This window comes from Plectropomus leopardus, chromosome 17, assembly GCF_008729295.1.
Source record: "Plectropomus leopardus isolate mb chromosome 17, YSFRI_Pleo_2.0, whole genome shotgun sequence".
NCBI lineage: Eukaryota > Metazoa > Chordata > Actinopteri > Perciformes > Serranidae > Plectropomus > Plectropomus leopardus.
In genome coordinates, this window is record NC_056479.1 from 5,139,726 (window position 1) to 5,283,010 (window position 143,285).

A 143,285-nucleotide genomic window follows, 5' to 3' on the forward strand; every position below is an offset into this window, starting at 1 on the left:
CCTAGAGTAACCGGGGGGAAAATTTCATGACCCTCCCTTAACCATAAATATCCATATTTAACATTTTCTGGCTATGGTAAATGATGTGATTCTGGAGATTTATAATATTTTTAAGATTTAAGAAAACATGCCTTTGGGGGTTTGGGGGTTCAGAGGACATTTAACCCTGTGAAGCCTGAGCAAAATGGGTTGATTTATTTCAAAAATATGGAGAGAAGGCGATGAGCGACTAAATAAGACATAGCCCAAAAATTAGCAAAACCTTAAAAAAAAAAAAAGTTTCCTTTAAATAAGTGGACAAAAAAGAAAATGACTTAACAAAGTGCTGGAATGAAAAATGTATATATTTGTTTTCATTTTTCATGTTTTTTCTTTCACATAATTTAAAATATAAAAATGTAATAAAATAATAATTGTTATAATAAAATACTTTTATTTTTTTTCAGTGATACTCAGCATAAACTTTTACAGTATGTGTATATTTTGCAGTGCACCTTTGTAGTTATATTTATGACACTTACCATTCACCTATTTTCCTTTTTTGGAATTGTGTACAATATTTTCACCCTATTTATTTATTTCCTACATTGTACTGCAACTGCTGCACAACTTCCCTCCAGATAACTTAAGTGTTATCTTTGATTTGTGCCAAAAAGTATTAAAGTTTAACCTCCAGTCCAACTGAATACAGGATTTACTTTAATTAAATGCTTTTTCACCACAGTATGATGTCTTTGAGAGAAGAAAAAATACCACAAAGTCAAGTCTTTTGAAAAACAAAATGTTTTAATAGGTAAAATACTTTTTTTTTTAATTAAAAAAAGCCCACTTAAAACTTGTCAACACACAGAAATCACCCAACTTTCACCACCACCACAGTCACATGTGCACCGTCATGGTCTGGACTGGGACCCTGGGTGCACCCCGCCACAGGTGAGTGCTTAACAACAACCATCGGGCGGCGGAGCTGCAGTCTGCTGCCATGATGAAGATCTCCTCACTGGAACTTCTGGATCTGCAGGCTCCTCTTCACGCCCAGGTTAAACCTTCGCCCATCGGAGCTTCAGGACGCCCCTGCCGTCTGTACATCTCGTTCTGTCGCCAAAGAGGCTGTGGTCGGTATCCGGGATGAGCCGTCCGAGTCGCCCTGGATTTGAAAAATAATATTAGCATCTTGTTTTGGTTGAGGCAAAAACACTAAACTATACTGAAGGCTTTTCAATGTGTGTTTCCATTTTATCTTGTCTTAAATCTAGCAGCTTTGCCCCAATGCAGCTCCTAAAATTGACCTACCAATGACCCAAACATTTGTCAAGTTGCATGTTTCAGATGTCTTTTTTTTTTCTTTTTTTTTTAATTGGCCAATTGTAAGAATTTAGCGATTCATTAACCCTTTGAAACCTGAGCCGACATCAGTTTTTCTTATGCTTCATTTAGACGACTTTCGCAAGTGTCTAAACCTTTAAAACCTGAGCAGGCAGGTTTACTTCTCCTAAAAACATGTGGGGAAAGGCAATGAGCAAATTGGAAGAAATTGGTAAAAAGGTGACATGAAAACAACCTGAAAATGTTAAAACAATAAGAGAGAGAGACAGAGAGAGAAACAAATATCAGAAAATTGTAAAAAAAAAAAAAACGGTGGGGGGCAGAAAGTGTACTTGTGATTATTAATAAATTAATAAATTCTTTTTTTTCCAAGTCATTTTGTTGTTGTTTTGTTTGTTTTTTACTAGTTTCTTGTTAATTTGGGGATGGTTGGGGCCTTGTTAAGATTCTTGTCACCTTTTCCCCATGTTTTTGTTTTTAAACCAAGCCAGTTTGCAGGTTTCAACGGGTTAAAGCACAGAACACATACACTGAGTCACCAACTTCACTGATGGCACATCTAACGCACTCAAGCCCAAATTTAGCCATTTGGTTAAAAAAAAAGAAAAAAAAAAGTTAAGACTAATGTTTGAGCAAAAATCAGCTTTTGAGTCAGCTTCTCACAGCCCAAACATGGGGCGGTTATGGGAAAATGTTTGTCATGTCTAAGATTAGATCCTCCACACTAACAGACTTATTTGAACATTCAAAAGTTTATTATGACAAATGTCATTTGGAAAACTGCCAATTTTAAGTGTCTGTTAAGCTTTTAAAATTAGTCAACGACCTACCAAGTCACAAACTAAACAGGCTCTATCTAATTCGATGTAGGACAACAAAGACACGAACAAAAAACTAACAGCACCGCCCACTTGAGTACTGCGGAGGAAAAACAGTTCAAGGTTGAACTTTCGGCAGGTCAGTATGCCAGATGTCTTTCGGAGATTTGCCAATTTAAGAGTTGACCAATTCTATTTCAAAACCGAGCGCATCAGATGACTCAGAAACTTCACTGACCATGAATCTAACGGTCGCCCTTAAATTCGGCATAGTTAAAGAAACATAAATATACAGCTAACAGCAAAATAAATAAATATATTACCATTACCTCAGTATTCACTCCTTGGCTTTCTTCTCCGAGTTTTGGAGTTTCTCCACAATCTTGCGCTCGTGTCCGGCGGGGTTGTGTCTGTTGGTGTTTTCACTGGCCTCCTTCTTTGTCCTGCCTTTACGGGCCGAGCCCTCTGTTCGAGAAAACACACATTTAAAGTCCAATGTTAGTCTCACAAATGAACACAAAAAGCTACGTGTGAACTAGTCACTCAACAAGGTAACTTCAGCTCAAAGTTAGCCAGAACGTTGGAGGGGAAAAAGCAGTACTCACCTGTGTATTTATCCGTCAAGTTATAAAATTCATATTTGTCATAGTACTCGTCTTCAAAGTTGGTGGGTTTCAGGTTTTTCACGTCGACGTGACTCATGTTTGTTTCTCTGAGATTTTCTTCAGGGAAAAAAAGTTTGTCAAACTTTGAAAACAACAAACAAGAATGGAAAGACCCTCCAGCTACACTCAGTTTCCCTCTTTTTGCCTGAGCACAAAAACAAGCTGTTTTTGACAAAGGTCTCGGTGTGTTTTTATAACGGATACATTGAGCTCCTCCTCCACACACACACACACACACACACACACACACACACACACACACACACACACACACACACAGCGAGAGAGAGAGAGAGACACTCCCCCGGCAGGTTTCCTCTTTCTCATGAAGAAATGTTGCATCAGTTCACCAGCTAAAGGTATCATTAACCCTTTGAAACCAGGGCAAATTGGTTTGATTTCTGTCAAAAACATTGGGAGAGCAATGAGCAACTTCCCAAGACATGGCACCAAAATTTACATGAAACTAGTTTTTTTTAAAAAAAAAGTTGAACAGAATTCCCTGATAATAAGGAAACAAACAAGAAAATGACCTAAAACTGTTTAAATTAAACAAAAAAAAGTCAATGTATTTATTTTATATATTTCATTATATTTTCATGTAACATTTATTTGAAAAAATAATAATATGATATATATAAATATGGTTCTCTTGGCCTTTGTCCCTATTGCCACTTTTTTTTTAAAACTAATTTTTGTTGGTAATTGCCTGTTTTTGGAATAAATCAAATCAATTTGCCTGGGTTTCAAAGGGTCAGACAGCTTGTGAAACACATCTAAATGCAAAAAAAACAACCAACAAAGAAAAATGATGATCCAAGTTTCAAAGTGTTAAAGCTGCAGGTCAACACTGAGACCAGCCTTTCATTTCCCACCCTAGTGATGAAGTACACTATTTTTAACACATTTGTATCATATCGTATCCTTCATTGTTATCAGTCACACTGACAGAGAAAGCACCACAATATGCCCCAGTGATGCTCACTTCTTTGTGATTTAAAAGCAACTTTACATTTGTCAGCAACATGTAACATGCTTAAAAATATGATTGTTCTATTAAATAATTTAAAATGTATAACTATGATAATTAGTTCTCTAGAAACTTTTCCCATGCCCTTAAAAAATTGTCTATATCTATAAGTTGTTTTTTTTTCCTTTTTCCCCTATATTTTGGGGAAAAAACAGATTTGCTAAGGAACAAGAGGTTTGTGATCAGTGACGGTGATTGAGGTATTCAATGAGTTAAAGAAAGATGAATTAGTGTATGGACTCCTGTGTTTAACGTCCTACATTTGACTCCGACCTTCATTCGTGATCAGACCAGCTTTGTTTTCTCTGTTTATCAGCAGCTGCAGCGTTCACACAGTCCTGACCTGATTCTGTGTCCCTGTTTGTCCAAACGGCCTCGGCCTGACTCTAGAACCAGTCCACGGTAAGTGTGTGTGTGTGTGTGTGTGTGTGTGTGTGTGTATGAGTATGTGTATGATATCTCATCCTATCATGTTGTCAAACACCTTGTGACTTTCAGTGTAAAATACACTTTGAACTGAACTTATCAGAGAGGAAAAGTGCAGACAGACAGAGGTCATCGTGCATCCTGAACACGTGCGCGTCCACATCCAGGTTAATGAATAAACAACAGACACTTTATAGTCAAATCAGAAACTAGCGTGTAAACAATATTACAGTAGAATAAACAAAGAACCATTTGATTGAGATAGTTAAAGATGTAGCATGCTCAGATCTGCAATACTGAATAGAAAAATCTTAAACGTTCAAGTACAGAGAATAACACTTACTGCGGTGATTTATTCAACATAAAATTATTGCTGTGTCTTGTTTTAGAGCGGACATTACACTTAAGCTCTTTGCAAACTTCGTTTTCTTTTTCCATTTTCTCAGCACTGTATCTAATAGTATACATTTAACTATATTCATGATGTGCAAAGGTCAATCTCAGGCCATCTTATGTATTTTTAAATAAGTTGCTCCATGCAAGATGGTTCATAAAATGGGCAGGACTGAGTTTTTAGTCTGGCATTAGCACATACATGTAGCCAAGAGGATTTCAACATAAGAAAGTGTTTCATAGTGCAGCTGTAAACACAGACATTGTTTAGAAGGAAACATTTTGTCATAGTACGAATTTAAACTCCACTCATCCTCCCGTCATCACGCTGTAATTACAGGCCTCCAACACCAACCCTCCTCCGTCATCCGATGCTTAAATATATTTCAGATGTTACAGTGAGACATGCGAGCTTTGCTTTTAGTCACTGCACTGCAGAGCAGAGCTGGAAGAAATATGTCACTTGAAGAGGAATTCTTAAGGACAAGTTCACCAGGAACAAATGTCCTCAAAGAGGGAATCTGTTGTCTCAAAAAAAAGAAAAGGTCAGAGGCTGTGTAACAGTGAAACATTGTGGCTACAAGATGAAAAACAAGAACAGTGTGTATCGACTCTTCATGGTCAAACCATCCTTCATTCCTCCTGGAATCACTCCATGATTGAACATAGTCATCACATCTTATATAAAATCGTTTTTATATATTATCTTAAATATCTCCTGGTTTTCAATGTAAAATCCTACTTTCTACAGAAATTACTAACTCCAAGTGTTAAAAATATGTAGTGGAGTATAATGTACTGTTGAATGTTCGTCTCTGTGATGTGCTGTAATTCAGAATTTTACAGACCCAAACAACGGCTGCGTCATGCTCCTCCAATGTGTGATTTTAGACAGCATGCCGGCATCGCTGAGACAAAAGAGGTTTAACACAACGTTATCTGTGTTTGCATGCACAGTTTTTCTTAATCTAGGTGAAATCAATCTGACTGAAGATTTCGAGTCATCTGTTTGCATGGAATGCCCTCTGATATACGATCTTGTGTTTGCATGTGCAGATGTATGAACGTGCGCAAAAATTATGCATATAGTGACTTGATAGGGCTGCCAACTACTGCATTGAGCATTAGACACAAGCAATTGACGGAAAGAAGGAAATGATCTGGAAATTATTTTATATTTATAATTATTTTCATTATATATTAAAATTATGTTACAGAATTTTTTTTATATTTTTGAAAAATAGGATATTTAGGGGGTAATTTTCTTGTTGTTTGTTTGTTTTTTTACTTTTACTTTTTTTTCTTATTTTCAGGTAACTTTCTTGTAACTTTTTACTAGTTTCTTGCTGGTTTTTTTTTTTTTGGGGGGGGGGCATTTCTTGTTAAATTGCTTGTCGCCCTCTTCCTATGATTTTGATTTTTTTGAGCGAGTTTGCTCAGCTATCAAAGGGTTAAGCACATTTTTTGAGTGAAAGCACTTAGTTCCCCTCTGTCATTGTCAGTATCAACTATATACATATATGTAAGTCTGTCAAGAGGAAATCATAATTATTATGGTCAGTCAAACCTAACAAAGGTTAAAAACTTAAACTCTGAATTTTAACACTCTTGTAGTAAAATGGTTTATGTTATAAAGTCATAAGGAAAGTTTGTTTATGTGACAGTTTGCAAAGTTTAATCATCATCTCATGAGTCATAAACCGTCTTTAGTCTGAGAGAAAACAAAGTGAGGGGGAGTTGTTTCATAAGCAGACGCCCTTCATGTTTCTGCTTTTTTTAGCAGCAGCTTTTGTTATTCACAGCTCCTGATGTTTCCTCTCAGCTCTGGCTGTGCTGACATGTAATTTTGCACTTTTTAACTTGTGTGTTTTCTCCTTCTCCTCATCCTCGTCTCGCCACCACAAGTATCAGCACTGTCAATATTTGCAGAAATATGAGCCGAGCTGTTAAGGTTGGGCCTGGGTTCTGCGAGTGCAGGAACTTGTAACACACCCAGTGTACACAGAGCGCTGTAAACCAGGTTACAGATAAAATATCAGCTTTATGGCCTCACTACAGGCATTGTAGCCCTGTTTTAAATAGGTTATTTATGTTTCATAAATCATAAACACTCCCTGATGTTGTTCCCAATCCACAGACTCCTCTCAGCTCACTGTTGATATCTGGAGTCTTAATTCTAGATGGTCCAGATGTTTATATGTGAAGGGTTTTGTTGTTGTTTTCTTTTACATTTTTGATTGTGTTTATACACAAGTGTAATTCACTAAAGGGAGGAAAAAAATCGGCTCTGTTTTTCTGAGTTACAGAGATTATAATCTCAGAATTGTGAGGAAAAAAAAGAATCTGCTCTAGTTTTCTGAATTAAGGAGATCTTTATCTTGGAATTCTGGAGAACAAAACCTTTTCTTGGGAAAAAAAATCCTTCATTGTGAATTAATGAGAATATAATCTCAGAATTAAGAGCAAAGTTTTCATCAAAATAAAAATCAGCTCTATTTTTTTAAATTAACAAAATAATTATCTCATAATTCTAAGAAAACTTTAATGGAAAAAATAGCACTTTTGATCGAACTGATAAAAAAATAATGTGAAAATTTTGAGAAAAAGTTTACATGGAGACATAAATCTGCTCTTGATTTTCTTGAATTAACAAGGTTATTATCTTGGAATTCTAAGGAAGGTTTGCATGGGAAAATTATTAGCCCCCTTTTTTTCTAAATTAATAAGATTATTATCTCAAAATTTTGAGAAAAGTTTTCATGGAAAAAAATCTGCTCTTGCCAGGATTATAATCTCAGAATTCTGAAAAGAAATTTCATGAATAAAAAAATCTTGTTTCCTGAATTAATGAGGGCACTATATTGTAATTATAAGGAAAGTTTTCATGTGAAAAAAATATAAGCTCCTTTTGCTGAATTAATGAAATAATAATCTTAAAATTATGAGAGAAGTTTACATGGGGGGAAGACAACCTTTGTTTGTTTTCCTGAATCAGCAAGATAGTTGTCAAGTTAATTTATGGAACTGAAAAAGTATATGAGATTATTATCTGATCAAGTCATGATATATGAATAGGACTTTTTCATAAAAGCATTTTCCAGTATTCTGAAATAAAAATCTTGTTGATTCAGGAAAAACATATTTCTTTCCACACATAAAACTGTTGGTTTTAGGAAATAATGTCAGGAAAAACAGGGTAATTTATTATTATAATAAATAAAAAGATATAAAATTATTATAAAAAACATCTTTTATTATTATATTAAGTGAATGCATTACTGCTTCCTTATGTTTATCCCTATAGTGGAGGAGCCAAACAATATTTGATAGATGTTTCATGGCTTTTCATGTTTTTTTTTTGTTTGGTTTGTTGTTGTTGTTGTTGTTGTTGTTGTTGTTGTTGTTGTTGTTGTTGTTGTGTGGTGGTGCAGAAATTGGTTTATTATTGATGTCATTCAGCCATTAACTTGGGTCTGATCATCAGACTGTAGAAAATACTAAAACACTGATAAGATTGTAAGATTTATAAAGTGGTTTCATTTTTATTACTAATTTTGTATTTATGTCCAGATATTTGGCTCTTTGGAAGACAGCTGACAGTGAAGTTTATGATTTCATTAAGCTTATCTGAAGGCGTGGTTATTAAAATGTCTTTAGCTCACATTTAAAATGATCAGCTACGGACTGACTGACACGCTGGCTTCAGTTTTAGGGCATCACACCACCGCAGACATTAATCATTGATTAATGCACAGGATGTTTATCTGCCGACAGTCTGATAATAGCACAGTTTGTACTTGATATCTGGCACAGGCCAAAAGTACCGTCAATATGTGTAAAACATGGGCTCAGAAATAGGTTTGACTTTGATCTACAAGCTAATCTGTGTAGTTCAGGAGGACTGTCCACAGTTTAGGACATGAACTGTGTAGTACATGCATGTATGTTGTCAGATATTATTTTGCATAGGTGGAGGAAATAGGCCCATAGATAAAAGTAAAAATTCAACAAAATAAAACTACTCCTCTATAAGTAAAACACCTGCAATCAAAATATTACTTGTACAAAAGTACTAAGGGACTGTTCTTCATTTATAGGGTTTTTTTTTTGGGGGGGGGGGGGGGGGGGTGGCTATTTCTTTGTATTATTTTACATTGACATTATGCATGCTGCATCTTGTATTATTTGTCCTCTGGTTTTAATTTTATCCTAGCTCTACCTTAGTTTGGTCTCGCTTGTGTTTAGTTGTACTGTTTTACTGGTGTTGTATTACCATCCCATTTCTGCTTTGCTTTGTTTTTCAAAGTACTTGATTTATATTTCTTATTTATACACCAAAGGGGGTAGCTTTGTCACACCAAAACTATCCCCTTACTCTAATAAATAGAGCACCGTCCCTTAAAGTCTGCTTGTAGTTTTCTTCACAAAATCAGTCAAAAGATTGTTTTAATTATTTTTTAATACTGAGTGGATTTTAGGATGTATTTTTATTTTTTATGATTATTTATTATTATTATCTGAGTCTGTATGCTTCAGTGCAGTAAAAAGTAGCCGACAGTATTTCTGTGTCAAACCTGCAGTTCCACCCTCCGTCCAGCTGTCGGCGGTGTGTAAAGCCGGTTTGCCAATTCCGTCTCGACACCAATGAAGAAGAAATAGAAGCTAATCTGTGGAGTTAGCAAGTCGACAAATAAATAAACGGGGAAAACTAACACGGTAAGTGTTTTTACATGTCGTGGAAAGAAAAGGATAAAGCATACTGTGTATATAAAGTTACCACAGTGGCAATATATGCAGCTACTGTTTTTGTTGCAGGAGAACAAATCTCGGAGTTTAGCAACCTAGCTAACATTAGCGAAACAAACCACTTGCTAACCCAGTCAACTAACAGTTAGCCATAAAGCAACTGTTATGTTACAGACTCATGTATTTCCACCACTAAAATCAACTGTAGCATTTAAGCCAGCTTTCTGATACAAAGTTTGTGCAATTTCTCACCATCTAAACCCAAAATGTCATAGTTGTGGCTTTAGCCCCAATACGAGCCCTTTTTTTTTGTACATTTAGATGCACCATACTCCATTAAGAAATCTTTCTCTTTAGAATATTTTTATTATTTTTGTATTATTCCGGTTGTATAGGGGGCTAGTGTGACATCAGGAAAAGCTGATAGTATCTACTTTTTTATTCGGTGTTCATCCAATATACCATTTTGATACAAAATTAAAATTTTAACGCTATTTGTTCTGGTCCTACCAACTGCTTCCAGACATTTTCTTATCAAAAGCCGCGGCGCGTGCCTTTGAATTGGCAGATTTGTCTAACAGGGTTTTATATGTGTCAGCGCTGTTATAACAGGACCCTGCCTAAAATGCCAGAACAGGAAAGGTTTGTGTTAGCAGAAACTGAGATTACCGAGCTGCTCACAGAGCTCCATTATCTGATCCCCATTCAGAAATCTGTCAATTCAGAGATGCATAGTTATTCAGGAGATATAAAACCTATTATGACGTTAATCCATACTAGAAGGATCAACTTTTCATTCATCCAATGTACAATTGTAATAATAGTTAAAATCTATAACACATTTTCACAATGTTATTTTTTTTCAAAGGCTGTGTTTTTTAAAATAATGGATTTCTTTATGGGGTTTAGTATTTATCAATACTAGATTATATTTATATTTAACAAGATATATTTATCTAACAAGATCCTATCATTCAAGGAACAGAAATGTCAGCAGACACCAAGATTGCTGAGCTGCTCACAGAGCTCCATCAGCTCATCAAACAGACCCAGGTAAGTTAATGTCATTGGTTAATAGTCATTACCACGGCTCCCGCAGATCTTTAAAAAGCCTTAAAAGGCACTGAATTCATTTATCAAAAAAATAAGGTCTTAATTGGTTTTAAAATGTCTTAAATATATCTTTTAAAAGTCTTAAAAATTCGTAGACATGGGAAATAGGATTTTTTGTATTATTCTTTTCCCTGACATTGCATTGTACAATTTCAAAATAAGTGGCAACATCTTGTATTTATTAGTATTTTATTTATTCATTCAATATATAAAATATGCCAAATTCCTCCTGCATGAATATCAAAAAGTCACGATTTATGTTACAATAAATATTTGTATAAAATTGTCCAGGTTGTTCAGGTTGACCAAATCCAAATAACCATGTGTCTGTTTCCAGGAGGAGAGGTCACGCAGTGAACATAATCTGCTCAACATTCAGAAAACACACGAGAGGATGCAGACAGAAAACAAAAGTCAGTCATGAACATTGTGAACTCTTACATTCACGAACACTGTAAAGAAGATACAGTCTTCACACCAAAACCATTGTTAGATCTTAACATAATTTTGCTGTTTTAAGTGGTTAGCAGTTGCAGTTATATGAGTCCTGATTCCCTCTCATCCTTTGTCTCTGTCTCCTCCAGCTTCTCCATACTACCGGACCAAGCTAAGAGGACTGTACACCACAGCCAAAGCAGATGCTGAGGCAGAGTGCGGGTGAGTAGCCACCTTCTTTAAAGCCACAGGTTTAAAGAAGCCACAAACATTAGAATTAAGTGGTTTTCTATTCACACTCATGCCAATGGAAAGTTAGGTGTAGTTTCAGAGTCCACAAAACACTGCCTGAGTTTCACAGGGAGAAGGTGTTGCACTCATATGAAGCAAATGGTGACCAGGATTCAAACATTTAAAAAAAATACAAAATAATTCAAAATGTCTCCATATTGCTTGTCTGAAGTATTCTGAGTGTCCTGAAGCCCGAAGTGTGAAGTTGTTTTGAAAAACATCACTGGCTAGCTATGTTGTAGCTCCTAGTGTGGACTTTCCATCAGCATGAGGTGAGTAGATAACGACCGAATTTTCATTTTTGGGTGAACTCTCCCCTCAATTCAGTGATTCTCAAACTGTTTTGGGGAATCCTGTAGGAACAATGAATAGACAAGAGTGCAAAAACTTGTGTCTTTAGGCCAGTTTGGGCAATATATTTTCATTTGCACAACAGTGACTGATGAGAAACAATCATACTAAGAAGCACATGTTCTTTTTTATTTAAACAAATTTCAGCTTGATTAATTTTGTTGCTACCTTCACAAACATTGTTAAGGATTGAAAAAATGTAAGCGTTAGAGTTGATTTTCATAATGCTCTCTGTACACTTATTTCTTTTATTCCTCGCAGCATTCTGCGTCATGCTCTTGATAAAATAGCAGAGATCAAGTCTTTGTTGGAGGAGAGGAGAATAGGTATGTGTGTGATGATAAAATTCAACCATTTCTCTTTTAAAATCTGCAGTAGGATTTCTTTAATCTGTCTTAAAATTGTTTTAATATGTTTTTACAGCTGCTAAGATAGCGGGAGTTTACAGTGACAGTGACCCTCCCAGAAAGACGATGAGGCGAGGCGTCTTGATGACGCTCCTCCAGCAGTCGGCCATGACGCTCCCTCTGTGGATCGGCAAGCCGGGGGAAAGGTAGCTGCTGCTCGTCTCACTGCTGGTTCTTGTTTTCTTTACAGCCTGTGGACACAGTTTTCACCACACTATATTCCTGTAATACATCACAAATGCAGAATTTATTGCTGTTTTCACTGGATTGGAGCTCCTGGCACTTCATAAACTGGTAACTTAGTGGTTTTTTAGGGACATCAGTATCATAAAACTGGATAAGATCTTGAGAGAAATGAATTTTACTCCCTGCAGTGCTGTCAGAAACCAGGTAAACACCTGAGGTGTCTGATCAGTCTGTTATTTGCACATTTGTTTTCTCAGCTCAGTTTACATAAGCAGTTAATTAGTGTAATAAAAAATATGATTTCAAAATGATTGATGCACTGAAATGAAAACGAAAGTCTGATTTGGGTAATGTAGGGAGAATGTTTAATGGTCGCACCCGTCTTTGATACTGCTGAGCAGATGAGTCATGAACACACTCAGCACATTAACATGCACAGTTTGGACTACTGTCCTTGTACCAGTAGACAAGCACCGGGGGAGAGTCCGTTTATTGACGGAAGTATGTCTGACTCCACCACGGTAGGTGGAGATATTCCCCTTAAATCCAGGTGCAATAAACATTACCTTACCGACAGGGTTTTGAAGCCATTATATCAAAAACGTTAGACTCCATTGGGAAAAAAATACTCCACAGAATGGTAATGATATTGACATTGATATTGATTTTTTTAGACAACTAAAATATGTTCTGCTGCAGCCCCGTCCACAGCAGTACGTCGTTTAGCTTCCGTGCAGGTTCTGTGGGACTGTACTTTATTTATCAAAGGAGGAGTGGGGTGGCTGTGGTGTGACGTTTCATTTAAAATAAAAAAATAAATATATAGAACACTACCTTTTCAAGTTGTATGTCCCTCACCTAGGCCAAAATTAAAAACACAAGTCCCTCCTAAGTACTTAACATTTTTTAAACTGCCTGACCCGTTTAGCAGCACCCCTTTCTCCCTCACAAGTAACTTACAGTCCCTGTCTGTAAATACCGAAGGAGGCCAGCACGGCGACTGCGAACACATGCAGAACCAGTCCGACTGAGGTGTTTATATGATAGAAAGCTTGACTTACATTTGCATTATCTGGGTGTGTTAGTCTGATTTCAAGAAATTCAGTTTTGTCCAATTTCAGTCCCACTAACATGTTTACATTTGTTTTAGAAGTCCAATTTTATCGCGCTAACAATAATTTGACTTTTTCTACCATCATGTAAACGTACGGACAGATAAATGTATTAGTATCGGCTTCATCGACTCAGTATGTGAACACATGCAAGGAATCGGACTCCCATTTTTTGTTGCTCTCAATGTACTGACACAAAAATAGATGTAACAGCTAAAACAACAATGTTGGACAAAGTAAACATAAAAATGTAACTATTTTGTGCAAATCTAAATATATAAAGCAAAAAGTAAATTTGCATAATTAACAGAGTGAGCCCAATCAAATCATGTTTGTGTCCCTCAAGCTGCCACTTTATCTTTTCTTGTTATGTTAGGTGTCCATGGACGTGTTGTTGCTTCATTTGCAGCTTCTCAATGAGTTCTGGTGACCAAATGTTATATATAATGTATGTTTGTCGAGGCAAAAACTCCCTCTACAGCAAAGCTGCTCTGACAGACGGAGCTGCTGCTCCGCACACACACCAACTAAAGTCTTCTCATCGTCCTGCTCTGTGTCACCCCCTCAGCCCCCCTCCTCTGTGCGGGGCCACCCCGGCCAGCAGCGACTACGTGGCCAAACAGGGTGACAAGGTGGCAGCGAGGGTGAAAGCGGTGGACGGAGACGAGCAGTGGATCCTGGCCGAAGTGGTCAGCTACAACCACTCCACCAACAAGTGAGAAAACACACACTTCAAACACACATCATAACCACAGGTGCAGGAAGTATTCAGTTCATTTACTGCAGTAAACGTAACAATACTGTAGTTTAAAGACAGCCCTGCATTCAACATGTCACTTAGAGAAAGATCATGCAGGATTTCGATTAACCCTGTGAAACCTGTATCTACATCAGTTTTCTTGTGCTGCATTCAGAGGCCTTTCACAAGCTATTTTAACCCTTTGAAACTTGAGCACATTGGTTTGATTTTTTTTTTTTTTCTTTTTCAAAAACATGCAGGAAAAAAAGGCAATGAGCAACTTGGCAAAATGTCCCACAAATTAAAAATGAGGGAATGCTTATGAGAAAATTATTCAATGAAAGAGCGGAAATTGTCAAGAAAACTATATATAATTATAATAATTTTATGTTCTGATACAGAAAAAAATGTAATAAATACATAAAATATATACATATTTTTACAGCATATTTTCAGGTAATATTCTTGGATTTTTTCTTTTTTAAACTTTTTTTTTGCTAATTTTTAAGTCATGTCATGTTTCAGGGGCTTGTGTCCTTGTCCACTTGTTTTTGAAAGAAATCAAACCAATTTGCTAAGGTTACAAAGGGTGAAAAACAACACACGGACTTACACGCAAGTAATCTCGGAGTCACCAGCTGTGACCCACTGGAAGTGTGTGGCAGCACATTTATCTGCAGAGACACTAACTTTCCACCTCATGTCATAACTTTGTCCCCACAAAGTGTAAAGTACTTCAAATATCAGGATTTGACCTTCAGGATGTGAAGTCACACAGGACCGAAAATAAGAGAAACTCAAGTTTGATTGCTGTCAAATATAAACTTGTCCTCACCTCTCTCCGCAGGTATGAAGTGGACGACATCGATGAAGAGGGCAAAGAGTGAGTTCTCTTTCATACTTTCTCATGAACGTCATTAAGTGTTCTCCATCCGCAGTCGTCATTGTTTTAAATCTCTGAGCTCTATCATTTTCCTCTTCTCTTTATGTTTTTTTTTCCTTGTCAGCTTTAAATTCATGCTTTACTTTGAAATACAAAATAATTTATTTAACCCAGTTAGATAAATGCTTATTTCAAAATAAAAGACTGGGAAAAATATCTAAATGTATTGAAAGTTGGATGTTACAATACATTTTATGTACATGGAAGACGTTAATAAACAGTCTTATAGGGATGATCTCATCAACTGATTCCAGACTCAAAAACTGGTTTTCCAAACAGACTCCATGTGTCTCAAATGTGTGTGTATGTATGTGTGTGTGTGCGTGTGTGTGTGTGTGTGCAGGAGACACACTCTGAGCAGACGGCGGATCATCCCTCTTCCTCAGTGGAAGGCCAACCCAGAGACGGATCCAGAGGCCCTGTTCAGTAAGGACCAGCTGGTGCTGGCCCTCTACCCCCAGACCACCTGCTTCTACCGGGCCCTCATCCACACTCCACCACACAGGGTGAGACTGCCAGCACGCAGCTCTGACGTATCTTTAGCAAGGGTTAAAAACGCTGCTGTGATCTCTAATGCAAATGTATGATGTCAACGTTAAGTTGTCGGTGCACAGTGAGCTATGCCAAAAGTTTGGTGTCAATGGGAGCTCAGTAATCATGTGAAATGATATTTTACCGAGTGTCACAAGTCCAAATCATTACTGTTGCAAAGCTACATTTTCCCTGTTGCTGTAGTGAGTTTTGAGGATGTTTTTTACAAATAGGCACAAAAAAATATAATATACTGTTTTTATTTTTGAATAAGCTCAGCGTTTTATCCTTCAATGCCAAATTAATCAGGTCATCTGAGCGCTCTCCTAAATATCAACAGAGATGGGAGCCAAAAAAACTTGTGTCACTCTCAGATTATTTAGCCAGTAAGGACTGATTTCACAGACTGAAGTTACAGATCAGTGGGAGTTTTGAATAAATGAAGTAAGGGAATCCGTTTGTTTTCATTTATTCTAAACAGACATATTTAATGATTTGGGGGCCGGGTTCCCAGAAAAACTGTCTTACTTTGTTTTCACCTATTCTCTAACAGGGAATGTTGTTAGGCTGTTGGCAGCTGTAGAAGAAGCACTCAAAACTTGTTTTCCTTAGCAAAATATTAATAGCAAACAGCAAAAGTTGCAGTCAAAGTCCAAAAATTTTATTTGCACAATGTATTTAAATGTTCTCTTTACTCTAAATTTAGTCTTTTTAAGGTTGTTTTTTTAAAGGGAGCTTTTGGGGCCTTCTGTGAGTTATTTTGGGGCACAATGAGCACATAATACCAATCAGCACATAATTCAGTATTTTTCACATCTAAGCATTATAATAGATCAATAGCTGCGTGGGCCCTTTTAGTTGGGGCCCTAATGATAAAGCCCACCTCTGAATATTATAATGACAGTCTCATTTTCTCATACAGGGTCCACCCAGTTATTATGCTGTTCTCTGTACCCCGAATCAAACTAATCTCGACTAGTGCAGGTGGTGTACAACAGCATGAAATTTGTTTTATATTAAATTACCCTCAGACCCCCCGCCAATTATGTTTCTCTCCACATTTGCTCCCCCATTATATACATATATAATAACCTACCGCTCTAGTACTCATTCTCATGTACTCAGGTCGGACCGGGTCTCTGCAGCAGCTGCTCCTCTTGTCAATTAGTCTGATCTAATCCGCTCCGATCGGGTTGACAGGTCAATTATTCAACTGAGACTCTACAAACTGCTGCTGAGGAAAAAAACTTAGGAAGTGCTTCGCCGACCCTATATTCATGGAACCGCAAAATGTCCACATTTAAAGAGAGGACACAGAATGATAGACACAGACGCACACAAACGAAAACTTTACAACTTTGGCATTGCACTTGATTAGAGCACAGAGGCTATGAATGAGAAACCACTGTTAGTGGTCATAGAAAGACACTGTGTTTGACTGGTTTTAAGCAGCAGAGCTCCTCTTTTACAATGACCCACACCTGCTAAAACCACCAACCATGAGACTACGTCAAAGTAGTTTGTCTGGCCTTTTGACAGTAACACAGCCTCACTCTTGTTACAGATGTACAGTGTGTTCAGAGTCTGATCCTGCAGTGCAGACGACAGAGTGAAGAAACTCTGTCACATCCAAAATATAATCCTCTGAATGCTGCTTTTGGTTGTTGGATGTCTTCATGTTTTAAAGCTTTCGGTCTGAAGCTTCTCCTGATTAAATGTACTGTGTTTAGGAAAACGCTCCCCCAGATTGTTCTCATGATGTGGGAGCTTTCCTCTAAACTGACCTCAGCGTGTGTTTGTTTTCAGCCTCAGGATGATTACTCAGTGCTGTTTGAGGACACATCGTACGCTGACGGTTACTCTCCCCCGCTCAACGTGGCTCAGCGGTACGTGGTCGCCTGCAAAGAGAACAAGAAAAAGTGAGCGACAGCTGGACATCAGGGCAGAGATGAAGTCTGTTTGGGAGCGTTTTTATGTTTTAAAATTGCACTGATTTCCATTTTTGTATGAAAAATGTTTGTTAATATTTGTCAAAACTCAAATCAAGCTCTCTTGCTAGTGTTTTAAATAACTTAAATAACAAGCAAAAACACTCCTGAACAGACATTCGTTTCAGTTCTTGAACATCTTACATAAGACCTGTCGCTACTAAGACACAGAGGAGAAGTGGAATTGACCAGAAAGACCTGATCATCTCCTGGGGAAAAAAAATGCTGCGTCCCAAATCCATACTGCACACTGATTCTAAGCCAATTTTCAGTTTGTACAGTGTTCACTCAGAAAAAAGTGACAAAATAGAGCATTTAAAATACTCAAAACAGTCAGAATGGAGACTAAAAACCTCAGATTTTTGAGTGAGCTGTTGCTGTACATTGCTGTTCCACAATGCATTGCACGACGGGAGTGTGGGAGCTGCTCAAAGCTGAAGAAAATCAAATACTTTGAAATTCTATAATTTGCTTTTTGTTTTCCTCCCCTGGAATTTTTTTCCTAGTTTTTTTAATATTTAATAATGCCCCTAGCTAATTTCCAGGTCATTTTTGTCGACTTTAATTTTTAAAAAAAATATATTTAATATTTTGCAGGACTTTTCTTGCCAGGTTGCTCATTATGTTGTCTTCCATGTTTTTGAAAAAAAAAAAAAACAATTCTCACAGGTTTCAGAGGTTTAAATGCTTGTGAACAATGTCCGAATGGAGCACAACAGAGCGGATGTCGCTCCAGGTGTTAAAGGGTTAAAACTGCTTTGTATGTTGAATCCTTGAATACCTACTGCAAAAACAGGATACTGTAAGGCTTAGTGTGTACTTTGTATGTAGTGTGGAATTGGGACACAGAAACGGAGTTTAAATTCAGAGGAGAAGGAGCAGCATCTAGTGGTCAGTAGAGGAACGTTTTACTCCAAACACCAGCTTCAGCGTCCAGCTGCTGCCTGTGCTGGGAGCTGTTTGGTTATTCTGCCATGAAGGGCCTAAAGTGTATATTTTTTACATGTCAAGTGTTGATTATTGTTGTGTGAAAGAAAAACTTAAAACCCAGAGTCACAAAAATGTCTTCAGTGCTTCATTTCTTTGTTTTTTTCTCCATTTAAAATTGCACATTCAGCACTGGAATCAGCTATGTTAATATTTTTACTCAAGTATTACTGAAGTACAAAAATGAGGTACTTGTATTCTACCTGAGTCTTTTCTTTTCATGCTACTTTTATACTTCTACGCCACTATGTCTCAGAGGTAAATATTGTGCTTTTTACTCCATTTCTTTTATCTGGCAGCTTTACTCGAGAGTTACTTTACAGATTAAGATTTTTACGCACAAACCATATGAAGAATCCTAAAATCTGTTTTGTTATGAAAATTAAGCTACCCAATGGTTTATACAAATTCATGCTGAAATTATTAGTCAATTAGTTGAAGGATTTGCTGCTTTTCCTTTTGAATAGTTGTAATAATTGTATTAGTAATAATGTTGAGCTATGGATTGTGATGGCATTTCTCACATTTTCCCTGTTTTAACAAACCAAACGATCAAATTATCCAAAAATTTATCCATAATGGAAAACATCCTTATTAGTGATATTATTCAATAAGAACACATTTGTGTTGAGACTGAAAACCCAGTAGGCCACACACAAAAACTGATCAGAAATCAACAAAAGAATTGTTAAAAAAATGGACCAATAAAAACAATATAAGAAACTTTACAAAATCTGGCAGCCTTTTTTAGATCCATATGAATCTTCTGATGAGTTAAGATTGCATCCATCACCCTCCCTAAATGTCGTTTTCTTCTTTTTTTTACATTCTAATTTATGTTCTCTCTTTCTTTTGTAGACTTTTTAACACCCCTCGTTCCCTTTTGTCTTGATTCAATTAATGCTATTCATTATTACTGTTATGATACTTAATATATGTATATGTGTATAGAGGTTTGTATGTTCCATGAAATGTTATTGTAAAAACAATAATTTATTTTTAAAAAACAGAAGAAGAAGAAAATAATCATAAGTTATGATTATTTCAAAATGAGCTCCACCTCGACCAATTACAACAGTAAAATCCTGCGTTTACATGAATGCATGAGTCATAATTAATGATATAACATATAATGGTAAAACAGTCACAGGGGGCAATTTTATATTACTTTACTACTTAAACTAAATTTTACTGATTACACTTACATACTTTTGTCAATTAATGAATAAACTTAGTTACTTTACGCCACTGGCGCTGCTAATTAAACTGTCCTCAATCTAGCTTGTCATCGTGGCTGTGAGTTGCTCCTTCATTTATGTTGTCTATAGTTCCTATAGTACCTGAACGTCACATTAGACCGCAGAGAATCCCAGTGAGGCATTATATCCCACAGTCCCTGAAGGCAGCAGGAGCGCGCGGAAAAAGAAACAATCATGGCTGAAACGGTGAGTGTCTGACACATCTGCTGCGTTTATCGTATTAAAATACCTCTTTATCCACGAATTGTGTCCAAAACAACACGTGTAATGTTGTTGCCATGTAAGGCGCTACTGGCGAAAAGTGATAAGTTAAGGTGTGAAACCACAGAAATTGATTAAACTACCCCCGAAGTGCACATTAGCTTCAGTTCGGTTAGCTAACAACTTGATTTTCTAGTGCACCTAAAGGGCTCTGTGATTGTCTAATCAGAGTTCTTCAAAATAAAAGCCTATAGGTATCATAGGTGACAGAGGGTCTGCTAACAACGCTTTCGGTTTCGTTTTTGGTTTCCGCTGATACCATAATGGCTATTAAAATATATATTTAACTACTTGAGCAACACTAAACACTTTGTATCGGATTTGTTTGGCTTTAAGTAACGTTAGAGTAACCATAATATCGCCGAATCCTTTACAGAAAACAGATTTACGTTAGCTATAGTTAGCTAAGTTAACTCAAAGTAGATGTGATGTTACTTTGAGTTAGTTAAGTTAAGACACTTTGAAAAATACTAATTAAAAGTGTTGCATTCAAATCCTTACTTTCTGTATGTACTTTTAATCTGCAAAATCTATCTAATCTATAAAAATCTAAGTATGATAGATAAAAGCGCTTATTATACTGTACTATGTTCCCTGGCAGTGTTTTCCTGTTCTGTTTGGTGTTTTTGGATTAATATTCCTGGTGCGTTAATGTGCATGATGCATTCTACTGCTGCAGATGTTACAGATTGTGCTAATTTAAATTCCTTTATATACTGTTGGGTAGCTTATTCTACAGCAGTTCATTACTTTCAATAAGATCACCATATCTTGCTCTCCTGAAAATTGTTGCCTGGAAAGCTTGCATCAATAGTTAACTTACTTTACAAAAGTTAACAATGACTTTTTTGGTGGGTAATTAATTTTGATAAAGGTTTTTGTCTTCATTAACATTCAAGTATTTTTCTGTTGATAAGTGTAAAGAAATACTAATTACGACCACTGTACATTCAATCTGAACATTTGTTCCTTGAGTTGTATTCTTTGTTTGGTGGCACAGTCATTCAGAAACTGTAGATTAAAATAGTATCTAATAATTAATAATATTTTTGTTGTTATCATACATATGGGGAGTTGAGTAAAATGATACATTTAGTTCAATGAACTAGTGTATTAATGCTCAGTTCTCCAGTTAAGATTTTGCTAAAGAAACAGGCGATAATGTTGATTAATAAATCATATTTTCAGGGGGTGGCCTCAGAAACTGGTTTAACACCTGACCGATGAAACGACTTCAAAACATCACCCTGATCAGTCACAAATCAATACTTCTCACACATTTATGTATTAATTTGTGGCAGCCTGCCACAATCAAAACATCTGTCTTTACAGAAACATGTTCTATTTTTGGAACTTGACTGTTCATTAGGAGCGTTGTTGAAATATATATACTGTGTTGTTATTCACTGCATCACACTCTTGGAGTGCAGGTGTACTCTGGACACAGATGGAGCAGCAGAACCTCATACGCATTGACAGTGAAACCTAACTGTTCATTCTCCTCTCCAATCGATCTGATCCTATCAGCTCTGATCAGATCGATAGATTGCAAGTATCAGTTATACATCCCATGTCAACAAAATGCTCCTGAGGAAAAAAAGAACTCATGGAGGGCTCTCCTTGTGCTGCGTTCACAGACCCACATAAACATTTAAAAGAAGAATCAAAAACAATGTAAGCTTGCTGTCATTGTCTGCCCCCCGTCATCAGCTATTGCCACACATGCACTGTCATTCTGTTGAAACACTGAAATCATATACCTTTCATGTATTTTTAAAAATGCATATCTCATGTAGAGAGCAGCTGAACACAGCCTCTGTCTCTGTTCTCCAGGTGTCTGACAGTGAGCAGCAGGTTACAAAGCCTCCACCCAAACGGCGACGCATCCTCGACCCCTCAGCCATCGTCTCAGTGCCTGTTTACTCCAATAAGGTAAACAAACAGCCAGCGGTCAGTAAGAGCTGACATCAGAACAGTGCGCTCAATTTTTCTTTTGACTCAAACAAAAACTGTGAGGTCATTTCACACGTTAGAACTTTGTGAGAGTTTGTGATGATATGACTGATGTCTGAAGATCCAAAAATGATTTCAAAATCACCTGAGTGGTTTTGTTTTCAGGTAAACAGCAGCCTGCAGCTGAAGCCAGTGGCAGCTATGTTCACTGAAAAGGAAAAGTCAGGTAAAAGTTCAAGTTAAAAACTCAGGTAAGAGTTCAACTCAATAGCAGATGATTTTAAGATTTACTGAATGTTTGTGTCTCTGAACAGACGACGCTGCAGACGACAGTTTGTTGTCGCTGTTTTCGTCTCGGGGGCCGTCAGCAGCCGTCATCTCCCTCAGTGACTCTGAGGAGGACGAACCAGAATGTGAGGAGAACAAACCAGAACACACAGGGAAGAAAACAGAGCCGTAAGTGGTTTAAAAAGTGGGAAATACAAGCAGTAAATCTACTTTGAATGTTTCCTTCACAACAGGTAAATTCAACTAAAGAACTTTTGGATTTAACGCTCTGGAATTACTGGAAAATTCTGCTACTTCATGAAATCGTAAAAAAACACATCCCCATTATCTGCTAAGAATCAATTACGCTTTTATTACATCTCGCTTAGATTACTGAAACTTGCTGTATTCGTGTTTACTCAATTCAACCTCTCTCTTTTTGTATTTCTACACTGGTTAGCTTTGGAAAATAAATTGTGAGTAATTTTTGTAATTCACTGACATACTAACGCCTGAATGCAGTCTAAGATCCTGCTTTCTTGCTTTCTCTTGAATTGGTCATTTTAACTTCTTTTCAGTGTGTTTTATACTCTGCTTGTCAACAATATTGTATTGATTCTACTTTTATTTATTATTTATTGAGTAATTTATCTTGTCTTTTCAAAGCACTGTGTAACTTGTTTTTGAAAAGCTCTATATAAATACAATTATTATTGTTGTTATTATTCAGGGGTGTTAACATAATTAGTCAAATTCAAGGTTTATTTATTAAAAATATGTTTTCTCACCTTTATTTCAGAGCAGCCATCCGCTGCCCGTCTCCTCCTCCTCCAGAGAGTCCGGTCAAGAAACAGTCCAGACAGGTCACAAAGAAGATCAAGTGAGTCCGGTTTCTTTGCTCAGTTACAGTTTAAAGTAAAAACTAAGTAACTAAACAGCTGACATAACTCAAGATATGATCATAATAATAGAAAATAAAATCAGCTTCCTGCAGCAAATGCATGTGAAACTGACAGCTGAAATTGGAAAGCTCTGGTAAAAATAGAGGAAGCTTTAAGCTCAAACACATGAAAGTAAAATGCATTTCACTGCACTGCTGAAAAAAACTGGAAAATTCATTGTTAAATTGTCAGAGATTGAAGCTGAACAGCATTACCCAAAGAAGCTAAAAGCTGAAAGACTTGAAAAATGCTGAACGAATGTGCTTTGTACTTAAAAAAAAAAAAAAAGCATGAACGATAGAAACAAAAATTGAGAGAATAAACAAGAATATATGTTCACAGGGGCTTAGTGTTTTTGACATTTCAATGGCTGCTGTAGCAAAAAGTATGCAGAAGTAGTACTTGGATGAAAAATATACAGAAGAAGTATAACTCATGACAACTCACAGAGAGGTATTAGTTGAAAAAGACATCCAAAATCAAAAATTGTAAGCTGCATTGCTCAAATTTTCACATAGAACACCCAAAGACTTTGCTGAAGATGCAGACATGTCCTGTGTGAGGATGAAATAATAAATGAATTAGAAATCACAGTTTTTGCTCAAGAGTTGATGAAATAACTTAACAGTCAGTGAGACAGTGGAAGAGTTCTCTTGGTGCTTTGAAGCAGAAAATTAAAAAGTCCTTTTAGTATAAACTAAAGTACATTAGCTGAAACAAGTCAAACATACCAAGTTTTAATGTTTAAATTGTGTATGAGAAGCAAAAGTTTTGGGACCTACAGTAGTTTTAAGTCAGAAAAATTTTGTAAATGCAGAAAGGAAAAAATATCTATTGGTGACATCACAGGTCATGTGATAAACTATAGGTCGCACAATACACACACCCATAATAAACCTGAAATAGCTGAAATTGTAGTGACCTAAAAGTTTGAGTGAAACCTGTAGCTGAAAATATGCAGGACTAGCATTTAAGGTTGGAGGATGCTTTCCATTGAGTTATCTTATTAAGAAAAAAAGTAAAGAAGTATTTGAAAAACTGATCAGAGGTAGAAACAGAAAAAAATAGGGCTGAACATTTTGATATTTGAATGGTTTCTGTAGCTGAAAGGATGCAGTGCTAGTAGTTGACATGAGTGCTGCTAAATAAGCATTCACACACAAACTTTTTTGAAAAACATTAGTGTGAATGCTGCTGATTCAACATGCATATAAAACAAGTCAGAACATGGAAAGTGCTTCCCACAAAAACAAAGCAAACCTCGTGTGTCTTCCTCAGCGAGATCGACAGAAAGCTCCGGGCGGTGAACTCTCTCCTGTCTCCTGAATGGTCCAGATTTCGCTCGCCTCCAGGTGAAAAAGTCGACGACGACATCATCATCGTGAACCCTAAAGAAGACGATATCATCACGAGCCCTGATTCTAGACTTCAGGATTCTCCGTACAGCTCATCAGTGCGGGAGATCCCCCTTAAGATCCGCTGCCGAACGGATGTCCACAAGATCCCAGTCCTGTCTGTACGTACACAGAGACAATACTGTAAAAAACACCTGCAACACTAACACTGGTAGGTGCAGTAGTACACACTTTTTGTGTCTAACACGGGGTCTGTTTGTTTTTAGTCAACACCTTTAAGTGACGTACTGACCCAGCTGTCCGCCATCCTTAACGTTCCTCCTTCTCGCCTCCTGCTGGAAAGGGAGTCAGCAGAGCTTCCGACAGACGCCACTGTCGGCGAGCTCGGCCTCGGCATCGCTGACATCATAGGTGGGTCACACAGCACGCCAGCTATTTTTCTCTTTATTAGCAAATTGCTCTTATCGTAAAAAATGCAGTTATTCACAGTTAAGCTTGAAGGTTCTTCCTTCGTTTTGGGAGCAGCAGTCAGAGAAACAGTTCATTATGTGTTTCTGAAGCTTTCAGCCTAAAATCATGGTTTGTTTTTTTTATTTCGCAACTTAAGTCTGAAATTTCAGTTCTAAAAATTCAGAAATTCAGATCAAGTAAACCTGATTTTTTTTTTTTTACGTTAAAGGGATAGTTGTGGATTTTTGAAGTGGGGCTGTGTGAGATACTTCTGTGTAGTCAGTGTATCAGATACAGTAGCTGGCGGTCAGCATGCTCCCGGTTTGCAGAAACAGGAGAAGAGGTGGGATTTAATAAGTTTGCACTTCTTCCTCCGTGTCAGACATGTCTGTATGTTTCTGTGTATTTATATGTTCATTCTTTCCTTTTTTACATGTTCAACAGACGTTTCAATTGAATTATTTTTTGGGGGCGTCTGTCCATCCCGTTATCATAAAAACAATACCTAAAGGATACATTGAGGGTGTTTCTTCAAATTTGGCACAAACATCCACTTGGACTCTGTGATAATCTGATTAGATTTTACTGGTCCAATTTCAAGGTCACTGTGACCTCACAAAGATGCTATGAATTCATTATGCTAATTATGACAAAATGGCAAACATGAAACTTTTGCTAACTAAAAAGACCTCAGACTACAGAAAATGAAAAATACATAATCCCAAATGATGTTTCTGTTCATTATGCAGAGTGCGTCGTCATGGCAGCGGAGGATAAAACGAAAGCAGACAGCAGCAGCAGCAGCATCACAGTGAGACTACAGAGCAAAGACAAAGACTCTTCACAGGAGTTCTCTCTGCACAAAGTTCGTAGTTCCTCTCCTCTCTGTCATCAGCTTTGGGTTTGTTTAGCATCAGCACACACACCAGTGATGTAATAATCTGTGTGTTTCAGAACGCACCACTGGGCTCCATCTTCTCCCAGTACCTGTCCAGGATGACGACCACCGCTCAGAGGAAGGTCTGCTTTCACTTCGATGGCTGCAAAGTGAAACACAGCCAGACGCCAGAGCAGCTCGACATGGAGGACGGAGACATCATCGAAGTTTGGATGTAGATTAATTTCATGCATCTATTATATGTTTATTAAAAAAACCAGAAAGCCACTCATCGGTAGTTCACTTTATTTGTAAAAATCAGTTATTTGTAAATGATGAAAATACAAAGAATTGGATTATATGTTGAGAGCCTATTCAAAACCTTTTTAAAGGGTAAAAATGACAAGCTATGAAATTGTTGTATAATTATTAACTTGTTTAAATCTTTTTGTGACTGTACAATAACCTTTTCTTACTTTTTTTTACTGTTTTTATTTAAATAATAAAAGGAGTAGAAGTTACTATCTATAAGAAAACTCTGAGGTCATTAGTCTGAGTGGAGGACATTAATCCTTTAACATCTTCTTGAATGTCCCATTCTTGTGGACACGGTATCTCAAGAATGCCTTGAGATATTTTCTTCAAGTTTGGCACAAATGTCCAATTGGACCCAAGGATGAACTGATTAGATTTTAGGGGTTATAGGTTAAAAAGCATGGCCACTGTGACATCATCTGTCTCATTCTTGTGAACATATCTCAGGAACACCCAAAGTGGATTTATTCAAATTTAGCACAAATGTTTACTCAAGGATGAACTGATAAGAATTTGGTGGTCAAAGGTCTTTGTGTCCATCTCATTCTCGTGACCATTATATCCCAAGAAGGCTTTGAGAGAGTTACCTCAAATTTGGCACAAACGTCCTTTTGGACTCAAGAATGAACTCATAAGAAATTGGTGGACAAAGGTCAATTTAACTTTACAAAACATGTTTTTGACTTTAACTTCAGAATTCAAACGTTAATTATTACAAAATTTCACACAAATGTCTCATAGGATCAATTGAGTAAGTGATTGCATTTTATATTCAAAAGGTCAACTTCATATTCATAATTTTCTGCAAAAACACTGACATTTGGTCAGACAGAATTGGTGACACTAGTTTTGACACTGTGCTGATTGTAGAGATCCTCTGTGCTGCTGGGGGAAAGATGTGTGTGAAGCATCCGTGTTTCCACAGATATAAATGTAAACTGTGGGTGCAACTTGACTGGTATGTGGAGGCACACAACTGTGACGTGATAACTCTACCTTTGCCAATGCAATTATTATTATTGTTGCTAATAGTCCTAAAATAATACCTGCCTTCCCATGCATGAAAAATTTAAACTTTGCAAATAGATCAAGTTAAAAGTCCCTCAACTAAAACTTTGGGCTTGTAGTCCTGAAGGTGGTGCTACAGCATCTGTTAAAAGTTTGAAATTTCCAAAAAGCATGACAATTTACTGCAACTGTGCAACAAAAACTACCAAAATAAAATAATAATACTTTGTCTTAATAAAAGTAAGTATCTAGAATAACCACATACTTAAAAATCACGAATAAGTAACTCCAGCAAATCTATCAAGAAGACTGTATTATTATATATCCTTTGATTTTCTAAATATAATGGAAAACATTATACATTATCAGAATCCATCAGAGTGAGATTATTTGTGTCAATGATTTTAACAAAGTTTTTTTCCTGAACAGTGTCATCATCAGACATAAGTTGATCTGAAATGTAATGCTGTATATTGGGATACAGATACTTAAAAAATAATACTGCATCACAATATTAATATTACCTTATTGCCCTCTCTACATTCAAGTATTAAGCCAACTAGGGCTGTAACAAATGATTTTTTCAATATAAAGCTATGTGATAATCACTTCGCTTCCTAGATCAGTCGATTCATTTTCTGGTCTTTAAAATGTCGAAAAATAGTGTATAATGTGGAGTGGAACTCTGTAATGTTTGGCTTAAATTATTAATCTGTAATCAAAAATGATTATGTTTTGTTTATCAAAACAATAGACTGACAAATAATTTTGTACCTCTACATACTTAGGTTATTACTGCTGATGCATTACCATCTCTCTCTCTCTCTCTCTCTACATATATATATATATATATTTAACCTTTCGTTAAATTGGACACACAGCACACATGGTTGGCTGAAGATTAGGAATTTTTGGATCGAGATAGTGTCATGGTGATTCTCTACGATTCATTTTAGTGAAATCATGAGCACCAAAGAAGACGGTTATACCAATATAGTAAGAGATGCCAAAAAAAGACATTTAAATAAACACTGACTGTATTTCCCATCTTTGCAGGGCAACAGTTTTGTGTGAAAGGAAATAAAAGCTTGTCCCATATAGACGCCTATCCCAAATATAAGCCTGCTGAGCCCAGTGGTTAAAGCAAACAATAGTGGGGGCTACTGATAGTTGCTTTTTGTGATATATATTAATAATCTGTCTGTTTCTCGTCATTGGTAATGTGGACCCGTAGGAACAGATGAGCCACCATGTCCCCTGACACTCACCCTTCCCACTTAGTGAGACAGAAGGACGGCAGTAGGACTGGTACTTTATCCTTTTGATGAAGTTTAGCCTGCTGGATAGCAGTTAGTCTTCTTATTGTGATAATATGGTGTAAGATGTAATTCTATTCACTTTTCTAGGCGTCTTGATGCTTTTAATATTATTTTGGTAATATTGCTATATTGATTATAATCAATATCACCTCCATTCCTTTCATTTTTTCAGAGCTCATCGGTAATAATTTCTAAAGTCCAATGGGCAAATACAAAAAACATGACAGTATTTACAAAAAAATATCAGAAAACAGAGATAGATAGATAGATAGATAGATAGATAGATAGATCTGCTCTGATAATACAGTATGAACTCTGCACTATGCACTAAGTGGTTTTGAATGATGTTTTTTTTATTTTTTTTCATGTTATAATGTGCTGTCCAGTACGGTTGATGTCTTTTGTTTTATGTTTTTATGCTCTCAGCACAAGACAAATTCCCTTAGATATATACAAGTAGAAAGTAGTATAAAATGAAAATACTGCCTCAAAACTGAACTTGTGCAGTACTGGAGTTTAAGTATCTGTGTGTATATTTTCACCACTTTAGTATAAACGCATAGACTCCTTACAAATGTATTCTATTTATATACAGCCTATGTATAAACAATATAATAATGGCTCCTCCCGTGGTACATGCATGGTACTGTTTATATTACCCAATCGTTATTATCATGTGACCTGATCTTGAAGTCATGTGACCGACGGGGCGGCAGCGTAGTCAGATCCAACATGGCGGCGGTGCAGAATTGTTATCTCAGAAGTGTCCCGGAGTAATTGTTTTAGTTTTATTTAAAAGTTTTCCCGACAGACGGTGTTCCCGGGAGACGTTTTCACCGTTAACCCTCAGCATGGGTTGTGAATAGCACTCGCAGCTCCGTGTGACGACGACAGTGTTTGCAGCGGCGGCGGGAGGACAGAGAAGCGTCAGCCCTGACTCATCCTGCCAGGTAAACAACAACATACAGGCTAACACCCGCTCACTGCCAACCGCCTCAACTCCAGCTAGCCGCACAATGAACCGTCAAGTGGACGATAAAATTAAACCAGTCTGTTTTTGTTAACTCATAAAAGCTCATGAAAGCAAAGTAAATGTTTAATGAACTATGACATGTGCCATACTTTTGTTTAGAAAACCTCACGCCGGACTCCATTCAAAACATTGCGAATTTCCCATTTCACTGTCTGGCGCCGAGCTTCACAACAAATCGATGTAGATAATACGCGAAATAAGTCGTTTGTGAGAAAATGTTTTCAGTTAATCGTCTAACTTATTTGCCGAATTTATCAAAAGATAACTGCCACACGTAAAGCGCTTGAAGGTAACGCGTTGTGTGCTTTTAAGCTGGGTATGTAAAAGTGACAGAATCCTGAATGGAGTTTGGTGTGGCTTTCCCTCCGCATAACTTTACTAACGTTAGCTTTGTCGCCAAGGTTGGTGCACAAAACTGATAACATCCTGAATGTGCTAGGTAGACCCCTTTAAATGTCCCATGTGAATTCTCATCAAAGTAGTATTACGTTTGTTGCGAGGAGAGTTAAGCTACGGTAAACTGTTGAAATTCTGAAAGGAGTCTGGGGTGCTCGTTAAAAAGCAATAAACCACAGAGGCTACAAAATAAAGCCAACGTGAAGTGCCAAAAACTGTACTTTCTTAAATAGCCTTATGTGGCTGGTTCCAAACCAGAGTAAAATGTGACTTTACAGCAGAAATAAACATATTTACAGCCTGGTACAAAAAAATGTCGTCTCTGTGGTTAATTTCAGCATTCATGACAGCTCTACAGGAGTGAATTTCTAAAGGTTATAATTTAATATAAAGCTTATAAAGCTACACGTAATTAAGGTCTGGCGGCTTTGAGTGACAGGCTGTCTGCTGACAGTGTCCTCTCAGTCAGCTCCACCCCTGCTCCTCCACAGCCCCACCCACCTTCCCAAATATGGTCATTCGGGGTCTGCCGGTATTGGTTTTTCAGAGCCGATAACAATTCTTAGTAGTAACTGAGACACATGACCGATATTTGAAACTGTTATGCATTTACAATAAAATTTTAATTTAGAATTTGGAATATAACAAACTCCAATACAAAATGCCTTTAGAAAATGTTAAATCAAAATGGCAATTTTCAGCATCATATACAGCAAGTTCCCAGCAACTTTTATATAAAGTCAAGTGAAATTTAACTAAAAAATGAATGAATGAATAAAATATCTCCTTGAGGTTTTACAAAGTTAAAGTTCCCCCCATGCTGACACGTTCTTTGCATGTATTGCAGACTGACATCTTTAGTGTTGGTTTAGTGTGATATTCCAATACTGCACTTTTGGATCTTTTCTTTAGCATTTCGGGATAAGTTGGGGTGCGTCGTCCATCTTTATATACAGTCTCTCCCGAGGGAGAGAGACAGCTGCAGCAGAGCTAAGGTAGAGCACTATTTAACTAATTTTATCGGCAGTTATTAAAATGAAATACAGATACAGATCATCTGCAAAATGCCAAATATTGGTCCCGATAATCTGCCAGGCCGATGATCTGTCGACCCATAATGATCACTTCTGGCTCTAAAAAACAAAAAAGGTAACGGCTGTAATGCAGAACTTTAGGCTTCAAAACAAGAGTCGACAAAGCAGTGAGTGATGTCACAGAAGCTAGTTTTATAGTTTGTGTTTGCTCTTGAAATTTTGTTTGATTTATCTAACATAACTACCAAATTTATCAGAAGCATTTCACCTCATGCAAGTGCAAAAAAAAACTTTTTTTTTGATAACCTGGAGTTTTTTTCAAAATTGATGTGTTTCCATTAGGCATGTTTTGTATTCACAATTTTAATTTGTGCAATTTGAGGGTTAATGGAAACTGCTTAGTGAGAGTCTGGTCTTGTACTAATAGCTTATTGATCATTGCCTGATGTCAGACAGAACTGTCAACTTTTGACACTCCGTTTCAAACTCGTACCCAGTAGGGTGGGTTCAAAAGTCTGAACCCAGGCAACGCTGATCAATGAGTTGTGTCGGCAAGTGGGGCAAAGTTTAACACACCTGGATGGCCGCTCTGTGCATGCAGTGCACTCCTACAGTGTCTTTCTGGCCAAATCTGTTACAGAGGGAGCTTTTCAATACTCATAATGCTATTATTTTTAGGTTTTAATCACACCAGCAGCCTTTAATGTGTGGGATTCAAAAAGATGGACATGACTTTAAGCTTTTAACATGAGACTTTCAATAATATTATACAGTAAATTTGATAACATCAGTATATGGAGTGGCAGTAGTAGTGGTTGTGATATTAACGCATCAATATTATCCGAGCATAAGGACATGGGCTGCAATTATTGATTTGTGATTATTGTCTAGACCAATTGATTAATTAGTCTAAAACGTCACAAAAAACATTAAAAGACTCTAAAGTGTAGAGTGAAAGAGTTGTGTTTTGTTCAACCAACAGTCCAAAATCCAAGTATGTTCCCTTAAGTATCATAGAAAACAAAGAAAGCCATCAAATCCTTCTTTTTAGGACACTAAAGCCACAGAATCTCTTGTGTTTTTGCTTTAAAAATTGAGTTGAACAAATAATCAATGATGGGAAGTGCCAGTGATTCATTTTCTTCATATCTACCAATCCAATAATCAACTAGTCATTCAAGCTAAGCAATGATTATTAAGCAATAATGCCCACATTTAAAAATAGAGCTGCAACAAGTCCATTAATTGATCAAAAGAAAATTAATCACCAGCTATTTTGCAAATCAGTTATCAGTCATTTTTCTAAAAATGTTTGCTGTTTCCAGCCTTTTAACTGTTAAAATTTACTGCTTTTCTTTGTCATTTATAATAATAATATTAATAATAATAATAACTTTTATTATTTAGCACATTTAAAAACACAGTTTACAAAGTGTTTTTATAAACAAAATGTATGATATTAATGAAGAGACTTTGGGTTTTGGGTTGTTGGTTGGCCAAAAGAAGCAATTTGAAGATGTCATTTTGGGCATAAATTTGTGATGAACAATATTTGACATTTGATACACTAAACCAGTAAGTCTTTTTTGCTTTATTTAATGTTGAGGAGCAGGAAGAATAAAGTTGTCTATCAAGCCCAAATGGCCAAACATTGTGATTTTTCACTTTTTAAAGAAAAAAGGAAAAAATATTATTTTAAATGGAACATTTTTGTATCATATGTCAGTGAAACAAGTCATTTGGAAATTTAGAATTGTTAATCTGTCTTTATTCATGTCTAATAGACCAAATGATTTATCAAGATAGTAATTTTCAGATGTTCTTGTATGCCGCAGCTTTATGTTTTCTTACATCTTGACCAGGAAACATGTCAGATTTAGTTTGCAGTGAGCTGAAAAAACAAAGTGAGAACAGGACCACATTGCTAAATAATTGACAGCTGATAAAGTAAAATTATCAGCTGCTTTATCTCCAACAAAAACATCCTCAGTCACACGAGCAGCGTCTGAGAGGAAAATAACATGTACATTTCATTAAAGCTTCAGAGAACCGCCCAGTGGGAATCTGCTGTTAATCTGCGTGATGAGTTTGTAACTGTGCAGTCGTCTTTAACAGGAAAAGTGATGTGTGTGCGCTGTAATCTTTTGCACGAGGATGCACAAATTAGTCACCACATCAGCACTGCATGCTCAGCGTCTTAGTCATGAGCTCCTCTGCAGACATGATTGCTGCATGTTGGGAGGCTCACATGATTGTAGTTTCACTAAGTCATGTCCACTTCGGCTTCTCCTTTCTCTGCCTCTTCCTCTTCTTCAGCTCAGGACCCTCAGCTCTGTGCAGCGGCAGCTTTATCTTTCCCTGCTGCAGACAGTGAAGCTGCTTTTTCACGTATTCTGTTTTAGTTGTCCTTAATCATACGTGGAATGTAAGTACATGTACTGGAGTATTGCCGTTTTAAACCGGTCAGACTAGAAATTCGGAGAAAGAGCTTGTGTGGCGGTTGTTGGAGTTGCCTATAAATGGGCAGAAACTCCAGGGAGTCTCTGTGAGAGTTTGTAACTGGTATCATAAAGATAATAGAGTCTAATTCGTTACTGCTGCTGAAAGTGTTTGCATTAAATATTCCCAGGGTTCCCGCACATCCTTAAGAAGTCCTAAAAGTCATTAAATTCATACATTTAAAAATGAGGCCTTAAATGGTATTAAATTAACTTAAATTAACTAATAAAGTCTTAAAAATGCTCTCACATAGGAAGTAAGTTTTTATGATTTGGGGTTTTTTTGGACGTGGTATTGTAAAGTATCAAAATTTTAACTTTTTTTTGTTAAGTAACTGAATGCTTTTCTTAAACTCGTCATGATGGGAATCTCACATGCAGATTTAAAAACACAAATCACCCAGAAATGTGAGATATTTCTCACTCCTATTGGTAAACTGAATTATTTTATGATAATATAGTATGTTCATTGTCTTCTAACATGTTCTTGTCAAAAGTCATGTTTTATGTTATAGTAAACATTTGGGCAAAATAAAGCTGCCCTTCCTCAAGTTTGGGTATTAGAAAATCGGCCTTAAGCTCAATTCGAAGTGGTATTAAAAAGGTTTTAAATGTTCCTCGCTGTAAGCTGCAGGAACCCTGCTTCAGCCATATTCTTCATTTTATTGACTTGTTTTCAACTCAAGTACTGCACTTATTTGTAAATCACTCAGTCATATAGTGTTAACATATTATTAGTGAAGAAATCTTTTTCATACATGCCTCCATGGAAGACAGCAAACATGTTGATTTACGGATTGTAGAGTTGCAGCGATATATACTGGTTTCTAGGAATATTGTGGTATAAAAATTGATGGTTGTCATATCATGGTGATATGGGCAGCTGACTATTGTTTTAAAGGAATACTTCACCCTCAAAATACCCATCAGTCACTCAACATGTGAGTCCTGAATACTTGAAGAAATCATTGTTTTTTCTCACATGCCTCCACTTAGACAGAAGAATCCAAAAACGTAGAAAATTCTGAAAGTAAATGAGGACCTCATTTATCAGCAGAAACTATAATAAGACATCTTTTTTACACAATCTCACAGAACTCGTGAACTATAATCCAAGTCTCATTTATCTAGTCCCATGCTCAAACACGTACATCCTCACAGAAAATGTCATAACTGAATTAAAAGTGCAACTTCTTTGTGCTCTCTTTAAAGCCAGATTCCAATACTAAAATGATTTAGTGAAAATGCATGTGTTTGTGAAGAACTGAGCATATGACTGGAAAAATGAGACTTAGATGATACAGCACAAGCTGTGTGAGAGTTTGTAAACTGATGATTTGATATAGTAGATGTAGTTTTGCTGTTGCTAAGCGTGGTACCCTGATCAGTCATTAGGTTCGCCATTTCCATGGAGGCATTTGAGTTTTTTTCATGAATTCAAAGTAACAAAATAGTCATTTTGTGACTGAAGTATTCTTTAATGAAATGTTTTTAGTCAGCTTTCATACACATGAAATTTAATTTTAGCTTCTCCCGCTGCCTTTTTAACAACATCTGAAGTTGTGAATTTTCATTAAAAAAGCATCATTTTGGACAAAAAGCTGAGAAAATAGTATTTTTTTCAAAGAAGGTCATTTTCAAGCACAAAATCAATTTCATTTTTACACTTTTTGGGGTTTTTTTCCCCCTCTTATTTTCTTATGTCAACTCGGATTGTACAAAAATAATGCCCAAAATAATATTCTGTTTGAATAATAGTGAAACTATAGAGTAAAAAGTTCCCCAAAATGTCAGGAAGCACCACAGCTACAGAACAGTCCCTAAGTACTGGCTTTGCTCTGAAAACTGCATATTTACATGTTGTTCTGCACAACAACATCAGATATCAGTTGATTATTTCAGTATAATCTTTTTTTAAATCTGTGTAAATACCTTTAAAGGGCAAATGCAACAAATAAAATGCAATGTTCAACTTGCCAAAAAGTGATTGCAGCTGTTATCTTGCCACAGAAAGTTTGGTTTTGCTTCAAAGTGACTAAATTTCATTCAGAGTGAATGTATTTGAGAGATTATAGCCCACTCAGTCCATTTTACCTGTGTAAATACCTTTTAAAAGACCAATGCAACAAATAAAATGCAATTTTCAACTTGCCAAAAAGTGATTGCAGCTACTATCTTGTTATTGAAAAGTTGTTTCTGCCTCACAGTTTTAATTCTTGGGATTTTGTTTGACTAATTGTAATCACACCAGTCATTTTGACCTGTGTAAATACCTTTAAAGGGCCAATGCAATGCATAAAATGCAATTTTCAACTTGCCAAAAAGTGATTGCAGCTGCTGTCTTCTCACTGTATGACACAGCACGGCAGGCAAGCTGTTTGAATCTATCTAGGTCTATCCATATCAAGTAAAAAAGACCATAGTTTATCATAGCCACCAATACAATAAAAGTAACACTTTGAAAATAGCCCCTTTGCATAACAAGTACTTTTGTTTCTTAAAGTACACTTTGCTGCTAATAGGGAGGGATGATAATAATGATGATATTGGGGTATTAGAGTAAAAAAAAAAACAAACTTTAAATGAACTTTGATTTAATGTTGCGAGACATTAAAACACCAACACTGGCAGAGGACCGAACACTTTTTAGGCACTGTTTTCTGATTAGTATCCCAGTTTCATTTTCATGTGAGTATTTGTTGTGACCTTCTGTAACAGTTGTACTGTTCCGAGATCAGTCCAAACAGGATTTTCCTGTGTAGCAGCTGCCACTTTGTGTAGACGACTACTTGAGGTCAAGTTTCTTTCCACAATACAGTTCACTGTTGTTTTTACTTTTCAATTCTTTTTTATTTCTTTTGAGCAATGTTAACCCTCGTCTTTAATTATGTGATTAAAAAAAAGACAGCATGCCTAAAGAATTCTGGATCGTCTACATGCTTAAATTTTCCACTTTGTTTTCATTTTAGTTTTCAAATTTCTTAAAGGCACACACTGCATGCTCATCTAGTTGATAAAGGTTAATGACATTAATGGCGTCTGTTAAAGTCTCTGGAGATTCATAACTAAACTTATGTGTTTGTATAAAGACACAAATATGCAGACAACCTTCTTTTAAAGATTTATTAGAAGATCTAGGGGACTGATTTGATAAAAGCTGAGAAGAAATTTCTTTCTCAACTTCACCCACTTGCAAGGTGCATAATAAAGGAAGAAAATATCTTGAGAGGTCAAAACTCAGCATCACTTGTCGGTTAAAAAAAACAACTTAATTGTGATACCAGAACTTATGAATAATATGGTTCAATTTTGCTGGAGTTTTGCCATTCTGAGATTTATAAAGCCATGTGTGTGCATGGTTCTGTTGAAACATCTTTTGCTCTTAATCACTTGTTTGCTATGTAAACCAACAAATAATGTTTTTGGTAATTAAACAGCATTTTAATCTGTCACCCTTGTTGCTTTTAAAAATCTGCATTAATAAATAATGAATAATGATTATGATGGACTAATTGTTGTTATCAATCCCCCTCCTCAGCGGCGGCCATGTCTCTGGGTGAGCCCACATCGGACTCGGCGCCATTCTTCTCAGATGACAGCGAGGCGGAGGGCCCGGAGGAGCAGGGCGGGGCGGCGGCATCACGACCGCAGGAGGAGTCAGCCAGCGGGGTGTCGAGCGCCCGAGCGTTGCTGACCGTGTTAATCCTGTGTTACATCAACCTGCTCAACTACATGGACAGGTTCACCGTCGCAGGTGCTGACCTCCACCTGCTGCAGCATCACAGCCAATCAGAATATTATTTAATATTAAAGATGTATATTCCAGAGCGGCTCATCAGGGTTTTTTATTTGATAAGCTCTTTGAGCAAGAGCATTAATGGAAGGAGTTTTAAAAAGCCACGCTTAGAGGAAAGATGAATGTTACAATCATCTAATTATTTACTGGAAAGAAGAATTTGATAATAGTAAAGAATTTGTTACTAACAAATGAAAGAAGCGGCACATTTCCTTGAAAGTAAAGTTCATTTTAAAACCCACATAACTATGAATTAATCATTCATATGCTTTTAAAAACTAGATTCTTATATAAAGTTAAATTGTTTTCTTGCCATCGGACATAATGAACTTTGGCATGTTCTGATGACCAGCTGTGCACTAACTAAAAGACTGGAAATTAGTTTGAACAATGGCTTTGTTTTCTGCAAAGATTTTCCTTGTTCACTGGTTAGATACCACCAGATTAAAGGTGTTTGGGCTACATCTAATGATTCTTTTTTTAAAGTGATTCATTTATGGTTTCCCAAGTCTAAGCTCCAAATGTCTTGTTTTGACCAAAAGAGATTCAGTTTTTCAAAATTTATAACAGAAAAAAAAACAGAAAATCGTCTCAGTGGAGTAACTGGAAGAATATACATTATGTTTTGTTTTTAAAAAAAATAGAATTAAATTGTTGCCAAATAATCATTTCAGCGCTAGTTGTAACACCTCCATGTTAACCCTTTTTGTGCTTGTTAATTGTTTCTTGAGAAGTGAAATGAAAACCACTGTGTTGACTCCACCAGGTGTTCTCCCAGACATCGAGCAGTACTTTGGGATTAATGACGAGATGTCCGGCCTACTACAAACAGGTAAGAAGTCAATGAAAATAATCCTTCAAGGTGTTTCCATCCATTAATCACTGAAACAACATGTAGAAATGACCTCAGATCAGCACTGACTTTTTTTTTTTAAATTATCTCATTTAGTGATGCAGTGTTGAAAAAACAGCATTCATCCGTTCTGTTCAAAAAAGTATTAACATCAGAAAATTCCAAAAAAAACAACAATTTTATATTTAGTTATTCACAGTTCTATATTGAAATTTGATTGAAAGCGGGATGTCCAAGTTTTCTAGAAAAAAGAATGATATATTCCAGGGAAGCAATGATTTTAAAATTATGTGAAAGCTTGAATAATATTTTTGCAGCACATTCAGTTTGTCTGTGCAGCTCATGTTCTTTACACGAAGTGTTGCTGAGACTGTTATTGATTTTAAACCATCATTTTACCATCTCTGTAATATGTAAATATACAAAATTCACTGTAAATACCAACGGCAGAGGATATAAAAATCCTATACTGCAAGTATTAGTACTAAAACTACACTGTGAAAACACTGCGACAAGTAAAAGTCCTGCATTGAAGGTGTTACTTCAGTGAAAGTATTTAAGTATAATCAGGAAAAAGTACTTTAATTATTAAAATGCCCCCTGTGACTGTTATCCTATTATAAATGATATAACTTATAGCTGTTTAAATAGGGGATTTATTAGGTAATTAGCAATTAATTAAAATGATTAATCAACGATTAAATAAATAAGGAAAAGGAGAACAGAAAAACAGTATTAACCACATTTAACAAACATAACGAATATGTGTGAAAATAAGTAAGTGTAAAACTACGTTGTCAAAACACACTGATATAATTAAAGGTTGTTAAAGATCATATTTAAGTAAAAGTATACAAGTACTAGCATCAAGATATAACAAAGTATGAAAGTACTTAATATGACCAAAAGTCTATCTACAAAACCTATAATTAGAAAATCACAAATTACACACACGCACGCACGCACGCACGCACGCACGCACGCTGGTCCACACAAGTATAGAGATACAAACGCACACACACACACACACACACACACACACACACACACACACACACACACACACAGGCACAGCTTGCGTTTGTGCGTTTGGCCCCAAAATCGGCAGGTAAGCAAAGTTCCAGTTCTGTAGGTATGAGACCTCCACACAACATTTCAAAGTACGTTTTACTTTGAATACGAAAATCAGTCAGTGTGGTCCTCTCTTACAGTCTGGAGATGTGCAGGTATGTCACATGTTGGTTGTGCAACAAAGACATAAATTGTCCGTTTCTATGATGTAGAAATCTCCTGATGTCTCCTTGAGTCTTTGCAGGAGCTCAGTTGACAGCTCCTTGCCCCGAATGAGTCGTAAGTTAACTCAAACTGTCGGTCGGGCAATAAAATCTGTCGTAGTTTAGTTCTGCTTACAAGAGTCACAAGTTCAACAAGGCAGTTAGGTTCATTAGCTGACCCTGAGGTTCATCTAAGGAATCTTTAAAGGAGTTTCAGTTTTGGGTAGGCATTTGAATATCTTCTTATCAAGAGTTGTCCTCATCATCCACTACAAATTAGATGACTCATGCATGACTGTAAGAGCAGGATTTTAGTGCTGGAGTTGGTTGAGATGGAACTCGTTTTGAACTTTTTTTTTTCCTTCCAGTTTTTATCTGCAGTTACATGTTCTTGGCCCCGGTCTTCGGATACCTGGGTGACAGGTACAACAGGAAGATCATCATGAGTTTTGGCATCACATTCTGGTCCTTGGTGACTCTTGCCAGCTCCTACACCCCCAAAAAAGTGAGTAACTGCTGCTTTCACTGACTAATGACATAAACACTGATTTTCTTTTTATTTTTTGATTATTATTATTTTTTTTTTTTTATTGAGAGCCAATATGGTACAAATACCAAATACACAGTACATATATATGTTCTAGTGTTTTTTGTTGCTTTTTTTTCCTTCTCTCTCCTTCTCTTCTGTTTTATTTTTCTGTTCCACCACACCACAATATCCTAACATCCCACCAACCCACCCCAAACCCCAGAAAGCAATTCAAACAAACAAAAGAAAAATGAACAGGCAGAAGAACGCCATAGGAAAGATTGTGAAAATGCTTACTCCTAGAAATTACATTTAATGAGGATCAGATGGGGTCCAGAGAGGTAAGGTCATTTACATAGGAAATGATAGACTGGCATCTTTTTTAGAAATTGGAAGATGAGCCTCTCAGAGAATATTTCACCTTTTCTAAGGTTGAGAAAAGTCCTAATACTCCTTCTGCTACATCCCAGTTGTCTGATGACTTTTCCAGTGTTTGCAAAATGTAAAACACATCTACAGGCTATGAATGAAGCAAAAGCAACAGCGTCTTAGTGATTGTTAGACAGACTTACCTGTGCAAGGGTGTACCTCAAAGACCACTATCAAGGGGCTGGGTTCAAGAGAAGCGGTTTTTAGTTTAAATTTGATTGTTGAAATGTAAATCCTTCTCTCTGCTTTGTTGTCCTGCAGCATTTCTGGGCCCTGTTGTTGACAAGAGGCCTGGTCGGATCGGAGAGAGGCCAGTTACTCCACCATCGCTCCCACCATCATCGCTGACCTCTACGTGAAGGGAAAAAGGACTAATATGCTCTCCATTTTTTATTTTGCCATCCCTGTCGGCAGGTGGGTTTAATAACACTCGACATCCTTTGGCTCTGTCAGATTTATGCATTATTTAAATCCAGTTTTATTACACAATCTATAATGTGGAGACACACTCCAGGCTCCTCATGTTTGCAGCTGATACAGTGCCTTGCAAAAGTTTTCACCTCCCTTAGTGTTTTTTGTAACTATTTTCTTGTGCTTTGAACTTTAATTTAAAAGGATTTTTATTTGGAATATTTTGTAATGGACCAACACAAAATGGACAAAATTGATGAAGTGAAATTTTATTTAAAAACAAAAAATCTAAAAACCTAAAGTGGTATGTCTTCACCCCTTTTGTCATAAGAACTGGTGCTATGGATAACTCTCAAAAGTCATATAATTTGTAAAAAAAAAAAAAAAAAAAAAAAGTCCACCTCTCCAAATAATCTAATTTTATATTTTTTTTCACAAATTTTGACTATTTTGTGTAGGTCTGTTGCATTAAAAGCCACTGTAAGTCAACATTTGATAAATTATGTAAAATATTTACCTCAATATTAAATTCCTGTTAACATTGTTTTGTTTCTTTTTAAGTGTGGTAGCTCCTCACTAAAGGAGTAAAAGTAATAAAAAATTAAGGAGCTAGAATGTGCACTTGAATATGATTTATCTCTTCATTTAACAATGTCAAACAGGAAGTGTTTTTCACCTGACCTATTTTTCGATGTCTTTTCTTCCTGTCAGCGGTCTCGGATACATCGTGGGATCACAAGTCAGTAGCTTAGCACATGACTGGCACTGGGCTCTGCGGGTAAGTGACAGTTTTTTATGTAGAAGGTTTTCGGGTTGCCCATTTCATTCACTTGAAAGCTAGACCAGCTCAAAGGAAATATCCAGGGGTTCCAGTTGATCCTTAAAAAGTCTAAAAAGCATTCCATTTCTTAAATTCATCATGATGGGAATCCAAGCAGTGGAATCGCACATGCAAGTTGAGAAACGGGTGCCTACCAAGAAAATAATAATAATAATAATAATAATAATACATTTTATTTTTGAAGTGCTTTTAAAAGAACTCAAAGACACTGTATAACGGATAATGCAGCTGAAGTATAATAACATAACTCACAAATACACAGCAAGCAAATCAACGACAAACCAACAGACAGACAAACAAACAAACAAAGGGGAAAAAACACACATTAAAAGCCTTTAAATAGCCCAGAACTTTTTTACCAGACATACAAAAAAAGATGTTTATCTTGCAATAAATATTTGGGCAAAATGAAATTGTCAGTTTGACTTAACAATGAACTGATTAGAATCTGCTGGTCAAATGTCACTGTGGCCTCACAAAACATGTTTTTGGCCATAACTTCCGTGATTTAAGCTGACTTGTTGATGTTGTTGCTTTTGTGCCAAGGTTGTTGTACCTGTGCCGTCCTCTCACATTGCTCCCTCTCCTCAGGTGACTCCGGGGCTGGGACTGATAGCGGTGGTGCTGCTGGTGTTCGTGGTCCAGGAGCCTAAACGAGGAGCTGTGGAAGCTCGACCGGAGCATCACCTGCACCAGACCAGCTGGCTGACCGACCTGAAGGCCCTGAGCAAGAAGTAGGTTCAACATCACTCACCTCTGACAACATTCAAGACCCAAAACTGCTTTATGTTTTTTAGAGATTTGATCAACTTTGAATTTGGAAAAAAAACATCTGGGTCTGAATTATTTTCTCATCTTGTAGTCACGAATTCGTTTTAAACCTTTTAAACTGGATGAACAGAATGGAAATCCAGGCACTCCAAAAACGTGAAAGGCAAGGAGGAATTACATTAAGCCTTAATAATAGTGGCTAAATCATGAAAAAAAACATGTTTCAAAAGCAAATTACATGTTTCAAATACTGCTGGTCTTTGTTGAAACATTGAGAAGACATGTTGGCTTTTTTAATAATTTAGCTCTAATCTATGATAAAAGCTTCTTAATTCAACCTCGCCTTTCAAGTTTTTCACATTTTTTGAGGGCATGGATTTCCCTTCAGTTTATCCTGTTGTTTCCCATTTTCCATAAGCACTCAACACAAGCTGCAATTATAGCCTACAGAGCAGCCACTCATCTCTCTCTTTTCTACCTTTTAAAATGTTAGGGGCTAATTAGTTTTATGTCCCCGCTTCCAATAGCCATGGCCAGAGGCATTATGTTTTGGGTTGCCTGTTCGTACATATATATACGGTCCATTCTTGTAAATGAGATATTTCAATAATGCCTTGAGGGGATTTCTTCAAATTTGGCACAAACATCCACTTTGATTAAATGATTTGATTGTGGTGGTCAAAGGTCAAGGTCACTGTGACCATGTCCCATCTGCCTCATTCTTCTGAACATGGTATCCCAAGAACACCTTGAGGGAATTTCTTCAAATTTGGCACAAACGTCATCTTGGACTTCAGAATTAACTGATTAGAATATAGAAGTCAAGGCGCAGGTCACTGCAACCTCACAAAACATATACTGGTCAGACACTGAATTGGTGACATTAATCTTGGGTGTCCACCTTGAATCTGTTCTGACTGTAGAGATTTTCTGAGCTGCTGGGGGAAATATGTGTGTGACGCATCTGTGTTTTCACAGGCATGGATGTAAACTGCATGTGAAACGTGACTTGTGCACCGTGTCATACAAAAACGAGGTGGTAATTTTAGTTACTGGTTGGTTTCTGGGATTTAGGGAGAATTTGGAGGCTACGGGGTTCATACATAGTAACATTGCATCCCTACAGAAGCTTTTGTAGAAGAGGTGTACATAAAGGTGGGTGATAGATCAATATACTCGATGTACTCACGGTCACAGTTTAACTTTCTGCTAACACGTTAACGCTAGCATCCAACTGTTGACCAGAAGCTTCAAATCGACCGCAAAAACATCAACACTTCCCTCCCATGACGAGTCCTTCAAAATGAAAGCACCATGTCCTGTTTTATTTATTTGATTATAACAGTACTCTTTTTAACTTATACTTTACTTTCTTTAACATTATAACAGTTTTTTATTAAAGTTAATCATCACAGTACTTTATGTAACTTTATTTTATGTTAGTAGTTGCTTAATCTGTAACTGTTGATCATTTAATATTTTGTATTTTAGTAGTTTACAGTAGTTTGGAGAAGATTTCAAAATATTGAGATATATATTGTGTATCACGATGTAGCCTAAAAATATTGTGATGTTATTTTAAAGCCATATTGCCCAACCCTATATGTACATAATGAAAGTTGATATACACAGTTCAGTACGATGGTTTTATACACTGGGGAACAAAGCCTGTAAAGGAACCAGAACATCCTGCATTTATTCCTCCTTTTGTATGAACTCTCCTCACTCTGTGTTTATAAGGTTCTTTTCTTCTCCTGAGTTTTATAATGCAGATAACGGCCAGCTAAAAAAGAGAGAAATCTAATCCAGTAAATCCTCTTTCATGAAGGTTGTAATATTAAGTTTGTGTTGAAGCCGTTTCTCAGAGGTGTAAGGATGTAGTTTGTGGTGCTGTTAAACTGAGATATGTCTGTATCAAAGAGTGTGAACACCACAACCTGTTTCACCAAATTCAAAACATGAGATGTTTTCTTCTTGCATTTTTTCGTTTTACTAATCAGAACAGTACTTGTGTGAGGGTGCATGTACCATTTTTGTGTAAAAGGTGATGCTGCCTTAATTTGCACTCTGCAGCACTTTGCACATTTCTTTTGTGAGCCGGGTTTTATTGTGAGAGCGCTGCAGCTCTTTCTTGTAAACTGTCCTGTCATGTCTGAGTCATCGTGGAACATTTGCATAATGGAAACTTACATCTGATTGACAAAGATTCATTAAACACATAAAATAACAGTGTGTTGTGTTCCAAAGGGCTTCAGACACATTACTAACGTTACAAAATCTGTCAATACTCTGTTAAAAAAGGTCAGCTCCCCTTGTAAAGTTTCTATGCCTTTGCGCCAGCTATAGCCCAGGCCGAGATTTTGGCGATCATTTCTGTTTTCATGCAGGTTGCAGCACTCAAACTTGTCTGCTGCTTTGTATGTGTTAATAGATTTTTGCTGGATGATGTCTCACTGTTTTAGTTCACCTTCTGATCTCTTGTTTCCTCCGCAGCTACAGCTTTGTGTTGTCCACTTTTGGCTTCACAGCGGTGGCGTTTGTCACCGGCTCTCTTGCACTGTGGGCTCCAACGTTCCTCTTCAGAGCGGCTGTCTTCACCGGGGAGAAACCTCCCTGTGTGGAGGGAAACTGTGCATCATCTGACAGGTAGCATGCTGTTAGGCTCCTGCAACAGTTGCAACATTTCGTCATGCTTTCACATAAATCCCTGCTGGAGAGAAACAGATTTTTATGGGTATTTGTCAGAATGAGCAGCACCCTGACACTGTTTCTCCTCTAACAGTTTGATTTTCGGGGCCATCACCTGCGTCACAGGTGTGCTGGGCGTGGCCACTGGCGTGCAGGTCAGTCGACAGCTGAGAACAACGAACCCCAGAGCCGACCCTCTGGTCTGTGCTGCCGGTCTGCTCCTCTCGGCACCTTTCCTCTACCTGGCCATCGTCTTTGCTCAGGCCAGCACCATCGCCACATACGTGAGTCCTCCTCCTCTCAGCCTCCTGCTCCTGTTCTCACTGTTTCAAATAATGCTTAGCTTTAAAGAGTAGTTAATAATTGGTTATCTTTTAAATTTTTCTTTGCTTTGAGTTAGGGTGGAGCAGTATAAAGTGTTATTTTCACCATTGTGCACTAAATCATGTAGAAGATGACCTACGGTCCTCACATATACTCAGGCTGCAAAAACACTTGATTTGATTAGATCAAAGTATATATTGTGAATATTGTGGCAGAAAATGGGAATTTTTATGTTTAAAGTTAACTTTAAAAAAAAAAAAAATTAAAAAAGGGGTTGGGATTTGCTAAGTATCCGCTTCCTCCTACTCCTTTCAGAAATGAAATACTTACCAGTGTTTATATTAATAATAACCATAGTCTCAATGGAGCTGGACTGTTAATGAGGAGGTATTAAAATATATACTCTGTTGGGTTATTTATAGCGCAGTAGAGGCAGAGAGGAGTAGCAGAACATCAGACACATCAAAAGTGAAACTAAACCGTTCATTCTGCTGGGCCTAAAACTCTCTTTCACTTACGAAAATCTGCAAATATCTTCTCTTATCCATCAATCTGATCAGCTTTGAATGGATCGACAGATCAATTATCCACCTCATGAGTGACATTCAGCTGCGAAGGAGATTAAAATAACTCCATCCACCCTCCACTTCCCCAGAAATGGGACATTTAAGGGGCATTGCCACACCACTGCACAACTCTGCTGCTCATTGCTGCAGCGTGTGCAATTGCAGTCTTAGTTGCTTTCCACCTCAGGTAACGTTGACATCTGTCCCCTCAGGTCTTCATCTTCTTCGGAGAGACCTTCCTGTCGATGAACTGGGCCATCGTGGCTGATATCCTGCTGGTAAGAGAGTCTCCCTCTTTTATTATTAGTTCACTCTGTAGATGAACAGCAGCATTATCACAGGACTCGGGGACACTCACAGGACATTTTGATATATGTATGAAACATTTGAATATTTTGATAAATAAATTATCTAAATGATCTGACAGTATTAATACTTACATGTCATTGCGCATTGAAGCATTCCTCTGAGGCTCATCTCATGATAAGTCACGTTTGACTTCATTACACTGTTAGGACCACAAATGTGTTTAATTTTATTTTATGTACAGTGTGTTATATTTATCCCAATATTTCAACATCTCCACTATTTTATTTCCTAGATTCTCTTTGTTTACTTTGTGTTGTTGTTGTTCTTGCATTCTTATTGCCAGCGACTGCTTCTCTGTCATCATATTTATTTAAATTAGGGGTCAAAAGATTATCGGCCTGACCGATTATTGGGGACAATATTTGGCATTTTGCCGGTTGTCTGTATTGGCCTTTTTATTTGAATGATCGCCAATAAAATTAATTCATTAAAATGTGCAAAGAAAGTGTCAGCATGGGAGGAACTTTTAATTTGTAAAAACCTCAAACCTAAATATTCACTTGACTTTATTTAAAAATTAAAAAAAAGAAGTTGCTGGGAACTTTTTGTATATGATGTTGAAAGTTTCAGATTTGATTAAACATTTGCCAAAGGCATTTAAACAGAGTTTAGTGTTGGAGTTGGTTATGTTCCAAATTCTAAATATTGGCACAAAGATTTAAATTTTAATGGTAAATGCATAACGTTTCCAAATATTAGTTATCAGTCTCAGTAAGTACTAGTAATCGGTATCAGCCCTGAAAAAACAATATCGGTTGACCCCTAATTTAAATATGGGTTAAATATGAATAAATAAAATGAATTAATAAATAAGTTGTGCATCAGACAAAGAAATACTTAAAATTAAACTTTTTCTTAAAATTTCTTTTACTGTATTTCAGTACGTGGTTGTTCCCACTCGTCGCTCCACAGCTGAAGCTCTGCAGATTGTCATCTCACATCTACTGGGAGATGCAGGAAGTCCATATCTGATTGGAGTGGTATGTCATTACACACACACACACACACACACACACACACACACACACACACACACACACACCAAACAACATGGTCGAACAATATACAACATCATAGCAAAACATTTATTCTTTTCTTTTTTCCTATATTGCCATGCCTGACTGTTGTTAAATCTGCCCTCCTCTGTGTCTCTCAGGTTTCAGACTCCCTGAGAAAGAGGGACTCGTTCCTCTGGCAGTTCCGCTCTCTGCAGCTCTCTCTGCTGCTCTGCTCCTTTGTGTCTGTGATTGGCGGAGGTTTCTTCCTCACCACCGCCCTTTTCATCGAAAGAGACCGCGATCGTGCAGAGAACTACGTCCCCACAGGTGATGCAATCCTAATGTTCCCAAGCATAAGTAATGTGTAGTTAAAGCCGCATGCTATGTCACATTACAGTAAGTCCCATATTGATGGATTTGTACTTATTAGCAGTTATTCTGAGTATAGGTGGAAGCAGAGCATCTGTTATATAAACTTCACTACCCAGGTGAGCTACAAACACCTTAAATTGTACTTAAATACAGCACTTGTGCAGCGTAACAGCACGTTAAACCACATCAAACTCAAACAGGTTAATCCCAGCTCAATTTGTGGCAAACCAGACTTCAATAAACTCTGCCTTTTAGAGTCACCCTTTCTGAATTACCCCTGTGAGTCACACTGTTGGAAGAAGTATTCAGATACTTCAGGAAGCAGTGTGTAGGGTTTTGTGACAGCTAGCATTGAGGTAGCACCTTTTCCATGTACTTCATAGAACCTATGAAGGCCTTCAGGTAACATAAAAGCATGAGGGGCCCTCTGGAGAACCAAGTAGATCCCCCTAAATCCTACACTCTGGATACCACACCCCATTATGATGATGTGATGATGATGATGATGATGATGATGATGATGGTGGTGGTGGTGGTGGTGGTGGTGATGACGATGACGATGATCATAGTGATGATGATAACGGTGACGACAATGGTGTGTTTTCAGAGGTGCAGAGGCAGAATGAATGAACTTCATTGTTCTCTGTGTTAACAGATGATGAGCCGATCGTTGTACCGAAGAGCGGCCGATCCACCAGAGTCCCAGTCTCCAGTGTTCTCATCTGATGACAGAAACCTGTCAGCCTGGTCAAACACACACCTGCGGTTATTATACTTAATGTTTTTTAGGACTGAACACCGATTGGACTATCTGCTATGCAGAAAAGTTTTAGGATAGGTTTATTTTTTAATTCTTGACATTATACTTTTTTTTTATAATTTTACCGTGCCCGGGAACATGCCGTCGTTTTGGGAGAACTTTTTTGCATATCAGTCTCCAGAGCACCAAGTTTGTTGAGAATGTTTTTGCAACCAGACAGGATGTTGAGAGACTCTGAGGAAACACAACAGAAACTGCTTGTTGGGTTTTATTCGACACTCGTGAACCGGAGCCAAATGACCTGATTATCTATATTCTTTCTTACCATCCGTGGAGCTCTATACCTGCTAATGTCATAAAGACGATATGATCCATACCCTGTGTAACAACAACCAAAAATCAGGCTGCATTTTGCTCCTCACGTTATTTTATATACAGGAAAAGCTTTATTAATTAGTTCATAACCGTGGATTTGTATATGTTTGAAGTAGTTTTAATTATAACACTAATATTCTTACAGTTGTCCAACAACCAGGAAATAATGTCATTTTTATTCATCTGTTTATCCTTTGCAGACGATACTGCTCTTTTTAAATCCTGCTTCTCAAGCTGCAAATGTCCACAGCGTTAAAGGGAGTGCTGTTTAAAGAGCTGGGACATTTTATTTGAACTTCTTTTTTTGGCAGGTTTCTGGTTTTCTTTGTGTCACGTTTGAGCTCAGTCTGGTTAAGAGACCCTCATCAAGTCGACTGATGGGAGAAACTAGTTTGACAGTTTGTCTCAGCAGTTAAAGCACACTCTGTAGAACATATGGTTATATTTTTTAAAAGAAAAGCAAAGAAAACACTTTTAATTGGATGTTGATAATCAAAGTTGTTTGTTAACCTCAAATTATTTTAGTCAATCTTTTTTTGTGAACTTATTAAACAAGAATTAATTTATCACATTTGTTTGTTTACATTTGATGGAAATATGTCATTAACAAGTTGGTCAAATGATTTTTAATGATCCAGGAGAAGAAAATGATTTATTAAAAAAAAACATTATTATTATTATTATTATTTTTATTATTATTCTCAAAGCAAAATAGATAAAGATTGCACCTCATCAAAGTAATCAATTTCTTTGTAGCTTCATATTTAATTATTCATAATTAATTAATTCAATTTTAATAGTTTGACACTTTGGTTAAATGCACTTCTCTTTCTTGCCAAAAGTCAAATGTTCAGATTGATACCACTCTCATACATACAGCTGGTTAGCTTAACTAACATAAAGACTTGAAACAGGGGGGAAACAACTAGCCTGGCTCTGTGCAAAGCTAACAAAATCCACCTACCAGCATCTGTAATGCTCACTGATTATTGTCATATCATATATAGTTTTTATACTGATTACAGGGGGGATCAAGAAATGGACTGTGTTCGAAATCTGTCCTTATTTATGATGTGGTGCATCATTTGCTGGGTCATCAGTGACAAGTGTCAGGAATATCAGTTTACTGCTCACCACTTAGTTAATTATCAAGGGAGCAGTGAATGAGTGATTTCAGACACAGTCGTAGTCCACTACATAAGTCTGTTTTAAAAGTTGATTTTGTTTGTGTGAAATCCTCAACAACCCCAGTAGCAATACACACAAACAAACACAAAACTAATATATTAAGAATCTATAGATAAGGATGAAATAGTACGGAAATGATTGAAACAAGGAGCCATAATCACAATGACACAATGAATAATACAGTTTACCATATTTTTTATCCTTCACATGTAATGTGCATTGCTGTGAATGAAATGCTTTGCACACTCACGTACCAAGCAAACTTTAGTCACTCATCTTTCAATGAGTTAGACTTGGTTTGCAAACGTACAGAATGTACCTCGGGGGCCCTTCTGTGTGGAGTTTGCATGTTCTCCCCGTGTCTGCGTGGGTTCTCTCTGGGGTCTCCAGCTTCCTCCCACAGTCCAAAGACATGCAGCTCAGGTTGATTGGTGACTCTAAATTGCCCTTAGGTGTGACTGTGAGCGTGTATGGCTGTCTGTCTATATGTGTCGGCCCTGCGATAGTCTGGCGACCTGTCCAGGGTGTACCCCGCCTTCCGCCCGATTACAGCTGGGATTGGCTCCAGCCCCCCCGCAACCCTTACGAGGACAAGCGGCTACAGAAAATGACTGACTGACTGACTGACGGAATGTACCTTTCTTCCAATCAGAAAAGTAGGCCATAAGCTGACTGGTAGCTTCTGGTGAGCTTTTCACATTTACAGCATTTACTGTGGCCTCCGTCTGAACCTCAAGGTCATTTGCTTCTATAGATGCTGATACTATGTTTCGGGGGCCAAGCTGCTTCTGGTTTCCTCAAAAACTTTGGACCCTCAATTCAAGTGTTGTTCTGAAGGAAGTCTCCATGTTGCACTCGTGGATGCATCATCCACAGGGTTTTCCTTGGAGCCGACATAACGCAATTGGGCAGGTTTGGTGGCTTCTCTAACAGTTGAGGCCCTGTTTGCCTCAAAGGTATAATAATGCTTATCTGACATCTTCATGTACTTCAGTACAGACGTGCTGTCTGTCCAAATGACTGACTCTTGTAGCTGGAGTTTCAGCACTGCTTTCAGTATCAGGTCCACACAAACAGCCAGGGCAGCAGCTCAGCTCTACGCGAGGATCTTTAAGGGTGTAACTCTGGCCTTTCCCTGCAGGAATGCAACACTGATGTTATTTCTGTTGTTCTGAAGCCTGAGGTAAGTGACAGTTCCATATCCTGCCTCGCTAGCATCAGAGAAATGATGGACTAGAACATGTACAGGAAGTCTAAAGTTCTTTGGCTTGATGCACCTCTCAACCTGGAACTCAGCATATCCAGCTTCTCCAACCGCCTCATCCACTGATGCAAGATGGCATGGGGTGTGGTCTCATCCCATCCAAAGTTTCTCCTGCAGCGTTCCTTCACCATTATTTGGTGGGCAGAACTACAGGTGCAAGAAATCCAAGAGGATCGTACGCAGAACCAGACACAACATTCCATGTCTTGTGCAAGGCTTGTGATGAACCTCCACTTTAAACCTGAATGCGTCCTTCTCGATGCACCACTGCAGACCAAGAGCTCTGTCAACAGTGAGTTCACCTCTTTGGAGATTCAGCTCCTTCGAGGGTTTGGCTCAATGTTCTCAGGAGTAGTTTGTAGTAGTTTGGTGTAACTGCTGCTGATCCACTTTGTCAGACAATCATCGACAGAAAAGTTCTCAGTTATTGTTTGCACCACCACAGGGGGAAAGTTGGACTGATTGTCATCTGCAGTTTTTCTGAAAGCAAAGCTGGCAGAGCAACAAACAGATGTACATTTGAAACTCTGCCACACTTCCTCCAGCCACCACAAAAAAATGAAGGAAGTCTCTGTGCTCCACTGAAACCTTGACCTGATGGAGCATGGCCTGTATGTCGCCCATGACTGCCACAGGTTCCAACCTGAACCTGAGGAGGACACCCAACCATGTGCTGGTGAAGTTGGGAACCTGCAAAAGCTGTTGATCTAAAGGTGTTCCCTTAAATGCCGCACCACAGTCAAACACCACCTGCAGACTTCTCTTCTTTGGGTGATTTGAGCCATGGTGAGGAATATAAGCACACCTAATCACTGCCACGACTCAGGTGATCTGTGGGTACTTGCATAGCGTATCCGTTGCTGATCATCTCATTAAATAATGTTTTGTATTTCTCAAAAAAGTGTTCATTGCTCATGAACATCCTCTTCAGACCAACAGCCTTTACTTCACCAAGAAGATGTTGTTGGGCAAAGACACATTTTTGACCTTAAAAGGCAGTTTCAGGCTGGAAATGTTCACCATCAAGTGTAGCAGAAGAGTGCAGATGTCAGCAAGATGTGTTTTTTCCACAGCATGAGCATTACGCAGAGAGGGTTCCACAGACTGTAAAGATGCATTCAACTGAATGTCCACTCCCTATGTCCAGCTGCATGTAAGCTGAGCAGCCTCTTGAGAAAGCGTAACGGTTGGTGTTGGTTTAGCTGATGACAATAACCAGTCCTAATTTTGCTGTGATTTGCTCTGATTGCCAGGCTGGTATTCTGTTGCCAAAGCCCACTGAGCCCTTTGGAAATAGTTGCTCTCCTTTGTGCCTGTTTAGGTAAGAATTCATTGCATTGGATGATGGTTTGGATACACTTTGGACATCAGAGGCCTGCAACACTGTTTTAGCTGTAGTTGCATCTAGCATAGCTTCCAGTTTAAGCTGCTCCCTTTTCCTTTTGCTGTTGTTTTTCCAAGATGTGCTTTTCCTTTAAAGTTTCCACCTGAGCAAGCAGCGCAGGTCTGTTTGTCTCTGCCTTATTTGCGCAGAAGAAGTGGCGCTGGTTTTTTCTCTTTATGAACTCCTCTTACTTGTTTGCTTGCCACATAACAAACACTCTGGAGTAATCATCACCAATAACTTTAAGTCCTCATGTTCCCATATCAACCACAGTTTCTGAAATGAAGTCACCATTTAACATGCTTTTTGCTTTGAACAACGCTTCACACCCTTCTTTTTAATCATCAGGTAATACTCCATCAAAGAATCATGACTACCTTTCACTTCACTTTCACTTCAAATGTTGACCAACATCAAGAGTACCTTTAATTTCTGATTTTTAGACCATAAATTGTATCTCTCAATTTACTAGTCTTATTTAGCTTAGCTTTTCTTGAGATCTGAAACACTTAAAGCCTTTCTGCAAGTGCTTTCAACAGTCAGTTTAACAACACATTTTTCTTTGTCCTTTTGTGCAACTGTGCAGTTTGCATCGTCAAATTGCGCAGTAGCCTCCATAGACATGTCCATATCATTACACGCATCCATATTCAATTTCCTTTTTTTACCAAACACAGATTAACTTTCTCAACAATGCGCACAGTCTCACAAAGTTAGTACATTCACTTGTTCTCCGACTTTGAACACCAATGTATTAGATTTATGCCCGGTAATATGAGCAGAATGCATACAGAACATCATTGGCCATCCATAAAATTTGTCATGCTGCACATATCTCCCGTTGGGCACCATGATGATCCCGGGAAAAGACTCTTGTTTTGTTGCTGCCACACAGGTGGATGATCTTGATCCTTTAAAGGAAGCATGCAGAATAACCTTTCAGCAGATTTTGTCGTCCTCTTACAAAAGCTAGATTTGGAAACCAGGACACACTTTTTTTACCCCTTTTTTTCCAGCATCTAAAACACAGAAAACTGCTGCTGTTGCAGTTGGCTACTACTGCGATGGTGAAGCTCCTAAAGTAACTTTAGCACAGTTTTTTTGACTGGATATATAGCGGCTAAAGCCACTGAGAGGCTGCCTAGACGGGCTACTAATTGATGCACTCGCCTGCCTTCCATCTGCTCTTTGCCTGGTGAAAACAGTTCCACTTCTTCTTTTCCTTAATACAGTTTATTTCTCACCGTCATGGTCTTTAGTAAAACATGCATAACTCACCATCTGTGTCCATAAACATCAGATGAAGAATAACTTCACAACTACGATCAGCATGACAGGAGACAGCGTTGTGGTCAAAAAACAGTTTGTGCTCCTTCTAGCAACACACCCGTCACTGCATGATCGTTCCTATTAATATTAACACACACTCAATACCACGACAGTGACCCCTACAGGACAGATAGCACACTACATGCATTTACATCAAGAATGGCTCACATAGAGGGATTTCTTCAAATTTGGCACAAACGTCCACATGAAGTCAGCAATGAACTGATTACATTGTGGTGGTCAAAGGTCAAGATCGACGTGAACTTGCATCTGTCTCATTCTCATGATCGCGATATCTGAAGATGACGTTGACGGAGTTTCCTCAAATTTAGCACAAATGTCCACTTGGACTCAAGAATGAACAGATTGGATTTTGAAGGTCTAAGGTCGCTGTGACCTCACAGAACATGTTTTTTGCCACAACTCAAGAATTAATATATAATCGTGATATAATTTCACAAAAAAATGTCTGTTAGATAAAATGTTAAAGTGAACACATTTTATTTTTTTTATCCAAAAAGATTAAAATCAACTTCACTGACATAATGTTCTGCTAGAAGACTTTTCTGGTCGTAAACATCATAACTCAGGAACAGAGGGGGAGACATTTTGTCAGATACTTATCTTGGGTGCCCACCCAAAAATCGTAATCCTCTGTGCTGTAGGTTGAAGATGTGTGTGAGGAATCCATGTTGTCACAGACATGGGTGTAAACTGTGCAACTTGACTGGCGAATGGAGGCACACAACCGCATGGTGGTAATTGTAGTTTCTCTTGAAAAAAACTTTTTGGTAACACTCTTGATTTTAAAAATCGAAATCTCACCTTTGCGTCAATTGCATTCAAAAGTTCAAAGTTTTGCAAAGCCTTTATCACTCGACTATGATGTAATATGACATTTGATGAGGTTTGAGGAAATAAGAGGGTTGGTTCTTTTGACTGTGGACTGACTTTTTATTTGTGAAAAAAATCATAAATGGTTCAAAAAGTTGCCCAAATCATCACAAACTACATAGAACTCAAGTGTTTTCCAGCCTCTTTTCAGCAGGTGTCCCCTCTCCTCCTCCACTCATGGGGGGGTTCTCTGCTGTGCTCCCCCTCTGTCTCTCTTCTCTCCGCTCTTCTCGTTAGAAGGAGAAAACGAGGCCGAGCGAGAACAGGAGAGGAGTGAAAAAGAGGAGAGGAGGACTCTGCTTCCTCCCCTCGGTGTGGTTTCCTGTTTGTAGGTGGGAGGATGTCAAGACGGTTGCAGCAGCGTTCACACAGCGCTGCAGCTTTTTAACACCCCGCGACGCTCTGAGGTGTCACAGTTCCGTCTCCTGATTGGTTCGAGGTGTTTGTGTGAAACTTTTTTTTTGTTTTTAGTGCCGCAAGGCCTCTTCTCCAGTTTCCAGTTGCAGTTTGCAGTTGAGATCATCTGAAAGAGGGCAGTTTGATCAACCCACACACGTTGTTCACTGCGACTGAGCTGTGAACTTCTATGGTAGCTGGTTGGTTGGTGACTCACCTGGTTGGTGAGTCGACCTTTGCAAAATTTTGTCACACTCTCTTTAACTGTAATCTTGTGCTCAGGGTTTAACCATTGATGATTTTTTTAATTCTTTGTGTTTTCTGAACTCTCAGAGGCTGATGCTGTGTCTTTTCGGACAAACGTGAGCTGATGGTGGATCGTCACTTTTCTTATAGGAGGGCGAGAAAGCATCACAGGATCTGCGGCGGGAGGTGAAGCGAGGTGATTGGGTGCAGCAGCCACGGAAGAGGAGAGTCTGACAAAGAGGGAGGAAAGAGCTGAAGTGGGTCGCTGAAGGTGCGGATCAGAACGTGAGAAAGAATTCTTCAGACATGGTGGATGTTTGGCTACACTAGTCGCCTCATGTGGACCAGATACTCCGGGGGGACACAAGACCAGCAGCAGGCCCCGAAACTTCATCCAGTCCTCCTCGTCAACGTACAACTGCCGTCTGTCCTCAAGTTTCGGTAAGTTCTCCTCCATTTTTACATCCTTAATTGTGAACTCTGCGTGATGGCTGAACTTCAGTCTGCTCCCAGCATGCACCTGGAGTAAGTGAAGCTGAGCACTGAAGTGGATCTGTACGGTTTTCACACTGAGGCCTATTGAAGGAAGCCAATATTTATTTCACCGCACAGAAGCACATAGAGAAGTCTCTGGGTTAAATATTTATTGTTTTTGGTCGCTCGCTCTTTTAATTCACACTTTTAATTAAATTAAAACTTTTTTGATCCCAACGGAGGAAATTCACAACCCACCAGGCAGTTCACAAAGTAGTAACATTAAAGTGATGAATACATTGTTGTATTAAATATTTTAATTCAGGAGCATAGCAAGCATTTTTTTTTCTAGATTGGGTCATTCTGCAACTTTCACTTTTGGTACCTAAAGTATATTATTGAAGCTTCTACTTTTGTACTAGCAGAATATTTCTACACTGTGGTTTTAAAATGTAGGTATTCAGGTGCTCTGATGGCATGGCTTGTATTATTTTTACTCATCTAGAAAATGTTTCGAGATCAGCTCAGATCAGCTCCTCTCACAGCACAGCAGAGTCACAGGCAGCCATCTCCAGAGTTCTGGCTCCAAATTTATGTTCATTTTGAAAGATTCAAAAATGCAGCCGACCAATAGAAACAAGTGTATTGTGGTATACGGTGCGGACTGTAAACCACCACATGTCCTGGTTTCAGGTCCAGGTGGCGACCTTTTGTTGCAAGTTGCAGTTACAAGTTGCGAACTACAAGAAAATGATCAGAAATTCTGAACAAAAAAGAAAAGGAATATAAAAAAAATACAAAAAATGATTTAAAAATATATAGATATAAAATTATTAACAAGAACATTAATAATTACAATTATTATTATTATTCAAAATATAGTTTTCTGTATATTTTTTTTATTAATATTATCTTCTAATGACTCAGTCTCTCTCTTTCTCTTTTTCTCTCTCTCTCGCTGTCCCTCTCTGTCTCTCTTTTGTCTTTTTTTAACCCTTTAAAAACAAGTAAATTGTATTGATTTCTTTCAAAACAGGGGAAACAACAAGCTACTTAACAGAATATGGCCTAAAAAAATTAGTAAAAAAAATAGTAAAAAGTTACAAAAAAATATCCAAGGATTAAAAAAAAAAACAACAAAAAACGGACAATGAACTAAAAATGTGCTGTAAAATAAAAGAAATATATGTTTTTATTTTATTTTTTCTGCGATATGTTTTAAATATAAAATTATTATAGTTATAAATATAGTTTTCTTTAAAATAAATTCCAATAGTCCTCCCCTCTTTTTAAAAGAAATACATTTCTTGTCAAGATGGTCACTGTCTTTTTTTTTTTAACCCTATGTTTTCAAAAGAAATCAAATCAGTTTGCTCAGTTTTCAAAGGCTTATAACAGCCGTCTGAATGCAGCACAAGGGGATCCAGGTTTCAGAGGGTTAAAGGAAAATGTGGCATTTTAGAAAACAGTCATTAAAGTCAGATGTTTAGATTGATTCCTGGAAGCTACAGCTAGTTAGCTTAGCTTAGCATAAACACTGGAAACAGGGGGAAACGGCAAGAGGAACACAATCCACCTACCAGCACCTCCAAAACTCACTAATCAACATGTTGTATCTTAGTTCTTTTATCAATATGAAAACTTATTAATACAAAACACAAAATATATAAACAGCTGTTTAGTATTTATTAAGGGTCTATGTGCAGGACTATTTCTTTGCTGGGAGTAGTGACTTCCTGTTGCTGAAGCTGACAGTAAATGAGCAGAAACTCCAGGAAGCTGCTGAGTGTTTTTAAAGCCAATATCACAAAGATAATCAAATCTGAACTAGTTACTGCTGCTGCTGCTGCTGCTGCTGCTGCTGTATTTATACATTTATCTGACAGCAACAGTTACCAAATACAACCAAGTGATGATTTTACAAAATGCTCAGTGGTGAAGAAATGCTCACATCCTTTATTTAAAGGTTCATTGTGCAGGATTTAGAGGAATATATTGTCAGGAATGGAATATGATATAAAAAAAAATAATGTATTCTCTAGTTTATAATCACCTGAAATAAAGAATCGTTGTGTTTTGTTTACCTTGGAATAAGCCATTCTTATCTATGGATTCCACCATGTTGCACTGCCATGCTGAACATGTGGGTCTTAAGTTGTCAGAGAACAAGACAAAATCAAAACCTAGTATATAGCTGGAACATGTATGAAACGCTTAAGGACTTTTAATTTGAAACAAGACGTGGCTGACATATACACTGTAATAGATTTTTGTTCACCTTAACATTGAAAGAGCAACGGCCAATGGAAAACACCAAAATTCATGTCATCACTCACAATAGTATTATTGTATTATTGTAATAGTATTCCTTCTTCATCACTCACTCACTCATACTTTTGTGTTTATAGGGCAAATTTGCCCAATAGTTAAAACAACAACAAAACAAATCTTAGAGGGAAAAAAAACAAGGTAAGCAACACATGGAAAAGGTGCTTAAAAAATTATAACAATTCTGTAACATAATTTTAAATAGGTAATTTTGAGAATTATACATTTTTTTCTGATATTTTCCCCTAGATTAAAAAAAAAAAAATTAGCTAAATCTACTAATTGGTTGTTGTTGTTGTTGTTATTGCTCATTGCCTTTTTTATGTTTTTGAAAAAAATCACTTTGCTCAGAGTTCAAAGGTTTAAATACTTGTGTAAGGCGCTTGAAAACAGCACAAGAAAAGGGATTTCAATCCAGACTTCAATGGGTTAACAAATTTTTCTCTACATTGACCTGAGTACAATTTTAAACTTTTAAAAAAAATTTCCCACACAAACATAGTAGAATTTGTACATCACTCAAGGATCCAAATTTGTTTAAGTCATGTATCATTATCATTATTAATTGTACATTTTTGTGCAATAACACAATGAACATTTTAGGAACTAGTTATGAAATAAACCGTATATCTGTCGCTCTGGGGGAAAACCCAAATGATCATCATGGTCCTTCTCTTTAATCTTTCATATATGTCACCTTTTATAGATTACATCTATCTTTTCCTGTCACGCCTCCTTTCTTTGACCTTTTTACACTCATTTCTATTCGCCAGCTGCCTTTAATAAAATCTTTTTAGGGAGGTTCATTGTGTGTGTGTGTGTGTGTGTGCGTGCGTGTGTGCGTGTGTGCGTGCACGTGCGTGCGTGCGTGTGTCTGTGCCTGTGCGTGTACGTGTGCATGTGTGTGTGTTTGTGGGGACACAAAACACGCTTTTAGCTGAGCAACATGGCTTCCTCTCACTCTGCAGTGCTGTGAGGAGCTGACAGACCTCTGTGGAAGAACATCATGAAGAGTTTAAAGATATATTAAAAGTCGTCCTAATTAAGTTCATTAGGAGACGACGATTGCAGTGTTTGCAGTGGTAGAATATAACTGAGTCTTTTTACATCACCTTCTACTTCTGCTGCATTCTGCTACAGCTTTAGTTACTTTACAAATTAGGATTTTTGCACATAAAGAACTTAAGAGGTTGTAAAACATGTTTTGTTAAAATTTTCCAACATACAAATGCAGCTGAAATAATTAGTCAGTTGACAGAAAAATAGTCAGACACTATGTTATTGACTGAAAATCATTTTTCATGTAAAAACTTTTCATGGTTCTAGATTCATTAATGTGAAGATTTGCTGCTTTTTCTTTTCAATAATAATTGTAATATTTTACTAATAATGTTAATGTTTTGACAAAAGTCACTTGAGTCACTCTGTGTACAAGACGTTTTGCACAGGTTTCTAACGGTTAAGTGCACATTGTCTTAATTATGCTTAGTTTGACTTTTACCGAAGTAAGATTTTCAGCGCAGTTCTTTTACTCGTAATAGAATATTTTCACAGTGTGGTTCTCGTACTTTGACTGCCGTAAACAATGTGAATGTGTGTGGTTGTGGCAGGTTGATGTGAAGGTTTCCATTTTCACTGCGTGTTAGGGGATTCAGGTGTTTTCCAGTCTCTGGAGTCAGTCTGTGATGTGTTCAGTGGAGAGTTCAGCCTCTCAAAGGAAAGAAAATGATGTGCACCAGTCAGTGGCTCCACATGTGACAAGAGATGGTTTTCCTTCCTGTGTGACGCACTTTTGTGATTATCATCATGTTTTTCTTCTGATGCCTCAGGAAACTAAAAACCGCCACTTATTTAAGTAAATAGTGCAGGCGTGTTCATCTTGAAATCATGGCTTCCTCTTGATAATAATGATTTAGACTAACAAAGGGCCCTCTGTAGAGTGCAGATCTCAGTCAGGCGAGCAAGCAGGCTCATCACGGCCACTCTAGACAATCTTTGAATTCCTGATGCAGCACATTTCAGAAGTGTCCCCGAAATTCACACCTCATCTATTTTTTTGACAGTGCCACTGTGTATTGCACAGTGTATTGTATTGTTCTCCTGCTAACATGCAATGTAATGTAATGTGAAATATGTGTACAATGTAATCGTGAATGTACTAAATTACTAAAAAAAAACATGCTCAAATCCTCCATGTCATTCATAACTGTACTTTGAACTTTGTGAGCTACAGCACAACAAAGGAGGAAATAACAGCAATGACAAGTGCATGACAAGTAGACAACAAGTAGATAACAAAACAATTAACTACATATTCTACTTAATTACTTATGGTGGGAGCAAAAATATAAATAAAAATGACCACAAACAAAATCAGCAAGTCTACAAAATTGGGTCAACAAAAATGCTCTGCTTCCCGGTGCAGTCTGACCCCGTGCAGCAGACAAAAACTAATCCAGGTCGCAGTCATGGAAGTAGGAATGTGGTGCAGTTACACCTGCTGTAATTGTTCCTCCCAGTTCCTTCACAGTCAAAGATGGTGGCAAAGATAACCAAAAAAATGTGTATTTATTCATCTTGTATTGTGCCTAACATTAGTGGATCATAGCATATGTGGCATGGAATTAATCTGAAGGTGCTGTGGTTTATTATGAGACCAAACTTTTTTTTATGGATGTCAATTTTTCAGCCGTGACAAAGGCCAAAATGTGGCCTGCAAGAAACTAAGCTGATTCCCAGAAAACTAGCGGCCCCTTACAGACCGTTTGGAGGAGTGAGGAGTCAGCGGTTAATGATGGTATAAAACAGTCAGTAAAACAAGTTTTTTCAATAGTTATGAATCATATCAGCCAAGAGAGGTCCTGGAGCATACAGTCATACATGTGCTCACAGAATATTAGGCTGATTGGTCCAGTAGTTTGGGAGATTAGCTGTAGACAGACAGGAAGCTTCCACACACTAGGTGGGTTTCTATTAACCCTCAAATTACAAAAATTGTAATTGCAAATATAGATTATGCCTAATGAAAACACTTCAATTTTGCATAAGTTGGCACAAGCATGCTGCAGCAGGTGCTAAAAGAGGTGTTAAAGCATTGCGTAAAAGTTGAGTGGATCATCCGAAAGTTTTGAATCCACAATTCCTCTGTGAAATCGTGGACTATCACCTTCCAAAAAATCCCTCATACGTGGCCGCTCCCATTTCTAAAATATAAGTTTTGCGCAAAGTCACTCACAGACCTGGTGGAGATAATAAAAGACAGAAGAAGTGCACATGTTCTCAGATAAATACATGAATGTGGTAATGTGCCATGCTGGAGGTGTGCCTGCTGTAAAACATTAAATTATCCGTAAAGTAACAGCCTGCCTGCTTTTCATACCTCTATGTATGAACCCAAATATTCTCTACTCACTTCACACTGGTGTACTCAGACATGAGGTCTGCAGATTTATTTTGGTTAACCTGCATGAATAAAATGGCTGATGGTGTCATGTTGTCGTCCTCTGTCCCACTCAGATGAGACATGGCCGTCTCCTGGCTCGTCTGGTTTTTTGCGACTGCCATCTTCGTCTCCATGGTCCTCCTGGCTGGCATCTGTCTGCACTGCAGGAACGAAGGCCCTCTGGGTAGGATACGGTCTCCTTTCACTCTCGAGTGGTCCACCAATATTGGTTTTCAGAGGCTGACACTGAAACCCATTATTACTACTTAATGAGACCAATAATTGGAACCCATATGCATTTTCAGTAAAAATGAAAATATGCCTTTTCACAAGCATCTAAAGCTCTGAAACCTGAGAGAATTGGTTTATTTATTTCTGAAAAAATCTTTGGAAAAAAGGCATTGAGCAACTTGAAAAGATGTGCTGCATATTACAAAAGAAAATGGTGTAAGGTAATAACAAAATGTTCTCACAATTAGCTGGGGGAAATTGTATGATATTACCAAAAAAAAATAGGGAATAATGTCCAGAAATTTTCATTTATATCTGTTATCAAAATATATTTAAAGTTATTGCTCAAAATAAAAAACAAATTATATATTTATCTTTTTTAAGCACTATCTTAAGGTCATTGTTGTTGTTTTTTTATTTTTAACTTTTTTTGTTGCTTATTTTCATGTAACTTCTTTCTAAATTTCTTCCTAATTTTTTGGCCATTTTTTTGTGAGGTTGCTCGTTGCTTTCTTCCTCTCGTACCTGAAAGAAATGAAGACAATTTGCTGAGGCATTCGAAAGGTCAAATGCCTTTAGCAAATGTTTAATCAAAACTGAAACGTCCAACATCATATACAGTAAGTTCCCTGCAACTGTTTTTCCTAAAGTTCAGTGAAAATTTAAATTTAAAAAAATGAATGAATAAAAATATCTCCCTGATGTTTTACAAAGTAAAAGTTCCTCCCATGCTGACACGTTCTTGGTATGTATTGCAGACTTCCTCTCCTGGTGCTGATTGAGTGTAATACTAGCACTTTTCCGTCAATTCATTTTATCAGCAATCATTAAGATAAAACAAAGACAATCAGCAAAATGCCAAATATTAGCCCCGATAATCAGCCAGGCTGATGATATTTTGACACCTACCCTGCACCAACATGAGGTTAACAGCTGCTGTCCATCTTCACCATCACCTCAATGTTACGGCCTCTGGCTTTAAACCAGAGTAATGATTTCACACTTATGATGGACGCTGTGGTTTTTGGTTTCAGCTGCTGACAGATTCAACATTGAAATCATTTGAATGTGTTGAAATAGTTTTTATTTCTTCGTGTTTCCTCCCACCAGTCTCCATCAGGCAAATAAACGCTTCAGAGGAGTACATGCCGTAAGTATTTTCTACTATGACCCTACACCCTACACACTGAAATTAAAAAGTTTGCAATCAGCACTTATATTGATGATTTTCTTCTTTCTTTTGACAATGACTATTTGCACAGAGATTCTTTTCAGACCGTGCAATTCAGACACCAAATCTGTTATTTATATCTGAACAGTTTTTGCCCCAAAAGAAGAAAAATGAATCAAACTTGAATGTAGTTGAATACCCCACAGTGTTTATGACAGTGGAGAATACTGTCAGAACTTACATTTTGAATTTGTTTTCCAGTCCAGAAAAGCATCTGTGACCTTTGATCATTATTGAACAACATCAGCACAACTGGCCTCTTAATATTGACTTTGTCTGTTTTTATTTTGGGCCCTCTGCAGTCTTCTCAGGGGTTAGAATGAACAGGTTTATACTGTGATTTGTCAGTCCATAGTATGTCCAGCTGATACTCCAACAGTGCTAACTCTGGACTAACCCTCTGTTATTATTGTCAGGTCTGAAGAACAATTTTGCTAAAGTTGCCTTTTAATTCCTTCTTGTTACAGACATTATTTTGCACTTATCACTAAAACAGGAACCTGTTTCTGTTCGGATCTGCTCACATTTTGATGCTGAGCTTTAAGTTTGCTAAATTCCTCTATTGTTATGTTACTGTTGCTCAGAGAGATCATGTCTCAGTCCAGCTGAACCACTGTACAGCATTTTGTTCTCCATGTACTAAACAAACCCTCCATACAAAATAACATTTATTTGTAAAGAGGACATTCTACAACTTAAAGTATGAAAGATCATACAAACATCAAATAAAGTCCTCTTACACATCTGACTGGACCCAGTTAGGCTTTGGTGGTGGAGGAATCCAGACTTTCACCAACAGTAGTGCAGATGAAAGATAACATATTTTTACAGTACAAAATTCAGCTTTTGCCTTATGGTGTTAAATGACTTAATGATTGATATATATATTTTTTTTGATATCTTTCAAACAGATCCACTCAATTCAGAATCATCCATCCATGTAAGTCTGAAACACCTACTGCTGTTAATCTTTGAATGTAAAACATTCAACATGTTACAAGAGGCAGCTCAGTCCTTTTTTAAAGTATCTGCCTTGACCTCAAGTCAATGATTAATGTACTTTGTTTTATTACAGAAAATATTTGCAAATGATGAACATACATTTTTTATTTATAAATAATACATGAACCAATAATTAATCTAATTATTTCTCATGCAACCACTATAAGTAAAATAGGACTTAATATCAAAATCAAGTGTTTTATTATGAGATATCAAAAAAGTGTTGGGGTTTGGTTTGTCTTTGATTGTTTTTATTATTATAGTTTGAAAAGAGCACCATAAATACAATGTATTGTGTTTTTAAGACCTGAAATCTTTTTTTTGACTGTGTCAGTTTCATTAATAATTTGGATTATTTGTAGTTTTACATTTCAGGGGTAAAATACAAACATTAGTAATTTCCTGTTCACATCAACTAAGTTTTGTTTCAAAAGTTGGTTGAAAAGTCACATGTTCTTCTTTAAATACATAAGTAAAAATAAATGTAAATGCTGTTTCCTGCGTTTGACATTTTACATATAGAAAATAACACATTGTTATTAAATTTGTCTTCATGCTTCATATATTGATAGAGTTCTAATTAAATACATTCAAAATGTCTAAAGTGATATAATATTAATACTGTAACCCTAGATAATATTTAGGTTTTTTTGAGACCTCATACTTGATATGTTTTTGTGGGCATCTTTACTAAAAGTATTCTGTCATATCTGGTATTTAAACTTAATATTTATTTTATTTCTTGCTTTTTTCTTTTTTCTTTTTTTTTGTTTGTTTCCTTTTTACCAAAAGTTGAGTGATTTTCAGGTGATAACTTAAGATGCTGTCATATGACATTTCAATCAACTTCTCTTCTGTATCTGTTATTCTCACTGTAATACATAAGGTAAAACTGATAAAATGTATAGTCATTTAATCCTTTTAAATAATTTCTGATAAAAATGAAATTATGCTAACCACTTCTGTTAAAGTGGGTGGGGGGAGTATTAAAAAATATAGTGAATTGAAGGGTCAGCATACTGTATATCTTGTTTTCTACCATGGCAAGTTTTGAGAAGCTGCTGAAATTAACAGGTCACAGCAAATTATATTGCAGAAAATAACTAAAAAAAAAGGTAATATTTCATAGATTTTGACGAGAACTCTATGCTGATGATCCTGTCATTTATGTTGGTCTTCTTTTTAATGTTGAAAGTCGATAATGATGATGACTTTTTCTCTGTTGACTTGCAGCCCAGCCGTCCACAGATCTGAACTCCATCCACCTTCCCTCCAACCTGCTGTCACCTTTGTAAGTTACATTTATTGGAATATTTTCCATATTTGCTAAAGATTTATCAGCAATAGTCAAACAAACCAAGTCAATACTTAATAATACTAAAAGTTGTAGTCAGTTACTGTAGCATCTCTCTTTCTCTCTCTACAAGTCCTTATTTTGGACCTTTGTCTGCTTTACACTTTTATGATACTGCATTTGTATAAATCTCTTATTGGTATTGTTATTATTTATCTTCTCTATGTCTGTTTGTAAGGCATGTGAGGAAAATATAAAATAAGGAGCCAGGTGGGGGGATAATATTCCATCTGTAGAAATTTCAATTGGATTTCTACAGATGCGTCTCTATGCTCTAGATATTTCCAAGCATTTTCTGGGTTAGTCATAATGTGACAAAAGAACGATAACATTGGCAATATGTGACTTTAATCTTAGAAATTCAGATCTTTCTCTCTTAATATTATCCCCTTCCCCTGACTCAGTTTTTTTTAATGTAAAACAGTAAAATGTCCCTATTACGCTTTCATGTATTTTATCTTTGTGCTGCTGCAACACCTGAATTTCCCCTCAGATAATCAATAAAGATGTGTCTTAAGTCATCCTTAAAATTGCATTTGAATAAAGTACCCAGAAGTACTCAAGTGAAGTACTTGAGTAAATATATTTGGCCACATGGCACCACTGCACAAATCTAAGTAGAGTTAGTATTTTCTAGGAGATGAAAACTTGGACTACAGATAACAGATTTGGACAGAAAATGTGTATAACTGTTAAACATCAGATGTGCTTTTCTTTTGTTTTCACACTCAGCTCACCTTCAGCTGATCCTTTAACTCATCGTAGACAAAGATCCTTCACTCCAACAGAAACTGGTGAGGTTCTGTTTTTCTTGTCACAAGCTTAGTTAATTATGTGCGTCGCTATCCACCGAATTATTGTCCTCAGATATTACTACTTACTACTTTTACGATTAGTACTTTAATCTAAAAATATATTTAACAATCTGCCTTTTCTGGCCCACAGAAAGTAACCCAAGTTATGAGAATCCAGTAGACGGTAAGGTTACGTTTACTTAAACTGCAACAGAAAATGCAACTTTTCCACTGTAATTAGGAAAAGGGACCTTTACTGTCACAATCAGTCATTTAGATGATAGTAACTTACATTGTAATTATTTGAGTCTGCACATTTCTAGGTTGAAAATATTATAATGATGAGCTCTGTCTCTTTTTAATGGCTCTGAGAAATATTTGCAAATGTAGAAGGTAAAACCAGTGGACCTGATAGGCATATTGATCTTGTTTGTCTTAACTTGGGACTTGATTGTTGGATAATGATTTTGGATGAGATGTTGATGTGTTGCCTTCTGCAGGTCCTAACTTCACTGAGAGTGATGCAGAGGACCCCGGATACATGTAAGTGTCCTTCTTCAGACAAACCTCTGGTGTTTTGGAGTTTTTGTGGGGTTTTTTTACTTCTTCATTTTTCAACCTGGACTCTATTTTGCCATGTTTTTGTGTCAAACCGACTGATGTGATCAACATTTTTGAAATTCATCCAGTATTAACTGAGACTGCTACAATCACTCAACGCCCAAAATATAACCATAACTATCTATATGTCCAAAGAGGATTATTTTTGTGTCTCAAGTGTTTCTCGACCTTTTGCTTAATTGCTTAATGTACTGTATCTTTTTCCAATGCAATCATCTCATGTGGAGTACCACAAGGCTCCATATTAGGGCCTATTTAATTTTCCTTGTATATGATTCCCTTTGAGTCTGTTTTCAGAAAATATATCTCTTACCTTTTTATGCTGATGACACCTAGCTGTACCTCCCGCTCAAATCTTGCAATCAGTGCATTATAAACTCCCTTTTAAATTTAGAATGTGAAATCCTGGATGGCAAAAAGTATCCTCCAACTTAGCTAAAATAACACAGAGCTCTGAATCTTTGGCCAAGCAGTCGAATCTGCAACCACAATCAGTTCCCCTGGATCTTTGTCTTTTCTTTATATCATCATTATGAAGACATGCCTGACCACACTGCTTGGAGCAACATGTATTTTGTCTTGTTGTTTGTGCAATACAGTTTTTTGTGTTATGGTTGTCAAGATATTGTATGCTCATATTAATTCACTTACATTGTCCTATTTATGCCTGTATTACTTGAACTTGTGTTTTGATTTGATCATGCCTCTGTTTAATGTAATCTCTTTATGAAGCACTTGCTCATTGTTTGTTGTTTTTAAATGTGCTCTATGAATAAATCTGACATGACTTGACTAAGTCTCGCTCAAGGACAAGCTTCGTTCTGAAATCTTACAAGACTTGTACTCTGGTTTAAATAAATAGGGGCGGCCATTGAACTCATTCACATTGTCAAAATGTGTTAAATAATCATCCATGACATTAAACAATTGGACAATATCTGTTCAGGAACACAAAACACAATTTTCTCTCACTCATGTTTTCAGCATTGTCTCCCTGCAACAAGTTATGTCCTGTGAGATTTCAGAACAAGACTTCTTCATGAGTTAGACTTAGTCATAATAACAGACCGCATCAAGCAAGGAAGAGAGAGACTTTTTATTCATTTTTTGGCAATTAACCAAAAAATAAATCACTTTTAATGGACCTATACTGACATTGCACAATTGCCCCATCTGGTTTCACTGCAGTCATTACACGGCTGCAGTTCTCTCGCTAAAAATTTGACCAGTTTCAAAAATTGTTGTTTACTTTAGTCACTGAGACACAAAACAATGAAAAAGACGGTCCAGATAGAAAAATGCCAGGCCTGATTGTCTCTTCTTCTTCTTTGGTTTCTGCAGAATCGTATTGCCCGAAGGAGAGACTCCTCAGACCAATCAGAGCCGAGCCTCAACGCCAAGTTCAGGTACAAGTTTGGGAAACAGAAACAGTAATTCAGGATACAGAGTCACTTGTCAGTAGGGTAAAGAAAAGGATAAGAAAAAAACTATAAACTGGAGAGAACAGGAGAGGATAACTATATCACATAACTTGTATTATGATGCTTTTATAAAGTAATAAAGTATTACCTGTCTTTTCGAGGTCACCTGTAAATTAATCAACTGTGTAGTTTCATCCACAGATGTTCAGCACGATTATGAAAATGTCCCAGAGAAAAAAGGTGAGTTTTTAAAGGAGCATTCTGTGGTTTTATTTTGGTTTTGTCTTTGGTTAAAGTCTTATTTCATGTAACAGCCAAAATCTTCACCACATGTTGTATTTTCCTTTCAAAATATGCAAGAACAGAGTCAGTCATCAGATGTAGACAAAAAACAAAACTCCTTCTGCGGAAACTTAAAACTCCTTTAAATTCTGCAACACTATTTTAAGCACTTCTTATCAATCATTTATTAAGAGTCTTTTAACTCTTTCATTTATCTGTTGGTTTAACGTGATGTCTACGAGGGCCATGATCATGTTCTGTCAAGCGAATTCACTATAATGCCTTCAGGCCAGCACTACAAAGCAGCCCTTAGGAAAACAAATCAGTATATTTAGTCCTTTATTCCTTCTGCTATCAGGCTGCTAAATGTTGATAGCAGTCTTTTTAAATGACTTTTTTTATTTTGTAAGCACATACAGTAGTTGGTGTATTATTGTGTCTATTTTTCTTCACATGGCAGCAAGAACATAAACACTCTATGAATATATTTAAGTAATGTGCAATGCATTAGAATTTACTTAACTTATTTTACTAACTTATGTATTGAAGCATGGAATTATTTTCCTTTAATTTCTTCTGTCTGGTCTGTGTGATGTGAGTCAGTATGCACGAGAACACACCAGGTGCCAGTGTGCATCTGTATATATGTATATTTGCCCGTGTATTGATGTCTCTGACATATTATTACTGCTACTGAGTGCTGTTTGTTCCTGTTTGTCAGTTTTTGTTTGGTGTGGGTAAATTGTAAAATTGAAATAACCTTCTGGGATGAAGAAACTTGTCTAAATCTGAATCTAAACTATGTCCTTTTGATCAGTTATTTGCCTTAATTTTAACATTGCTCATTTGAATATGTATATTTATTGAGCCTCCCAAATAAACACATTTACAAAGCCCTTTATTCATTCTCTAAAAGCCCGCAGTAACTATGTCTTCTGTGTTTTCAGAGGAGAGAGGAGAGGAGAGAGACTATCTGAATGTGGAGCCACGGAACTTTCAAAGTGAGTTTTCGGTTTGTGAGTACTTGCGTGATCCTGGTGGTGTTTCACACAGGAAGCTCTGGGTTTTTTGTGAGGTCACCTGAAGGCCCAGTTTGTGCCTGTCATGTGTCAGCATTACATTCAGTCTCAGAGCTGCTCAGCATCCGCTCTCTGAAACATGCCTCTTTGGTTTAATACCGTTTAGGGCTATGATATGTGTTTTTTTGTCATTTGATTGGACGAGAGGAGTTTCGTGAGTGTTGTGCGGATTATCATTAAACATAATGTGAGGGATGAACTCACTGTGATGTTTACTTTCATGTTTTCCTGCAGGATCAACACCAGACGTGTCGGCTCAGAGCGACAGTGATGACGATGAGGGGAACTATGTTAACGTGATTGAGGGAACACAGACTGAATGACCACAGTGAGCTTTTTTAAAATGCCATCCACACTTCCTCTTCTACCTGTAACTCACGATGGTGTTTATTTAAAAGTGCTGACGGACTGAGAGCTGAAACTGAGGAGGAAGAGGGAGTCTTTCTCTCCATTTCTGTAGGTTCAGCTGAGGGAACATTTCATAAACAGGCAGAGTCTGATTTATCATCAGTGGGGGGGTTAAAACTAATATCCTGCCAGCATAGTTTTATTTCCTAAAACACCATTCAACGGCCAGGGGCAGAAAAATGTGTCTATACTGCTGATGGCAAATTTTAAAAAGCCTTTATTAACCCTTTGAAACCTCAGCAAATTGACTTGATTTCTTTTTAAAAATATGGTAAGAAGGAAATGATCAACAAAAGAAGAAATGACCCAAAAATTAAAATGTGTTTAAAAAAAACAAAACAAAGAAATGACCTGGAAAAAGTTCTAAAAAATTTAAATAATTTTGTAACTTAAAAAAAATTATTTTTGATTTAAGAGTGAACGTTTGTTTCTCTTTAAGGCATATTTAGAGTGCAGATTTTGACCTTATGCTTAATTAAAAGGTACACAAAATGATAGCTGTTACTCTTGAGAAAAACATCGGTGTCTGAACCAAATCCAACCAATTCTTCCCACAGTTTTGAAAAATATTTTAACCTGGATCAGAGACAAAGGCTGCAATGTGTAAATGTGATTGTTAAAAATGATTATATAAAGGAAAATCACCCAAAATCCAGGATGATATAACAGTAGGACAGCTGAGGAAAAACCAAAACCAAAACACAATCATTTCACCTGTCAGTCTTGTCCTGTTTCTCTCCATCTAACATCTAACTAAATCAATCAGAAGAGCTAACCTTTGTAGTTTTTTATATTTTTGTTCTTTTTTTTCCCTCTACAGTATGTCTAACATTATGAGAGGTTTTTACATACATTTCATACAGCTTTACTTTGATTTTACTGACAACTCCTGAGAACGTCTTAATTCACTTTTTTGTTTGTGGTGTATTTATGTGCTGTTACCATGGTTACTGTTGCTGCCTCTGGATCTGTTATATTCTTGTGTGAACTAGATTTTTTTAAGTAACTACAATTCAATTAAACCTTCAGAAGAACTTTCAACTCTAGTAGATCTTATTTCTCATGAGTTACTGCTACTTTCTTTTAACATCCATTTTTTTCTTTTCTACATACTTTAACATTTTATTCTGAGATCATTTAAGATGATTTATTCATTTATTAGGTGGTTGGGCAAAATATTTGTACGAACGCTATAAACTGAATTAGTATTCCACTCATAACTACCCAAATATGAACTTTGTTTGTGTGTGTGTGTGTGTGTGTGTGTGTGTGTGTGTGTGTGTGCGTGCATGCATGTAAAGGCAGACTATATGTCATAGTATAACATAAAAAAAAATAGCAATTTGTATAGCATGTCAAAAAAAAAAAAGAAAAAGAAAAAAATCAAAAAAGTGGAAAAAATGTCACAGTATAGCAAGTCGAAAAATCTGGACAAATGCCATCGTACATCATATTGAAGAAAAATTCATAGCATAACATGTTGAATTTTTTAAAATTTTCATGGTATAGCATGTCAAAAAGAAAGGCATGCATGTTATGTTGAAAAAATCTGGAAAAAATGTTTAAGTAGGCCATATCATATCATATCATATCATATCATATCATATCATAGGCCATATAAAAAAGTCATAAAAGGACCTATAGTATGTCAAAACAATTTGTAGAAAGTATGTCTTTTTTCTTTTACCAACTTTTTTTTTTTTTTTTTTACCTATTTTGACATTATTTTGACAATATTTTCATTATTATTGTAGAATAAAATTAAACCGCATCAACTTTCTGTGGTTGAAAAGATCATTTTCAGAAGATTTTTTGTGTATGAATTGTTTAAGTTTGGATCAGTTTACATACTACATACAGTACCCAGGCGCCCCGTTTAAAACAAATCATCAAATGCAACTGTAACATTGTCGCCTGTGATCAGACCCTCAACAAGCTTTTTCTGGATCCGCCTGTTTACTCCTGTGGGAGAGCACCCTCCATCAGAGACTAACTGAGCTACCTTCCCCGAAAAAAAAGGATCAACACTCAAAAGACTCATTGGCACCTACAAATGCGGCAGTTATAAACATTTTGGCAATATGATACGCACCCAGACATTCACAGCATGTGGATATTTCAACCACCATCAATCCAGCAATGAAACCTTAGAGCAGAAGGAATCAGCACATCAGGCCATCCACAACCGCGTCAAAAACTTCTCCAAAGACAAATATACTGGATTCTCAAACTGGATGCTATGACTTTCCCAGGCTTAAATGAAGAAATTGACTTCTAAACATTTTTATAAAACTTTTTTTTCTCTCCACTGTGGTTTTTGTTTGTTTGTTTTTTTGTTTTTTTGTGTGTGACACATCTTACATGTTACGTGATCACTCAATTAGGAAGCACCTATCTATTTCACACCAGTACAGTACAATGACGCCCTGAAGAAAGCCACTAGGCTGAAAAACATCTGCATTTCTTTTTTCTTTCTGTATACTTTCCTTCGTAACTATCCTCACATACACGAGCGCCTGTGACCGCCCACAGACCACTCCACCACAGCTGGGAGGTAAGCTGGTCCTTGGCTCATTTTAGTCTGTGTTTGCATTTTTTTAAATCCAGACACGTCTCTGTCTAACAGATAAGGGTAAAAATAAGGATGTCTTAATTTATATCAGGAGGGGGGGAATGTTACAAGTTGTTTGTGGAAATTCAGTGGCTTTTCGTCAAAATTTAGGTCAAGTCCAAACACTGAAGGGAACACTGAGTATTTTCAGGCATTTTCAGTGTTTTGGGCCGTTTTTGCAACATCCTATACTATGGAGTGTCTCAGCACACTATTTCATATGGTTTTATGTGGTTTTCAGATGTTTTTTGGACATTCATTCATCTTCCGTAACCGATTGTCCTCACAAGGGTCGCAGGGGGGCTGGAGCCAATCCCAGCTGTAATCGGGCGGAAGGCGGGGTACACCTTGGATAGGCCGCCAGACTATCGCAGGGCCAACACATATAGACAGACAACCATACACGCTCACAGTCACACCTAAGGGCAATTTAGAGTCACCAATCAACCTGAGCTGCATGTCTTTGGACTGTGGGAGGAAGCCGGAGACCCCGGAGAGAACCCACGCAGACACGGGGAGAACATGCAAACTCCACACAGAAGGGCCCCCGACCACGGACCTAACCCTGGCATTTTCTGTCATTTTTTGACATCCTATTTTATGGCGTTTTGGGCAGTTATTGCAACATCCTATGCTATGGTGGGTCTTGGCACACTATTTTATGTGGTTTTCAACTATTTTTTGGACATGTAATATTTTGACATTTTTTGCCAAACTGTAATTTGTCATTTTCGTTTGTTTCTTTGACATATTATTTTATGGTGTTTTTGTCTGTTTTTGCGACATCCTATGTTTGGACGTCTCTTGGCATGCTATTTTATGTGATTTCATGTGGTTTTCAGCTGTTCCTTGGACATGTCATATATTGACATTTTTTGCTATACTATAGTATGGCATTTTTTGGTCATTTTTTCAACATGCTATATTATGGTGTTTTTTGTTGTTTTTGCAACAACCTATGCTATGATGTGTCTCAGCATGCTTTTTTATGTGTTTATCAGCAGTTTTTTGGACATGTCATGTTTTGACATTTTTCATTCATTTCATTTTTCATGGTTTTGGCCGTTTTAATAACATTCTACGTTATGGTGTGTCTTGGCATGCTATTTCATGTGGTCTTAAGTGGTTTTCAGCTGGGGTTTTTTTTGGACATGTCATATTTTAACATTTTTCACAATACTATAGCATCGCATTTTCAGTTGTTTTTTCAACATATTATATTATGGTGTTTTTGGCCATTTTTGCAACATGTCTCGGCTTTCTATTTTATGTGGTTTTCAGTTGTTTTTTGGACATGTGTTATTGTGATATTTTTCGCCATACTATAGTACAGCTTTTTCACTGATGTTTTCAACATGCTATTTTATAGTGTTTTGGGATGTTGTTGCAACATCCTGTGCCATGCCAAGTATCTGCATGTTATTTTAAGTGGATTCATGTGATTTACATGGCCAGACTTTAGACGTGCATTTTCTGTAGTTTTTCGAAAATGCTATTTTATGGTGTTTTCGGCTGTTTTTGCAAAATTCTACGCTATGCCATGCCTCAGCATGCCATTTTTGTGGTTTTATGTGGTTTTCAGCTGGACATGCTTATAATATGTACGATGGAGGATTAGGGCTATGCTATAGCATGCCTTGGTACACTATTTTAGGTTGTTTTCAGCAGTTTTCAGCTGTTTTTGGGAGATGTCATATTTTGACATTTTTGCCAACCTTGCATTTTCGGTCTTGTTTTCGACATGCTATATTATAGTGTTTTTGGCTGTTTTTGCAGCATGCTATGCTATGGCATGCCGTGGCAGAATATTTTAGGTTGTTTTCAGCAGTTCTGAGCCGTTTTGGGAGATGTCATATGTTGACATTTTTGCCATACTATAGCCTTGCATTTTCGGCCATTTTTTCAACATGCAATATTATAGGGTTTTTGGTTGTTTTGATAACATGCTATGCTATGGCATGCCTTGGCACACTATTTTAGGCTGTTTTTAGCTGTTTTAAGCTGTTTTTGGGATGTGTCATATTTTGACATTTTTGCCATACTATAGCCTTGCATTTTCGGTCAATTTTTCAACATGCTATATTATAGTATTTTTGGCTGTTGTTGCAGCATGCTATGCTATGGCATGCCTTGGCACACTATTTTACGTTGTTTTTTGCTGTTTTCAGCTGTTTTGGGGAGTTGTCATATTTTGACATTTTTGCCATACTATAGCCTTGCATTTTCGGTCTTGTTTTTGACATGCTATATTATAGTGTTTTTGGCTGTTTTTGCAGCATGCTACGCTATAGCATGCCTTGGCACACTATTTTAGGTGGTTTTCAGCAGTTCTGAGCCGTTTTTGGGAGATGTCATATTTTGACATTTTTTCCATACTATAGCCTTGCATTTTCGGTCATTTTTTCAACATGCAATATTATACGGTTTTTGGTTGTTTTGATAACATGCTATGCTATGGCATTACTTGGCACACTATTTAAGGTTGTTTTCAGCAGTTTTCAGCTGTTTTTGGGAGATGTCATATTTTGACATTTTTGCCATACTATAGCCTTGCATCTTCGGTCATTTTTCAACATGCTATATTATAGTGTTTGGGGTTGTTTTGATAACATGCTATGCTATGGCATGCCTTGGCAACTTTTTTCACCAGTCTTCAGCAGTTTTGAGCCGTTTTTGGTAGGTATCATATTTTGACATTTTTGCCATACTATAGCCTTGCATTTTCAGTCATTTTTTCAACATGCTATATTATAGTGTTTTGGGCTGTTTTTGCTGCATGCTATGCTATAGCATGCCTTGGCACACTATTTTAGGTGGTTTTCAGCAGTTTTCAGCTGTTTTTTGGAGATGTCATATTTTGACATTTTTGCCATCAGCCTTGCATTTTTGGTCATTTTTTCGACATACTATATTATCGTGTTTTGGGTTGTTTTGATAACATGCTATACTATGGCATGCCTTGGCACACTATTTTAGCTGGTTTTCAGCAGTTTTCAGCCGTTTTTGGTAGGTATCATATTTTGACATTTTTGCCATACTATAGCCTTGCATCTTCGGTCATTTTTTCAACATGCTATATTATAGTGTTTTGGGCTCTTTTTGCAGCATGCTATACTATGGCATGCCTTGGTACACTATTTTAGGTGGTTTTCAGCAGTTTTCAGCTGTTTTGGGGAGATATCATATTTTGACATTTTTGCCATACTATAGCCTTGCATTTTCTGTCCTTTTTTCAACATGCAATATTATAGGGTTTTTGGCTATTATTACAGCATGCTATGCTATGGCATGCCTTGGCACACTATTTTAGGTTGTTATTAGCTGTTTTAAGCTGTTTTTGGGAGATGTCATATTTTGACATTTTTGCCATACTATAGCCTTGCATTTTCGGCCATTTTTTCAACATGCTATATTATAGGGTTTTTGGTTGTTTTGATAACATGCTATGCTATGGCATGCCTTGGCACATTATTTTAGGCTGTTTTTAGCTGTTTTAAGCTGTTTTTGGGACGTGTCATATTTTGACATTTTTGCCATACTATAGCCTTGCATTTTCGGTCAATTTTCAACATGCTATATTATAGTGTTTTGGCTGTTTTTGCAGCATGCTATGCTATGGCATGCCTCGGCACACTATTTTAGGTTGTTTTCAGCAGTTTTGAGCCGTTTTTGGTAGGTATCATAGTTTGACATTTTTGCCATACTATAGCCTTGCATTTTGGGTCATTTTTTCAACATGCAATATTATAGTGTTTTGGGCTGTTGTTATGGCATGCCTTGGCAACTATTTTCACCGGTCTTCAGCAGTTTTCAGCTGTTTTTGGGACTTGTCATATTTTGACATTTCTGCCATACTATAGCCTTGCATTTGTGGTCATTGTTTTAACATGCTATATCATGGTGTTATGGCTGTTTTGCCAACATGCTATGTTATGGCATAACTTGTAATTTATTTTATGATGTTTTTTGGTGTTATGTTGCATGTCTTACAAAATTGCACCAACAGGTCTCAAAGAGTGTAACTCAAGTATGTTTTTTTTGTCTTTAAACACTTTTCAATTTTTATTACAACCTTTTTTTCACTGATTATTATAATTGTAGTGTAAAATTGAACTGCATCAACTCTATGACTGACGACCATTTTCAGAGGATTGTTTGATTTATGTGTATGTGAGTGAGTGTGTGTGTGTGTGTGTGTGTTTGTGTGTTTGTGTGTGTGACTGTGTCCTTCTATTTCCAGTCTTGATGCTGAGCTAACCAGCTGTATTCTTATATTCAACAGACATAAATAGTGATGTTGTAATTTCACCCTGCCAGACAGCAAATACATTACCTGTAGTTTACATTTTAAACCAAATACTGAACTTCAGGGACACGGCTTTTTTATTCAGTAGTTTTATTATGAATGAACAGGATTAGTCTGTAAAAGGACAGAGGAGATGAGCCGGGGAGAAAAACTGTTTCCACTGTCGTCGGTCTAAAACTTTCCACCATTTATTGTCTTCACTCCCACTGTGTGAACACAGTCTGTATTTACATTTAAAAATCCAGACACGTCTCTCTGTCTAAAAGATGAGGGTAAAAATAAGGACGTGTTAATTTATAGTGGGAGGGGGGGAATGTTACAAGTTGTTTGGGGAAATTCAGGGGCTTTTCGTCACACAGTAATGCTCGTCTTCCTCGCTCTTGAATCCAATTGTTACTGACCGGGTTCAGTTAGCAGAGGGGTGGAAGGACATCTGCTGGGTGGGGTGAGCCTGAACCTGAACAGCTGAAAGACACAACACACAGAAAATGTTTCTTAAAATAAGATTTATCTACAGTTTTTTATTGAGACTGTTATTGACAAACAACTTAAATTACACAAGGAAACTTTGGCAGCAAGTTGCAGATTGTTGTATGTATGCACTTCAGTCGATACCACTTAAAAAAGCCATGGTGTAGCACGTCAAAAAGTGTTTTGGGTGAAAAAAATGTCTTCCTATAGTATGTCATCCAAAATCATACCAAAAGTCAACAAAACACTGAAGGGAACACTGAGTTTTTGGCATTTTCGATCGTTATTTCGACGTGTTTTCGTTTTTGCAACATCTATGTGCTATGGAGGTCTAAGAATAATTTTTCATAATGGTTTTCAGCGGTTTTTTGTAAATGTCATATTTTGACATTTTTGCCATACTATAGCCTTGCATCTTCTGTCATTTTATTAGCATGCTATATTTATAGTGTTTTTTGGGCTGTTTTTGCAGCATGCTATGCTATGGCATGCCTTGGCACACTATTTTAAATTGTTTTTAGCTGTTTTAAGCTGTTTTTTGGGAGATGTCATATTTTGACATTTTTTGCCATACTATAGCCTTGCAATTTCGGTCAATTTTTCAACATGCTATATTATAGTATTTTTGGCTGTTGTTGCAGCATGCTATGCTATGGCATGCCTTGGCACACTATTTTACGTTGTTTTTTAGCTGTTTTCAGCTGTTTTGGGGAGTTGTCATATTTTGACATTTCTGCCATACTATAGCCTTGCATTTTCAGTCATTTTTTCAACATGCTATATTATAGTGTATTTGGTTGTTTTTTGATAACATGCTATGCTATGGTATGCCTTGGCACACTATTTTACCGGTCTTCAGCAGCTTTTCAGCTGTTTTTGGGAGATGTCATATTTTGACATTTTTTTGCCATACTATAGCCTTGCATCTTCGGTCATTTTTTCAACATGCTATATTATAGTGTTTTTGGCTGTTTTTGCAGCATGCTATGCTATGGCATGCCATGGCACACTATTCTAGGTTGTTATTAGCTGTTTTAAACTGTTTTTGGGAGATGTCATATTTTGACATTTTTACCATACTATAGCCTTGCATTTTCGGTCATTTTTTCAACATGCTATATTATAGTGTTTTTGGCTGTTGTTACAGCATGCTATGCTATGCCATGCCTTGGCACACTATTTTAGGTTGGTTTTAGCTGTTTTCAGCTGTTTTTGGGAATGTCATATTTTGACATTTTTGCCATACTATAGCCTTGCATCTTCGGTCATTTTTTCAACATGCTATATTATAGTGTTTTTGGCTGTTTTGCAGCATGCTATGCTATGGCATGCCTTGGAACACTATTTTAGGTTGTTTTCAGCTGTTTTCAGCTGTTTTTGGGAGATGTCATATTTTGACATTTTTGCCATACTATAGCCTTGCATTGTCGGTCATTTTTTCAACATCCTATATTATAGTGTATTTGGTTGTTTTTGATAACATGCTATGCTATGGCATGTTTTGGTACACTATTTTAGCTGGTTTTCAGCAGTTTTCAGCTGTTTTTTGTAAATGTCGCATTTTGACATTTTTACCATACTATAGCCTTGCATTTTCGGTCATTTTTTCAACATGCTATATTATAGTGTTTTGGGCTGTTGTTACAGCATGCTATGCTATGCCATGCCTTGGCACACTATTTTAGGTTGTTATTAGCTGTTTTAAGCTGTTTTTGGGAGATGTCATATTTTGACATTTTTTGCCATACTATAGCCTTGCATCTTCGGTCATTTTTTCAACATGCTATATTATAGTGTTTTTGGCTGTTTTTGCAGCATGCTATGCTATGGCATGTTTTGGAACACTATTTTTTAAATTGTTTTTAGCTGTTTTAAGCTGTTTTTGGGAGATGTCATATTTTGACATTTTTGCCATACTATAGCCTTGCATTTTCGGTCATTTTTTCAACATGCTATATTATAGTGGTTTTGGCTGTTTTTTTGCAGCATGCTATGCTATGGCATGCCTTGGCACACTATTTTAGGTTTGTTTTAGCTGTTTTAAGCTGTTTTTGGGAGATGTCATATTTTGACATTTTTGCCATACTATAGCCTTGCATTTTCGGTCATTTTTTTCGACATGCTATATTATAGTGTTTTTGGCTGTTTTTGCAGCATGCTATGCTATGGCATGCCTTGGCACACTATTTTAGGTTGTTTTCAGCAGTTTTCAGCTGTTTTTGGGAGATGTCATATTTTGACATTTTTGCCATACTATAGCCTTGCATCTTCGGTCATTTTTTCAACATGCTATATTATAGTGTTTTTGGTTGTTTTGCAACATGCTATGCTATGGCATGCCTTGGCACACTATTTTAGGTTGTTTTTAGCAGTTTTAAAGCTGTTTTTTGGGAGATGTCATATTTGACATTTTTGCCATACTATAGCCTTGCATCTTCGGTCATTTTTTCAACATGCTATATTATAGTGTTTTGGTTGTTTTTGCAGCATGCTATGCTATGGCATGCCTTGGCACACTATTTTAGGTTGTTTTAGCTGTTTTAAAGCTGTTTTTGGGAGATGTCATATTTTGACATTTTTGCCATACTATAGCCTTGCATTTTCGGTCATTTTTTTCAACATGCTATATTATAGTGTTTTGGGCTGTTTTTGCAGCATGCTATGCTATGGCATGCCTTGGCACACTATTTTAGGTGTTTTCAGCTGTTTTCAGCTGTTTTGGGGAGATGTCATATTTTGACATTTTTGCCATACTATAGCCTTGCATTTTCGGTCATTTTTTTTTTTCAACATGCTATATTTATAGTGTTTTTGGTTGTTTTTGCAACATGCTATGCTATGGCATGCCTTGGCACACTATTTTCACCGGTTTTCAGCAGTTTTCAGCTGTTTTTGGGACGATGTCATATTTTGACATTTTTGCCATACTATAGCCTTGCATTTCGGTCATTTTTTCGACATGCTATATTATAGTGTTTTTGGCTGTTTGTTGCAGCATGCTATGCTATGGCATGCCTTGGCACACTATTTTAGGTTGTTTTTAGCTGTTTTCAGCTGTTTTTTGGAAATGTCATATTTTGACATTTTTGCCATACTATAGCCTTGCATTTTCGGTCATTTTTTCAACATGCTATATTATAGTGTTTTGGGCTGTTGTTACAGCATGCTATGCTATGGCATGCCTTGGCACACTATTTTAGGTTGTTTTTAGCTGTTTTAAGCTGTTTTTTTGGGAGATGTCATATTTTGACATTTTTGCCATACTATAGCCTTGCATTTCGGTCATTTTTTCAACATGCTATATTATAGTGTTTTGGGCTGTTTTTGCAGCATGCTATGCTATGGCATGCCTTGGCACACTATTTTAGGTTGTTTTCAGCAGTTTTTAAGCTGTTTTTGGGAGATGTCATATTTTGACATTTTTGCCATACTATAGCCTTGCATCTTCGGTCATTTTTTCAACATGCTATATTATAGTGTTTTGGGCTGTTTTTGCAGCATGCTATGCTATGGCATGCCTTGGCACACTATTTTAGGTGGTTTTCAGCAGTTTTCAGCTGTTTTTGGGAGATGTCATATTTTGACATTTTTGCCATACTATAGCCTTGCATTTTCGGTCATTTTTTCGACATGCTATATTATATTGTTTTTTGGCTGTTGTTGCAGCATGCTATGCTATGCCATGCCTTGGCACACTATTTTAGGTTGTTTTAGCTGTTTTAAGCTGTTTTTTGGGAGATGTCATATTTTGACATTTTTGCCATACTATAGCCTTGCATTTTCGGTCATTTTTTCAACATGCTATATTATAGTGTTTTGGTTGTTTTGATAACATGCTATGCTATGGCATGTTTTGGCACACTATTTTAGCTGGTTTTCAGCAGTTTTCAGCTGTTTTTTGGGAGATGTCATATTTTGACATTTTTGCCATACTATAGCCTTGCATTTTCGGTCATTTTTTCAACATGCTATATTATAGTGTTTTGGGCTGTTTTTACAGCATGCTATGCTATGCCATGCCTTGGCACACTATTTTAGGTTGTTTTAGCTGTTTAAGCTGTTTTTGGGAGATGTCATATTTTGACATTTTTGCCATACTATAGCCTTGCATTTTCGGTCATTTTTTCAACATGCTATATTATAGTGTTTTTGGCTGTTGTTGCAGCATGCTATGCTATGCCATGCCTTGGCACACTATTTTAGGTTGTTTTCAGCAGTTTTAAGCTGTTTTTGGGAGATGTCATATTTTGACATTTTTGCCATACTATAGCCTTGCATTTCGGTCATCATTTTTTTCAACATGCTATATTATAGTGTTTTGGGCTGTTTTTTGCAGCATGCTATGCTATGCCATGCCTTGGCACACTATTTTAGGTTGTTATTAGCTGTTTTTAAGCTGTTTTTGGGAGATGTCATATTTTGACATTTTTGCCATACTATAGCCTTGCATCTTCGGTCATTTTTTCAACATGCTATATTATAGTGTTTTGGGCTGTTTTGCAGCATGCTATGCTATGGCATGCCTGGGCACACTATTTTAGGTGGTTTTCAGCTGTTTTCAGCTGTTTTTGGGAGATGTCATATTTTGACATTTTTGCCATACTATAGCCTTGCATTTTCGGTCATTTTTTCAACATGCTATATTATAGTGTTTTGGGCTGTTTTTGCAGCATGCTATGCTATGGCATGCCTGGGCACACTATTTTAGGTTGTTATTAGCTGTTTTAAGCTGTTTTTGGGAAATGTCATATTTTGACATTTTTGCCATACTATAGCCTTGCATCTTCGGTCATTTTTTCAACATGCTATATTATAGTGTTTTGGGCTGTTTTGCAGCATGCTATGCTATGGCATGCCTGGGCACACTATTTAGGTGTTTTCAGCAGTTTTCAGCTGTTTTTGGGAGATGTCATATTTTGACATTTTTTGCCATACTATAGCCTTGCATTTTCGGTCATTTTTTCAACATGCTATATTATAGTGTTTTTGGTTGTTTTTTGCAGCATGCTATGCTATGGCATGCCTTGGCACACTATTTTAGCTGGTTTAGCTGTTTTCAGCTGTTTTTTGGAAATGTCATATTTTGACATTTTTGCCATACTATAGCCTTGCATCTTCGGTCATTTTTTCAACATGCTATATTATAGTGTTTTTGGCTGTTGTTGCAGCATGCTATGCTATGGCATGCCTTGGCACACTATTTTAGGTTGTTTTTCAGCAGTTTTCAGCTGTTTTTGGGAGATGTCATATTTTGACATTTTTGCCATACTATAGCCTTGCATCTTCGGTCATTTTTTCAACATGCTATATTATAGTGTTTTTGGTTGTTTTGATAACATGCTATACAATGGCATGCCTTGGCACACTATTTTAGGTGTTTTCAGCAGTTTTAAGCTGTTTTTGGGAGATGTCATATTTTGACATTTTTGCCATACTATAGCCTTGCATTTTCGGTCATTTTTTCAACATGCTATATTATAGTGTTTTTGGCTGTTTTTGCACATGCTATGCTATGGCATGCCTTGGCACACTATTTTAAATTGTTTTTAGCTGTTTTAAGCTGTTTTTGGGAGATGTCATATTTTGACATTTTTGCCATACTATAGCCTTGCATTTTCGGTCATTTTTTCAACATGCTATATTATAGTGTTTTGGGCTGTTGTTGCAGCATGCTATGCTATGGCATGCTTGGCACACTATTTTTAGGTTGTTTTAGCTGTTTTAAGCTGTTTTTGGGAGATGTCATATTTTGACATTTTTGCCATACTATAGCCTTGCATCTTCGGTCATTTTTTCAACATGCTATATTATAGTGTTTTTGGGCTGTTTTGCAGCATGCTATGCTATGGCATGCCTTGGCACACTATTTTAGGTTGTTATTTAGCTGTTTTAAAAGCTGTTTTTGGGAGATGTCATATTTTGACATTTTTTGCCATACTATAGCCTTGCATCTTCGGTCATTTTTTCAACATGCTATATTATAGTGTTTTGGGCTGTTTTTGCAGCATGCTATGCTATGGCATGCCTGGGCACACTATTTTAGGTGGTTTTCAGCAGTTTTCAGCTGTTTTTGGGAGATGTCATATTTTGACATTTTTGCCATACTATAGCCTTGCATCTTCGGTCATTTTTTCAACATGCTATATTATAGTGTTTTGGCTGTTGTTGCAGCATGCAATGCTATGGCATGCCTGGGAACACTATTTTAATTGTTTTTTAGCAGTTTTCAGCTGTTTTTGGGAGATGTCATATTTTGACATTTTTGCCATACTATAGCCTTGCATCTTCGGTCATTTTTTCAACATGCTATATTATATTGGTTTTGGCTGTTGTTGCAGCATGCTATGCTATGGCATGCCTTGGAACACTATTTTAAATTGTTTTTAGCAGTTTTAAGCTGTTTTTGGGAGATGTCATATTTTGACATTTTTGCCATACTATAGCCTTGCATTTTCGGTCATTTTTTCAACATGCTATATTATAGTGTTTTGGCTGTTTTTGCACATGCTATGCTATGGCATGCCTTGGCACACTATTTTAGGTGGTTTTAGCAGTTTTCAGCTGTTTTTGGGAGATGTCATATTTTGACATTTTTGCCATACTATAGCCTTGCATCTTCGGTCATTTTTTTCGACATGCTATATTATAGTGTTTTGGCTGTTTTTTGCAGCATGCTATGCTATGGCATGCCTGGGAACACTATTTTAGGTGGTTTTTAGCTGTTTTCAGCTGTTTTTGGGAGATGTCATATTTTGACATTTTTGCCATACTATAGCCTTGCATCTTCGGTCATTTTTTTCAACATGCTATATTATAGTGTTTTGGGCTGTTGTTACAGCATGCTATGCTATGCCATGCCTTGGCACTATTTTTAGGTTGTTATTAGCTGTTTTAAGCTGTTTTTGGGAGATGTCATATTTTGACATTTTTGCCATACTATAGCCTTGCATCTTCGGTCATTTTTTCAACATGCTATATTATAGTGTTTTGGGCTGTTGTTGCAGCATGCTATGCTATGGCATGCCTTGGCACACTCTTTTAGGTGGTTTTTAGCTGTTTTAAGCTGTTTTTTGGGAGATGTCATATTTTGACATTTTTGCCATACTATAGCCTTGCATCTTCGGTCATTTTTTCAACATGCTATATTATATTGGTTTTGGCTGTTGTTGCAGCATGCTATGCTATGGCATGCCTGGGAACACTATTTTAGGTGGTTTTCAGCAGTTTTCAGCTGTTTTTGGGAGATGTCATATTTTGACATTTTTGCCATACTATAGCCTTGCATCTTCGGTCATTTTTTCAACATGCTATATTATAGTGTTTTGGGCTCTTTTTGCAACATGCTATGCTATGGCATGCCTGGGCACACTATTTTAGGTGTTTTCAGCAGTTTTCAGCTGTTTTGGGGAGATGTCATATTTTGACATTTTTGCCATACTATAGCCTTGCATTTTCGGTCATTTTTTCAACATGCTATATTATAGTGTGTTTTGGTTGTTTTTAATATGCTATGCTATGGCATGTTTTGGCACACTATTTTAGCTTGTTTTTCAGCAGTTTTAAGCTGTTTTTGGGAAATGTCATATTTTGACATTTTTGCCATACTATAGCCTTGCATCTTCGGTCATTTTTTCAACATGCTATATTATATTGGTTTTTGGCTGTTGTTGCAGCATGCTATGCTATGGCATGCCTTGGCACACTATTTTAAATTAGGTTTTTAAGCTGTTTTTGGGAGATGTCATATTTTGACATTTTTGCCATACTATAGCCTTGCATCTTCGGTCATTTTTTCAACATGCTATATTATAGTGTTTTTTTTTTGTTGCAGCATGCTATGCTGTACAATGGCATGCCTTGGCACACTATTTTAGGTGGTTTTCAGCAGTTTTCAGCTGTTTTTGGGAGATGTCATATTTTGACATTTTTGCCATACTATAGCCTTGCATCTTCGGTCATTTTTTCGACATGCTATATTATCTAGTGTTTTTGTTATTTTGTTGCAGCATGTTATGCTATGGCATGCCTGGCACACTATTTTATTGTTTTTAGCTGTTTTAAGCTGTTTTTGGGAGATGTCATATTTTGACATTTTTGCCATACTATAGCCTTGCATTTTCGGTCATTTTTTCAACATGCTATATTATAGTGGTTTTGGCTGTTGTTGCAGCATGCTATGCTATGGCATAACTTGGCACACTATTTTAGGTTGTTTTAGCTGTTTTAAAGCTGTTTTTGGGAGATGTCATATTTTGACAGTTTTTTGCCATACTATAGCCTTGCATTTTCGGTCATTTTTTCAACATGCTATATTATAGTGTTTTGGGCTGTTGTTACAGCATGCTATGCTATGCCATGCCTTGGCACACTATTTTAGGTTGTTATTAGCTGTTGTAAGCTGTTTTTTGGGAAATGTCATATTTTGACATTTTTGCCATACTATAGCCTTGCATCTTCGGTCATTTTTTCAACATGCTATATTATAGTGTTTTGGGCTGTTTTGCAGCATGCTATGCTATGGCATGCCTGGGAAACACTATTTTAGGTGTTTTTCAGCAGTTTTCAGCTGTTTTTGGGAGATGTCATATTTTGACATTTTTGCCATACTATAGCCTTGCATTTTCGGTCATTTTTTCAACATGCTATATTATAGTGTTTTGGTTGTTTTTAACAGCATGCTATAATGGCATGCCTTTGGCACACTATTTTAGATTGTTTTATTAGACAGTTTTAAGCTGTTTTTGGGAGATGTCATATTTTGACATTTTTGCCATACTATAGCCTTGCATCTTCGGTCATTTTTTTCGACATGCTATATTATATTGGTTTTGGCTGTTGTTTGCAGCATGCTATGCTATGCCATGCCTTGGCACACTATTTTAAATTGTTTTTAGCAGTTTTAAGCTGTTTTTGGGAGATGTCATATTTTGACATTTTTGCCATACTATAGCCTTGCATCTTCGGTCATTTTTTCAACATGCTATATTATAGTGTATTTGGTTTTTTGATAACATGCTGTACAATGGCATGCCTTGGCACACTATTTTAGGTGGTTTTCAGCAGTTTTTCAGCTGTTTTTGGGAGATGTCATATTTTGACATTTTTGCCATACTATATAGCCTTGCATTTTCGGTCATTTTTTCGACATGCTATATTATATGTGTTTTTGGCTGTTTGTTGCAGCATGCTATGCTATGGCATGCCTGGGAACACTATTTTAAATTGTTTTTAGCTGTTTTCAGCTGTTTTTGGGAGATGTCATATTTTGACATTTTTGCCATACTATAGCCTTGCATCTTCGGTCATTTTTCAACATGCTATATTATAGTGTTTTGGGCTGTTTTACAGCATGCTATGCTATGCATGCCTTGGCACACTATTTTAGGTGGTTATTAGCTGTTTTAAGCTGTTTTTTGGAGATGTCATATTTTGACATTTTTGCCATACTATAGCCTTGCATCTTTTCGGTCATTTTTTCAACATGCTATATTATTGGTTTTGGCTGTTGTTGCAGCATGCTATGCTATGGCATGCCTGGGAACACTATTTTAATTGTTTTTAGCAGCTTTTAAGCTGTTTTTGGGAGATGTCATATTTTGACATTTTTGCCATACTATAGCCTTGCATCTTCGGTCATTTTTTTCAACATGCTATATTATAGTGTTTTGGGCTTTTTTGCAACATGCTATGCAATGCATGCATGCCTGGAACACTATTTTAGGTGGTTTTCAGCAGTTTTCAGCTGTTTTTGGGGAGATGTCATATTTTGACATTTTTGCCATACTATAGCCTTGCATTTTCGGTCATTTTTTTCAACATGCTATATTATAGTGTTTTTGGCTGTTTTTGCAATATGCTATGCTATGGCATGTTTTGGGAACACTATTTTAGCTGTTTTCAGCAGTTTTAAGCTGTTTTTTGGGAAATGTCATATTTTGACATTTTTGCCATACTATAGCCTTGCATCTTCGGTCATTTTTTCAACATGCTATATTATATGTGTTTTTGGCTGTTGTTGCAGCATGCTATGCTATGGCATGCCTTGGGAACACTATTTTAAATTGTGTTTTAAGCTGTTTTTGGGAGATGTGTCATATTTTGACATTTTTGCCATACTATAGCCTTGCATCTTCGGTCATTTTTTCAACATGCTATATTATAGTGTTTTGGTTGTTTTGCAACATGCTATGCTATGGCATGCCTGGCACACTATTTTAGGTGGTTTTCAGCAGTTTTCAGCTGTTTTTGGGAGATGTCATATTTTGACATTTTTGCCATACTATAGCCTTGCATCTTCGGTCATTTTTTCAACATGCTATATTATATCTTGTTTTTGGCTGTTGTTGCAGCATGCTATGCTATGGCATGCCTGGGAAACACTATTTTAAATTGTTTTTAGCAGTTTTAAGCTGTTTTTGGGAGATGTCATATTTTGACATTTTTGCCATACTATAGCCTTGCATCTTCGGTCATTTTTTCAACATGCTATATTATAGTGTTTTGGTGTTGTTTTGATAGCATGCTATGCTATGGCATGCCTTGGCACACTATTTTAGGTTGTTATTAGCTGTTTTAAGCTGTTTTTGGGAGATGTCATATTTTGACATTTTTGCCATACTATAGCCTTGCATCTTCGGTCATTTTTTCGACATGCTATATTATAGTGTTTTGGGCTGTTTTGCAGCATGCTATGCTATGGCATGCCTGGAAACACTATTTTAGGTGGTTTTCAGCAGTTTTCAGCTGTTTTTGGGAGATGTCATATTTTGACATTTTTGCCATACTATAGCCTTGCATCTTCGGTCATTTTTTCAACATGCTATATTATATAGTGGTTTTGGCTGTTTTTGCAGCATGCAATGCTATGGCATGCCTGGAACACTATTTAAATTGTTTTTAGCAGTTTTCAGCTGTTTTTGGGAGATGTCATATTTTGACATTTTTGCCATACTATAGCCTTGCATCTTCGGTCATTTTTTCGACATGCTATATTATATATAGTGTTTTGGCTGTTGTTACAGCATGCTATGCTATGGCATGCCTTGGAACACTATTTTATATTGTTTTTAGCTGTTTTAAGCTGTTTTTGGGAGATGTCATATTTTGACATTTTTGCCATACTATAGCCTTGCATCTTCGGTCATTTTTTCAACATGCTATATTATAGTGTTTTGGGCTGTTGTTACAGCATGCTATGCTATGCCATGCCTTGGCACTCTATTATAGGTTATTAGCTGTTTTAAGCCGTTTTTGGGAGATGTCATATTTTGACATTTTTGCCATACTATAGCCTTGCATCTTCGGTCATTTTTTCGACATGCTATATTATATTGGTTTTGGCTGTTGTTGCAGCATGCTATGCTGTGGCATGCCTGGGAACACTATTTTAGGTGGTTTTCAGCAGCTTTCAGCTGTTTTGGGGAGATGTCATATTTTGACATTTTTGCCATACTATAGCCTTGCATCTTCGGTCATTTTTTCAACATGCTATATTATAGTGTTTTGGGCTCTTTTTGCAACATGCTATGCTGTGGCATGCCTGGGAACACTATTTTAGGTGGTTTTCAGCAGCTTTCAGCTGTTTTGGGGAGATGTCATATTTTGACATTTTTGCCATACTATAGCCTTGCATTTTCGGTCATTTTTTCAACATGCTATATTATAGTGTATTTGGTTGTTTTAATAATATGCTATGCTATGGCATGTTTTGGTACACTATTTTAGCTGGTTTTCAGCAGTTTTCAGCAGTTTTTTGTAAATGTCACATTTTGACATTTTTGCCATACTATAGCCTTGTATCTTCGGTCATTTTTTCAACATGCTATATTATATTGGTTTTGGCTGTTGTTGCAGCATGCTATGCTATGGCATGCCTGGGAACACTATTTTAAATTTTTTTAGCTGTTTTTGGGAGATGTCATATTTTGACATTTTTGCCATACTATAGCCTTGCATCTTCGGTCATTTTTTCAACATGCTATATTATCGTGTATTTGGTTATTTTGATAACATGCTGTACAATGGCATGCCTTGGCACACTATTTTAGGTGGTTTTCGGCAGTTTTCAGCTGTTTTTGGGAGATGTCATATTTTGACACTTTTGCCATACTATAGCCTTGCATCTTCTGTCATTTTTTCGACATGCTATATTATCTTGTTTTTGGCTGTTGTTGCAGCATGCTATGCTATGGCATGCCTGGGAACACTATTTTTAAATTGTTTTTAGCTGTTTTAAGCTGTTTTTGGGAGATGTCATATTTTGACATTTTTGCCATACTATAGCCTTGCATCTTCGGTCATTTTTTCAACATGCTATATTATAGTGTTTTTGGCTGTTGTTACAGCATGCTATGCTATGCCATGCCTTGGCACACTATTTTAGGTTGTTATTAGCTGTTTTAAGCTGTTTTTGGGAAATGTCATATTTTGACATTTTTGCCATACTATAGCCTTGCATCTTCGGTCATTTTTTCGACATGCTATATTATTATATGTGTTTTGGGCTGTTGTTACAGCATGCTATGCTATGCCATGCCTTGGCACACATTTTAAATTGTTTTTAGCTGTTTTAAGCTGTTTTTGGGAAATGTCATATTTTGACATTTTTGCCATACTATAGCCTTGCATCTTCGGTCATTTTTTCAACGTGCTATATTATAGTGTTTTGGGCTGTTGTTACAGCATGCTATGCTATGCCATGCCTTGGCACTCTATTATAGGTTGTTATTTGCTGTTTTAAGCTGTTTTTGTAAATGTCATATTTTGACATTTTTGCCATACTATAGCCTTGAATCTTCGGTCATTTTTTCGACATGCTATATTATAGTGTTTTTGGCTGTTGTTACAGCATGCTATGCTATGGCATGCCTTGGCACACTATTTTAGGTTGTTATTAGCTGTTTTCAGCTGTTTTTGTAAATGTCATATTTTGACATTTTTGCCATACTATAGCCTTGAATCTTCGGTCATTTTTTCGACATGCTGTATTATAGTGTTTTTGGCTGTTGTTGCAGCATGCTATGCTATGGCATGCCTTGGCACACTATTTTTGGTTGTTATTAGCTGTTTTCAGCTGGTTTTTGTAAATGTCATATTTTGACATTTTTGCCATACTACAGCCTTGCATTTTCGGTCATTTTTTCAACATGCTATATTATAGTGTATTTGGTTGTTTTGATAAAATGCTATGCTATGGCATGCCTTGGCACACTATTTTAGGTTGTTTCTCGCTGTTTTCAGCTGTTTTTGGGACTTGTCATATTTTGACATTTTTGCCATACTATAGCCTTGCATCTTCTGTGATTTTTTCAACATGCTATATTATAGTATTTTGGGCTGTTGTTGCAGCATGCTATACTATGGCATGCCTTGGCACACTATTTTAGGTTGTTTTTAGCTGTTTTCAGCTGTTTTTGGGATTTGTCATATTTTGACATTTTTGCCATACTATAGCCTTGCATCCTCAGTCATTTTTTCAACATGTTATATTATAGTGTATTTGGTTGTTTTGAAAACATGCTGTGAAACGGCATTCCTTGGCACACTATTTTACGTTGTTTTTCGCTGTTTTCAGCTGTTTTTGGGATTTGTCATATTTTGACAAATGCCTGGGAACACTATTTTAGGTTGTTTTTAGCTTTTTTCAGCTGTTTTTGGGATTTGTCATATTTTGACATTTTTGCCATACTATAGCCTTGCATCCTCAGTCATTTTTTCAACATGTTATATTATAGTGTATTTGGTTGTTTTGAAAACATGCTGTGAAACGGCATTCCTTGGCACACTATTTTACGTTGTTTTTCGCTGTTTTCAGCTGTTTTTGGGATTTGTCATATTTTGACAAATGCCTGGGAACACTATTTTAGGTTGTTTTTAGCTTTTTTCAGCTGTTTTTGGGATTTGTCATATTTTGACATTTTTGCCATACTATAGCCTTGCATCTTCGGTCATTTTTTCAACATGCTATATTATAGTGTTTTGGGCTGTTTTTGCAGCATGCTATGCAATGGCATGCCTGGGAACACTATTTTAAATTGTTTTTAGCGGTTTAAAGCTGTTTTTGGGAGATGTCATATTTTGACATTTTTGCCATACTATAGCCTTGCATTTTGTATTTGGTTGTTTTGATAAAATGCTATGCTATGGCATGCCTTGGCACACCATTTTAGGTTGTTTTCGGATGTTTTGTATAGTATGTAATTCAAGATTGCACAAAAAAGTCACACTATAGAATGTCAAAAATCACACATAGTACAGTATGTTGTTCAAAATTGAATAAAAATGTCATACTATAGTATGTCTTCAAAAAATCGTACAAAAAAAGTCATAGTATAGTATTTTGTCAAAAATCCCACAAAAAAGTCATACTATAGCAATTTGTTCAAAATCTCACAAAAAAGTCACACTCTGTAATGTCAAAACTTGCACAGTTATAGTTAAGTATGTCTACCATTATTGCACAAAAAACTAGTAAATCATGTTAGAGTTAGTATACTATGTCATCAAAAAAGTCTTAGTATCGCCTATCAAAATAGTTATTGTATAGTATGTCATAAAAAAGTAATCGAAAAAAGTCATACACTAGTATGTGATTAAAATGACAGATACTGCATTTTGCCTGTGCTGAGCAGTAACTTTTCACATCTAAAACATCTGGTTTTTCATGGCCCACAGTCAGTCTGAGACCAGGTGTGTGTTTTACCTTGTGGGTGTCCAATGTAAAAATGTTGTGGTGCTCCCTGCTGGGGGCCGTGTTGGGGGTTGGAGTTGCCGCCCTGCTGAGGGGAGACGTAGTGCAGCATTACGGGCGGCAGGCCATGACCTGCAGAGTGATGAGGGCCTGACATGCCTCCTGTGACATGAGCCTGCACAGGACACACAAGACAACTCATGAGAGACGACAAACTGAGACCACGTCTATAAAACGGACATCGCTTGCGTCCATCTTCCGCCAAGGACATACAGTAGTGCAAGTATTCAGCTCTTTTACTTTGGTAAAAGTAATAGAAAACACATTGTGAAAATACTCCAGTAAAAGTTGCCTGAAGTTCATCTTCACCTGAGTGAGTTGGCTGATGGAGGGGAAGCCGTGGGGCAGAGGCTGGTGGGTGGGGAGGCTGTAACCCTGCATGGTGTAGGAGGCCTGCGGGGAGCTGTGGCCCGGCGGCAGGTTAGGAGGGGTGGGGGCTGATAAACCTCCTGAGTGGAACATGGATTGAGGCTGAGGAGCAGCCTGACTCGACTGAGAGGGAAAACAGGACATATGAGGTTAAAACCCAAAGTTTGATCAAATCGTGTGACAGGAAGAGGCAAAGATTTCACAACTGGACATCACATAGTTTAAAAAGGTTTATTACACTATTGCTAAGATTACTGAGTATGTTTTTATATCATTTTCAGGACGAACAATTTGCAGAATAGCCTTGTATGTTATTTCAAATTGTGACAAATACAATCTAATTATAATATTTTATCTGGTTCTGTCAAAATTTGACTACAAATTGTGTATAAATTAACCAACCATTCAAAATGTATGCAGAAGCTTTTCATAGGGACAACATTTTCCATCATCCAAGCAGCTGTTGATCACCATTAATGTTCGTAAAGTGTTACCTGAGTGTGTCCTGGACTGGGAGCTGTGTGCTGGGGAGGGGGTTGATTCCCAGTGGGAGTGCTGGAGGGCTGAGGATGATGGATGGAGCCCGAATGGTGAGAGAATGACTGAGCTGAGACAATAAAAAATAAATAATGGTGATTATTTAGCAACTTGTCAGTCATTAAAAGCAAAATATTCCTCCAGAAAGCACTACATATAACTTGTAGCTGCTCTGTATGTTCAAAGAAAATGAAGGAAATGTTACCAAAACAAAGGTTGCAGATATCCAAGTCTATATATCATCCAGTATCTTGTCTGCTTTCATATCATTGTACATTTCTAATTTAAAATCCTATATAGATGGAACATTTTAAAAAATCATCTACTGTTAAACGTGGAGCTAGCTATGCATTTTACTAAACATTTGCTCTGCATTGGACACACATTAGTGTAAGGTGTAAGGTTGGGTAATGCTTCATCTAAATTCTTACCTATAACAAAAAAGAGTCCCTTAAGGTTCAATGCTTGGACCACTTCTTTTTTTACATTTTTGTGATAATACTTTACTGTCCATCTTTATACAGATGACATTATACTGTTAAACCAACTCTATACAGCCAAGCTTTAGAAAAGCTGAAACTTTAATCTGCAGATGTACCTATGATAAGTTATTCTGTACCAGTCTTTCATTCTTTTTTTTTTCCCACAGACCTCATTGTCACAGTTAGGGATTTCAACAGGTAACCGGGTAACTGCCGAGAATATTTTTGACTGGTTATACGTTTCTGTCTACAGGTTAATTTTGCTCCCCAGCCAGATCTGATGTGTGGGAGATAGCTAGCGGTGCAGCTAACACCGGCTGAACCAACATTTTGCATGACATCTTTGCTCTCAGAATCCTGAATACGCAGTTGATGACTAATTATAAGGGCTGATCACAACAAACCAAGCTACTGTATATTTTCTTCCCCTTGTGCCTTTCATTAAATTAAAAACGGAAAATTTACTTACCATACATGCCCTGTTGTGGCCCCGGCGGGCCATCACTCTGGCCAGGGTACTGGGGACCAGGAGGACCCATCTGCTGAGGAGGGGCCCCAGACGTCAGCATCCTTGCACCCCCCTGCAGCATCGAGTAAACTGGCTGGAAATCCCAAAAGTAACAGATGAGTTTAAAAAAAAACAGTCATGTAAAAGATTTTATTAACTACTCAAACCATGTATGGTATTTTAATAAACTATAATCTGATGAACATCAATTAGAAGTCAGACTTTAAAAATCTATAAATCTGAAGGGTTCTGACATTATCAGATAATAAACATTAGATCATGTCTATTTAAATTAATAGATATCTAAATTGTGACAAGGAGTTCCAATTGCTTTTTTGAAAGTAGCCATGAACAAGAAAGTTTGGGATCCACTGGTTGAATATATTTCAAAAACTTAAATGTTAAATCACATATTCTTACCTGTCCGTGGTAGTGTGGGGGCAGGGCCTGAAGCACCTGTCCATACTGCAGGTATGACTGGGGGTAAGGCGATGCTACCAGCGGCGGTCCTGCTGCCGAGGCGGCAGCTGAGATCATGGGGGAGGCCGGGGAGGCGTGGTGCTCCGGACGTTGTCCCACCACGGGGCCTGAAACAGCGGACCAACAGCAGAACACATGCTCAGTCTATTACCTCGGGCGAGCTCTACCTCGATGAGAAGAAATGCCAAAAAATACTGACAGTGTAACACAGAAAAAGTTGATATTTGTTGCTACAGTACTGAATCTTTGTTATTTTTTTGGGATGTAAACAAATGTAGCCATGGAGTTACACTTGTTGATATCACATTTCCACATTTTGTCTCTCTTGATATGTGTTTGTCTAAGTTTGATGGGAGGTATGGGGTTTGTTTGTTTTGTTTATTTCAAATGAACAAACAAGGCAATAAACATACAACATGTGCGAGTCACACTTAAACAAAAAATGTTTCAAGTCTGTGTGTTGACATTTCACTGAATTATGACTCTGAGAAGGAATGTGATTTTTGGTTCGAGTTAAAGCACCTAATCCACTCTATGAACACAGCTACAGCTCCAACTACTAAAAATGATAAGTGGGACGAGTACATCAAACTACATCGATTAATTTTTACATTTTATAACACCTGCATGCACCTGTCTCTTTCATCTCGCAGTATTTTTGCCTCATATCTCTGAAATTTAAAAAAAATCACAGATGTGTGTTTGTGATTACCTTTGGCTCTGGGGTATTTGCCCTGGTTGACACTTGACATGGTGTACTGATACATCTGAGGAGCCTGGGGTGAAGACAAGGATGATAAATTAAATTACAGCAGCGTAAAGTTTTCTCTGAGATGAATCTCCACTACCATCTGATTAATGAGACAACAATGTAATATATGTATACAATAACACTGTTGGTGATAGACACTAAAGAGACGGATTCAGACCTGGATCTGGTGTCCTTGGATGTGGAGGGGGGAGACATAGGACAGGTAGTGTCCAGGTGGGTTGCTGTAGATGGCACCTCCTCCTGGCTGTCCTGGAGGAGGCAGAACCAAAGAGGGGCTCGGGGGTGTTGGTCGAGGAGGGGTAGGGGTTGGCGCTGGCTTCTGTCAGAAAGAAATATTGTCTTGAGAGGAAAATCTGAAGCTAAATTTAGGAGTTTTTGACAGTTCTACATGAAAGGTTTCTCATAGACCAGCTTGATCATTATCAGTTGTAGAACACGTAAACAAACTATTTGGTATCCATCAAGTGTCAAATCATTCACCAACATCAAAACAGTGATTGAAATGAAAAGGTGAGTGTCTAAGAATCTGTGTGTGTGTGTGTGTGTGTGTGTGTGTGTGTGTGTGTGTGTGTAAAACGGTCCCAACAAACCCACCTGGACTGCATTTACTTTGATGGGTAGAAATTCTTTTGCATTTGGATTCAATGTTGAGTTTTTCACTTGCCTGTTAAAAAAGAAATCAACAGAAAAATCATTTAATATAAGTTAATCAAAAAAAGACAGCTATAAAATAACGTCCATGCTGTTTTGGGTACAGATGGAATAATGAAGCATGCTTCAAGGAGTCCAGTTTGAATAAAAGATCTGTGGGTTTAAAGGTTTATCAAATGCAAAAAAGAAAAAAAAACAGCACAGATATTTATAAGACTCAGAAAGGATCACTTTTCATCAACAGTTGGAACAACTGCAAAGCAAACAATTACGTGACAAACAACCTTACAAAGTAATCATTCCCTAATAATCCCTTGCATATATCTGATGTTGCACTGTTTTGCATGCTAACCCAGTGGCCTCTGACTTCTTATGCATCTTAGCATTAGGGATGCACAATTATATCATCAACAGTATCGGAAGATAATGGTTTTAAAATGAAATGTTGGCATCAGCCCATAAAGAACTTTTCTGACCATATGACAGGCCAATAAGATGACACTTTAATTTACAATGTTTATGAGTTGAAACAGCTCAAATTTGCACTGGTTTTGACCATCGTCAGGACTGTCTCAAGGAGAACATCATTTCAGCCTGTTAATTTGGTAGGAATTTTACAGTTTTGTTTTAAATTGTTACATGAGAGTAAATATGGCATTTTGTGCATGTAATCTAGGTTAAAGCAGCTTTCTTGTGTTCACCAATAAATGTGTACATATTGAAAAGCATTTTGTCATGTCTGTACCTTGCATCTGTGGGCCCTCACAATAAGAGTAGGCACAATATGTTTATTCCACTACAGGAGAGACTTTTCGTTCTCTGCAGTTAGGAGGAAAAACATAGGTTGCACATATCAATATCGGCATATGCAATCGCTCAAAATGAGACCAAAAATATTTGCAAATATCCAGTATTATACAACCCTACTTAATTTCGGTCTGAGCACAGCCTCAACATTAGACAGTAGGGGTTGACCGGTATCGGTTTTTCAGGGCCAATAGCAATTATAAGTAATTAATGAGACTGATAACTGATATTTGGAACCGATATGCATTTACAATAAAAATTAAACTTTTTTAAATGCCTATGACAAATGTTTAGTCAAAACTGGAACATTCAGCATCATACACAGCAAGCTCCCAGCAACTTTTTTCATAGAGTCAAGTAAAAATTTAAATTAAAAAATGAAAATAGCTCCCTGAGGTTTTAAAAAGAAAGCAATCCTCCCATGCTGACACTTTCTTTGCACTTTTTAACTAATTAATTTTATCAGCGATCATTAAAATAAAATACTAATACAGATCATTGGCAAAATGCCAAATATCAACCCTAATAATTGGCCAGACTGATAATCTGTTGACCCCTATTAGACTGAACATTACTTACGCTGCAGCTGCAGTCACAGCTTCTGGTCGTTCACTGCTCTCTGGACCGCCCTCCTCACTGCCAGGGGCTGACTGGGTCGCTCCTGGTAGCGGCTCCTCTGGCCCTGAAGCCTGGGGGCTGGTAGAAGTGGTGGGGGCAGTGGGGGTGGTGGTGGGAGCAGCTGCCTCTGCTGTCTGCTGCAGATCTTGGGCAGAGGAGGTGAGAGGTTTAGACGGCGCAGGGGAGGAGGAAGACGAGTCGGTGGGGGAGGCGGAGCCGTGCTGAGGAGGATCTGCAGAGGCCGGGCTTGCTGATGGAGACGAGGTGGGCTGCAGCTGAGAGAAAAGAGGAAGAAACCCAAACATTACAAACTGACACCTCAGATCATGTTTTTACATCTGACCTCTGTATGACCCCAGTGTGACCCCTGTATCATCCCTGTAGAATCACATTATTCTCACCCTGAACTCTTTGCCGAACTTGCGGAGCTCCTCCAGCTGAGATCTCTGCTGGACCGAAGGAGCTGCGAGACAGAGAGACAGAGGAGAACATGCATTAATCATCACATACACCTCAGTGGAATTTAAGGCTCACATAAGTAAAACTGTATGTGAATCACAGCAACCTAAAGCCAGTGTTTTAGAAGTAAGAAACAGGGTTCCTACAGCTTAAAGAAAGTTGGATTTCAGAGTTTTTAAGACCCTTTTTAATGCCACTTGTAATGAAATTTAAGACCATTTTACAATCGTCAAAATTAGAGGAAAATAAATCACAAACTGATGTCAATTACTTAAGATACAGGAGAATTTTGCCTTATATCTATTGTGAAGTATTACGTGACTTTTTGGTGAGTAAATTATTATTATTATCATCATTATTATTATTATTTCAAAGTTATCAATTCTTTTACAATGCAATGCAGAAAAACAATTCCAGAAAAATCCTACTTACCATATCTTGGCATTTTTAAGACTTTTGAAAGACTGATTTAAGGCATTTTAGTTCTATTTAAGACCTTTGTTTTAGACAAATAAATGCCTTTTAAGACTTTTTAAGGATCTGCAGGAACCCTGGTTTAAAAGGAACAAGTGTGCACCCCGTAAATGACAGTATTCTACCTTTGCTGGTCTTTCCTTCAGACAGACCTTCAGTTCGCTCTTTAGCTGCTGTGCTGAGGATCTCATTCACTGTGGAGGACAGACACAAACTGAAACCCAACCACCAAGAAAATACTGACATATTTAATAAAGGAGCATTTTGATTCTAAAGTTCTAACAAATCTTAACATCCACGTTTCAATATAAAGGTGAAATTTTATGAAAAATTCACTTTTTCATGGCCTTTCATCATAAATGCATCTCAAGACTGGCACTGGGAAATATATCGATGTGACATAGATATCGTGATATGAAAGCAGATATCGTCTACTGATGTCTTTCTCTGGATTTGAAAGCTGCATTACAGTAAAGTGATGTATTTTTCTGAACAAGGCTGAAAATGTAAAACATGAATGTCTCACCATCGACAGGAAAGAGCGGGGTGGGGCCAGAGGGTTTGGTGGTGGTGGTTGGCGTGGTGACGGAGGAAAAGGAGGAGTCCAAGAAGGCGGGGCCAACCAGGGGGAGGTCCTGGGGAGGTGTGTCTGGTTTGAGGGCACGAGAGACTGGAGAGAAGAGAAAGAGGGACACTGAATCTGTCTTCACGATGGAAGATTAAAGATACACTGATCAGCAGTGTGTGTGTGCATTGTACCTACCTGCAGGTGAAGGCTGGGAGTTTGGGGTCCGCAGGTTTCTGCTGCTCTGAAGTCTCTGGGATTTGGGGGAAGTTCTGGATGTGACTGAGAAACAGAGAGAGAGATTAGAGTCAACACACAAAAACACCACCAACACCTACTGAACAACACTAATATACACTAAACTGGTGGAACGTTTTAAATATGACAACAGGGGATTAAAGGTCCAACACTTATTGTCCACTCACATTTTCATCTTTTACTGCCGAAATTAAAATCTTGACAAATGTCAATAACTTGTGTGAATAAATAAATAAATAAATGAATCATGTCAATTTAACAAATTCAACATTCATCGAACTCTTTCACCCTAACCAGGCCAAGCCAAATATGGAATGTGTAAATCAAGTTGCGTTATGACTGTGAATTGCTTTTCTTGTGCATTACCATGAGCAGATCTGACAAAAAAAGCACATAAATTTTAATCCACTACCTTCATTTTATATCTTTAGTTACTTTGCAAATTTGGATAATACAAAACATAATCAATTATAATGAATTAAACTACCGAGTGATATATAATTAATTAAAATGAACTCCACTGATGAACACAATATTGCATCAATAATTCTAATCTCATAAAAGAATATTTAGAATTCTGAAATGTTCCATTCTGCATATTAGGTCTTATAGGTTTCATATGATTCATTCATTAACTTTCAGGTTCATTCTTGTGTTTTCTACGAGAACATGTTTACATGCTTTTAATGTTCGAAGAAAAAAAAAATATATTTTTCTCACACTGTCTGCCTGAAAATACCTGTGTTCACCCTCTGTCTGTAACACTCTGTTTTAGTGTCTGTGACTTTAAGACACCCTACTATAAAAGACCAGTCTGCTTTGAAAGGTCAGTGTTTCCAAAAGAGCCCGACCGATATGGAATTTTTGAGACCGAGACCGAGACAGATTTTATAATGCATGGTAATCAGTGAATTTTTGAGCTGGAATGAAAATAGATCATTTCTACGTGGACTGTGCACTGATTTTCCACCGATATGACTATGCAAAAGTATTAAGAGGGCTACTTTCTTAAACAAACAACTTTTATTTTACAATTTACTTATTGAACATTACACACAAATAATAATAACGAATAAACATCAGTACTGTATGTGTTCAGCATCAGTCTTTGCTGACCATTCAAATAAAGAATATAAAAAAATACACATCAGTACTGTATGGTCTTTGCTGACCATTTCATAAACGAATAAATGCAATAAAATAAATAGCTAAATAAACATCAGTAATGTTCAGTATCAGTCAGTTGCTGACCATTTCTAAACCACCCCAGCATTGTTTTCTGCATAATATGGTCTGTAAAAAAAGTTTTCTTATCGGCGCATATCAGAAAAAATATACACAGATGCCGATATGCTCTGGTATGTCTGTGAAAGGCTCAGATCGGCCGATAATATCGGTCGGCCAATATATCGGTTGGGCTCTAGTTTCCAGGTCTTCCACATCTGCACTTTCAGCTTCTTTGCACCGTCATTGCATCCAGGAAATGACTGTAGCGGCATTGTAGCAGCATTTTTTTTTTCCCATTATACTGCATCGTGTACTTGTTACATCACAACATCACAGAAATCCTGACGGCTCATTTTGAGACACAGCTTACAGGCAGCGTGCATTTCTCTGTGGACTGAGTGTTTTAAGACTTTCGTACTATTTATATAGCACCTATACTGCTTTAAAATAAAAAAGACATGGAAATCAGATTTTTAATATGGGACCTGTAAGTGAGATTCTGAATGCAGCACTTTTACTTGTAACAGAGCATTTCTACACTGTGGTGTTACTTGTTTTACTCAAGTAAAAGTCTAAGTACTTCTTTCATCACTGTGTATAATTTACAAATGTAGACTGCTGTTGTTAGCACGCCAGCATCATTAGCTCCTGCAGTTTATGTTTATGTCGTCTCTCTAATTAAACCTGTTTGGGTGGGAGAAGTTTTATCAATATCATTAGTTTGTGAAGTTTGGTGAGCAGAGCAGGTAAGAGAGGGTCCTTATTCAATGTTTTTAAAAAACGTTACTTATATTTATGTTACCTCCGTTTACAGATGAGCGGGTTGAGTCAGCCAGCGCCTGGGGGTGAGAAAGGGAGTGCGGGAGGACGTGATTGGTGCAGGGAGGGCTGCTGGCTGCTGGTGGGCTGCTCTGCGATTGGTGAGGAGAATAAGCTGTTCTAATGGACAGCGGGTTGTTCCTTTCAGGGGGCGGTTTGGGGGAAGACGAGCCGGGCGGCGGGTGTCTGGAGGAGTTAGGTGCAGCGTTTCGACCAGAGGCGCCAGTCCTGCCTGACAGGCCGATCTCTCGAGCCCGCTGCGGGAGAGGTATGTATTTACCTTCCCTGGAAAACCAAATGGAGAAAAAGAGGCGGTAAGAAGAATTCTGGGAAGCTGATGGGTTAAAGTTCTGTTTTTAATCAGAGAGGAATTTCTGTGGAGCGGCTAAAAAGGAAGCAAAGCAGACATTTCAAAGGGAACACAGACAGGAAAGAAAGGTTATACTTCTTATGAACAGTGCCACAAACTCAATTCTATTGATATATTCTTAAATGTTTTTTCTTTACATACAAAAAAAGGGTTGTATTACTTAAACAACAACAACGGTTATGTCAGAAAATCTAACATGCAAAAGCAGTGTATAAAGTTCCTCTTGCCTGCCAGCGGAGGTGAACCCCGGGCTCGTCCGGTCCTCCCTGTCTCGGACCACTGAGCTGTATTTGTCCTCCTCGCTCCGGCCCTCTTCATTCTCCAAAGAAACCCGCCTACGGTACTGCAGGCTGCCCTCGATCTCGCTGGCTAACCGGGTGGCTCGTGCTTCCCGCTGTCTGAACACCTCTGAGTTTCCCTTCTCCAAAGGCATGCTGGGAGACCGTACAGGAGACACAAATATGACGAGTAAAACACATGAAAACACATTAAAAATTGCTACAAACTGAACAATGGAACAGCCATTGGAGATTTTCTTATGGGGGTTTTCCATCAGTGGCCTGGTTTGACATTACTCAGTCCGACACTGGCCCGGCGCTGCAGAGATTTGCATTTTCATCACAACAGGGCTAATTGCTTGAAGATGTGTCTTAAAATGATGACAGCTTGCTTAGGGTGATGATGTGTAAAAGCAGCGGGCTAACGACCTTCATTATTTGTGTGTGTATGTTATCCCATCACACAGTAGTCCAGTAAACGAAGTTAACCAGCTGGAGGTGAGCTGTTTACAGAGGTGCGGTAAGAGCCTGTTGTCTGCAGCTCTTCATCTTACCAGGGCTGTTTCTGCTTTTACTTTCCTCCCTGTGGCAATATGCCGCAAAGAAATTGCCATTATTTCGGTGATAAACACTCAACATTTTTTACAACCCCTATGTACAATGCACAACAAAACATCCCTCTTATTTTGTTATACAAAAGCTTTCATTATTAAGTTGCAAAATAAGAAAATTATGTGTTTTCAGCAGCAACTTAACACTCCTGTATACAGCTGAAAGCGAACATGAAACAGTAGAAAAAAGCAGATATCTAAAGTAAAAACTCCAAACCACAGAGATTCAGTTAGAAGCTACAAAAGTACTGAGAGATGAACACAGAGACTTTAAAAACATATTTCTCTCTGTTCTCCTGCACACAGACATGAGTGGAGTCTTGCAATACACACACGCCTATTTCTTGGGGAGAAGGAAAGGAGGGGGTTCTTTCGGGGGTTGGCTGCAGTCAGTGAGACGTCACCACTACCTGCTTGACACAGGCGTTTGTAATTTTGGACCAACTCTGGAGAGGGTCCATCTCGGGCGTGGTTTGGCTTGGCACATCCCTACTAAACTGACAACTTGACCGCCAAAAGCACTGATGGAAAAATAGCATTATCAGAATCCGAAACCAGTTTTATTGCCAAGTACATTTACATATACAAGGAATTTGATTAGGTGTTTTGGTGCAAAACCATTAACATAAAGGAAGAATAAAAACAGTGAATTTAAACAGAATAAGATATAAGATAAATAATATAGAATGAATTTAGAAATATAAAATGAAAAAATAGAATAAAGAATACAAAATGTATGTATGAAAGGTGCAACGGAGGGACTGTACAGTTGTGCAGAAGTTGGAGTTACAGTGCAAAGATCTTCAGTCTAAATTATTTACTTGCAGTGTGCACTTTCACTTTCAAATAATGGGTGAGATATAATAAACTGATTAAACTGAAGGTTTGTTTGATCGCATGGGCTCCTGTTCTGATGCTGCTCTCTGAGCAAGATCTCATCATAACTAATAGGAAAAATCGGAAACTATGAAAATAATTTTAAAAAGTAAACAGAGGAGGAAAAGTTCGGTTTCGTTAATAACGCTGTATACTAATCCTGGACAAATTCACATAAAAGCATTAAACTGTAAATATGAAACGCTGACTCACGTGTACATGGAGAGGCTGGAGTCATAGGTAGATTTGACTCCGTACGTCTCCTCATTAAACTTGAACATCTCGTTGGCGTCCCAGCCATTTGACTGAGAAAAAAAACCACACATACAAACACAGAAATGAAAACAAGAAGGGTGCCCTCTCTCTGCGATTATCTGTATACTGAACACAGTGAAGGCTACACTGTTTCAAAACACTGATCCGACTGCAACACAGTGGTTACCCGTCAGTTTTAACAACAAGATACAAGTTTTACTGCTTTTTAAAACCATTAAAAGGTCAGATTCCTGCCTCTATCCATGATCTGCTAACCTGATCTCTGCTTGAGGTCCTCCTGCACAGAACTTTGGTTTTTTTTTGTTTTCATGTTGTTTTTTTTAACAGTAAAGCACTTTGTTTGTATCATTTATTTATTTAGTTTTTAATTATATTTAATTATTTTATTATTTATTTAGTCATTACTATCCTCCTACAGAGACATTTCATACTGTCTAACAATCCAATACTGTATGAAGTAGATGCACAATTATTGTGTGTCTCTGGTGAAAACAACATAACCAGAATGTTACTCAGGCTTATACCCTGTTTCCACCAAAGTAAGACCATATATACAGATTATCAAAATGCAGAAAAACCTGCTAAACATAGGTGAAAAACTCCTTTTGCCAGCAGACCAGAGCCATGTACAGGGCTCTGCAGTGCATGAGAAAGCTTTTTTTTTTACTGTTGTGTCATGTTCAAGGTCACAAATGCACTGCAAAACAGGGTCAGTGAACAGTAGAGAGCAGGTATGTGTCTTAATGTGTGCGTGTGTGTGTGTGTGTGTCGCTCACTGTGTCTGCCTCCAGCTCAAAGTTTTCTCCGTTTCCATTTCCGTCCCACCTCTGCAGGACCTTCTCCCGGTGCTCCCCATTCACCCTGGATGAGGTGATGGCCGTGTCTGTGAATGTGTCTAAAACACACACAAACACATGAACAAATACACACAGACAGGTCAACAACAAACCTAACTGAATCTTGAAGAGACTGTCAAACGGCCACCTCCACATTTACACAAAAACATCTTTACTGCTTTTGTGAACTTTGTCTTAAATGTTCACCTTAAATCCAGATTATATTTATGTTTGGCCATTGTCATGTTTGGTAATTACCAGGTTTATGTATGTTGGTATTGGCTTTTTTGCAAGGAGTGTGGTGAAGGTCCACGATGTAAAAGCTAATACTGCAGGTAGCAATAAAATCTGTACAAAATTGGATGTTCCTGTATATTCCTTTATTAAGAGTTTGGCTTTAGGTAAAATTTGGAAAGCTAAAATAAATGTCTCAAAATATTACCTAGACCTTAAGATTGCTTTCATGTTTTCATTTGTAACTTAAATGACAACCAAATATATTTTCAGTGAAAGTCTTCGAATAAGTTTTACAGGAAAAGTTCAACTTTTTGGGCAATTCAAATATTTTCCTTTTATCTGAGTGTGACATTAGAATTAACAATCGACAATCCCTATGTGTGTCTGTTTACCTCTGACAGCAAAATTTAGGTCGACATCGCGGCAGGTCATGGTCACCAGGTCGCTGGGGCTGAAGATCATGGTGTCAGTGATATCTTCAATCTTGGGTGTAGAGGACTGGCTTCCTCCTCCTCCTCCTTCCTCGCCTCCTCCTCCTCCATCGCTCTGTCTGTGGACAGCATCCACCGCCAGCTCGCACTGACGATAGAATCAGGAGAGCACAAAGAAAAAACAGTTACTGCAGCAGCCGTGGACTTCTGTTAAAGTGTGGCGCAGTTTAGAGAAGTTTTTTACCTGTGAGCTTAAAGTCTTGAAGATTCCCTCATACGCTGCGCCGTTTTTTACTCTCACATCACAGGTGGAGCCCTGAAACCAGCAGTGAGGGAGGATTCAGTCAGTTTGTGTGTGGTGTTTATGACAAAATCAAGTTTTCTCTACGACTTCAGACAGATATACAAGCACACTACTCACCACGACCGCTGTGAGGAAATGAAGCATTCTGGCATTGTTATAGACGCCTTCAAATACCTGCAGACACAGGTGATGCAGTATGTCAGCATGTTATGAAGAACAAACTGCAGCAATGTGTTTTATAAAGGTGCTGCAACAGAAATTTGTAGCATTCATAACTTTGTTTAATGGGTCTATATGAAATTTGTTTTGACCAACACTGATAGAGGTGGTAATCACCAGAGGCCCCGATACCATATTATTATTAGTACAATATTATTGCGATTTTAATTATTTTGTGATCTACTGAGTATTGTGATAACATATATTGTGATATACTGTGATTTGTTAACTTTTTTCATCTGCAAATTAAGATTATAGAATTATATAGACATCTTATAGATTTATTAGTATTGATTTTAGTATTTTAGTATTGATGATTTTGTTACCAACAAATTGTAACCAAGATCCATAATGTTTAGGACATTTTACTGCGAAACAAATAAACTTAAAAATAAGCTTGTCGGCACACTCTAGTGGAAAAAATTGCATAGCAGGCACTGATTATACATGGGCAGTTCTTGACAGTTTTATATTTTGGCTTACTGAGATAAATATTTGTCGATACCATCTGCAATCAGTTTAATAGATCAGGCGTTACAGCACATTTAAGTCAAAGTTAAAGATTATATAACAAATTATGCAATTTGTATGTTTTTATCTTTTTTTAACTTAACCCAAACACTACTGCACTCTCATTAACTATTTAACATTTAGCAGTTTGCATTTATAGCATGTTATCTCACAATTTTATTACTGTCAATTCTGCCTGCTCTGTAGTACATTGCATGTTTGTTCATCAACTCTTCCTACGGTTTTTCGCCATAAAAATATTTTTTAAAAATATAAAACACACACACACACACACACACATATATTTATATATACTTATTTATTCATAATTCCTTTATTTATATTATATATTTTATCTTAGAATCTCATTTTAGATGCATTTTTTTCCTTTTGTTACATATTTAATGAGCACTGTATAAGTTCTTCTGTTCTTTTACTAGTAACTTACTAAGGATTAAAGGAATAAAGGACTTAAAGGATTTCAATACTCCTTCCATAACAGATCCATGCGTCCACCCCTGATCGTTGTCATTAAATTTGGGAGTGACGGCAGTTTTACGGGACACCTTTTTGTTTACCTCTAGTGCACACACTGTGCCTTTTAAGACACCTCAGCAGACTGGTTTGTTATTGTTGCTTGTGAGAACAGCTGAAGAACTGAATGTTTACAGGACGATCTGCAGTTTATTATGCTTCCTAACCACAAAAATTACTTTGATTACAGGTGAATCCGAACACGAGCACACCTAGCTATAATAAATAATTAATCAGCTTATCATAATAAGTTTGTTTTCTTAATAAATACACAAAGCTGTCATCACTTACTAAGCTGCTTACAGGAGATGACTGTGATGGTGGCTTCATTGTGTTCCTGGTCCTGCAGAAGGGGAGAAAAAAATAAGTAAACAGCGTCAGCCAAAAAGGTATCAGCTCAATTGCTCCATCAGTGAGAACAATAACAGAAGCCTCAAACAGGCAGCACCGCAGCCTTTCTTGCTAGCAAGCGAGCAACGTAAACATTGACATTGCAAGGTTTGGTAGAAACTAAATCAGCTATTACAATATAAACTACTTCTCTTAAAGATAAAGTAGGGAAAGCGGAATGTTGTTGTACAGAATAGTAAAATATCCGCTAGCTAAGTCAGCTAACGCAGCTAGCTTGGCGTAGACGTCGACTTTTAGCAACAGAGACACAAACGAACCGCTAGAAACGACGTCGGCATCACATTAGAAACTGACAGCTGAGCAAGTCTTAGTATTTAGGTTATACTTTTTAGTCATGTGCATCCCTGTTATTCCGGTCTCGTCGTTGCAGTGAAAAGTCACACGGTTTTGACAGGCCAAAACACGATACACCGCTGCAAAACAACAAAACACGGCGACGGGTGCGTTTGATGTGGCAAAACCCGGCAACTGCTGTGTAATGTGATACGAGCTGACTCTGTCAGACAGGCTGGTTCCAGGTGTTAGAAATCAACAAAAATATTCACATTTAATTACAAATGCATTCTTATGCATATTATCACAATTTACCACAATTAAAGTACTCACAATATGGCAATATTACCGCATATAAACAGCAAGTCAAGAGCAACCCGGCTCAGCCGAGATAGTGTAACCAACGCACCATTTGTAAACCCCGCCTACTGATAGAATTTACAACCTGATTGAGCAAAACTTTCTGTCAATCATTCCCGACCTTTCCTTTCATTGGTTTAGTTTCATGTCAATCATTTATCCGACGGGCTGTCCTCATCGTGACAGGGGTCATGTAAGGAAACTGATGCTGGGGAATGTCGATTGGCTCTGATGGCAAAGAAAAGACGGATTAAACATTAATTAAAAGGCATTTGAGCTGGATTTTAACAAAATGTTATACCCATAACAAGCAAAAAAATATACATGTACAAAATCTGCTTTTTAAGTTGATGGCTTAAAAGAAATAAAAAACACAACAAAAAAGAAATGAGGCCATATGTGGAAAAATATCAACAAATACAGAAAAAACCTGAATTGTTTTTACTATTACTATTAAACCAAATGTTATATATTTTAAATTATCATTATAAAATATTATTATTATTATTATTATTTTTATTATTATTATATGTTATATAATTGTGTTAAACTCCACGTTGGCCGACTGTATTATTCATACACATTTTGACAGTCAATGTAATAATGTACCTGCAAAAGTTAAGTACTTCTTCATGTAAACAAGGATAGCTATTCATTTCTAACAATCACCAGCTCCCATGATGACAGGGACTATATTTATTAGGGAATATACATCATACAATAACGGTAGGTCTTCAAAAAGGTCTTTAAATGATGAAAATATTAAAATTAGATTTTGACTCTTAAAGATCAGGTTTATTGATCGTAAAAATTATTAATTCATCTCTGAGGGCCAAACATCAAAAATTCATCTCTAAAAAATATTTGAAATAAACTTTAAGATTTTGTTAGTGAATTTAATAGAAGTTTTCACCTTTTTGTGATTCAGTTAAGACCATGACATGAACTGGGAGGTCTTAGGCGAGTTGCTATGAAATCACCCTTTTACAGTTATTGCCTTCAGCAAGCTTTTTCAATTTCTTCCTCAAACTCAACCTAATCTTTTTTTTAAAATACATATACATACCGGTAATAAAAAGACTTTAAAGTTACTACATGTATATGTCTAATTAGATTGCATAGATTGTCTTTGGCACAGTCCTATCATTCGTCGTTTGTTCCTGGTTTTAATTAATTAAAATATACACTGTAATTGGTGGAAGAGAAAATTTCCACCCCATGATTTACATAGTTCCTCACTATTACACCACAATAACATCCTGTCCAATGATAGTGCAAAAAACAGTTGACCTCTATGAAGTCAGACATATTAGTGACTTAGTGAAATTAAAGTAAAACCTGATTAAACGCTATTTTGAGTAACTGTCATCTAACAGTGTGGGGACATAAGTTTGACTTATTTAATTCTTCTTCATTTGAGGCCAATACTATTCCAGACTATCCGCCTGGCTGATTATCAGGGCGGAGATTTGGCATCTTGACGATTATCTGTGCCTCATTTTATTTTAATGATCGCAGATAAAATTAATAATAATTATTAATTAAAAAGTGCAAAGAAAGTGCCATGGTGACATGGGAGGAACTTTGTAAAACCTTAGGGATCTAATTTTATTAATTTATTTTTTATTTAAATTTCCACTCGACTTTATGAAAAAAAGTTGCTGGGAACTTGCTGTATATGATGTTAAAAGTAAAAGTTTTAATTAAACATTTGCCAAAGCAATTAAAATAAAGTTTTATGTTGGCGTTTGTCATTTTCCAAATTATTAATATTGACAGAAAGATTTTCATTTTTATTGCTAACGTATATTGGTTCCAAATACTGGTCATTGGTCTCATCAACTTCTAATAATCTGTATCCGTATCAGCACTGAAAAAACAATATTGGTCGACCCTTAATTTAAATGTAAATGATATATTATGTGTTGGAATTATACTGTCTGTTAAAATAGTTATAATTGAAGGAAAGATATATTTTATGCTGATTCATAACATTCAAACAGTAGTGCATCCCTAACAGTGTATGTGATTTACAAATACTGGCATCTCAATGTTGGAGAGAAGAAAAAAAGGCCCACAACGATGTTGTATGTTTCACTATATTTATATTATATCATTAAATTCAATGTAGTACCTGAAACTAACCACACAGGGTGGACAGACAACACTGCCCGCCCTCAACACACGGTCCCAGCAAAGAGAGAAAAGAGACAGAGAAAGGCACAAAGAGTTTTGAAACCGAGAAAACAACATTGAACATGATGATTAAGCGAGGTTCGGGTGTGGGGGGGTTGAGGTGCATATAGACAAATACATGAGCAAAGAAAAGACTGGTAGAAATGACGGGGTGGGTTATGTGGTGCGTAAAGAAACAGGCAAGCTCTAAAGTGAATGATGAGCGAAGACAGAGCAACACAGATGCAGGCTGATGACGAAGACGACAGACACAGAAAGGCACAAGTAGAAAAAGTAGGTGTTTTCATTGACATTTTCTGCTAATTGTATACTCTTTTTTGTTTTTTTAACCCTTGATGAATGGAGGATGAGGTTGAGGAGGAGAAGACAGCATGAAAAGAGAGTGAGGATACTGTAACCTTGAGAATGAGGCATTATAGCAAATCTTATATATATTTTTTGTTTCCTTCTTTTTATCCCAAAAATAAAAAAAGGCACAAACACATTTTCAATTACAAGATGGAGCCGGAACAACTGTTACATGGAGTAAGCATACAAAATAAAAAGGTGTCTTAAAAACAAAAATAAAATTAATACTATTATTCTGACCGTCATAATTATCATTATTATTATTATTATTATTTCCATCAATATTATTGTTATTGGTATCATCAATAATTTCTCTCCCAGTTTAGTTTTTTTTTCTTAACATCAGAGAGAAACAGAGAGAGAGAGAGAGAAAGAAGAGACATTTACTGAGTGATGCTGCTGAGTGTGACTGAGGTAAATGTTTCCTGCCTGCTCTACTTCATGTGCCACTTAGACCCAAAATATTACTCTGTTGTGTTGAGACGTCAAACCAAACTCCATTGAAAAATATGTCAATTTAATGTTGCCTGGAAATCGTGTTTGTAGATAAACTTTTATACAATTATATCCCTTATAAAAAATTTTAATCTGCCCACAATCTTGTTCCACTAATGAAGCTGCAGCTATTGGTTATTTTGGTTATCAATTAATCCATAGATTTCTTTTTATTTTGTTACTTGTTGGAATATATATACTGTTCGGTTACTGACTGCACCACACTCGCAGCGCAGAGCATACTCTGGGCACAGATGGAGCAGCACATTGGCAGGCACAGTGAAAGTGAAACTGGGGTGAATTTTTGAATAGATTTCTACATATGTACACATTTGTATACTTAATCTGTAGGTGATGGGATAAGATTTTGGTATCCAAAGTTTTCTGGTTTCTGTTTGCAGTCAGTTTGTAGTCCGAGTAGTATTTACTAGTTACATTTGAACAGCAGGTCAACAGTCCATGTGGAGAGGCGTAATGCATTGGCTGAAATGCCATCCCAGAACCCATTGGCTGTCTCACGACGAAGTTTTGATGGACATTTTAAGATTAGTTCAGTCTTGAAACCTTATCCCTTATCAGCTTTTTTTGATAATATATCTGCATTTCAATCAGGGCTTGCTATTATTTGAAAAAAATACTGCTAATTTTAATTCCAACAGAGCACTTCATTCAATACCCATAATGTGACAGGCATGAAGTCTTGTTTAGTAATATTTTTTGAACATTTTGGTGGCATCTCAGCACACTGAACGTCCAACTCTTTCAATTTCACCACACCACAGACTATATGGGTTGTAGCTGCTGTTGTGGGAGTGTGAGCTTCATGCTGGCAACAACTGTGAAAGTCCATCCAGTCACACATACACAGTGACAAGACTAACTGTAAGCATTACATAGCTAACATTACCCAGGGGTTAGTAGTAAAGGCTTTTAACGTCAGAATCAAGCCGTTTTGGTGTCAGTGTGAGTTTGTTGGGAAGTTTAACGGCTTAGAGCTGAATGTTGGGCCTGCCACTCTGTTCCTTCGGCTAAGATGGCAGATGTTTAACTGACCTTTCATATGTAGATATTTCTTTATAGACATAGTTAAAATGGCCGCTGCATGGAAAAGGCAGTCTTGACCAGGATATCTGCTGGCTATACCAGATTAGCCTGATATATTGGCCCTTGCCGCGTCATCAGAAGGATAAGGTTTCAAGACTGAACTAATCTTAAAATGTCCATCAAAATTAATAACAGAGTTGTAGCTGTAGGTGTAGTCTTCAAAATGTTTCATCCGAAACAAAAGTCTAAAGATATTAAATTTACAATCATGTAAAACAAAGTAAAGCAGCAAATTATCACACTTCAGAATCCTGATCTAGTAAAATGTTGTTCGCTTGATAAATGAAAACATATTTAAATCAATATTAGTGTTCATACTATTATTATACATTCAACAACATAATGTGTTTATTTTAACATTCACATTCACAAGTTGGTTTGGTCTTCCAATCAGACGTGAGTGTCATCTTGTAGTAACATTAATAATAATGTGATAACGTTACATGTAGAACCTCTAAACTTGTATAACCTTTTGAATGGAGGTTGCTGTGACATGATCTCTGTAGAAGAGAGAGTAAAGGTTTTGGGTCTACCTGCCACAGTACAGATGTCTGTAGAGCATGTTTGGCCTCTGGCTAGCGTGTGCTGTCTTGGCAGGACCACTGTGAGGTATCAGGACTGCTGGCTTCACAGCGCTCGAGCTCTCACTGCTGTTCATGTATGAGAAAGAGCCTGCTGCTGTGAGTCGTACCGGCAAAAACAAAGCTTATCTGACTAAAAAATAATAATAATAAAAGAAATGTACCGCTATAGTTAGTGTTGTAAAGCTGCTCTCACCCGTCTCTCCATCTGCTTAGTCTTCTCTCTCTCTCTCGTATAGTGTTAGTACTTTTACACCTCCTCCTCCACCTCCTCCGCTTCTCCTCCACCTTGCTAACAAAAGAAAAATACTGGTTATGAATGGCTATGATGTACGCCGCCTCATCCAATCTCACGTTCGCTCACGCACACACACACTCAAACACAAACACACATACACACTCCGCCTCCCCCTCCTGTTCTTCCCTTCATCAGAAGAAGGAGTACTGGTTGTCGATGGCACGGGGCGCCCTTGCTCCGTCCCTCTCTTCTCCCTCCACAGCTTCTAGTTGGCGGAGAGGAGTGTCCCTGTCCCTCTCCTCCCAGTCCTCCACTCCTCCACCACTACCACCTCCGCTGCCTCCACTTCCTCCTCCTCCTCCTCCTCCTCCTCCTCCTCCTCCTGTTGTCGCCATTGTCACCACAGATGCTCCTGCTGCTCCTCCTCCTGCTCCTGCTCCTGCTCCTGCTCCTCCTGCTGCTCCTCCTCCTCCTGCCTCCATCTCATTTCCTCTCTCCTGGGGAGGAGTCGGGGGCGGCGGCCGGCCCGGCGGCAGCGGAGGAGGCTGAGGAGGGCTACGGGGTCTGCTGGTCAAGTCTGCATGCAGCAGAAACAGAGAGAAAGAGAAAAGAAAGAAAAAAGTGGGGAAACGAGAGAAAAGTGTAAATAAAGGAAGGCAGAAGAGGAGGAGGAGGAGGAAATAAGGCCAAAAGTGTAGTGAAGGAGTGAAGTGACAGCACAGTCGGAGGAGAGGAGGGCGAGAGGCAGGAGAGAAAAAGAGAAAGTGACAGTGAGTGGCTGGTTAGGTGGAAGAAGTCTGCGGTCATGGAGTCCATGGGAGTCATGAAGGCAGTCCAATTCAACAAACACGCACGCACGCACGCACGCACGCACGCACGCACGCACGCACGCACGCACGCACGCACGCACGCACGCACGCACGCACACACACACACACACTGTTGGGCAATGTGATCTATAGTAGATATGTACACATACAAACCAGAGTAAGGCTGTAACTAATGATTATTTTCTTGATTCATTCACTGTTTTAGCAATGAGATGTCAGAAATGTGACCCTCACAGTTTCCCAGAGCTCTTTGTGACACCTCCAAAGTGATTTGCTTTGTTTAAGCAAAAGTCTTAAATCTGAGAAGACAAACAAAAGCAGCAAATCCTCATTTTTGAAAAGTTGGAACAGGAGATTTTTGGTATTTAAAGTTAAACTTTATTAATTATGAAATAATTCGATAAACTAACAACTTAAGCTTTAATCCAGGGTTTCCTGAAGTGTATTATAATGGACCCCTAAAATAACTAAACTGAAAGTAAAATGAGACGTCAGCCCGGTTACCACACATTACTTAATTGGTGGCAGCCAGCCATGATTAAAACATCTACAACCATGTTTTGCTTTTCTGTTTTTGGAGCTGGGGCATTTATTATAGGCGCTGTTGGAATATATACTACCTTACACCACATTCTTGGAGCACAGAGCATACTCTGGGACCAGATGGAGCAGTAGAATGTCTGATGAAGTTAACCTCTACAGCAGCTGCTCCTCTCATCACTGATCAGCTCTGACCTGATCAACACATCAATTATCCACCCTGCAACTCCTCAAACTGCTGCTAAGGGGAAAAGAGCTCATGATGAGTTCACTGACCCACAAAAATGTCCGAATTTAGAGACAGAACACCGAATGATAAAAAAAAGGGACACAAACAGGAAAAGAACAAACAAAGCGATGCTTTTCCAAAGTAGGTTTCCTTCGACCTAACCTCTTCGACCTCAAACGCCGCCACTTGTTCAAAAAAAATTACATTTGTACATACAAGTGAACATACAAGTACTTTCTTCTGATTAGCATTATTCTAAAGTAAAAGTTGTGGATTTTTTTTCTGTTCACTCTCAGCCTCAGCAGCCTCACATATGTAACAATCTAACCACACTGTGAGGCAGCAAACATCCTTATTTTTATCCATAATTTCTGCCTATGGTTATCCAAACTGTTATTTCACATCACATTACCTGGTATCGTGATTCTCTATTCACTATTTCACACTGTTGTTCTGTACTATCTGCAGGAAACCCAATTAAAAAGTTAAAAAAAAGAAAAGAATAACATCCCAACTTATTATCCCTTAATTTGCTCACTCAACTTCTGTTCTGCAGAATCAAATAGCAAAACTCAAATGCATATTGTGTTGAAATAATAATTAAATAGCTGACATGAGAGTCCTGAATGCAATAAGAAATGCGTCAATATGTCCAATTTGAATAAGCACATATATTATTCACCCACTCACTCCCAAACACTCTGTCTCTGTCAGCCGAGTCCGGTCTCACTTACACACAGTCAGAGATGGGGGTTGATGGAGAGTCAGGATGGCGCGTGGTGATGGCATCACAGACTGTAGGCCGACTGCCTGCCCTGTCCCGGCCTGCAAGGGATGAGCCAACGGATACAACAGACAACAACAACAGAGAGGTCAGAACAGCGATGGGTGCTGTAACACACGAGCAGATGGAGAGCGCTGCAGGTGAGTGTGAATATTTGTGGTTAGGTTTTTGTCACTAATGATTATTTTTAACACATTTAATACTGTGAGCGTTTGAAAAGGCATTTTGACTTCATAAATAAACTTGATTTTGGCAGATTTTGTTTGAGATCTATGGTTACATGGAAAAGCAAGGAGAACCAAAGGATGACATGAGTGATGAAGGGTTATGATGTGGCTGATGTTTCTGTTTTTAGATGCCATGCAGTATGTGTGTAAAAACAGCTGAGAGAAAGATGTGATAGCATGCATGTGCACACAGATAAAAAACTTTTTTTGATGGATTTAGTTCCAGCACACACACCTTTATGGTGATCTTCCTGGTTTCTACAGGCAGTGTAACACCTTTACACTTGCTCTAAGTAAACAGTGGCTGATAAACAACAACAACTCGTAGGAACCGAATAAATTGTGTATTTGGTCTTGTCCAACCTCTTTCAGACAGATTACATGACACTGCTGGCTTCATCTATCTGTTAAGGTGATGGCATCTTGTCATTCTGACAGGTGTCTATGTAGGGCTATACAGTGACATATGCTGGATGTTGCATGCGCTACAAAAAATAAGTCGGTGCGATAGCTGAAATTACTGCAGTAAAACCTGTGCGAGGCAGCTTTGAGCCAAGTGTGTGTGAGACAGCGCTGGTTTGTGTTCTTGTTTTTGTGTGAGGTGAAGCGATGGAGCATTAATATTCTACTTGGTGTGATTAAAAATCACGTACCTGGTAGGGATGCACGATAATATCAGCACATCATTGTTTTTTTTTCTTCAATGATATAGTAGACATGTACAAGAAATCAACCCTAAGTTGAAGTATTTTTCTTATTCCGCACAATGGTGCTCTATATTTTTGGCTGGTTTTGGCTTTTCTTGCGTCTTCTCTTTTTATATTTGGAGGATGGTGTTCATTTGTACCTGGCTGGCGAACAGCAGTGGCGCCCACAAAGCTGATGAGAGTGACGTCTGAGGCGCCGCCGGACTCCAGGGGGATCGGGTGCACCCGGAAGTGTTCCAACATGTCAAAGATGGACTGGAACCAAAGGTGCTGCACTCTGCACTGACCGTCCTCATTCAGGGACAGGCGGAGGTGCTAATGTAAAAAGAGGACAGTCATGCAAAAGTCAATACTTTTTTCTTACTGAATTTAATGAGAGAAAAAAACTGTATGCTGATCATTCTCTACTTCCAACTTCTCCAGTATAAATAATTGTAAACTGAGTATCTTTTTACTTTTTGGACTGTTAGCGTTGTGGACAAAATTAGACATTTGAAGACCTAGGTCTGTGGACACTGTGAAGGACACTATTTCAGGCAGCAACCAAATAATGCATTTATTAAGTGAGAAAACTGAAAATGTAAATAATCACTTCTTGCATCCAGAAACATGTAATAAGTAGCTCTAGCTGTCAACCTACAGAAACTAGTGTGAAATCTTAACATAGGCCAACAGATGCAACTTAATTAAAGGATCTAACATATACAAAATTTTCTCTATCTAGGAAAACAGGAAATGAATGAGTCTCTCTCACACAAACAGAGTTGAACCCTGACTCACCTTGGCCTTGCCCTGGAAGTTAAAGGTGAGGACATATTCTCCTCGCCGTGTCTCACTCTGGCGAACCAGGAAGACACCGTGGCTCGCAGGGCCTCCAGCTAACACCAGCTGAGCAGCTTTGAGACGGGACAGTGTGCCGTGGAACCACTGACACTCGCTGAGCGGGTGCTCTACAGCCTCTGCGGTCGTCACCTCCGAGAACAGGAAGGATCCTGGATGGGTGAATGGTACATATGATACTTTAGTGCTTCAGAGTTAAAAAGATGGTATATGTAATACTTTCAAAGCACAAAGTACACATATCTTCATTGCAGATTTCACAAAACTTAAACAATATCGTTGAAATGTCGATAAAACAAAATTGCGAGATGACTGCGTTTCCAAGAAGCATGGTAATGGCTGTTCAAAATATTAGCAGGTTTACTTTGATTGCATCCACTGCACTAGCCGTCATTACTCCAATCCAAGGCAATGTAGGCGTGTTATACGAGCCATTATGGAAAGGCGAGCCCCTCATACGTCGGAGCAGCCACGTATGAGGGATTTCTGGGAGGTGATAGTCCATGATTTCATGGAGGAATTGTGGATTCAAAACTTCCGGATGTTACGCTCAACTTTTAAAGTTATGTGATGCAATAACACCTCTCATAGCTCCTGCTGCATCATGAGGGAGCCAGTTCCTACCAACACACACATAGCCATAGCACCACGTGACCTACAAAAGCCAAAAAAGTGTTTTCATTGCAGTTTTGTAAAATATGTCTTTTTCAAATCACCTGAAATACCACCTCATGTAAGCGTAAAACTTTTTTGAGATAAATGTTTTTTTAAACTGGTGTGTTTCCATTTGGCGTATTTTATATACACAATTTCAATTTGCGTAATTTCAGCATTCATGGAAACCCGCCTTCTGTCTTTGTGGACAGAAAAGACAAAACTGGAAGACTCTTTGCTGCAGCCCAAACACAGTTTTGATTTAATTCCTAAATATTGATGGTTTTAAGGGGACAGTTCACCCAAAATCAATAACTAATATTTTTCCTCTTCCTGGTAATGCTATTTATCTATCTAGATAGTGTTGGTGTGAGTTGCCGTGTGTTGGAAACATTGGCAGCAGAGATGTCAACCTTCTGTCTCATATAATGGAATTAGATGGCACTCAGCTCCTCCCGCACTACACCCGCCAACTAAATCACCCTGCAGAAGGAAGCATACAACAACTGCTAGGTCACCAAGCACCACTGAGCCAGCTAACATTACAGCACAGCCAAGGAGGACGCCATTAATGTTTACGAATCGTGCTGCCATTAGCACGGGCCTCTCGTCCATGTGTAGATGCACGCTTCCTTCTACGCATTGATACGATTGGCGGGTATCGTTCGGGAGAAAAAAAATTGTCCATACATGAAACTCAGTCATGATTTCTGAAAGACACATTGCTGCTGAGTTTTTCAAATGTATTCTTTTGGCACTTTAAGCACCACAAGCCAAGTACCATCTAGTTTCCAAATACTTGAGAGAAGGAAGACATATCTACAGTCGATATCTCCAACACTCTGCAACTCACATTAAAACTATCTAGACTTTTAAGTAGAAGAAAAATGTTTTTTTACTTTGGGTTTGACTGTCCCTTTAAATAAAAATATTTCATATGCACCTGTGGCGTCTGGCGTCTCAGCAAAAGGTGTGCCCAGACTAGCGCCGCCTCCGCCAAGGATCCGACTGTCTGGTTCATCGAGAGGGGCTCGAGGGGGCAGCTCCGGTGGGAGAGGATCCATTAGAGGTGAGGAGCCTCCGATTCCTCCATAACACACTGAAACGAGGAAAAAGAACCGGACAGAGGCGACAACTGAGTTATAAAGTAGATAACTGTTCAACAGTTTGCTTGGCTTTTTGTCTGTTGTCAGATTGCGTCTCTTTTGATTTTACTGTCATCTGTGGTGTAATGTGGTTTTATGTTGTCGTAATAGTCAGAAAATTGCCTTCGGGCCAACACTGGCACATTTACAGTGACGCTGGTCAATGTGCATTGTCTCTGAAAATAAATAAATACAAAATTACAATTCCAAACCAGGCTAAAATCACTTTAAATTGCAAGTGTCACAACCAGGGCTCATAGAAACAGAACTGGGAATTTAAAAGGACAAAAGACACTTAAAACTGATCAATAATGACTGCTGCCGGCTATAACTTACAGATCTTTCAAAGTGTCATTGGCTGCACCCTCACAAATCTGCTTTCATGATGCGAATCTTCTCTTATACAGCCATTGATGTAAACACAAACATCTCAGAGAGAACTCCTTGTTTTAATTTACAAGGAGAAAACTTCACACAAATTATAGCACTACAATGTTAGTGCTCAATTCAGATTTTTTCTAGATATGATTTTTTGAATGTAGCTGTTCACATCGTCGTTTAAAATATGGCCGATATCAGAATCTAATGTGAACTGGTCATAGCCCTGATGTGGCCTGAGTGCCCAGAAGAATAACAAAACCTCACACACAGCACGTTGTGTATATGGAAGTAAACAAGAAGAAGAGGTCCATAACAAACATGGAAGCTACTGATGTGACCATTTATGGTTTCATTTTTAAGTTATTGTGCAGTGACTCCACGGGCAGAAGACGAGGCAAGTCAACATTATTTATTTCTATAAGTATTTCTATACAAAACAGGCACGGGCAGTGGGTGAATGATACGAAGGGCTTCGTCACTCTTTACCTATGGCCATTCTCAATGCCCATGCGCAATTTCAGATTGATTTGGCAAAATTAAGGGTAGAAAAATGGATGGATTCTTCTTTTTATAGCAGGATGTCAATCTAGAGTGATGTAAATGCACTGGATTCCTCTGAGGTCGCATCTCAAAAAATCAGATCTGTGTCTGATTTAGAACCACATAAGAAAGTGGCCCAAATCTGATATAAAAAGATCAGATTCCATGTGATTTGTACTGTTCACGCTGTCATAAACAATCACATCTGGGTCACATGGGGGGATCAGATTCAAGCCACTTGTGCCTACAGTGCGAATGTAGCTTAAGAACTGTTGGCAAAATTACTATTTTATGTTGAGGTCAGATGTAACCTAGAAGTTTCCTTACTCTTCAAATACTGCAGCCCCACTGCACTGCAACACACTGTAAAGCTCTCAGTATCACAGACATACCTTGTGAAAGACGGTCAACTATCTCGGGCGTCCCACTGATATCCAACGGGCCAACACACACACCTTCAGTATCTTCCTGTTCACTGCGGGAGAGAGAAAATAGGTAGTTAACTCATGCTGTTGCACACATTGCCTGTCACCATACGTTAAAGTCGGTTTGTGCCCCTGTTCACTCACTCATTACCTAAGACAGATGCCATTCCTGATGTCACTCAGCCAGGCCCTCATCTGTACGGCATCACGAGTCTCGATCACGTACTGCGCCGACCCTTCCAGCTGGGACGGAATAAAAGAAGAAGACAAAGATGAGGGGTCAAGTTTCATATTGGTCACTGGACAGTCAATCACTAAACAAATGCACTGAGCCCAGAAACTCTTCACAAGCACTCCCAGTGTGAATTTTCCCTTTAGAGACTAATCAGCGAAGAAAAGATGGAGGGATGAGGGAGTGACTACCTGCAGCAGAAAGGTGTTCTCCTTGTCAGGTACCTCCAGCGCTGTGGTGCTTCTCACATCCACGATTGAGCAACAAGGGACTGTGAGCCGGGGCTTCGATGACTGGGGAGGCAAACCAAGCAATATCAGTTACTGCTGTTTCTCTATCACAGGTTACTACATAGCCATCGATACAAAAACTGAAACATAAAAAAACGTAGCTGTTGCACAGGCGGTCATTGGCTCGAATATTTCTTGTCCCAGCTGCCAGCTAAGAAATAGTCTATTGCATAACCCTTTTTACAATCAGAATTTTGCGTTTTTGTTTTTAATACAGTTAAACAAACCAGTTAATTCCCCATTTCCAGTCTTCATGCTGCTGGCCGTAGCTTTTTATTTTAAGTACAGACAAAACAGTGGTTTCAATCTTGACATCTAACTCTAAGCAATAAAGCAAATTTGTAAAATGATTTTCTCATGTAATGGTTTTATCTATAAAAAGTCAGAGAATATTTAAAAAAAAAAAAACAGCTTTCACAAGATCACAGAGTCAGAGGTTGCAACTTCAATTTTTTTCTTGTATTGAACCATCAGAGCTGGGTCGATCCCTGGTCAAGTGTACCAGTGTCCACCAGTTTGATTTTGTGCAAACCGGCTGAACCGGCATTTGTCATTATGGAACGTTCTGGACAATTGAAAGCAGCCTACGTCAGCAACCTCTGCTGATGGCATCATGGTGCTTGCACTGCATTAGTAATAAGCAATATGTCATGACAATGTGATTAACATATTAGTATATTTTTTTTATAAAGTAACTAGCAAAGCCACTAGTGTGTGACAGGCTGTGCACATTTACAGATGAACTGAGGCCTGCAACAGCAAAGCCCTCTGTCTCTGTCTGCCTGTCTATCTGTGTGCATGTGTGTGTGCATCTATTTATCTCTTTGTTTAAACACAACTGACAAATATGTGGAATAAATGCGTTACTTCAGTAACAAATGTGATTTTGTGTACTGTCATTTTTGCTTTCAAATGATACGTAAATAGCATATTAATTTTAATTGTGACTTAAATCATGCTTAAATAAATGGAAAATCAGGCCACATGTTTTTATTACATTTTAATTGTCAAATTTCAGGATTAAACTAACAATGTCCACAGTGCAGTATGAGTTTGAAAATTACATTTCAAACACCTTGTCCTTTTCGTTCTAATATGGTTATAATATGCCCATAGGAGTGTGAAAATGGAACTGCAAAAGCAGGCAGACATCTCTGTATTATTGCATTTTCATTTCAATTTTTACCCAAAAAACATATGTGTGGAGAATTATAAAGTTATTGTGGAATTAAATTTCCATCTTCAAGTTTACATTTTTATCTCAATCAAGTCCCCTTGGGGCTTCCATAACCTCACGCCCTTTTTGTATTGAATATTTTTATTGCAGCATCCTTTAATACTCACGTTATTAAAACTTTAAAAAGTATTATTCAAATTTAGAGTACATAGTATTTACAGTGTTTTTTTTTACTTTTTGTTTTAGTTTAATTTTTTATGTAGAAGTATTTTGGACAGTAGATACTAATAATGTTTCCTAATCCTAATTTTTTAAGTCACAAATAATAGAAAGACAACTGAAATGAGAATTTTTACTGGCTCAACTGAAAACAAACAAACAACAAACAAAATTGTCCCAACGATAAAAGGCATGTTTTGATGTTTCACACTTACTTTAGGTGGAATGAAGAATTCCAAGTAGTACTCCTCTCCTCGCTCACCACCTTCTCTGTCCCTCTCTCTGAGGACCAGGCGACACTTGTGCCAGCGTCCTCCTCTCCATGGCACGTTCCCTCCGCTGGCCAGAGGCTGCACCTGACCTGCCTGAGCCGCAGCAGATGACGCTGAGGCGGCGTTGTTGTTGTCTGTACCGTGATGTAGTAGACCGAACGAGAAGCCGGAAAAGCCGTGGCTTCCGCTCAACTCATCACTGGATGAGCTAACAGTCACCCCGCCCTCCCGCACCAGCCGGCCCACCTTCCTTGGAGGTCCCATGGCTGCTGCGGCAGCGCTGCTTGGAGGCAGCGTGGAGGAGGCGGAGTGAGGGCCGGTGGTGGTCGGGGTGAGGACAGGAGGAGGGGATCGTGACAGTCTGAGTTTTTCCAGACGATGGCTCCACTTCTCCTTCTCACCTCCTTCACCATTGCTCCGCCGGCGATCCCGAGCGGCCTCCGAAAGAGACAGCGAGGTGGCGCTGCTTGAAGATGAGGGGGGCAGTGAGGAGGAGGAGGAGTGGGGAAGGGAGAGGGGCATGGACAGGGATACAGGCATGGAGGAGGTGGGTGTGGGAGGCTGTGTACCAGAGTTCCTCTTTGAGGTTGAAACCAAGGTGGCGTCCTGCACACCCATAGTGTAGCTGTAGCTAGAGGGCAGCTGGCTCTGGGCCGAGTCACTGGAGGAGCTTCGCCAGTGCAGGATGCCCCTGACACTCCCCCGCACACTACGACCCACACTCCGCAGAGAGAAGCGCTTCTTGAGTTTGTTTTTGGAGGAGTTGGGCGTACTGTTACCTTTGGAGTCGGGCGGAGGAGTGACCGAGGAAGAGGAGGGTGGAATCTGAGGAGTGTAGGAGGGGTCGGCACTGTCCACCTCTGCAGACTCTGCTTCCTGCTCCTCTGGCTCAACGTCTTCCCCCACAGACGCTACCCCTAACCAGCTGTCCTCCTCTTCCTCAACCGGTGCTTCCCCATTCCCAGGGACAATCATGGCCCCCCTCTCCTCACGTCTCCCATTGTTTCCTCCGACTGAGGAGCAGCATGACGACGATGAGGATGGAGGCAGGACTTGGCTGTGGGCGTAAGAATCCTGAAACCTGTCCCCACTGCGGTTCTCCAACACCAGCCGTGCCGGCGCAGGCTTGGATAAGGCCCGTGTAGTGTTAATCGGGGGACATGGGAGGACAGCTCCCCCAGACACTGACAGGGGTGAGACTGCTTCCTCTTCCAGGGAAGTCGCGTCTGACTGGGGAGCCCAGCTCGCCATGTCCTCCCTCCCAGAAGCACAGCTCGGCGGGAGCGCCCCCTCCAACTCACTCTGGAAGTGACGAACGAAACGGTCAGTGAAGCGCCGGCAGAAGGCAGCCGCTGAATCTGGGGAGTAGTGGGGGTTTTCCAGGAGAAAAGCCCGAAAGTGGCGTGCAAAGTCACCGGCTGCAACGCGGGCATGGAGCTCACAGAATTCGGTCCAGCTCAGGCAAGGCGATGGGGACGGTGTGGGGGTGTCTGACAGGGAAGATGGGTGAGCCTGGGGGGGAGGGCTCACCAGAGGGGGCAGAGGGGGTGGCCGGGGGGAGAGCGGCAGCAAAGAGGGAGATGGAGGGGAAGGAGACGGAGAGGGTGAGGGAGGTAAAGGAGAGGAGTTTGCTGCCCGCGGGCTGGGCGGGGTTAAAAGAGAGCCGTTCATTCTGATGGACTTGATGGTCTATCAAATCACTTCAAACATACAACAGAAAGCTGAAGTGATTGCACAGCTGGGATAACTGACTGGGGGCAAACACGGCACATTGGTCTAATAATTTACAACTGAGTGTGAACTTAAGTGTTGTGCTCAGCCCCATCCAAAATGAAGACTGAAAATGCACCGGACCCATGCAAGATGGGGTTAAAAGAGGTCAAATATCTCCAAGGCTAAGCTTTTTGCTACATTATTTTGTGAATTTAAATACTTAATCATCTCAAGAGGAAAATATTGGATTCAGACAGCCAGTCGATGGATGGGTTGAGGAGGTTTGATGTGTGGGATTCACAAAGTCTGCCCCGTCTTCACCGTCTGCCGTACATCCAGAGAGACTTGGCCACATCCTGTGAAAACACAAAAACAAACTTAAATCAACTTTAAATGATTTATACTGCAAAACACCCGAACGATCTCTGGGTTAATATGTTATAATATAAACATAAGAAAAACACAGGAAACATGAGGTAGATAACATCAGGATGCGGGTAAAGAAATTAAGAAAGGTATTAAAACAACAATACAAAAAGAAAACAACAATAGAAAACAGATGGGTTTTTAATCTGAAAATCTCAACACAGCTCCCTGTATTTGCAATGGGGGTTTACTCCAAAGGCTCTAGCCCCCAAAAGCTTTTTATTAAATCTAGGGACCAGTTTAATAATCTGTATCAAGAGAGCAAAATGCCAGCAACAGGGCCTTGGAGAATTTTAAAATCAGTTGGCTTGTTGTACACCACCGTCTGAGATCTTGTGAGGACTCTCACAGTGGCATTTTTGACCAATGAAGACCCGTTTTTGCTGTCATGGGACGGCAACAAAAAAAGTTTCTAATATCTACAAGAATTTCAGCATCTGTCATAGATAAATAGGACAAAGTTTGGCTATGTTACATAAATGGAACAGCAGATTTTTTTTAACATTCTCCCTGATATGTGGTTTAAGAGAGAAACCAGAAACTATTCCCAGACTCTTCACTGTGTGGCTCTGCGAAGAAGAAATGCAGCCATCAAGATTGACAGAAACATCCACAAAAACTGTTCTCTGCCTGACTGAAAAACTAGTACATTTACATAAGTACTGTACCTAAGTACAATTTTGAGGTACTTCTTTAAACTTCTACTCCATTACATTAGTAAGGGAGATATTGTACATGCTACTCTATTAATTTAACAGCTATAGTTTGTGTTTCTAACGGAATTTGAATCTTTGTGTGGGGATAGCTGACTCTCCTCTCTAAATTTCTAAAGTCAGATGTTTTTGCGTGTCTGTGAATGCAGCACAGGTGGAACTCGTCCTGAGTTCTTTTTTCCTCATCAGTAGTTTGAGGAGTTTGAGTCGTGGGGGGATAATTGATATGTCGATGTGATCGTGGCTGATCAGATGGATAGATGAGAGGAGCAGCTGCTGCAATATTTTAGACCCAGCTCAATCAACTGTTAAGTTTCACTTTTGCTGCGCCTGATGTTCTACTGCTCCGTCTGTGCCCAGAGTAATCTCTGCACTCCAAGAGTGTGGTACAATCAGTAAGCGAAAATAATATATATTGTGTAATAGCAATCCTAAATATGTTTTAATCATGGCATTCCACCACAAGTAAATGAATGTGTAAGAAACCATGAGGTAGATGTTAGCTTACTTTGCAGACTAACAAAATATCATCAAAGGCTCAACAAAACAGATTGCTTACTTGGCCAGGGCAAGTAAAATGTCACGTCGGGCTCGCAAACCTAGCATCTAAAAAATAATGTAACACATTGTTACCAATGCTGATGAAGGAAATAGCTAGAGAGTGAGCTGTCTTGCTTCCATCTCATCCCAGTTGAGATGTGCACATACACAATACTTATCCGGCAGTCTAACCACCTACAAATGAGGCCATTTATAAAGCAGCAAGTAAAAACTGACGTTGGGCAAGTAGATTACTGACACTAAGACTGAACCCTGGGATCACCTCGCAGTTATCAAGCATTACTATAAATTTACTACCCAGTAGTATATGAATAAACTAAATGATATAAGCACCAACTCCATCAGCTACAAACAATTAAACTATTCTTACATGTTTATGTATAAATAATTATATGGAATAGAGGGGTTTTTCTGCTGCATCAACAACTCTTCTCAGACTCCATGCATGATTTTAAGGTCAGATGAACTTTTACTGATCCCTAGATGGGAAACTTGGGTGTTGTGGCAGCACACAACACAAATAAAAACATATAAATATAGAAAGGTAGAAAATAAAATAAGAAAAGAATACAATAGAAGCTATAAAAGAGCTATTAGACTGAGCATTTTGATTATGATACTTTTACCTAAGCAGGATTCTTTTGGACTTTGAATTTAATATTTTTATACTTTTACATACACATTTCCATAGGGAACATACATACATTTCCATAGGGAAAACCTGCAATACCACATTTGTTATTTTTGAAGATTAAACATTTAAGTTAAATCACACCTAGTTAACTTAACTTTTCATCATTATTAATCATTATATTTGTGATGGTTATCAGATGAGGTATGTGGATAGTTTGCATACTCTGTTGTAACATGTCATAATTAACTCAAATTCGGAACAAATTTGAAGTAGTTTAGTGTTTTCTTCTTTATACACTTTTTCATTAAACTTCACTACAACTCAGAGGGAAATACTGTACTTTGTATTACACTAAATTAATGTGACAGCTTTAGTTACTTTATAAATTAATATTTTAGTTAAAAAACATATGAATATATACAAACAGAACTGAAACATTTAGTTGACTGACAGAAAAATAATTGGACACTATTTTGTTGGTTAAAGTCATTTTCATGTAAAAACATTTCATGGTTCCAGCTTCATTAAAGCTGGAACCATGCAACAACTGTGATGCATTAGAAATTATGTTGAGGTTTATACTGTTGTTTCTACAAAAACATTATGATGATGCCATTTTGGGCTCTGGGTAATTGTGACGGCATTTGTCATTATGTTCACTATTCTTTACAAACCAAGCAAGCTATCAATTAATGGAGAAAATAATCAGCAGATGAATACATAATGAAAACAATCACTAGGTAACAGTTCAAAATGAGCTCCACCTCAACCAACTGCAGCAGTATACCCTGCTTTTACATTAATGCGTGAGTTATAATAATCGAATGATACAATGTATAATAGTGTAACAGTCACAGAATACCTTTTTCTACTTTTAATACGTTCGGAACATGTTTCTGTTTGTACTTACACACTTTTACTGAAGTAAAATCTTAAATACAAGACTTCTACTTGAAATCAAGTATTTGTACGGTGTGGTATTACTACTATTACTGAAGAAAAGGCTCTGAACACTCCCTCCACGACTGTTCAACAGACTGATGATTGCTAACTAAAAGTAATGTGCCTTAATATCACATCCTCACTCGCTAGCCTGCTAACATGAAATAGCAATGTGTGACTCTTGCTCATTCAGCTTTCTCTAAAGACGTGTAACGTTCGCTAGCTAACAATAGCTAACTAACGTCAGCTTGAGCAGAACCTGCTCTTAATTACCATCTTTATTTACAACTAGTGGTTACATATAGATTGTATTTTGAGGTGGCTACTGTAACTTGTCGCTGTGACGGCCACAAATTGAATCATCCAGCAAGCAAGCGGCTATCACGAAAGATTCTTTGCGAGCTAAGCTAACCGTTAGCCAGTTAGCTTAGCTATTAATAAACCAGTTAGCTAGCTATCAATATTGCTTCACCAGTGTTGTGTGTGTTTGCCCTACCTGTACATCACAGTCCAGTGTTTTCAGCCGTGTCTTTTTGATTAAACATGGCACACATTTCATCATTCTTTTAGTCTACATAACGGAAAAAAACATCCTTGGTAAAGGTTGTTGTTGTTGTTGCTAAATATGAATATTGCTATGCCTTTTGCCTGGACCCGTTCTTCTCGCACTAACCCTGGTTCTCGCGAGAGTTCATTCGTTAGGTTGGTGTCCGTTCGTTGACAGCTACTGTTGAAGAATTAAAAAACAGAAGAAAGAAAAAGAAAGAGAAAGAAACAAAGAAAAGAAAAAAAGCGCTAAATTTACACGGATCAGTCGCTTCCCCCAAAATGTAACGGTAAATAAAAAAGGAAGACCGGGGGGAAACAGAGAAGTAGACCAACCAATACATCCATGAGAACGACACCTTCTATCGGATTTTAACCCCTCACTGTCAAACAAATAATCAAACAAACAATAGTCATGGAGGAAGTAATCCGAACCCTTTACTGCAGTAAAAGTACTAATGCCACTCTGTGAAAATACTGTTGTAAGTAAAAGACTGCATTGAAACTAATCAAAAGTATGTTAGGGACTGTTCCGTACTTGTTAAATGGGAGGAGGGGGGGGGGGTTATTTTTATTTTTATTTTTATTGTAACCCTGAAGCTAAATTTTTTTTGATGTGTCCACCATTACCTCCTTTATACACTTACCCTTTTATGTTTGAAAGTTAAAGTTGAAGACGAAATCTTGCGGTTGAAAAAAATCTCGATTATTCACGCCATTTAAGAGTGCCGATTAGTTTGTGCACATAATTTATTTTTGGAAAATTTTTAAATAAGTAAGTTAATAAGTAAATGAGTCACAGAATAACATGATTTTGATGAAATATCACTTTTTTTAAGCTTAGATGTGTTTGTTTTTTTCTGACAAGCGTTTGTCGCACGTGTCCAAGGACCGCTGGGAATTTAAAAATCCAATGCTAATTTCTGTTTTTACAGTTTCTTGCTATGATAAATATTGTAATTTAACCACTTTTTTTAAACAGAAAATATGCCTTTCAAACCAGTATGTTTTTTTGTTAATAATTAAAAAAAAATCAGCAGTAAAATAAATACAAAACACAGCCATTTAAAGTTTTACACCCCTCCCCTATGCCAAAAAAAGTCCCTTCCCTATGTTTAAAAATTATTTCACATGCCTCCTCCTTTTTGTACCACCCCTCCCTCCTCATAAATAATGAACATTCCCTAAACATGATCAGGAAGTGTACTTTAAGTATCAGTGAAATAGTCAGAATTACCCAGAGCCCAAAGTGACGCTTTCACCATGTTTGTTTACAGAAGTCACACCCCAGCCACCCCCTACTCTTACAAATAAAGTACAGTCCCTACAGAAACTAAAGCTAAATATACAGAGTTACATTCACATGTCTGAGTGCTTCAGAACAGTATAACACAAAGACAAGTGTATTTAAGGTACTTTAAAGGATTTAATTAATCATTAAAACAGTATAATTAATGTTCTTCACTAATCTTATTGTCTTGAGAAAAAAATTAAATCTGAAATTATTATTTGTATTATTGAGTTAGTCATCTGAGTTAATTAATATCATTAAGGGGCATTTTAAATATCCACTTTGTAATCACAAATTGTCCTGAAATGAATAAATCTTTTTTAAACAACCAAAATCACATCATTTTGTTTTCACTGATATAAATCACAAAGTATTGATCCAATGATCAAAACCAGTTTTTGGGAGAGAGACCTGCACTCTGTGTTGACATGTCAACACAAACGTGATTAAAAGTCTGATTTCTCTCCGTTCCTCACCTGGTGAAAGTTGTTTGGGATGAACTTTTAATGTTCTTCATTTCAGTCATCAGTCAGACTTTCTCTGACTTTTTCCATTTGAGACGGCTGCTTCACTGTCACCCTTTATTCACCTCTCCCTCCTTTCGTTCAACTCTTGTCTTACACTCACCGCTTCTGATTCTGAGGAGAAGCACCCCCTGTGCAGTACACATTTGCAGTGTCAGCTGTTTAGGCTCATTTACTTCCTGTTCTCATCTTCAGTGTCAGTCTGTGTGTCTGTCCTCCTGATGAGACCTGCAGCCGTTCAGGCAGCCATCATGCTCGGCCTTAAGTGACGATTTTGAGCGCCCTGCGGTGGACAGGCGTAGAGCTCCTCTGCAGATCAGTGTGAACCAGTAGAGCTGGAGGGGCCACAGCAGAGCGGCCCCCAGGTTGCACTGCCACGGGGCCACCAGGGGCACTGTGTACAGCGGGATAGATGTGTACCTGGAAGACAAAGTAGAGGCTGTCAGAGCCAAACAGAGACATCAGAGACACTGATGGGTTCCTCAAATTAGCAACCTCAAACCTACCCAAAAAATGGCAAGACATTAGTTTAAAAATAAATAAATAAAGAAAATTACTACTACTAAATAGTTTTTAAAAGAGAAGAAAAAACAACAGACAAACAAAAAAATGAACAACCGAGAAAGAAAAAGGGGGTTGGAAGGAACTGAAAAAAAGAGTATAACCATTTTGTAAAAGAATTTTAAGTATATAAATTTATCTCTTAGGAAATCATTTCCTAAATCTACTAATTTCTTGCAATTTGCAGGACATTTCTTGCCAAGTTAGTCATTATTTTTTCTCCCCATGTTTTAAAAGGAAACCGAACCAATTGGCTCAGGGTTAAAAAGTTTAAATTCTTGTTAGAGGCATCTGAAGGCAGCAGAATTCAAAGGGTTAAGTTCAGTGCTTGAGTCAGTGTACTCAGTTACCTGCTGTAAGCGTAGTACAGGTAAGGGAAGAGCAACACTCGACAGCAGAAGAAGGTGAGCAGCATGAGGACTCCGTTGACTTTGTGCAGCAGAGTGTGCTGCTGTTTGTACTGAGGAGAGAAGACAGTCCAGAAGGAGTGAAGGAGACACTACAGAGGCTGAGAGGGGACAAATTTCATACCCTTATCTCAGGATCACAAGCTGATTTTGTTGTTGTTGATTGGACATTATTTTCCATCTTTGGTTTTCAAAATGAAAAGTTCTAAAACACCTAACTTGATCAAGTTGGCTTTCAAAATTAAATATTTCAACTCTAGTATTGGAGTTGGAACTGTTGCATTTGAATTTAAACATGAAACATTTAGTTGATTGTAAGATTTTGACAGTGTTTTGCCTCCATACATGTCAATAACCACGAAAACAGAGAAACAACGCATATTTTAGAATATTAGCATTTTACCTGGATCAGGACTTTTCCCAGACAGACGCACGGTGTGCTGAGCTCAGCCAGAAACAAAACACCCTGGAAGAAATCACCTTTCCCCTGCCTCCACAGCTGACACACACACACACGCACACACACACATAAGCACGCACAAACACACACACACACGTACACACACACATACGCACGCACAAACGCACACACACACGCACAAATAAAGGCATTCTTAATATTAAAGTCTCAAGAAGGGGCTGCAGGCAAAGTGAAGAATTAGCAAATCTGTAACAGGAGAATTTACTCTAAACCTTTAGAACCTGAAAAACAAAAGAACAAAAACATACAGAGAAATGACAAAAAAAGTGCTTTAAAATGATAATAATTCTGCCATTTTAAATATGTTATATTCCATCCATCCATTATTATAAATATAGTTTTCTTAACATTTTTCCCTTGCTTTTAAGGAAATAATTAATTATTACCTAAATTTACAAAATCTTGCAATTTGCAGGACATTCCTTTTCAAGTTGCCTTTTTTCATATTTCTGAAGAAAAAAATCAAACCAATTTGCATAGTGTATAATATTTTTCAAAGCTTGATTTTGAAAAGCACATTATGTGTGCAGAGTGATATGAGTGTGTGTAATATTAAAGCAGGTCCTAAGGGTTTAATATAATGTTTATTTTTTTTACAGTTGAACTTTAATGTAAAACAAATGTGACATCTTGGTAACTAACCTCTGAATTATTAGATTGCAAAACAGTCTTATAATTAATTAACACGAATATTATAACCTTCATAAAGGAGGTTGTTTTCATAGGAGTTTTGGATTAGACTGCATTAGAATTAGCAGGAGTACCTAATAAACTGGTCACTTAGTGTATATAGTAAAAATAAGTCTGAACACTGCAGCCTCTACTGGACAATAACAGTACTGGAGTTTTTTGTAGTCTTTGATTGTAGGTCCAATACAGTAATTCAGTAGTTAGTTGCCAAAATGTCACTTTTTTCCTGACACATTAAAGTTCACCTGCAGAGTTTTATTGTAAACCATCATTTATATGCAGTTTTTATTGAAAATGTAGATAAAGGACCTCAAACAATAAAAATTGTCACTGTTGCTATAGTTACCAGTGAGGCGGGGAAGCAGAAGGCCACCATGAAGACATGATGCAGCACCATGAGCATCTCTCTACGCAGATAACCGGCCACAGCGCCTCCCTTCGACCTGACACCTTCCACCTTCTCCTCATGACCTTTGACCTGCAGCTTGTGCCAGTAGCACAGAAACATGGCGTAGATGTCATAGGCAAAGTACGGCGTGGCAAACAGGATGTAGGTGTTGGTCAGCCAATGACTGAGGAGGAAACAGGAGGAGAGTCAGAGCTGACCAAAGATGCACTTTGATTAAATTAACATATTTTAACAGTATATAACAGGATTTTGAAATTTTTTTTACTGTCTTCTGACTGCACCCGAGGCTAGATCACTATCTGGGCCAAACGAGCAAATTACTCTATCTGGTCCCCACAAAGCTCCAGTCTGACTGTGGGCCAACTCATTTTTTGTGTGACTTTATTTATTTGCATTGTGCTAAAGTATCTGCTGACATGATTAGAACCTTAAAGTGGCTCCTGCCTAATAAATGATCTAAAACAGAGTATGAAGACCGTCATTATTTTTATTTTATACTTTTGAGATTCCTCTATGTTAATGTGTTTAAGATTAAACTTTATTGTTAAACAGCAGCTGCTCCCAGAGTTCCTCACTGCAGTTCACTGTGTGTGTGTGTGTGTGTGTGTGTGTGTGTGTGTGTGTGTGTGTGTGGTGTGATTTGATAAACAAATGTCTCTTAGACAAACCTCCTCCCTACTTTGACTGGGAAATGAAGGAGCTGACAGAGGAAATTTAGGATTTATTGAAACACCAGCATCCCCAAACACAGACACAGACACAGACACACACACACACACACACACACACACTTCTTCATTGTTTCATCTCCCATCACCCTCCGTGTGCAGGATTAGGCCAGTGATTTCTGTGAGCGTCTTAAAGACTGAAATAGCTGTGCTGCTGCAGATTGTTAATTAGATTACACACTGACTGAGGCTTGCTTTATACACAGGCAGCTCCAGTGTGACATTTTTTTGTGTTAATACTGATATCTTTTTTTTTTCAGAAGTACAAAACTCAAGCTTTCAACTGTATTATCTGTAAATGAATTAAACATGATCACAAAACATTGATAGAGCTGTCCTGGGCAGAAAAAAAGAATGAGATGTATTTCTATTTAAAGGTCCCATATTGCAAAAAGTCACACTTCGATGTATGTTTAAGAAAGAAAGCTCAAAGACAGTTATTATTCATGTGACTCGCGTAGTTCTGAGGAAGCTACAGGCCAAACGTACTGCTCGATATGAATAAAGTCACAGTAAAGTTCTTCAGTGTGCAGTGGTTGATTTAGTTTTTCTTCAGGTGTTTGGATCATTGCGCTAAACGAAAAGTCAGGGGATTACTAAAGTTATTACAGTTCATCCTGCGGGGAATATGAATGTCTGAGCAACATTTAATCACAATACATCCTATAGTTGTTGGCATGTGCGACTCCAAACGAAACATGAACCTCATGATGGCGCCACGGGAAAAGTCTGAGGATCACTAAAGTCAGAGGCATTCATCCTCTGAGGAAGATGAACGCCTGAACATCAATTCATTTTAACCCATCAAATAGTTGTTGAGATATTTTAACCCGGGACATCAGATGCAAGTGGTGAAGCTAAAGGACAGAACTATTTTATATTGACAGCATAGGTGGGGCAGAGTAAAACGACATGTCACCCAGACCTGATGTGTTTTAATAGTTTTTGGACAATAATGGAAAAAAGAAAGAAAAAAATCTGAAAGTTGAAAGAAAAAGTCCTCACGTGTCCTCCACGACGTCCCTGCAGGACGAGGCAATGATGCATCCGGCTGACGAGGCCATGACGGCCTGGATGGACGACACCAGACTGAGAAAACATAAATAATCTGTTGAACAAACAAGGCTGTGTGTGCTTTCATTCAGGACATCAAAAAGTGTTTGTTAAAGTGCCGGGGAGGGACAGCTCAGTCTTCACTCAACGTTCACTCTGAGCCTGGATCCACATCAGTTTTCTTGTGCTGCTTTTAGACGCATTTCTCAAGCTGTGTGAGCCTTTGACACCCAGGCAAATTTTTTTTCCTTTGAAAATGAGGAAAAACTTGGCAAAATAAAGACCCACAAATTGCAAGAAATTAGTTAAAGGTTATAAGAAAATGCCCTAACAATTAGTTGAGGGGAGGATTATTGTATTTTTTTAAAGGGAATAATGTCCAGAAAACTATATTTATAATTAGAATGATTTTAGATAGAAAATAATTTTAAAAATATGTCACAGGAAGAAAATAAAATCTATAAAATGAACATGTATATATTTTTTTATTTTCAGCAATTATTTTTGCTTATTTTCAGGTCATTTTCTTGTAACAATTTTTTTGGGCCATGTGCTTGTTGCCTTCTCTCCTTTTATTTATTTCTTTCTTTTAAAGTAATCAAACCAACTTGCTCGGGTTTTATAGGGTTAACAAATCTCAAGCTATTTAACAAACCTTACATTGTTTGAAAGCACTAAGTTTAATGTTCTGCCTGCGTTGACCCGCTTTTATACAGTGGTCCTGAGAGCTCAATGTTATGAAAAACAAGCAAATAAAATGTTGGGCTTCATTGCGACGGCATTTCTCACAATTTTTTTAAAAACCAAACAATCAAATAATTTTTGGGAAAAAAAATCAACAGATTAATTCCGTAATTACAATAATAACTGTACTTCAAAAGGAGCTCCACCTCAACCAGCTACAACATGAAAATCCTGCTTTTACATTATTGCACAAGTAATAATCATATTCTAATGATATAATGTATAGTATAACAATCATATTTTTAAGTACTTTACTTGATCACTTTAATCACTTTAAGTACATTTTCCTGATCATATATACAAATCTTTATTAACCCTTTGAAATCTGGACAGACATCACTTGTCTTGTGCTGGTTTCAGTTTTTCAGTTGCTCTCACAATATTTCAACCTTTGACCCCTGAGCTAATTGATGCGATTCCTTTCACAAACATAGGGTGGGGGGGGATAAGCAACTTGATAAGAAATGTGCCACAAATTGTAAGAAATAAGTATGTTTAGAAAATTATTTTAAAAAATCTGGGGGAAAAGGAAAAATGTGTAGGGAAAATTTTTACTTATAATCATCATAATTACAAATATGTTACAAAAGTATTTCAAGGGCTTTCCCAGTTTTTAGCAATTTTCTTGTACTTTTCACTAATTTCTTTGTTAATTCGTCTTTCATTGCTTACTGCCTTCTGTCTGTGTTTAAAAAATAAATAAAAAAGAGGACAGTTCTCTCAGCTTTTAAGGGGTTATGCAAGTTAACATTTAAAAAAAGGAGAAACAAACAGAAACAAAACACATTCCTTCTGTGTTTGACCTGCAGTGTTCATTGTTTTCCATTTTTCAACTGCAAATTGCTGATGATTTTCTTTACCTTTTTGTGTGTTGTATCTTTTCATGGTAGTTCATTAGCAAAATAAATGCACAAATGAACCCTTCGCGTGTTTTTTTTTTTTTTTTAAACTTGCAGCATGTTGAGCTCTCAGGGCCACCGTACTTTTATGATTCCAGAGCCACAGAGACAGGTTGCTTGTTTGTAGCAGGAGTCAAAAACGGTAAAAAGCACTATAAAATTGAAATTAAATAATAAAGACATTATTGTTCTGTAATTCATTTTCAGTGTCACTGTGAAGTGTGACTTTTTGATAATAAACTACAAATTCTCATCTTTCATTTGAGACCAGGTTCAGAACTGTGATCAAGAGTTAAAGAACAGTAAACTGTTAAGTCATTTTCAGGTTTGTGCAGATTTCATGATGAAGATTCACAATAAAAATGTCCCACAAGGTTAGAGAGAGTGCAGGGCATTAGTGTAAGTCAGTGTGTGTGTGTGTGTGTGTGTGTGTGTGTTCTTACCGTGTAGAGACAATGGCAGCGTCCCCCTCGCTCCATCCCATCATGTGTTTGAGGGTCTGTTTGGACAGCAGGAAGAGTCCCGGGAAAAAGACGGAGCCAGCAGCCATGAGGGCCAACATGATTCACCTGTGTGTGTGTATTTTTGTGTGTTTGAATATGTGTGTCTGTGTGTGTGTGTGTGTGTGTGTGTGTGTGTGGGTGTGTGCGGTGAGTGTTAACTGAGGACAGGTTTGCAGGAGCTCAGAGAGGAGGATCAGCTGGGAGGAGCAGCCACCTGTCAGCAGAGGTGCGGTGAGGGGGGCGGGACACACTGATCTGTGGACAGTAAAGTTACTCAAGTACAAATACTTAAGTAGAATTTTGAAGTACTAACAACTTATGCACCTAAGTATTTTCCACTTTATGTTACTTACTTCTTCTACTCCACTACATCTGGGTAGGAAATATTCTTCTTTTTTTTTTTTTTTTTTTACTGAATTATAGTTAATAACATCAGATGAAAAAAATTAACCCTTTGAAACTTGGAGCAATATCACTTTTTTTTACGATTCTTTCTGATGCCTTTCACAGGTACCCAGAGAATACTGGTGCAATTTCATTCAAAAACATAGGTTAAAAGGCAACAATCCACTTGGTAACAAATGTCTAACTTATTGCAAAAAATTTATAATTCAGAAAAATATTTTTAAAAAGCAAGGTTACTGCTTGGGGAAACGGGGAAGAAAGGGGAAATGTATCATAATAATATATTTAAAATTATTTTACATAATTATTCATTTTTAATTATTATTTTTATACACTATTCCCACTCATTTCACTTTTTTCAATGTATTTTCTTTTTTTAATTAATTCATTAGTTTATTTGATTTTCAATAATTGTCACTCAATTTTCATGTACTTTTTTTTCTAATTTCTTGTAAATTTTTGGGTCATTTCTTCTTTGTTGCTCATTGCCTTTTTTCTATGTTTTTGGAAAAAAATCAAGCCAGTTTGCCCAGGTTTCAAAGAGTTAACCAATACGGTAGTAAAGATACAGTACAGATACAGTATAGATTAAGCTACCAAGTATTATATTCAGGGTTCCCACACATTTTCTAGGACAACATTTCTTTCTACTACTTTTCCATGACTTTTCGAGAATTAATAACAGTAATTCAGTAATACACACTAATCTGAAATTGGACAATCAGATTCAATCAAATGTGAGTCTTTAAAACGAAGTACACGTGACAGCTTTGTGTGAGGTGAATATAAGCTCAAAATCCAATTTGAAGTTGGCTGAATTTTGTTTAGAAATGATTAAAATAAAGCGTCTGGATGCATAGGACTCTGTAAACTTGTGAAAAAAAAACATTTGCATGTTATGAAAACAAGTTGTCAATGTGCCAAAAAGATGCTTTCACAGCCGAAAATGTGTTTTTATCAAGAACCAAACATCTTTTCAGCACATCCACTATGTCTTCTCACAGATTTTAAAGGCTCTATTTCCAACCACATCCTTTGAAATTCAATCCAAACCTCCCCCCCTCCACTCCTTTTCTGGGCCGATCGATTAAAAAAAATTTAGGTCAAGTTGACAAAAGAAGCGATGTGTGAACATTAGAGGAATATTATCCAGTGTCCATTTATTTATTTATCATTCACTACTTTAACTCTAAACATTTTTTTTAAGAAATTCAAGTATTTGTTGGGAACACAAGTCAAAAAACAAACAAAAAACTTTTTTTTGTTGCTAAAACGAAGACAAAACATCAGTTTCATATTTATAATAATAAAAACATCAAGTTTCTTTTCATAGAAGAAAAACGAATCTAATTTCTAAAGATGACCAGCCGTCTCTCTGTCCGTCCGTCCGTCCGTCCGTCCGTCCCGCTCTGCTTTGATCGTCTACAGACGCGAGCTGAAACAAAGACTTGTTCACTCATCAGCTGATCTCTGAGCAGTGTTCAGGGAGGTCATCTAGTTTAAAAACAGTTTCTCACCTGAAGGATCTCTACTCAACACAACAACAGAAATAAAGAAAGAAAAGGGAAAGTCCAGAGGGGGAAACATTTTGAATAATTGTTCCCTGAAGGACATTTGAGCTTCAACTTGACAAATCCCGAGCCCAGATCTGCATTTCTATCATAAATGTATTTGTTTTGTTGTATTAAGTATTTATTTTATACAGAAAAAACACTATTTAGTTATTGGACAAAACGTTTATTTATTTTAAGTTATTTTTTAAGCAAAAATCTAATATTTTATTTTATGTAATTTGCTTTCAGTCAACTGATGATATCTTTGGGATTATCCGAGGAAATTAAGTAATTTAAAGACATCTCTGTGAAGCTGCAACAGATTTTCTTTTTTAATTTCATAACATTTTAAGATTAACAAATGTTCAAAATAATTTTATGAGCTTATCTGAGAAGTTGCAAAATATGCAGACAGAATGCAGCCTCTGAATGTCTGAAGATGACATTATTCTATAAATTTTGTTCTAACTGGAGCTTCGTCAATGCTGTTTTTAATGGTTCAGTTTAGGCACTCAGAACTCTTCGGTGGTGAAAGATGGTGGCCGCAAAGAAATTTCAGACAGGTTGGTTATATTTTAACTGAAACCATCACATTCCCCAAACCTTTAAAGTGCTATTGTTCCCTAAAAATCTGACCACAGATGAATGTTGTGCACATTTTTTCATAGAGATTAAAACATTAAAAAAAAAAAAAAATGGTTGCCAGATCTGATCCAGGCAGCAATAATGTTTAGGGAACTAATTCAGCAGTTTAAGAGAATGAAGTTGTAACCTGAATCTACAGTTAACTCTTTACTGTTACGCATATTTCTGGGAACAATGTTTCTGTTATATATGATCAAAAACAAATCAGTGGTGACGGTGTGCTGAGTTTTATTCGCTTTTTTTTTGTTTTTTATTTATGCTTTTAGGGAACAATTATCAAAATGTCCTCCCGCCTCTGCTTCTGTAAAAATCTAATCAGATCACAACAAACAAAAACAAAACTTCTAATAAAAATCACTTCCTAAAGATGAATTAAATTTTTTAAAAAAATTACCACAAAATGTACGTTTTCGTCATCGCCGACAAATTCAACCAATTGCACAGCATTCAAACCCAAATGCTCTCCATGGGATAATAAATATACACATGCAGATATACAAGTCGGCCTCAGTGAGGAGCTGCTCACAGAGACGCGCTGTGTTCCTGTAGAAGAGGAGCTGAGGTTTCAGGGGTTAGAAATCAGGAAACTGTGAGGGACCGACAAAGACGCTTCAGGGGGGCCCGGAGGCTCAGGGGCCCCGCCTGCTGGAGGTACAGGACATGTACAAGACTCCTTGCGACTGATGAGCCACGCGAACTAAACCAGGAGGTTCCTTCAGTGTTCTCTGGAGCTTCAAATAAACCAAATGTGGATTAAAAAGCAAACTCAAAGGTGACAGAGGTGTATTTCAGCACGTGATGAGACAAACTGAGGTGAATGTTGAAGTGGCCAGCCATCAGCTGACCAACATTGTTTAAGTTCCATTAAAAAAAAAAAAAAAAAAAAAAAGGTTTCTGTAAATGTTCCTGCAGTCACAAGAAACGAAAAACTCACAGGGGGGCACCAGAAACCAGGAGATCGTACTGATGGATTTACATGTTTCACAGCTTTATCTACACTTTACGTTACTCCTCAACTTTTGTCAAAACATGGACTTCACTTTAAGTTTGAAAAGAAACTTGCACAGATTGGTATGTTTCTGCAGATGTTTGTATTATGGTTGCATGTTTTTTGTAGAAGGATGTTGACCGAAATAGCTTATTATTAGCTGAGTCAACATGAGAAAATAGCGGGGGAACTTTGTTTTGCATGATTTAATTTGTGAAAGCAACAACACAACACGTTTTCGTGATGTTTTGAGGCTAACAACGCGAATCGCTGCTTTAAGGCTGAAAAGGCTAAAATCAAAATTAGAAAAAAAAGACAAGTTCTTCATATCCTGATTTTGTTTTCCATTCTTACATTGAAAGTTTTTTTCAAATCTGACAGGGAGAGAGAAACAGTTGTTTTCAATGTTCCCCTTTAAAGGTCCAGTGTGTATGATTTAAAGGGATAAACTGGCAGAAAATGATATTTACAACTATGTGTGTTTGTTTTTTAAATTAGTTAACAATCACCTGAAAATAAGAACCACTGAGTTTTGGTTACCTTAGAACGAGTTATTTATATCTACATACAGAGTGGGTCCACCATGTTTTTCTACAGTAGCCCAGAATGGACAAATCAGTCAGTGGGTCTAGATGGAGCCTTTTGCATTCTTGTGTTGGTTCTTCCGTGAGCTTAGTTTCAGTTGACTGCATTCTGCAAGCTCATCACTAGATGCCACTAAATCCAACATATTAGTGCTTTGCCCTCCTGCCATTTTGCTTTGATTTATTCACACAGTTTTATTTTCAGTGCTGTGTCTGTGACGTTTGTAGCTTCATTGTGGATGGATGCTGCTTACAGTCTGACATCTGATAGCCACCCTCTTTTAAAAGTCCAAACCTCACCTAAACACTGTACCCCAGAACATCCCGATCACAGCAACCAAAAGAAAAAAATGAATAAATACCCTCAAGTGGGTGGTATGAAAGGATTGAGAGGGATTACTTTGAATGAGTCTATACATTTTTTAAAAGAAAAATCCTGTTTAGTGTATCTTTGACTTCAAAATATGCTTCTGGTTTTATTATGGTTGACCTCAAGTTATTCTGGATTTCCATATTAGAAAAAGAAAAATTCATTTATAACTTCTTTAAATCTGAATATTCTCTTGATGTTAACGTAATACTTTGGGGTTTTGGACGGCTGCACCAAACTATTAATTGATAAGAAAAAAATATATAAAAAATGTTGACATTGATGAATTATCAATCAATCTGCAGAAAGTTTCTCATCTTTGCGCGATTCACTGAACTCAAACCAAACTTTCAGGACGATTTAGTAAGTTGCAGTTAAAAAGTTAAACATGTAAAAACCATCAGAGTTCACTTTGGATTTCACGGTGACACAAGAAAAAAAGGAACCCAATCAGATGGTAGATTATTTAGACACCTTGGCATTTGACCCTAAAGTCAGTTTGTCGTCACAGGACAGAAATCTATTCAGATGTAATTCGCATCTTCCACTGAACATCTTACAGTGCAGAATCTGATACGGCTCTTTACTGATAATTCAAATCACGAGGATCAATACTGGTGCGTCCTTATGTGGCTTTGTACATTTCATAGTCTATAAAACGGGACACCTGAGCCTTAAAATAAAACAGGAAGTAAAAAAACGACAAACTAAAAGAACAAAAAACAGCAGCATTTCACCGACAACATCCTTCTCTCAAAAACCTCACACTGATTCTGAGCGGCGGAGCTAGGGCGAGGAGCGAGCACGAGGTAAAAGAGGAAGTAGTCACTGAATGTGGAGGAATGACGTTAAAGGTGTGACGGAGGGTTTCACTTTACAGATATGCACATATCAGTTCTTTTTGTCTTTCAGGGGAGGTCTGAGGTAACAGAGATGCTAAAAGGGTGAGGACACACACTCTTCAACAAACACTCAATAAATTAAGAAATTTAGAAGAAAAAAAAAGTCATTTCCTGTTTCTCTCTCCACTGGTGGGACAAAATGTCAAAGCCGAGGAGGTCTGCAGGAAAGTAAAAACCACGTGGTGTGTTAAAATAATACATGTAGAGCTGGGAAAGAGAAAACAAAAAAGGGAAAAAGAGGTGCCAAATATTTTTGGCATCTTTCTATCCGTGGAACACCTCTTCAGTCACACTTTCCTGTCGTAACTTTCAAAATAAAAGAGTTTGTGATCGCACAGACTTTAAAAACTGTGGGGGAATGAGTTTTTTTTTCTCTCCTGCTGAATGAGCCAAGTTCCTAAAGGTAAAACAACACTGATCCAAGACCAGACAACTCATCGAGAGGAAACAGAAGCTGCGGTAAAAAACACAACAACAACAAAGCTAACTGTATGTGGAGGAACACCGGGGAACTCTGACTGTGGTCAAAACCTGCTACATCTGTTAGATTGCATTATTAACGCCGTGTCGAGGCGTGTCGAAAACACAGTGAGTGATGTGTTTAAATGCATTTCCGAGAGAAAAGAGAAAAAAAAGGAAAACCTTGGCGGTGTCTGGCGGTTAATCGTGTCGTATTATTTGGCGGGTCGTGTTTGGGGCATCTGACCCAGTCATTAAGTGAGTTTCCAAAAAATCCGGTTGGCAAGCAAGCACGCTCAGGGTGTTTTACCGCTTGTTTAAATTAAACCATATTGCACAGGGTTGGAATGACTTCAAAAATCAACTAAGCAACAATTCTACCAAACAATTAAAACCATTATTTCTCAATGTCTCCGCTAACATCGATGGAAAGTCCAATCTAGTACCAAGTTCCTCTTTCTTATTCCTCCTCAAGCACTTCAGCAGCATTTTTTTATATTCAGCACCGGAAACGCTTCGAGCATCAGCTGTTTGGGTCGTTAAAAAAAAGTGAAGCGGTAGTTTTCATATTCTGGTAACCTTGTAGATTTGTAAGTGAAAAAAAAAGGTTGAGGATTTTTTGGAGGCGCTCAGGTGGGTCAGCTGTTTTCCCCCTCTTTTGTTGGGAGTGTTGTTTTCTCTTTGCATCTCGCCAGGTAAAAAAAAAAAAAAAAAAAACAAAAAAAAAAAAGAAAAAGAAGAAAAAGACCCAATTCTTCAGTATTTTCTCGGCCAGTAAATCCTCTCTTAAACTCAGCTGTCGACTCTCAAAAGGAGGAGGACCGTTCATCTCTCCTCCTTCCTGGACACCTTGGAGGAGTGCCATGCAGTGGACCTGAGGACACAAAAACACATTACAGTCATCCATCTGTTGAAGTGCAGCATCTTAAATGTTGTTATTCATAACGGATTAATTCAGAAATGCCTTGATATAACAATGTTGCCTTAAAAGTGAACTTTAGTAAAGCAGGCGACTGTTTCGATTTATTATTTAGAGCCAACAGATGCAATTTAAACCAACTGTTTTCTGACTGACTAAAGTAACAGCCTCAAACAGAACACTCATTCATTATGGGATCAGACTCTTCCTCTTCCCTCCGCTCCCTCACCTGATGAAGGTCTTGAAGGCGGCACTCTGAGGGTTGATGCACAGCGGCACCCGTTTGCCCTGCTGATGCTCCGTGATGAAGCGATG

General features: G+C 37.7%; 9 protein-coding genes across 18 annotated transcripts in view; 4 read left to right on the forward strand and 5 right to left on the reverse strand.

Moving 5' to 3' along the window:
• Positions 1–767: 767 nt before the first annotated feature.
• nupr1b (nuclear protein 1b) lies at positions 768–2,988 on the reverse strand. Its single transcript, XM_042504605.1, has 3 exons — positions 2,750–2,988; positions 2,474–2,609; positions 768–1,147 (listed from the first exon to the last, which is right to left on the reverse strand). The coding sequence occupies exons 1-2, from the start codon at positions 2,844–2,846 to the stop codon at positions 2,482–2,484; spliced, it is 225 nt and encodes a 74-aa protein (XP_042360539.1). The 5' UTR covers positions 2,847–2,988; the 3' UTR covers positions 768–1,147; positions 2,474–2,481.
• A 6,250-nt stretch (positions 2,989–9,238) lies between these two features.
• Positions 9,239–18,008, forward strand: sgf29 (SAGA complex associated factor 29). 2 transcript variants are annotated; one of them, XM_042504566.1, is made up of 10 exons: positions 9,239–9,374; positions 10,390–10,457; positions 10,855–10,930; positions 11,102–11,174; positions 11,856–11,920; positions 12,018–12,147; positions 13,868–14,014; positions 14,886–14,921; positions 15,325–15,487; positions 17,319–18,008. In XM_042504566.1, the coding sequence occupies exons 2-10, from the start codon at positions 10,392–10,394 to the stop codon at positions 17,433–17,435; spliced, it is 873 nt and encodes a 290-aa protein (XP_042360500.1). In that variant the 5' UTR covers positions 9,239–9,374; positions 10,390–10,391; the 3' UTR covers positions 17,436–18,008. The 2 variants fall into 2 exon arrangements, with proteins under 2 accessions (XP_042360500.1, XP_042360499.1); XM_042504565.1 differs by having other exon boundaries at positions 9,241–9,374; positions 10,384–10,457.
• A 1,853-nt stretch (positions 18,009–19,861) lies between these two features.
• On the forward strand, positions 19,862–26,139 carry LOC121956373 (nuclear factor of activated T cells 2 interacting protein). Of its 3 annotated transcripts, none has more exons than XM_042504551.1 (9): positions 19,862–19,932; positions 21,841–21,939; positions 22,126–22,186; positions 22,275–22,416; positions 23,027–23,107; positions 24,447–24,684; positions 24,790–24,934; positions 25,723–25,838; positions 25,928–26,139. In XM_042504551.1, exons 1-9 carry the CDS (start codon positions 19,921–19,923, stop codon positions 26,087–26,089), a joined length of 1,056 nt encoding a protein of 351 aa, XP_042360485.1. In that variant the 5' UTR covers positions 19,862–19,920; the 3' UTR covers positions 26,090–26,139. The 3 variants fall into 3 exon arrangements, with proteins under 3 accessions (XP_042360485.1, XP_042360486.1, XP_042360484.1); XM_042504552.1 differs by lacking the exon at positions 19,862–19,932 and adding an exon at positions 21,535–21,681; XM_042504550.1 differs by lacking the exon at positions 19,862–19,932 and having other exon boundaries at positions 21,535–21,939.
• Positions 26,140–29,208: 3,069 nt separating this feature from the next.
• Positions 29,209–49,376, forward strand: spns1 (spinster homolog 1 (Drosophila)). The gene is given in 14 exon segments (XM_042504528.1): positions 29,209–29,442; positions 36,992–37,207; positions 38,016–38,081; positions 39,745–39,881; positions 40,596–40,637; positions 40,639–40,748; positions 41,457–41,523; positions 42,178–42,320; positions 44,851–45,003; positions 45,140–45,329; positions 46,148–46,213; positions 47,186–47,284; positions 47,461–47,629; positions 48,330–49,376. Coding segments are annotated over 13 exon segments (1,521 nt in total). The 5' UTR covers positions 29,209–29,442; positions 36,992–36,999; the 3' UTR covers positions 48,401–49,376.
• A 5,929-nt stretch (positions 49,377–55,305) lies between these two features.
• LOC121956399 lies at positions 55,306–70,451 on the forward strand. Of its 4 annotated transcripts, none has more exons than XM_042504587.1 (13): positions 55,306–55,488; positions 55,598–55,951; positions 61,829–61,938; positions 63,096–63,135; positions 64,128–64,156; positions 65,452–65,509; positions 66,305–66,366; positions 66,518–66,550; positions 66,867–66,909; positions 68,329–68,393; positions 68,610–68,648; positions 69,638–69,691; positions 70,004–70,451. In XM_042504587.1, the coding sequence occupies exons 3-13, from the start codon at positions 61,836–61,838 to the stop codon at positions 70,090–70,092; spliced, it is 615 nt and encodes a 204-aa protein (XP_042360521.1). In that variant the 5' UTR covers positions 55,306–55,488; positions 55,598–55,951; positions 61,829–61,835; the 3' UTR covers positions 70,093–70,451. The 4 variants fall into 4 exon arrangements, with proteins under 4 accessions (XP_042360521.1, XP_042360522.1, XP_042360519.1 ...); XM_042504585.1 differs by having other exon boundaries at positions 55,309–55,488; positions 68,598–68,648; XM_042504586.1 differs by having other exon boundaries at positions 55,309–55,488; positions 55,661–55,951; positions 68,598–68,648.
• A 6,721-nt stretch (positions 70,452–77,172) lies between these two features.
• atxn2l (ataxin 2-like) lies at positions 77,173–107,907 on the reverse strand. Of its 3 annotated transcripts, none has more exons than XM_042504501.1 (23): positions 107,840–107,907; positions 107,114–107,165; positions 105,677–105,733; positions 105,500–105,571; positions 105,217–105,403; positions 104,528–104,646; positions 103,689–103,780; positions 101,938–102,144; positions 101,324–101,625; positions 99,235–99,318; positions 98,998–99,141; positions 98,597–98,665; positions 97,940–98,001; positions 97,500–97,813; positions 96,057–96,126; positions 95,620–95,781; positions 95,403–95,466; positions 94,631–94,797; positions 94,172–94,304; positions 93,178–93,290; positions 92,624–92,806; positions 92,267–92,429; positions 77,173–77,559 (listed from the first exon to the last, which is right to left on the reverse strand). In XM_042504501.1, the coding sequence occupies exons 2-23, from the start codon at positions 107,150–107,152 to the stop codon at positions 77,501–77,503; spliced, it is 2,862 nt and encodes a 953-aa protein (XP_042360435.1). In that variant the 5' UTR covers positions 107,153–107,165; positions 107,840–107,907; the 3' UTR covers positions 77,173–77,500. The 3 variants fall into 3 exon arrangements, with proteins under 3 accessions (XP_042360435.1, XP_042360434.1, XP_042360433.1); XM_042504500.1 differs by lacking the exon at positions 107,840–107,907 and adding an exon at positions 107,559–107,652 and having other exon boundaries at positions 77,174–77,559; positions 107,126–107,165; XM_042504499.1 differs by lacking the exon at positions 107,840–107,907 and adding an exon at positions 107,559–107,652 and having other exon boundaries at positions 77,174–77,559.
• Positions 107,908–109,951: 2,044 nt separating this feature from the next.
• On the reverse strand, positions 109,952–127,952 carry sh2b1 (SH2B adaptor protein 1). 2 transcript variants are annotated; one of them, XM_042504505.1, is made up of 10 exons: positions 127,806–127,952; positions 122,264–124,389; positions 120,554–120,655; positions 120,282–120,373; positions 120,098–120,180; positions 118,583–118,738; positions 116,926–117,137; positions 116,286–116,460; positions 115,162–115,252; positions 113,290–113,405 (listed from the first exon to the last, which is right to left on the reverse strand). In XM_042504505.1, exons 2-10 carry the CDS (start codon positions 123,989–123,991, stop codon positions 113,384–113,386), a joined length of 2,661 nt encoding a protein of 886 aa, XP_042360439.1. In that variant the 5' UTR covers positions 123,992–124,389; positions 127,806–127,952; the 3' UTR covers positions 113,290–113,383. The 2 variants fall into 2 exon arrangements, with proteins under 2 accessions (XP_042360440.1, XP_042360439.1); XM_042504506.1 differs by lacking the exon at positions 115,162–115,252 and having other exon boundaries at positions 109,952–113,405.
• Positions 127,953–129,867: 1,915 nt separating this feature from the next.
• On the reverse strand, positions 129,868–136,480 carry LOC121956202 (ceramide synthase-like). Its single transcript, XM_042504337.1, has 6 exons — positions 136,086–136,480; positions 133,952–134,035; positions 132,156–132,381; positions 131,042–131,137; positions 130,582–130,691; positions 129,868–130,090 (listed from the first exon to the last, which is right to left on the reverse strand). Exons 1-6 carry the CDS (start codon positions 136,202–136,204, stop codon positions 129,868–129,870), a joined length of 858 nt encoding a protein of 285 aa, XP_042360271.1. The 5' UTR covers positions 136,205–136,480.
• Positions 136,481–140,983: 4,503 nt separating this feature from the next.
• The window catches only part of nlk1 (nemo-like kinase, type 1), an 11,314-nt gene continuing 9,012 nt past the window's right edge, over positions 140,984–143,285 (reverse strand). The window contains exons 11-12 of the mRNA XM_042504535.1: positions 143,200–143,285; positions 140,984–142,925 (exon numbers count right to left, since the gene is read on the reverse strand). The exon at positions 143,200–143,285 is cut by the window's right edge and continues 8 nt beyond it. Of these exons, the coding sequence (XP_042360469.1) occupies positions 142,877–142,925; positions 143,200–143,285 (135 nt within the window). The 3' untranslated portion in view covers positions 140,984–142,876. The remainder of the gene's footprint in view (positions 142,926–143,199) is intronic.

Excerpts from the sequence above, each read along its gene's own strand:
- nupr1b (XM_042504605.1), bottom strand. The coding sequence starts at position 2,846 with ATGAGTCACGTCGACGTGAAAAACCTGAAACCCACCAACTTTGAAGAC. Across the intron at positions 2,610-2,749 it reads CTTGACGGATAAATACACAG|AGGGCTCGGCCCGTAAAGGC; the intron begins GTGAGTACTGCT and ends TTTCTCGAACAG.
- sgf29 (XM_042504566.1), top strand. The coding sequence starts at position 10,392 with ATGTCAGCAGACACCAAGATTGCTGAGCTGCTCACAGAGCTCCATCAG. Across the intron at positions 10,931-11,101 it reads GATGCAGACAGAAAACAAAA|CTTCTCCATACTACCGGACC; the intron begins GTCAGTCATGAA and ends TGTCTCCTCCAG. Across the intron at positions 11,921-12,017 it reads GTTGGAGGAGAGGAGAATAG|CTGCTAAGATAGCGGGAGTT; the intron begins GTATGTGTGTGA and ends ATGTTTTTACAG.
- LOC121956373 (XM_042504550.1), top strand. The coding sequence starts at position 21,730 with ATGCACTGTCATTCTGTTGAAACACTGAAATCATATACCTTTCATGTA. Across the intron at positions 23,108-24,446 it reads CAGGTCACAAAGAAGATCAA|CGAGATCGACAGAAAGCTCC; the intron begins GTGAGTCCGGTT and ends TGTCTTCCTCAG. Across the intron at positions 25,839-25,927 it reads AGGAGTTCTCTCTGCACAAA|AACGCACCACTGGGCTCCAT; the intron begins GTTCGTAGTTCC and ends TGTGTGTTTCAG.
- LOC121956399 (XM_042504585.1), top strand. The coding sequence starts at position 61,836 with ATGGCCGTCTCCTGGCTCGTCTGGTTTTTTGCGACTGCCATCTTCGTC. Across the intron at positions 63,136-64,127 it reads GCTTCAGAGGAGTACATGCC|ATCCACTCAATTCAGAATCA; the intron begins GTAAGTATTTTC and ends TCTTTCAAACAG. Across the intron at positions 69,692-70,003 it reads GGAGCCACGGAACTTTCAAA|GATCAACACCAGACGTGTCG; the intron begins GTGAGTTTTCGG and ends GTTTTCCTGCAG.
- atxn2l (XM_042504499.1), bottom strand. Across the intron at positions 98,002-98,596 it reads TGAAGGAAAGACCAGCAAAG|CTCCTTCGGTCCAGCAGAGA; the intron begins GTAGAATACTGT and ends TCTGTCTCGCAG. Across the intron at positions 95,782-96,056 it reads TCAAAGTAAATGCAGTCCAG|AAGCCAGCGCCAACCCCTAC; the intron begins GTGGGTTTGTTG and ends TCTTTCTGACAG.
- sh2b1 (XM_042504506.1), bottom strand. The coding sequence starts at position 123,991 with ATGAACGGCTCTCTTTTAACCCCGCCCAGCCCGCGGGCAGCAAACTCC. Across the intron at positions 120,656-122,263 it reads AATTCTTCATTCCACCTAAA|TCATCGAAGCCCCGGCTCAC; the intron begins GTAAGTGTGAAA and ends TTGCCTCCCCAG. Across the intron at positions 116,461-116,925 it reads ACTTCCAGGGCAAGGCCAAG|CACCTCCGCCTGTCCCTGAA; the intron begins GTGAGTCAGGGT and ends TTTTTACATTAG.
- LOC121956202 (XM_042504337.1), bottom strand. The coding sequence starts at position 136,204 with ATGTTGGCCCTCATGGCTGCTGGCTCCGTCTTTTTCCCGGGACTCTTC. Across the intron at positions 134,036-136,085 it reads GCTGCCATTGTCTCTACACG|TCTGGTGTCGTCCATCCAGG; the intron begins GTAAGAACACAC and ends ATGTTTTCTCAG. Across the intron at positions 130,692-131,041 it reads TGGGAAAAGTCCTGATCCAG|TACAAACAGCAGCACACTCT; the intron begins GTAAAATGCTAA and ends TTCTCTCCTCAG.